We start from the raw sequence: 144,179 nt of genomic DNA, 5'->3' as shown, positions 1-144,179 counted from the left end.
AATTGAGATACTATATATAAAATGATGTGAAGGGCCATGTCTAGGGAGAAATCAAAAGCTCAACTTATACTGAAAAAATCCTCTTAGCACAAGTATGATCATTGGCCGGTAACCACAAAGGTTTGAGTGGAGTGGTGTATTATAAGTTGCACAATCATCTGCAACTAACCATGAAGCAAATTAACACAAATAGCAACCTCAAGTTGTGTTATTCTCCCATTAAAAGTTGATTACAACACTTGGAAACAAGCACAACGCACATAGATGACCATGGTGAATACCAACATAAGGGACAATACAACAAAAACACTTTCAATGAGGCTATCATTATAGGCACATTGGTTGAAAAGAGGTAAAAAGACACATATTGCAATTGATAGTTTCACCTTATGCTTCTTCAAGGAAGGCAATTATAAAAAAGACCACAATAAAAGTTTAAAAGATTATGAAAACAACAAATGTGGGTATGGAGATGCTTGGGAAGCCTTTTCACATCAAAAACACATATTCTAGTAAGAAGAAAGACCTCAAGTTCAACTATTTCAATAGTTTTTTCTTTAACTCAAGGACTTTATAGCAAGCAATTATAAAATCCTAGGATCTTCCACATTCTCAACTGAGTGGGAAAGCCATTTTGTGCTTATTGAGAGACTATATGAATAACCCTCATGAATAGAGCTCTTGATACCATAGAGGGAAATCAAGGCAAAAAAAGAAAAGGGTATTCCCCTCAAATCTCCACTTTTGCACACTGGATACATTGTGTAGAATTAATGAGAAGATTTTGCACCTTTATATAGCATTTGTATGGAAATCAAAACCTTTATCAACTAGGGAAAGGGCTCTAAAAATTATTGAAAGAATATGGGGGAATGTGGTGATTGAAACAAACCTCAGAGGTCAGGCTTCTATTGGTCGGGTGAAGGTCACAAAATTCTTGGAAATCCAAGAGAATTTTATGTATCTATTTTTTAGTAAAATCAATGCAAGGCCCTACAAAATGTTGTGAAGGCCATGGATTTGATGGCATAATAAGAAATTAGAAGGAAAAAGTGTAGAAAGCCTTGGATAGAGACTTCTCTTATTGTGATAAAACTCATTGGGGAAATAATGATCTCTCCAACTTCAAGAAAGAGCTCAATAGATTTAGGAAAGCTATGACAAATGCTTGGAGTGTAGAGCATTTCAGACACTATATGATAATAGTTGCTAATTATGATTCTACTAATTTACTTTAACACTTTTGCATAATTGATTGAATGAATTTTGTTTTTTGTGTAGCATGTTATCTACAATTACACTCCTTGGTTTATAAAGAAATATGAAAATTTGTCAATAATCGTCCACTCAAGGTATGGAGAAGTCCCACTATTAAGCAAAGACCAAGTTTTTCAAGCACAATAGACATAGAGGAGGAGCTCAAAAAGCTAATAGGCTTGCTTGAAATATTCTAGTGGTTTTAGAAAACATTGTGGCATAGGAAAAGATCACAAGAATCCGAATTTCTTTTAGAGAATTCAAATATTTCTATAGCTAAGAAAACGAGTAAGCAAAAAAGAAAAGATGCATATAATTTTGTTAGTGAAATGTTTTACAATAGCTTGCTACGAAGAGACATAAGGAAGGAAGTCAGGATTATTACAAGGATCAATTTTGGCTGCTTGAGCCAATATCTTGCTTTTCAATCTTTCCCTTTGCTTCAAATACTCATGCTTCCTGTAACGTTGTAGTTGCTTGCCTATGTCACCAACGACAAAGGCAAGCACACAAATCAAGGAGGCAAAGAAGCAACCATATGAGATTTTTGCAAGCGCAGCAAACTAGCAAAATTCAGATTCGCAAAACGTGCATACCAAAGTTTTGCATCTGAAATAGACTTCCCAAGGCATTTCAAACAACACAACTCAATTGCTAGATCAATAAAATGATACATGTTCAAGTAGATAGTTTGGTGAATTACAAATGTCAAAATTGTACAAGAAACAAACAGGAATCAAGAAGAAAAGATGGATTTTGACTAGGTCTTTTTATTACAATGGTTTTGTCTTTTGAACCACAATAAGGTTCAATCAAACATTAGACCATCAAAAACCTACAATAAAATAAGTCTCTCAAATCTTTGATGTTAGATGAAGCCTATATAACCAAGATTCTACTTCTAAGATCTTATTAACCTACAAAGAGAGCCAAATCTCTCAATGACCTTTCAACCTCCATGGAAAGGTTTTAATGGTGCCCAAGGATAGGCACTAGAATGGGAAAACGGGAGTGTTAACTGGATTCAACACAAGTAACAAAATGCCACCAAGGTACTTGACAAAATGACAAGGGGATAAAAAAGTGATAATTCAAGCATGTATCAAGTTATTGATAGACGTTGCTACCAATATGGTGATCATTATAAAATCCACGGTTCTTTTTGTCAGTGTCTCATTGTATAATTGGATACACATTCATTAATATTTCCAAGTTGTGATATGGATGTAACTAAGTATGCTTAGGCAAGAAATTGAGTTAGTATTGAGTTGTGCTGTCTTTTGATTCCCAAGCAATCAATGCATAAGTGAGAGCCTAGGTATATAATACACTATGCGAAGTGCAAAGGGACTTTGTAATTTTGTAAGAATATTGAGTATGTGTGTGGCTATGGCTATGATTCCATAAGCTTCTCCATGCTCATGGGACTACACTTGTAATCATTGCAATACTTGTAATCATTTTACTACTTGATTCCCATACTCTTTCCGCCCCCACTTGTGATATAATGCTCGCTTATCATTTTACTAATTGCTTTCTATACTTCCATCAGTTATTCCTGTGCACACATGAGTAATGTGTGTGTGTGTGTGTGTGTGTGTGTGTGTGTGTGTGTGTGACACGTGTGGGGTAGGGAGTGTGTATGTCTAGGTGCATGCATGCCTCCCATTTCTTTTGGTTTTGTTTAGGCTTGCAACCAAGATTAATGTCAAGGGAGCTCTTTGTTACAGGTAGTCACCCATAACTTAAATAGGGATTATTTTAAAACAAATAAACACTTGAGCATGATCAGCTAACCCTCTCATTAATGAAAAGAATCAGATACCAAAGGTCTATTTGGGAAAGAATATTTTTGTAGCCATTCCTCATTTAACTTTGTCTAAATTTTTCTTCAAAGTTCCTTGCATGTAGCCGGCATTATTGAATCTTCTTCAAGACACCTTTCTAAGCAGTAGACTAACTGACTATAACTATGATCAAGGTATAATCTCAAACATGGGGGAGTTCTAAGTTTTAGATTATTAATCAAGATTGCACAATATAAACTAAGACTTAGATTTTATGGCTCATTGATTTGGATTGAGTCTAAAAAGCTTTCTTTTCTAGTATATTCATATATTGGCTATCACTTGAATTATAAATAACATTGTACCTAAGCCATCCTTCACGGGCATTCTAAAAGATAGAAAAATTTATGCAATGTTGCATTCAAATTCGACTTGAACCATCCCAAAAAATTTCATTATTTGCACGGAGTCTCCATAGAGTAGCTAAAATAAGAATTTATACATCACTCCATAATGACAAATCAACTACCTACTATGAACATTCTTTGAAAGCGTATCCAAAGAGTTGATCTCTTTCTTGAGTCCAAAATCAAGAATTAATAATAGTGTGATCATAGAAGGTGCTAATATGTATGTAATGTTGAACAAAGTCAAAGTGGATAGGCACAATATAACCAATCAATGATTAGCTAAGGTAGTACGTGAGTAATTGAGATACTATATATAAAATGATGTGAAGGGCCATGTCTAGGGAGAAATCAAAAGCTCAACTTATACTGAAAAAATCCTCTTAGCACAAGTATGATCATTGGCCGGTAACCACAAAGGTTTGAGTGGAGTGGTGTATTATAAGTTGCACAATCATCTGCAACTAACCATGAAGCAAATTAACACAAATAGCAACCTCAAGTTGTGTTATTCTCCCATTAAAAGTTGATTACAACACTTGGAAACAAGCACAACGCACATAGATGACCATGGTGAATACCAACATAAGGGACAATACAACAAAAACACTTTCAATGAGGCTATCATTATAGGCACATTGGTTGAAAAGAGGTAAAAAGACACATATTGCAATTGATAGTTTCACCTTATGCTTCTTCAAGGAAGGCAATTATAAAAAAGACCACAATAAAAGTTTAAAAGATTATGAAAACAACAAATGTGGGTATGGAGATGCTTGGGAAGCCTTTTCACATCAAAAACACATATTCTAGTAAGAAGAAAGACCTCAAGTTCAACTATTTCAATAGTTTTTTCTTTAACTCAAGGACTTTATAGCAAGCAATTATAAAATCCTAGGATCTTCCACATTCTCAACTGAGTGGGAAAGCCATTTTGTGCTTATTGAGAGACTATGAATAACCCTCATGAATAGAGCTCTTGATACCATAGAGGGAAATCAAGGCAAAAAAAGAAAAGGGTATTCCCCTCAAATCTCCACTTTTGCACACTGGATACATTGTGTAGAATTAATGAGAAGATTTTGCACCTTTATATAGCATTTGTATGGAAATCAAAACCTTTATCAACTAGGGAAAGGGCTCTAAAAATTATTGAAAGAATATGGGGGAATGTGGTGATTGAAACAAACCTCAGAGGTCAGGCTTCTATTGGTCGGGTGAAGGTCACAAAATTCTTGGAAATCCAAGAGAATTTTATGTATCTATTTTTTAGTAAAATCAATGCAAGGCCCTACAAAATGTTGTGAAGGGCCATGGATTTGATGGCATAATAAGAAATTAGAAGGAAAAAGTGTAGAAAGCCTTGGATAGAGACTTCTCTTATTGTGATAAAACTCATTGGGGAAATAATGATCTCTCCAACTTCAAGAAAGAGCTCAATAGATTTAGGAAAGCTATGACAAATGCTTGGAGTGTAGAGCATTTCAGACACTATATGATAATAGTTGCTAATTATGATTCTACTAATTTACTTTAAGACTTTTGCATAATTGATTGAATGAATTTTGTTTTTTGTGTAGCATGTTATCTACAATTACACTCCTTGGTTTATAAAGAAATATGAAAATTTGTCAATAATCGTCCACTCAAGGTATGGAGAAGTCTCACTATTAAGCAAACCAAGTTTTTCAAGCACAATAGACATAGAGGAGGAGCTCAAAAAGCTAATAGGCTTGCTTGAAATATTCTAGTGGTTTTAGAAAACATTGTGGCATAGGAAAAGATCACAAGAATCCGAATTTCTTTTAGAGAATTCAAATATTTCTATAGCTAAGAAAACGAGTAAGCAAAAAAGAAAAGATGCATATAATTTTGTTAGTGAAATGTTTTACAATAGCTTGCTACGAAGAGACATAAGGAAGGAAGTCGGGATTATTACAAGGATCAATTTTGGCTGCTTGAGCCAATATCTTGCTTTTCAATCTTTCCCTTTGCTTCAAATACTCATGCTTCCTGTAACGTTGTAGTTGCTTGCCTATGTCACCAACGACAAAGGCAAGCACACAAATCAAGGAGGCAAAGAAGCAACCATATGAGATTTTTGCAAGCGCAGCAAACTAGCAAAATTCAGATTCGCAAAACGTGCATACCAAAGTTTTGCATCTGAAATAGACTTCCCAAGGCATTTCAAACAACAAACTCAATTGCTAGATCAATAAAATGATACATGTTCAAGTAGATAGTTTGGTGAATTACAAATGTCAAAATTGTACAAGAAACAAACAGGAATCAAGAAGAAAAGATGGATTTTGACTAGGTCTTTTTATTACAATGGTTTTGTCTTTTGAACCACAATAAGGTTCAATCAAACATTAGACCATCAAAAACCTACAATAAATAAGTCTCTCAAATCTTTGATGTTAGATGAAGCCTATATAACCAAGATTCTACTTCTAAGATCTTATTAACCTACAAAGAGAGCCAAATCTCTCAATGACCTTTCAACCTCCATGGAAAGGTTTTAATGGTGCCCAAGGATAGGCACTAGAATGGGAAAACGGGAGTGTTAACTGGATTCAACACAAGTAACAAAATGCCACCAAGGTACTTGACAAAATGACAAGGGGATAAAAAAGTGATAATTCAAGCATGTATCAAGTTATTGATGGACGTTGCTACCAATATGGTGATCATTATAAAATCCACGGTTCTTTTTGTCAGTGTCTCATTGTATAATTGGATACACATTCATTAATATTTCCAAGTTGTGATATGGATGTAACTAAGTATGCTTAGGCAAGAAATTGAGTTAGTATTGAGTTGTGCTGTCTTTTGATTCCCAAGCAATCAATGCATAAGTGAGAGCCTAGGTATATAATACACTATGCGAAGTGCAAAGGGACTTTGTAATTTTGTAAGAATATTGAGTATGTGTGTGGCTATGGCTATGATTCCATAAGCTTCTCCATGCTCATGGGACTACACTTGTAATCATTGCAATACTTGTAATCATTTTACTACTTGATTCCCATACTCTTTCCGCCCCCACTTGTGATATAATGCTCGCTTATCATTTTACTAATTGCTTTCTATACTTCCATCAGTTATTCCTGTGCACACATGAGTAATGTGTGTGTGTGTGTGTGTGTGTGTGTGTGTGTGTGTGTGTGTGTGTGTGTGACACCTTGGGGTAGGGAGTGTGTATGTCTAGGTGCATGCATGCCTCCCATTTCTTTTGGTTTTGTTTAGGCTTGCAACCAAGATTAATGTCAAGGGAGCTCTTTGTTACAGGTAGTCACCCATAACTTAAATAGGGATTATTTTAAAACAAATAAACACTTGAGCATGATCAGCTAACCCTCTCATTAATGAAAAGAATCAGATACCAAAGGTCTATTTGGGAAAGAATATTTTTGTAGCCATTCCTCATTTAACTTTGTCTAAATTTTTCTTCAAAGTTCCTTGCATGTAGCCGGCATTATTGAATCTTCTTCAAGACACCTTTCTAAGCAGTAGACTAACTGACTATAACTATGATCAAGGTATAATCTCAAACATGGGGGAGTTCTAAGTTTTAGATTATTAATCAAGATTGCACAATATAAACTAAGACTTAGATTTTATGGCTCATTGATTTGGATTGAGTCTAAAAAGCTTTCTTTTCTAGTATATTCATATATTGGCTATCACTTGAATTATAAATAACATTGTACCTAAGCCATCCTTCACGGGCATTCTAAAAGATAGAAAAATTTATGCAATGTTGCATTCAAATTCGACTTGAACCATCCCAAAAAATTTCATTATTTGCACGGAGTCTCCATAGAGTAGCTAAAATAAGAATTTATACATCACTCCATAATGACAAATCAACTACCTACTATGAACATTCTTTGAAAGCGTATCCAAAGAGTTGATCTCTTTCTTGAGTCCAAAATCAAGAATTAATAATAGTGTGATCATAGAAGGTGCTAATATGTATGTAATGTTGAACAAAGTCAAAGTGGATAGGCACAATATAACCAATCAATGATTAGCTAAGGTAGTACGTGAGTAATTGAGATACTATATATAAAATGATGTGAAGGGCCATGTCTAGGGAGAAATCAAAAGCTCAACTTATACTGAAAAAATCCTCTTAGCACAAGTATGATCATTGGCCGGTAACCACAAAGGTTTGAGTGGAGTGGTGTTATTATAAGTTGCACAATCATCTGCAACTAACCATGAAGCAAATTAACACAAATAGCAACCTCAAGTTGTGTTATTCTCCCATTAAAAGTTGATTACAACACTTGGAAACAAGCACAACGCACATAGATGACCATGGTGAATACCAACATAAGGGACAATACAACAAAAACACTTTCAATGAGGCTATCATTATAGGCACATTGGTTGAAAAGAGGTAAAAAGACACATATTGCAATTGATAGTTTCACCTTATGCTTCTTCAAGGAAGGCAATTATAAAAAAGACCACAATAAAAGTTTAAAAGATTATGAAAACAACAAATGTGGGTATGGAGATGCTTGGGAAGCCTTTTCACATCAAAAACACATATTCTAGTAAGAAGAAAGACCTCAAGTTCAACTATTTCAATAGTTTTTTCTTTAACTCAAGGACTTTATAGCAAGCAATTATAAAATCCTAGGATCTTCCACATTCTCAACTGAGTGGGAAAGCCATTTTGTGCTTATTGAGAGACTATGAATAACCCTCATGAATAGAGCTCTTGATACCATAGAGGGAAATCAAGGCAAAAAAAGAAAAGGGTATTCCCCTCAAATCTCCACTTTTGCACACTGGATACATTGTGTAGAATTAATGAGAAGATTTTGCACCTTTATATAGCATTTGTATGGAAATCAAAACCTTTATCAACTAGGGAAAGGGCTCTAAAAATTATTGAAAGAATATGGGGGAATGTGGTGATTGAAACAAACCTCAGAGGTCAGGCTTCTATTGGTCGGGTGAAGGTCACAAAATTCTTGGAAATCCAAGAGAATTTTATGTATCTATTTTTTAGTAAAATCAATGCAAGGCCCTACAAAATGTTGTGAAGGGCCATGGATTTGATGGCATAATAAGAAATTAGAAGGAAAAAGTGTAGAAAGCCTTGGATAGAGACTTCTCTTATTGTGATAAAACTCATTGGGGAAATAATGATCTCTCCAACTTCAAGAAAGAGCTCAATAGATTTAGGAAAGCTATGACAAATGCTTGGAGTGTAGAGCATTTCAGACACTATATGATAATAGTTGCTAATTATGATTCTACTAATTTACTTTAACACTTTTGCATAATTGATTGAATGAATTTTGTTTTTTGTGTAGCATGTTATCTACAATTACACTCCTTGGTTTATAAAGAAATATGAAAATTTGTCAATAATCGTCCACTCAAGGTATGGAGAAGTCCCACTATTAAGCAAAGACCAAGTTTTTCAAGCACAATAGACATAGAGGAGGAGCTCAAAAAGCTAATAGGCTTGCTTGAAATATTCTAGTGGTTTTAGAAAACATTGTGGCATAGGAAAAGATCACAAGAATCCGAATTTCTTTTAGAGAATTCAAATATTTCTATAGCTAAGAAAACGAGTAAGCAAAAAAGAAAAGATGCATATAATTTTGTTAGTGAAATGTTTTACAATAGCTTGCTACGAAGAGACATAAGGAAGGAAGTCAGGATTATTACAAGGATCAATTTTGGCTGCTTGAGCCAATATCTTGCTTTTCAATCTTTCCCTTTGCTTCAAATACTCATGCTTCCTGTAACGTTGTAGTTGCTTGCCTATGTCACCAACGACAAAGGCAAGCACACAAATCAAGGAGGCAAAGAAGCAACCATATGAGATTTTTGCAAGCGCAGCAAACTAGCAAAATTCAGATTCGCAAAACGTGCATACCAAAGTTTTGCATCTGAAATAGACTTCCCAAGGCATTTCAAACAACACAACTCAATTGCTAGATCAATAAAATGATACATGTTCAAGTAGATAGTTTGGTGAATTACAAATGTCAAAATTGTACAAGAAACAAACAGGAATCAAGAAGAAAAGATGGATTTTGACTAGGTCTTTTTATTACAATGGTTTTGTCTTTTGAACCACAATAAGGTTCAATCAAACATTAGACCATCAAAAACCTACAATAAAATAAGTCTCTCAAATCTTTGATGTTAGATGAAGCCTATATAACCAAGATTCTACTTCTAAGATCTTATTAACCTACAAAGAGAGCCAAATCTCTCAATGACCTTTCAACCTCCATGGAAAGGTTTTAATGGTGCCCAAGGATAGGCACTAGAATGGGAAAACGGGAGTGTTAACTGGATTCAACACAAGTAACAAAATGCCACCAAGGTACTTGACAAAATGACAAGGGGATAAAAAAGTGATAATTCAAGCATGTATCAAGTTATTGATGGACGTTGCTACCAATATGGTGATCATTATAAAATCCACGGTTCTTTTTGTCAGTGTCTCATTGTATAATTGGATACACATTCATTAATATTTCCAAGTTGTGATATGGATGTAACTAAGTATGCTTAGGCAAGAAATTGAGTTAGTATTGAGTTGTGCTGTCTTTTGATTCCCAAGCAATCAATGCATAAGTGAGAGCCTAGGTATATAATACACTATGCGAAGTGCAAAGGGACTTTGTAATTTTGTAAGAATATTGAGTATGTGTGTGGCTATGGCTATGATTCCATAAGCTTCTCCATGCTCATGGGACTACACTTGTAATCATTGCAATACTTGTAATCATTTTACTACTTGATTCCCATACTCTTTCCGCCCCCACTTGTGATATAATGCTCGCTTATCATTTTACTAATTGCTTTCTATACTTCCATCAGTTATTCCTGTGCACACATGAGTAATGTGTGTGTGTGTGGTGTGTGTGTGTGTGTGTGTGTGTGTGTGTGTGTGTGTGTGTGTGTGTGTGTGTGTGTGTGTGTGTGTGTGTGTGTGTGTGTGTGTGACACGTGTGGGGTAGGGAGTGTGTATGTCTAGGTGCATGCATGCCTCCCATTTCTTTTGGTTTTGTTTAGGCTTGCAACCAAGATTAATGTCAAGGGAGCTCTTTGTTACAGGTAGTCACCCATAACTTAAATAGGGATTATTTTAAAACAAATAAACACTTGAGCATGATCAGCTAACCCTCTCATTAATGAAAAGAATCAGATACCAAAGGTCTATTTGGGAAAGAATATTTTTGTAGCCATTCCTCATTTAACTTTGTCTAAATTTTCTTCAAAGTTCCTTGCATGTAGCCGGCATTATTGAATCTTCTTCAAGACACCTTTCTAAGCAGTAGACTAACTGACTATAACTATGATCAAGGTATAATCTCAAACATGGGGGAGTTCTAAGTTTTAGATTATTAATCAAGATTGCACAATATAAACTAAGACTTAGATTTTATGGCTCATTGATTTGGATTGAGTCTAAAAAGCTTTCTTTTCTAGTATATTCATATATTGGCTATCACTTGAATTATAAATAACATTGTACCTAAGCCATCCTTCACGGGCATTCTAAAAGATAGAAAAATTTATGCAATGTTGCATTCAAATTCGACTTGAACCATCCCAAAAAATTTCATTATTTGCACGGAGTCTCCATAGAGTAGCTAAAATAAGAATTTATACATCACTCCATAATGACAAATCAACTACCTACTATGAACATTCTTTGAAAGCGTATCCAAAGAGTTGATCTCTTTCTTGAGTCCAAAATCAAGAATTAATAATAGTGTGATCATAGAAGGTGCTAATATGTATGTAATGTTGAACAAAGTCAAAGTGGATAGGCACAATATAACCAATCAATGATTAGCTAAGGTAGTACGTGAGTAATTGAGATACTATATATAAAATGATGTGAAGGGCCATGTCTAGGGAGAAATCAAAAGCTCAACTTATACTGAAAAAATCCTCTTAGCACAAGTATGATCATTGGCCGGTAACCACAAAGGTTTGAGTGGAGTGGTGTATTATAAGTTGCACAATCATCTGCAACTAACCATGAAGCAAATTAACACAAATAGCAACCTCAAGTTGTGTTATTCTCCCATTAAAAGTTGATTACAACACTTGGAAACAAGCACAACGCACATAGATGACCATGGTGAATACCAACATAAGGGACAATACAACAAAAACACTTTCAATGAGGCTATCATTATAGGCACATTGGTTGAAAAGAGGTAAAAAGACACATATTGCAATTGATAGTTTCACCTTATGCTTCTTCAAGGAAGGCAATTATAAAAAAGACCACAATAAAAGTTTAAAAGATTATGAAAACAACAAATGTGGGTATGGAGATGCTTGGGAAGCCTTTTCACATCAAAAACACATATTCTAGTAAGAAGAAAGACCTCAAGTTCAACTATTTCAATAGTTTTTTCTTTAACTCAAGGACTTTATAGCAAGCAATTATAAAATCCTAGGATCTTCCACATTCTCAACTGAGTGGGAAAGCCATTTTGTGCTTATTGAGAGACTATGAATAACCCTCATGAATAGAGCTCTTGATACCATAGAGGGAAATCAAGGCAAAAAAAGAAAAGGGTATTCCCCTCAAATCTCCACTTTTGCACACTGGATACATTGTGTAGAATTAATGAGAAGATTTTGCACCTTTATATAGCATTTGTATGGAAATCAAAACCTTTATCAACTAGGGAAAGGGCTCTAAAAATTATTGAAAGAATATGGGGGAATGTGGTGATTGAAACAAACCTCAGAAATCATTTAGTTGAAACGATGTTTTCAAAAAGGCTTCTATTGGTCGGGTGAAGGTCACAAAATTCTTGGAAATCCAAGAGAATTTTATGTATCTATTTTTTAGTAAAATCAATGCAAGGCCCTACAAAATGTTGTGAAGGGCCATGGATTTGATGGCATAATAAGAAATTAGAAGGAAAAAGTGTAGAAAGCCTTGGATAGAGACTTCTCTTATTGTGATAAAACTCATTGGGGAAATAATGATCTCTCCAACTTCAAGAAAGAGCTCAATAGATTTAGGAAAGCTATGACAAATGCTTGGAGTGTAGAGCATTTCAGACACTATATGATAATAGTTGCTAATTATGATTCTACTAATTTACTTTAAGACTTTTGCATAATTGATTGAATGAATTTTGTTTTTTGTGTAGCATGTTATCTACAATTACACTCCTTGGTTTATAAAGAAATATGAAAATTTGTCAATAATCGTCCACTCAAGGTATGGAGAAGTCTCACTATTAAGCAAAGACCAAGTTTTTCAAGCACAATAGACATAGAGGAGGAGCTCAAAAAGCTAATAGGCTTGCTTGAAATATTCTAGTGGTTTTAGAAAACATTGTGGCATAGGAAAAGATCACAAGAATCCGAATTTCTTTTAGAGAATTCAAATATTTCTATAGCTAAGAAAACGAGTAAGCAAAAAAGAAAAGATGCATATAATTTTGTTAGTGAAATGTTTTACAATAGCTTGCTACGAAGAGACATAAGGAAGGAAGTCAGGATTATTACAAGGATCAATTTTGGCTGCTTGAGCCAATATCTTGCTTTTCAATCTTTCCCTTTGCTTCAAATACTCATGCTTCCTGTAACGTTGTAGTTGCTTGCCTATGTCACCAACGACAAAGGCAAGCACACAAATCAAGGAGGCAAAGAAGCAACCATATGAGATTTTTGCAAGCGCAGCAAACTAGCAAAATTCAGATTCGCAAAACGTGCATACCAAAGTTTTGCATCTGAAATAGACTTCCCAAGGCATTTCAAACAACACAACTCAATTGCTAGATCAATAAAATGATACATGTTCAAGTAGATAGTTTGGTGAATTACAAATGTCAAAATTGTACAAGAAACAAACAGGAATCAAGAAGAAAAGATGGATTTTGACTAGGTCTTTTTATTACAATGGTTTTGTCTTTTGAACCACAATAAGGTTCAATCAAACATTAGACCATCAAAAACCTACAATAAAATAAGTCTCTCAAATCTTTGATGTTAGATGAAGCCTATATAACCAAGATTCTACTTCTAAGATCTTATTAACCTACAAAGAGAGCCAAATCTCTCAATGACCTTTCAACCTCCATGGAAAGGTTTTAATGGTGCCCAAGGATAGGCACTAGAATGGGAAAACGGGAGTGTTAACTGGATTCAACACAAGTAACAAAATGCCACCAAGGTACTTGACAAAATGACAAGGGGATAAAAAAGTGATAATTCAAGCATGTATCAAGTTATTGATAGAAGTTGCTACCAATATGGTGATCATTATAAAATCCACGGTTCTTTTTGTCAGTGTCTCATTGTATAATTGGATACACATTCATTAATATTTCCAAGTTGTGATATGGATGTAACTAAGTATGCTTAGGCAAGAAATTGAGTTAGTATTGAGTTGTGCTGTCTTTTGATTCCCAAGCAATCAATGCATAAGTGAGAGCCTAGGTATATAATACACTATGCGAAGTGCAAAGGGACTTTGTAATTTTGTAAGAATATTGAGTATGTGTGTGGCTATGGCTATGATTCCATAAGCTTCTCCATGCTCATGGGACTACACTTGTAATCATTGCAATACTAGCTAATCATTTTACTACTTGATTCCCATACTCTTTCCACCCCAACTTGTGATATAATGCTTGCTTATCATTTTACTAATTGCTTTCTGTACTTCCATCAGTTATTCCTGTGCACACATGAGTAATGTGTGTGTGTGTGTGTGTGTGTGTGTGTGTGTGTGTGTGTGTGTGTGTGTGTGTGTGTGTGTGTGTGTGTGTGTGTGTGTGTGTGTGTGTGTGTGTGTGTGTGTGTGTGTGTGACATGTGTGGGGTAGGGAGTGTGTACGTCTGGGTGCATGCATGCCTCCCATTTCTTTTGGTTTTTTTTAGGCTTGCAACCAAGATTAATGTCAAGGGAACTCTTTGTTAGAGGTGGTCACCCATAACTTAAATATGGATTATTTTAAAACAAATAAACACGAGCATGATCAGCCAACCCTCTAATTAATGAAAATAATCAAATACCAAAGGTCTATTTGGGAAAGAACATTTTTCTAGCCATTCCTCATTTAACTTTGTTTTCTCCAGAAAATATTTCACTTCAAAGTTCCTTGCATGTAACCGGCATTATTGAATCTTCTTCAAGACACCTTTCTAAGCAGTAGACTAACTGAATATAACTATGATTAAGGTATACTCTCAAACATGGGGGAGTTCTAAGTTTTAGATTATTAATCAAGATTGCACAATATAAACTAAGACTTAGATTTTATGGCTCATTGATTTGGATTGAGTCTAAAAAGCTTTCTTTTGCTAGTATATTCATATATTGGCTATCACTTGAATTATAAATAACATTTTACCTAAGCCATCCTTTACGGGCATTCTAAAAGATAGAAAAATTTATGCAATGTTGCATTCAAATTCGACTTGAACCATCCCAAAAAATTTCATTAATTGCATGGAGTCTCCATAGAGTAGCTAAAATAAGAAATTATACATCACTCCATATTGACAAATCAATTACCTACTATGAACATTCTTTGAAAGCGTATCCAAAGAGTTGATCTCTTTCTTGAGTCCAAAATCAATAATTAATAATAGTGTGATCATAGAAGGTGCTTATATGTATGTAATGTTGAACAAAGTCAAAGTGGATAGGCACAGTATAACCAATCAATGATTAGCTAAGGTAGTACGTGAGTAACTGAGATACTATGTATAATGATGTGAAGGGCCATGCCTAGGGAGAAAACAAAAGCTCAACTTATACTAAAAAAATCCTCTTACCACAAGTATGATCATTGGCCGGTAACCACAAAGGTTTGAGTGGAGTGGTGTACTATAAGTTGCACAATCATATGCAAATAACCATGAAGCAAATTAACACAAATAGCAACCTCAAGTTGTGTCATTCTCCCATTAAAAGTTGACTACAATACTTGGAAACAAGCACAACGCACATAGATGACCATGGTGAATACCAACATAAGGGACAATACAACAAAAAGACTTTCAATGAGGCTATCATTATAGGCACATTAGTTGAAAAAAGGTAAAAAAACACATGTTGCAATTGATAGTTTCACCTTATGCTTCTTCAAGGAAGGCAATGATAAAAAAGACCACTATAAAAGTTTAAAAGATTATGAAAACAACAAATGTGGGTTTACAAATGGAATCACTAGATCACAAGGCATTTCAAACAACACAACTCAATTGATAGATGAATAAAATGATACATGTTCAAGTAGATAGTTTGGTGAAGTACAAATGTAAAATACAAATTAAGGCTATATTGGGCAAAGAATTTTAATCAAATAAGTATAAAACTCACATCAAAATTCAAATGCATCAATCAAACATGTGCAACATCAGAGAGCTAGAGCTATTAGAATCAGCAATTAGATTGTAATAAGATGTAACGACAATACTTAATGAGGTAGCCTCACATTTGAATTTTTATTTTTTTTAGTACAAAATACAACCTAACTCTGTAGAATAATGTACGAGGTTTTATTGGCTTCAAGATGATCCGTTGTACATTTGAATCAACATAACCAAAAAAAATTCATAGAAAGACTCATAACTTAAAAGTGGATATTGAGATGTGAAACAAAGATGCGATTAAAGTTAAAAAGAAAGTGATACAACTCACTGCAAAGCCAAAGATTACTACGGGTAAAATCAAACAGGAAGCAACTCAAATAAAGGAGATTATCAAGAATAGCAAGTTGGAGCTTCAAAAAGGGCCAAATAACTAGATCCATAGCTCAACATAGAATACATGTGGACTTCAAAATGGAGACACGGTAAAGGAAAGGATGCTTAACACTAGTTCTGTAATCGGACACTCAAATGTCCTGAGACACTAAAGTGTCAACTTGTCATAATTATTTGGTGAATCCAGAAAAAAAAAATCATAGGTCACGTTCATATCTTAGGTCAGCTATGAGATGAAGAACATAGCCAAATTTTACTTTTGCCAAAATTAATACCAAATCAAGATTATAATGATAAGTTTTAAGATGAAAAAACCATAGAAAATTAGTGCAATTTTAACAAAATTATCATAAATTGAATATAACTTCTCATCAAAATAAGATTTTGCATAGATTTCAAGGTGTATGGGTAGGGAAAAACTTATTCTAGCAAAAAATTGAGCTTCATAACCTAGTTATGGAACAAAATTTTTGTTATAATCAAAAGACCAAAATCTTGAAAATGCTAACAAAGAGGAAAAATTTGGTCTTTCAAGGCCTCTTTCGTTAACATGATGAGGTTATGGGACAAAACCTAAGGTGTGTAATGTATCTATAGGTCAATACCCGTCAATTAAGCATTTTTCAAGGGTTCAAATTCATAGGCATCTTGTAGTTTAAGCTCATTTTAAAAAACTTGCAGTGCCTAATTTTTTGTCAAAAATACTTTGCTATGAAAAACTAATGAAAGTGTATATATAAATCTCCCAATTGTGTCCATATGACATATTTGTATACAAATAAGTGAGATGAACAAAAAAGTCCAAAAGTGGAATTTATTTTAAGGCTTATCTTTGATAAATAAAACATCATAATTACAACATGCACAGTTGTTTGGATATGCCATAAATCACCAAATGTGGATTGCATAACCATTAAAAATTATCACCTTATGTAATGGAGTCATAGATCTAATATATATGCATCATAAAACATTGTAAATTTAGATGAACCAAATGTATTTGGTGATTGTTAAATGAATTTATGAACGTTGCATATTTGACCCACAGGACTTTCTATATTTAATTCTAATCACAAAGAATTTTTTTATCACATGACAATTGCAAAAATATCAAACACATATATAAGTACTTACCACGAATTATTGCATGCATCCTGCTCATTTTTGTCTTAGGTTAGAGTACGAGTTTTACTGAAACATTGAATGTTGTTTGCGTAGGTTCTTTTCATGAGTGTAGTTACTATTGAGGTTATGATAAAAAAATGAGGGATTATAATTTCTATGAGTACTTTGAATAACATTTTATAAGTTTGCAAAAGCATCTTGAGACGTGTTCTAAATTTCATGTACCATTTTATTTAAATTCGCAAAAAAAGGACACTAAAGTGTCCTTTTTGGTACCAAACTAGTGTTAAGACTATTGACATAGAAGTAAATATCTCGTAGTATCCAACCTTTGGTAGGAAAATCTACTCTAGGACCAACATCCGTGTATCTTAGAAGAATTCTATGTCATGGCTCCGAAAAACTCTCAAGACAAGCTAGTGGTAGATAAAAGCTAGATAGCCAAGCACAATGAGGGATGGAACATAACATCATGCAAATAATACTAGTGAAAGAACAATAAAACTCCAAAGAGTAGATGTTCTATCCAACGCTATAGTGTTATACCACTTTCCAAGTGTGCAGATGTAAGTCCTATCATCAGTATAAAACCAAGAAAGAACACATTCTCAATAGTGTTATCAAGAAGGATTTAAATCATGTTGAATTGTGCACATGATGCAAGTTATCATGCATATCTCTACTTGAAAAGGATAATTGGAGAATTGCTTCAAAAAGAGGCTGCTACATTGATAGTACACCCTCCTACTGATTGTAAAAGCTTTGGTGGTCATGGTTGTTATGCTAGATATCCAAAAGTGCGGAGAGAAGGTAGTTATATGTAATGTCTCTTGAAAAGATGATAGAAGAATTGTTTTTTGATCATATATGTGTGCAACACCATTGCTATAGAGAAACTCCAATGTTTTTTTTAAATCTCCTCGAGGACAAGGAGAGATACATATACAAGTATGACTTATTGAACAGGTACAAACAAAGTCAAGTGCAACTTGCTTAAAGCCAAAGTTGTGATGCTATTGGACTCTAACATCATCAAAGCCATAGATAGCAATAAGGACAAAACTAAATAGGATATTTTAGTCTCTTAAACTTTAACATTCCATCTGCATCTATGTCACACTATCTACAAGGCCTCACCTCACTAAATAATGGAAATGCAATGCATGAGACTCTAATAAATACAAGGGATACAAACAGTAAGATACAAACAAGAATCCAAGAGTATATCCAACAAAATATCCCCCTCCATGATATCAAAAGAGAAAACCATGAGGCTATGCTACATACACTTTCTCATGCTAGTCCTCATTTGAAATTGCAATCCTTATGTCTAGCTCATGTACATTCCAACCATATGAGTTCTAATACTCCAATGCTGTGAATGGTAGTCATACAACAAGTGGGAGCAAAAGTAGCATCAAAATCAGTGTTGTTTTCTTGAGCATAACCTTTTGCTACAATTCTATCCATATGAATGAACACGATCGTCAAGCTTATGTTTGCCTTTTTGCCAAGAGGAAAGTCATACAAAGACCATACACCATTCTTCATGATAGTCATACAAAGACCATACACCTTTTTGCCAAGAGGAAAGTCATACAAAGACCATACACCATTCTTCATGATAGGTTCATATTTAGATTGAATTGCAAAAGCCAATTTTTAAAATTTTAAGCTTCGTAAAATGACAAAGACTCTACCTCACCATACTATTAAAACATAGCGATCTAATGTATAATGTGCATATTGAAATGTGAACAAGTACAAATAGACAAAGGTACACCCAATTTATTGTCACACAAAGTCTGCAAGAATATCTTTTACAGCTTTCGCATCCAATTTTTTGCATTATTACCCAAGCACCAAAGCATAAGCCATGCAACAAAACACATCCATGTGACCAATAGACTACAATGCTTTAGTGGGACACATATGTATCTAGTGCATATGTAACACACCTGATAGCATCAATACAAAATACACAGCTGGATGAACAAGAATCCCAGATATTCGATTCTATTCACATGCAGAAAGGCACTTGCAACCCTTCAAAAAGACCCAACCTTTTGTCCTATACCACGGAGAAGGACATGGCAAGCCCATGAAGCACTGACTAAGAAGCGGTCTACCTGGCTGAACTGTCCACTTTCAGCTCCAAAGCAAGGAACACCGAGAGAAGAATACTACTTGGTTTTTAATTACTGCCACATTCTTTTATATATACAAGTAGGGTTACTTCTATAATTTTAGCCACAAGTTCCTTCATACAGCCCTTCAAACATCATCCAAACAATTCTTTCTAAAACAAGATCTAATGAAAATAGTCCTTTATTTTAAGAAAAACAACTATCCATTGTTATGAGCTTACAGCTACCCACGAACTTTTTCTATCTAATTAACAGAGACTTTGCAACGGTTTTCTTATTCGCTAATTGCAAAGCCAACAATCAAAACTTTACATGTTCCAACCATTAGGGATACTCGCTCTCTGGGTGATGCAAGTGCTCTTAAGCACAATAAGTATTCTCCCCTAATTGAGTTATTTCCTTACTAATAACCGTGAGCTCCATCTGGCAAGAGCATGCCCTATCATTTACTTACTTTTCTAGGGATAACTTTCCACGGTGATCAAACAAGCTCGCCTTATATCAAACAGTTCTTTTGCCAAATAATTTTTTCAACTTAATTTATGAAAACACATGTTTATCTTTTGTGATATTAATCACATTCTTGGTCAATGTAGGAAATCCTAGGCTTTTCAAACTAAAGCCGACTTATATGTGAACAGTGCAAAAATTAACTAATGACTTATCAAATTAAAAGTGGGTGCATCAATAACCTACGATTGAGGATGACCTTCAACAATCTCATTCTCCAAAGATTGAGGATTAATTAGAGTTTTAGGCACAACATCGAGCTTTATCTTCTTTTCCTTGGTGGAGACATCTCTCATGCAATACAGAGAGAAGATAAAAGGGTGTAATACTTACGGTTAAGCACTATCCACCAAAAAGTTTTGAGTCTTGATAAGCGGTTGTCCCTTGAGCATTGCCAATGACATCAAAAAAGCCTTCTTAGCCTCATTGCAAGCTATGCCAAGGACTATGCCTTGGTTGTCTTGAAAGGAATCGAGGAGGGAGAGAGGAGAGGGGGGTAGTGCAAGGATGGCGTCCTCTCACCATCGCACATAAATTCTGCTATAGAATTCTGTTACTCTTGCTTTCTATCCATTTAGTGCTCACCCTCTACTTTTTTTTATTGGCTTTTGATGTGCGTTATGCTTGGCGCATGCTTTTCAAAACCTTGTCTCGTGTCTCATCATTTTCAATTTGCAAGTCTCTCGCATCATCGCTTTTCGCATAATCAACAATGGGTGACCTCTGCTTTTAGCTATGAGTTCACATAGACCTCTCTTTTTGGAGTTCTTTTCTCTCAGTTATCCGAGAGCCACAAAATATTCAACACTCACTATAAAAATAGAACTAGCATAACTAGGGCATAGAATGTCCAATTTTAGAACCAATTCTCTTGAACAAATCCCTAACTATTAATACACTTAAAAATGCTCCAAAACTTAGAATAAGGGCCTTGAGTGGAAGATAAATTTATTGATTAAAATTAAAATACATTACAATCAAAATGGATAGTGCCTACAATACCAGTATAAGAAGAGAGTATTTAAAGCACATAAACACTTTCCTTAAGCAAATACACCTCATGTATGCATCGAATAATCATCAATAAAACTCACCAAATATAAATGACCTCCCAAAAGATGGAGTTCACATAGGATCATAAATGTCACTATGGACAAAGTTGGAAGTTTAAAGTTTGAATAAAAGTTTGCACAGGCTGAATCTTCCACAATTTTTTTGTAAGCATTGAGCTTATATAGTCTACAAAACAATGTGTTAAATGCCACAATAATATCATAAAGTTTAAGATCATGTACAATATGTATGTCATCCACAAACTTGAGCACAAGACTAAGTTTTGCAACTGCAAATACCAAAGGTTTTGATCCTAGGTACTTAGAAAACATCAACATGTGTGAAAGAACTATTACCTACAATAGTAAGCACGATCGTTTAAACTCCCTTTATTGTACACAAACTATATAAGAGCAATTGTAGGCACATGTGATAGTACTGCAGTTAGAGATAGTCTTAGCAGAAGTGAACAAATTATGATGAGACATAATGAATGTGCTTGGTTGCACCACTATCAAAATACTGCACATGATTCACCAATATGATTCACAAATTTTGTGACACACTCATCCCAAACAGATAGGGCATATTGACACTACACACTAAAAGCCATTCTACATCTTCCATAATATTTGTTGAAGAAGTCTTTGTAATGTTTGCATTTCTCTTTCTCATGAATCTTTTTAGCCTGAAGCTTAGGACATTGCTTGATGAGATATTCATTTGCCTTACAGTTAGACATTTTATCTTGTTTTTACCTTTATTGGCCAAACTTCTCATATTTATTGCTATTTGAAAAATCAATAGCTATCAGAACATGCTAGCTACTTGAGGAAGCATTAGTGGTGGAAATAGTGGTATTTTCCTTTTTCTATATAGCCACAAATGCATCAACAATACGTTGTTCTTAGCCCTAGTTTTCCTAGATTGGGCCTTTTGTGGCAATACAAAGACAAAACCATCAATTTTTGCATCATCTAGTTTATCATTTGTCACAATTCCATAATTAAAGAAAAGTTTTAAAATAATTTGACACAACACCAATAACTATATGCACAAGAGAACTCCTCTAATTTTAAAACCATCAATTTTTGCATCATCTAGTTTATCATTTGTCACAATTCCATAATTAAAGAAAAGTTTTAAAATAATTTGACACAACACCAATAACTATATGCACAAGAGTTATCTTCAATGGTAATTAGGTGTTCATTGGGATCTTTGATCTCTACAAAAAGACATGCATACCATCCTATTTGTGAATAATTTTTTTTTCAAATTATGACATGCATACAAAGAAGCTAGTTTTTCCATGTCTATTTTTCTCTACATGCATGCCATGTACTCGCTCAGTAGTAGGCAAAACAACTCTAGGAACAAAACTATTAGAACCTTTACCATCATCCACATAACGTGTATCCACAAAAATCGGTCTCACATAAGAACCCACACAATGTTCCAAAACACCTTTGTTGTCAGCAGCCATGGCCAATGAATGCATGTGATGCGAAAGTTACCAGTGTGGAGAAAAACTTGCACAAATCTAACATATGCTATACAGCACAATCCACAAAAGGCTACAAAGCACCTATTTTGCAAAAATATGCACCATCAAATAACATGCAAAAAGGATGAAATTACTTGCACAAATCTAACATATGCTATATAGCACAATCCACAAAAGGCTACAAAGCACCTATTTTGCAAAAATATGCACCATCAAATAACATGCAAAAAGGATGAAATTACTTGCACAATATTGCAGTATATGCTATATAGCACAATCCACAAAAGGCTACAAAGCACCTAATTTGCAAAAAAATATGCACTATCAAATAACATGCAAAAAGGATGAAATTGCTTGCACAATATTGCAAGAAGTGAACATGGAGGTTGAAGTGATTTTGAATCAAAATTTTGACGATTTTGAGCTATATGAGCTCACTTAAAGGTTATGTCATGTTACAAATGCTCACCAAAAATTATCTCAATTTAAGAAAGTGAGCCAAAAGAGTATTGGCGATGCTGTCTCATGTTGGGGTCAGCTCAACTTGGGAAAACACACCATTTTGTGAACATGTTGTAATGCTTACAAAAGGCCTAAAATCTAAATGATAACTCTCTCTTTTTGTGTACAATTATGCAACCTTATCTTCTCTCTCTCTCTCTCTCTCTCTCTCTCTCTCTCTCTCTCTCTCTCTCCAACCTCTATCACTATCGACACAATAGTAGTCATTCGCTCCTCTGAGAATCTTGGACCCCAAAAAGGGAGAAATGAGGTGCAATATTACTGCTTTCATTGTTGAATGCTTACCAGATCCCACTTTCAACCTACCCGTTGTAGGTTGAGGGTTTAGGATTTCATGGGGTGCTAAGCTTGAGGGAGGCAATGGGCTATGTTGAGATTCACCCTTAGAGTACTTGTTCATCTTTGTTGAGATTGACTCTACAATACTCCATACCCTATCTCTATTAATTAATTTAAATTTTGGGTTTAAATTACGCTCACCCTGGAAATACATTGGACACTTATTGTAGCACATGACTTCCAAGTTCTTGTGGTTTGCTTCCAGATGCTAGGGATTTGCTTGCTTGTAGAAGCATGCCACACAATTGTGGAGTGTTTCTCAATTGGAAACTCCACTTTGGCAATGGCCTTTGCAACGACGGCAAGTTCTCTTCAACCAATAGTGCATCTAGTTCTATAGTCGTCAGAGAGCCCTTAGAAGACAAAGGAAATGGCATTGTGTTTCTTGGTTTGTCTATGCTCTCCTGCATCAATAGCAAATAAATCTAAATTTAGTGGTCAGATAGAAAAATTAACATATCGATGAAAAAGGCTTAAGCTAACTTGTGTTGGCTATAAGTCTTTATTATGGAGCATTTGGGTGACTATAGTACATTATCACTAAGGTTAGCATCATTTGTCTCATCATCGATAGCCTTGAACTATGAGGGGCTCTGTCCTCATTGCCTCTTGGTCTTTAATCCTCATTGTCTCCTCTTCCAAAGATTCTTTCACTACTTTTTCCTATGTATATTTTTACCCTACAAGCGCATTCTTTTGAGCAACGATCTAACTCGATAATAATAAATCAATAGAAATAAAAAAGGATATGCATTGGCATCATCTCCTACCATTGTCTTAAGAGATATCTGATTGAAGTTTTTGTATCATTGAGATTATAATTTTTTAAATTATTTCTTGCATGACAAAAATTAATTGTGATTTTTCTCAGATTTTTAATAGAGATTTTCTAGCTTTAAAAATTACTTTTAGGCATAAATAAATAGGATCTACACTAAACATAGGTAATTTTAGACTAGAAAAATTAGGAAAAACTAGTAAATATATTCAAGAATTTTTCAAAAAAGATTACAAAATTCCCTAATACTTGTTTTATCTCTAATTTTTTTAAAATTTTATGTGCATGCATGATTTTTAATTAATAAATTTTCAACAAATTATATACAAAAATTGACTTTTCACGTAATTTTTGGGGAAATTAGGTCAACTAGACCCCATAATTTAAGGTTATAAACTATTTGGATGTTGATTGAACAAGCCCTTGGATTTGCGCTTAGCACGAGGAACTTTCCTACTAATTTTAATCTTTGAGCTGCGCGATGGCACTGAAAGTCACAAAGAAGAACAATGATGGAGCAGGCCTAAGCCATGCTCCAATAGCCGAAGCAAACTGGCTTTCGTAGCAAAACATTGTTGTAAATCCAAACCAGGTACCAGTTATTTTAAAGTTTATGCATAGTAGATAAGCATGACTTAGGTGAGCTTAGAAAACCACCATAAGAAAAACATTGGCTGTATAACCCGCAACACATGCTTTGTTCATAGAAACTTAAATAGGAATCACTATCTTCTGTTAAAGAAACTGTTTGCGTCAAGTTTGGAAAATAGAATTGGATGTATTTTTGGAAAAGAGACTAAATCAATTGGATGGCAGCTTGATGCCGTGTTGGTGCGCGATGCCATGTTGGTGCATGCTGCCGAGTTGGTGCCCGAAGAGGGTTGTTGCCTTGAACTGAATACTTGATTGTGAATAAGAAAACCTTTGTACAAAGGCTCTGTTGGTGCAGAGGAAAAGCCTGTTGTTGCAGGTCGGCCGTCTCAACCATTAAGTTGAATAAGTAGGCTGTTTTCAGTAAAATTTTCTAATGAAAGATTGTCTTGATGATGTTTGAAAATATGAATGTTAGAATAAAAATTGTATGGAAACTTAATTAAGGAATTGCTTGTAAATGTTTCACAGTGTGGTAGTAATTAGGAAACAAAGATACGAGGGATTAGTCTCGAACCAATCGTCGGATGGGTGAACCCAATAAGTCGGGTGCTTTCCACGAATGTGGACTTAAATGACAATAAATAATGTAGAACTAACTCCTAACCTTAGGGGATCGACTAATGGCTGTGCCTCACACTCGATGATGAAAAAGCGTCAATCTATGAACCAAGGGTTCGAGTTATTTGCGATTCCAAAATGGATAAGGAACCCCTTTTAGGGTGACCTCACTAAAGGATACGTAGAGTTAGGACAACTCACTTTATCGTTCCTCCGCTTTGCATTGTAGTGTCTGAGCGGATGAGTTGAGCTCTCTGGGTCACCGATCTTAGACTGTTAGGGATATTACAATATGCCCTCGTATACAAAAAGCCAAATGTCCAAAGGATAGTTACTCCGAAATGAAGTAAAGAGAGAAAGAGATGATGGCTAGGGAGTTTAGCACTTTGTATCGTGCTTGAGAAGCGGTTACCGATTGTTGAAAGGCTTCTTGCTTTGCCACAAGGGAGCACTGATAAAAGCTATGTAGAGTTTTTTGCCACAAAGTCGATGAAGAGTACACTGAGAAAAGAGAAGAGAGAATAGTAAGCAAATAGAGAGAGTGTGTGTTCTTCTTCTTCTTCTTCTTCTTCTTCTTCTTCTTCCCACAAATGAGAGAGAAGATCTTATGGAGATGGTGACGGAGAGCTTGCATCACACCATATAAAATGTACGTATAGCCGTGAGATAGTAGACACAACTATCAACATTGAAAATTGAGCACTAGAGGTGAATTTATAAGTTTCTTGTCGGTCTGTCGACTTGCTTTCCAAGCCAGTAGCTAACGCCCACCAGGATTATTTGCAAGCTTTTCAGACTCTTTTCTAAAAAAGAGGGATTTGCTTTTGGTGGTCAACTCTCCTCTTCCTCTTTTCCTTCAATTTTCACTATAAAAATTGAATTAATTGTTGGCTGTATCTCAACAACTAATGTGACCGTAACTAAACTATACTGCCCGTGATCTGTCAGTGGAATTATACTATCTTGCCGTGTTCATGGAGTCAATTTTTAATAAAATAATTACCGTAAACATCTCATTTAATCTTGTTTTTTCATCATATCGTTGTTTTTATAAGGGCCGGGTGGCTTAAATTAATATTTTTAGGTTTAGGTCACCCTAAAAAGCAAGTTGCTTTCCAAAAACATTGAAAAGCACAAAAAGCTAAAATAGTATTAATTTTTTTTTTCTAAAATTGAACCACTAGTTCTCCTTGTCCTCTCAAACAAGAAAGTAGACTCACTTTTCATCGAAAAGCACCAAAAATCATGAAAACTTAAAAATAAAATAAAAAGCGTCCAAAAAGCAGATTCTTACAAAATTGAACCATAGCTGCCAAGACTTGTAGATCAAGGATTCAGCCCTACTTTTCACAAAAAAGCACAAAACATATGAAAAGCTTTTTTAAAAAAAAATTTAAAAATGAACCAAATATCCGTCTGACCTATTGGAACATAAAAACGACCTTGCTTTTCATTTTAAAACCTTACAACACTAGCAAACAAGCATAATATACCAAAAATTCAAGAAGTGGATATTGGAATCCATTTTTCTTTTTTTAAAGAGACCCATAAATCATAGATATTATATCCTCTCATACTTGAAAAATTCAAGATGTCCCCACCTCGACATGAAGTTTGGATAATTAAGTTTCATTATATCATCACATTCTGAAGTAGTATCCTCTTGAGGATATGTTGACCATTCGACAAGGTGTTTGGTGATGGTTTAGTTGCGAAGAGGTTTATTCTCTCTTTGAAGAATAGCTTTTGAGTATACTTCAAATGTTTCATTAGTGGAAGTAAATAGTAGAGAATCATCAAGAATTTGATTTGGATAAGGTGTATCTCTTGAGTAAGGTGACATGGAAAACATTATGTACTTTGATATGTGGTGGTAACAAAAAATTGTAAGTCATTGATTCTCTTTATGATGACAAAAAGCTTACAATATCTTGCATCTGAGCAGTTTTTATGACATGGCATATGAGATTTATTTGCAATTGCATTTCATCCAACATGTCTTTGGATGCTTGAACCCTTATGAGAGGGTCTGTCTACTTTAATAAAGTAAGATACTCTTGTCTATATAATGCTTGAAAAGGAGACATTCCAACTAGACATTGGAATGAAGAGTTATACATGAATTAAATCAAATACAAATATCTGGTTTACTTACTCTACTCATGCATACAATAAGCTGGTAACATATCCTCTATGATTTGATTGATTCTCTCTGTTTGCCCATCAATTTGAGAATGATAACCAATACTAAAAGCCAATCGGGTTCCTATGGCTGAGAATAAATATTTTTAAAAGTTTAAAGTGAACTTTGCATCACAATCTAAGATTTTGAGCTATATGTTTAGTCGTAAATATTGTCTTGACGAGGAACAAATGAGTCATTTTTATAAATATATCAACAACCAAAAACATAGAATCATACCCAAGAGATGTAGGAAGTCTTATGATGAAATCCGTGAATATGCATTCCCATTTTATTCGCGGTACATCAATTAGATGAAGCTTACTAGGGTATCGAATTTGCTCGGCCCCCATATGCTGACACATCAAGCATCTCTTAACATAGCTCAATACATCATGCTTTAATCTTGACTTTTTCTTACAGTAGCATAAATTTTAATGTAACTTGGATATCCTGCAAGAGGAATATCATAGTTTGACTCCATTATCATTTGGAATACAAAGACAACTATTGAAATAAGATCTCCACCATCAACATGAAAGCCTTTGATTTGCCTCTTTTACTTCTTTTTGCAATTATCCAAGTTCATTAAATATTGAATCCTTTAGTAAAATGTATCGTGGGATATACCCTCACGAATAAGGTTAATCAAAGAGGTAGTAGAGGTTGTAATAGTTGCTACTGTACTTTTCCTACTTAAAACATGAGCTACTAAGTTTTCCTTCCCAGGTTTATATTCAATCCCAAAATCATATTCACATAATAATTTCATTCATCCATCTTCGTTGTTGCATATTAAGATTAGGTTGAGTATAAATACACTTGAGGCTCTTATGATCTGTATGTTATTCAAATCGTCTTCCAAGAAGATAATGTCATCATATTTTAAGATCATGTACAATGGCTAAAGATTCTAAATCATGCGTAGGATAATTTAGCTCATGAATATATAAATTACGAGATTCATAAGCTACCGATCTTCCTTCTTGAAATAGAAATCCATCAATTGCTTTTCCACTTGCATACTTGAGGACAGTGAATGTCTTTGTGAAGTCTAGAAGCCATAAAATTGAAGCATTCATCAAAGCTTTCTTGAGTTCTCAAAGCTAGCTTGAGCTTGATCATTTCAAGCAAACACTTCAATTGGTGGAGAAGCTATTTTAGCATAGCCTTTAATAAAAGTACAATACCATCCCATTAATCCAAGAAATCCATGTACTTCTTTGACAAATTTAGGTGTAGACCAAGCTACAATGGCTTCAATCTTACTTGGGTGATTAGAGATGCCATCCTTGGATATAATAAATCTCAAGTATTCCACCTTGCCAGTGAAGAAGGTGAATTTGCTATACTTAGCATAAAGCTAGTTCTGACGTAGAAGTTCAAGTACTTGCCGCACATGTTGTTAAATTATGTTCTTCCTCATTCTTTGAGTAAACCAAAATATTATAAAAAACAACAAGAAAAAAATCATCAAAGTTCTCTAAAGACATCGGTCATAAGATGACTGAAGGTTGATGGAGTATTCATAAGTTCAAAAGACATAACCGTAAACTCATACAGTCCAAATTGAGTGTTGGATCCTGTCTTTGGTATATCTTCCTCCTTGATCCAAATTTGATAATACCCAGAATTAAGATCAATTTTTGTGAAAACAAAAGCTCTATGTAATTGATCAAGTAATTCATCAATCCTTGATATTGCATACTTATTCTTGATTTTTACGTGATTTGATCCATGATAGTTGATACAAAGATATAGAGTACATCTTGATTTCAATTTAAAAGAATAAGAGTACTCCATGAGGAAACACTAGGTCAAATGAAGTCTTGGTCAAAGTCTTGGTCAAGAAGTTGAGTGAGTTGCTTTTTGAGTTCCGTCGGCTAAAGTGCCAACATCTTGTATGGTCGATGACCTCTTGGAATAAACTCCTTTTTCATAATCAACTTTACATTGGGGTGATCATAATTGTAAAATTTCTTCAAGAAATACATCATCAAATTCATTTAGCCACTCAGGTTCATGTGTTTCTGACTTTTTCTCTGCCGGGATAAGCTTTATTGCATAAATAATCTCATTCTTTCTATAACTCTTCATTAATTTAGTGAAGTTTACAAGTTGAAACTTAGGTTATCCTTGATTTCTAAAGTTATGCTAACTTACTAAAGTCAATGAATGTAAGCGAGCTTCATTGGTCTTAAGCCATCCATCCCTAAAAATTCATCATAGATTCTATGGGTAAAAGTCTAAAATGAGCTGAAGTATTGTGGCCATCTAAAACAAAATTCAAGTCACCCATTGAAGTAGAATATTTAACTTTCCTACCCGTAGCTAATTCCATTGTGAGGTCTGTATTAGGAACTTCAAGCAGAATGAGGTTTCTAATGCATCCAAGAGAGATGAAAGAATGTGTACTCTCAAAATCAATCACTAAGGTAAAATTCTTACTTTGATACTCTAATGGGGTCTAAATTACTGAAAATTATTCATTCACCTCTTGATGTTTGATCTAGCATGAACATATGCATTTGCTTGATTCCCTTTGCCTCTAGTACATTGAGATCTATTGGTTTGATCACTCCCTTAAGGTTGTTAATTTCCTCCTCCTCTTGGATGAGGTTGCCGGTTGAAGTTGTTTCTATTATGATTTTTTATGTTGTTGGGTTGCCAATTTTGCACAAAATGTTGGTTTCTTGGTCTAAAATTTTTCTGATTTTGAGGAGGTCTTTGATTCTGACTTGTTGTTGGGTGGCCAATTTTGCACAAAAGGTGGGTTTCTTGGTCTAATTATGCATTTTTGCACTATAATTGGAAAATTTTAATTTTGAGTTGACTTAATTTATTTTAAGGTAGTAATATTTGAGTTGTAAGTTATGTTTTGTCAATTCTTGCTTAACTTGAGTGATGGGATGTATGCATAGATGACTGACAGGTTACCTCAGGGAATTTGAGTAAACATATTGTCGTGGTTGATAGTCAAAGAGCATCTTCAAATGGGGGTCAAGGTGTAACAGCTTGTTACCACCAAAAAAAAATGGGACAAAGAAGAAGCGAATATTATCCACATGTTGTATGGAATATCTTTCAAGAACGGTATCACTACACTGAAGGGAACCTGTAGTTTAGACCACTTGAACACAAAGATACACATGTGGGAAGCATGGAGTGGGTACAATCCAAGATAGGAAAGGAAATCATCATCACGAACCAATTATTATACATTTATTCCCATGAGCTTATACTAAGACCGACAAAGGATACATGCTTAGGAAGGGTTATGCTTCTTGTGATAATGGCGTCAGGATGCTTTGACATTGTTATGTTTCATGTGTGGGGCCGGATATCTTTACACAATGACACACATTTCTTTAGCCTAGTGCTTTGGAAACTATTCTTTGACCTATTGGGGAAGTCCACTATCGACAACCCACACAATATAAAGATCCTGTACAATGTCTACAATAGATCCTAGTAGTTAGCGAACATTGCCAATATACATTTGGATGGGAGACACTTGATGATTTTTCCCAAAATTTTAACCACTCATTAACATAAGGTTGGTACGATTTGCATGCAAACAAAGCAATGTTCTCGCCTACAGTCTTGGGACACTGATGGAATAGCCCACCAGGCATACTCATAGAATGGGATGATTATGATCCAGTGGTTGAAAGATGTCATAATGGTTATCATAGGGTACACTATGTTAGAACCATTAGAGATTATTGATGGCCTTTGAAAAAGGTAGTGTGAATTTTTGAACCACAAAAATTTTGCAATGTAGAGTTGATTTAATTTATTCATTTTTCTTTCGTTCTTTCTCATTGTATTCTCAATTATCAGCTTTACTTTTTTTCAAAGAGAGACTTTAAGACGGAATATGATGTATTTTACTAAGAGGGATCTTGGTTGATATGGTGCAGTAGATAAACATGCCCAGAGGAAATGTAGTGGTTGCAAATGCCAATATCCCAATTGTACCTCAACCTACAATCATCGATTGAGACATTGATGCTATGCTCCGCAAGTCTCAACCTAGGAATTTTAGCAAGGAAGGCAAACATATGGACAAAGTTCTTGAGGATTGGATTGAGTGTATGGATGGTTTCTTTGATTTAGCTCACTCCTCCTTATGAACAAGGCTGTAATTACAAAATTCAAATTAGAAAAGACAGTCAAGTATTGGTGAAGATACCATTGTATTGAAGAAAATATTGACCCTAATGTAGCAACTTAGAATTTTTTTAAGACTCAGCCAAAGAAGAACTATCGAAACAAGGTATACCATTTTGATTCCATGAGTGAGTTTCTTGATTGTACTCAGAGAACCAAAGATGTAGAGTCGTATTTTCAACATTTGTGGATCCTTGTCAAGTATGCTCCATTGGGAATGACTTAGGAAGTCAAAGTGGCAGGATTTTTGTCTGGGTTACACAATCCTTTAAAGACTAGGCTTCAGAGTCTTTGCCTAACAAATTTTGTAGTTGTTCTTGATGCAACCGCATAAACCCATTGAACTTGAATTATCTTACAGTGGAAAGCAAAAACCACAACCTACTCCTGTTTGTGAGATCAAAAGATCTGAAAACTCACAGCAAAACTTATTGTGTATGAAGGAAGGCTAGGCGACATCATCTATACTACACTTACCTTGATCCTTACCATTCAGAGATTGCCCATTCAGTAACTCAAGGTTTACATATAGAAAGAATAAGATGGCTCAATTTTCAATGTTGATAGTTATGTCTATTATCGCACGACTATACGTATGTATTATACAGAGTGGTACAAGCTCTCCATCACCATCTCCATAAGAGCTTCTCTTTTACTTGTGAGAAGAAGAAGAAGAAGAATTCTCTCTCTCTCTCTCTCTCTCTCTCTCTCTACTTGCTTAATATTCTCTCTTCTCTTTTCATGCTGTACAGTCTATAGTTACGTAGCTCTCATCATCACTCTCTTGTGGAAAAGCAAGAAGCTTTCTAACAGCCAATTCTAGAGCATGGTAAGAAGCTCTACTCTATAGCCATCATCTCTCTCTCTCTCTCTCTCTCTCTCTCTCTACTTTTTTTTTTGAATAACTATTTTCTTGATGTTTACTTTTTTGTATATGAGGACATATATGGATATGCTCCATGCTTGCTTCATCATATTTAGCATGCTGATTTATACACATGGTATGTTTATGGTCACATAGGCCACTACACATATCTATCAAGCACAAAGGGAAGAAGGAAAAAAAAACAGAGTCAAGAAAAGAAAGCATAGCTTTATCTTTGTTGCACATAGTGGATCCATGTAGCCACAGTTTGCGCATCACCAAGAGCATCAATTTGGACTCTAGTACCACTGCAACAAGCGGAGGCAAGGTGGCATTGCAAATACACAAAATCATGGCATACAAGAGGTTAAATCAAATGTGGGCATACCTTTGGCATCGATCCAATCATGCAAGATAAAGAGTGAGGGGTGTGAAGATCATGGCATGTGCACCTCCAAAACTGGAGTGTTATGCATGCATGCAAGAGAGAAGAGGAGACAGATGAGCAACACTAACAGGGACAAAGGCTACTCCCCCACATGGGTACCTTCATGAACCCATGTGAGATTATTTATAAATTTTTAAAGTGTTACACACACACACACACACACACACACACACACACACACACACACACACACACACACACACACACACACACACACACACACACATAGAGAGAGAGAGAGAGAGAGAGAGAGAGCTTTTGTAAAATAGAGGTGTCTATTATTAATAACAAGCCTTATCAATGAGCATCTAATATTGTTCGCTAGATTTTGAGAGTATCCAATGATCCAACTTGCTTTCCACTTATCAAGCGTATAATAAATATCTTCTAATATGCCATAAATAATTACCATTATAGGTATAACATTCACACAAAACACTATCTCCCCTCAAAACACAAAAGGTGAGGTATACAATTGTCTTCCCTAGAATAGTGGGTGTAGGCACACAAAACCTCCCCTCACACAAGAAGGGTATGGAATGGTGAGATACACAATCCCTCCCTAGACACAGAGAGTGACACACAAACTGATCCTACACACATACATATATTCAAACGTTTTTCCCACACTAATTTGCAACTTTGTTGTGGTTGATGTCCTTACAATGTTGTGATTGATTGTAATCTTTGTTGTTATTGATTATCGACGGTTGATATTTACTGCCTAATGTATGGTGCATCATAAGAGACAGATGCACCGTGTAGGCATGGCATACATATCAGTGATGCACATGATTTTTACCCACGAGAAAGGTCTTATCATCATGAAGATAGTAGTGTGTAGTCCTCTCACAAGGATGGGCATAAAATCGATATATGCATACACTACACTTGATTATGCAAGGTCAAAATGGTGTACAAGATGTTGCCCATACAAAGTCATCCCGTTTTAAAACCAAAAACCTCAAAATGTTATATCCATAAGAAGCATTATGAGAGCCATTGTAACTCCATTGCACTACTGCATCGTGAGCCAAAACAAAACTATGTAGAAAAACTATGATACATAAGAATCCAAAGATGCTTTGAGAGTTGATAGGAGGTTGAAACCATCTATGTGAAGTGACTCTTAAGCAATCAAAAGTGAGGGCTTAAGATATGAAAATTTGGATTTGGCACACAAACAAGAGTAAGTGGAAGGAAGGATGATATAACATCCTTCGGATAAATAGTGCACATCTGGTAGTGCATGTGAAAATGTCCATAGGGGGGGCACTGCAATCCCTACTAAAGTATCCTTCTAGGTTACCTATCCTTCCTCTACCTATACTACCTATAGCTTGGGCTCCCTACTCCTTACAATCTTCCATGATCTTCTCTCACTCTCACGAACAAGAAGGTGAAGTCTATATTATATCATGCTTGCTCGTGCCTTTTTCCCTCAAACACAAATCCTAATCTTATTCCAATCCCTTCCAAGTTACCTATCCCCTCCTTTACCTTATACTACGTATAGCATGGCCCCCCCACTCTTTACAATCTTCCTTGATCTCCTCTCAACTCTCATGATCAAGAAGGTGGTCTATATTTTATTTTCTTGGTTGTGTCTTTTTTCCCCCCCGGGGGATTCACCATGGAAAACTTACCGCACCAAGTAAGTGCAAGGGAGGGGATTTTTTTTACAAGACACATAAGCGTATAAGTTAGGGGCAGGCCCCCAATAATTTATCCCCCAAGCTTAAAAATAAGGGAGAGGGGTATCATATTTAGAGGAGGGAGGGGAGTGAGAAAAGGAAAAAATGAGAGGAAGGATTTGTGTTTCAAAATCTTGGCTTCCCAAAAGAATCTACCCTCGAACTTGTGAGTCAATAGCTACAAAGATACATGCAAGAACTAACACTATTTTGTATCAATTGCTTCTTCTCTGATTATAGTTCATTTGTTGAGGGATGAAATCTATAAAGAGTTTGTATGGATGCAAATTTACACGGAGAACCTAGCACAATGTTATAACCATGTTTTTTTGAGTAATTCAGATGGGTCAAAATTGGACAAGTAGCCAAAGTGCACGCTCATCGGGCACATAGTTTGAAAGTCAAACTAAGACACATTGAGGGTATATCTAGTTATCAACAACATTGGTTCCTTAGTACATTGCCAAACACTATGCTACACACTCTTTGAATAGTTTTACTTAGGTAGATCATGTGAGACCTACATTTAATATATAAGATAGAGGTATGATAGTTTTTTTCATTGATTGTCGTATAAGCGTAGAAAGGGGGTCATATTCCCTAATTTGAGTCGTATATATGGGTTTCACCAATGTTATCCGCTCGCAGGTGGCGTCTCATTTTGTATATAGAGTGAATCCCCCGGGTTTCCCCCAAACACCAATCCTAATCTTATTCCAATCCCTTTCAGCTCTCTACTGAACTAATCTTCCAGGTTACCTATCCCCTCCTTTACCTTATACTATGTATAGCCTGGGGCCCCCACTCTTTACAATCTTCCTTGATCTCCTCTCAACTCTCATGATCAAGAATATGAAGTCTATATTTATCTTGCTTGCTTGTGTCTTTTTTTCCCAGACACCAATCTAGCATTGCCCAACCATTATTGTTAATTGTAATTGTACTAGGACTTAAACCCCTTTTAGAATGCACCATCTCTACATGATATGGGTTAGTTCTCTCCATGTACTTAGCATCTTCTACCATGCTATAAAGACTAAATCAAATCTCTTTTATTGATATGAGACATATAACACACCATCTTCTATTTGCATCAATCAATCCATGATTGTAACCTTGTAAACTGCTATATCTCCTTCCAAATCTTGATGTGCCTACTTTTCAAATCAATCACAAACTCCCCATAAAGATTTAAACAATGCCTAGCCTACTCTTTAATGAAGCATCAAACTTAATCTCTCCTATGTGCTACATGCATATTTGAGCTTTACACTACTCTTCAAAACTGGCCAAATATCAAATCCTCACTAACTTAGATTCCTCACAACATTAAAGAGATAATAATGTCTATTTCAAACAGAATCAAAGCTATTCCAATGACCTGCTAGACTTTCACCGTCTCTTTTTCATTGGAAATCCTCCTTCTACTACACCCTTATACTTTGTACTAAGTCTTCCCAATCAATGCTATGCTAATGACCTTCTAGACCTTCACTATTTCTTTTTCATTGGAAATCCTCCTTCTACTAAACCCTTACACTTTGTACCAAGTTTTTTCAATCTTGAAATCTCACTTTGGTTAAGCGCTTGAAATCCATGAGCCCTTGTTGACACATTGTTTGTAACAAAAGCTCAATTCAAAGTTCCCTCCCACATTCCCTTCATTAACCCATCACCCCTCTTCTTATACACATAGCTAGGAAGCAAAATGCCTATACATTCCTAGAACCTCACCTCAAACGTGGTCCCTTGGTGGCGCTCTTAAATAATATGTCAAGATAGAGCTCTAAAGGCTTTTGAAGATTAATACATCCTCCCCCTCAAACTAAATTCATTTGTCAAGGTAGAACCTTAAAGCTGTGGAAGATGTGTCACCTATGTAAACCTTATACCTTTCTCTTGGAAACTCCCAATGTTGTACCATCCCACATCTAGCCCTTGGTTCAATAGCTACACCATGTAGTTCAATAGCCTACTAGTTGTTATTATCCTCTTATACCTCTCACCTTGATCTTAGTGTGTCTGATATCTTTTCTCCCACACTTGAAAATTTTTTGAAACCAAATGCTATGCTTTGACTCCTCAAAATGGGCGTTCTTGTTCATCATAGTCTATGATAAATTATTCTCACAACTCAAAACCCAAAACCTCTTAGCCTTCATTAATATAACCTATTTTTTAGTCCATGGAACCACTTAAGGCTCTATAACACCTCTAAAAGGTTGTAACTGACACCCCCCCCCCCCCCCCCCCCAAACTTGAAGCTCCCCATACTTAGTATTCCCAAACTCTAAGCTCTTATCTTTGTGTTTCATATACATCCTTGAGAGACCCAAAAATGCCTTTTAATATGGAAACCCCTTGATAATGTAGGCCAAAATAACCAGGTTCTTTTCAAGCTATGCCACTTGTACTAGTTTTAAAACCTCAAGCTTCCCAGCCTTCAATGAGGTTAAGATTTATGTAGGATTTTCAGGGGCAAAGAAAGTGGAAATAAGCAAATACTAGAATGAACTCCATTCACAATCTCTTAAATTTCCATACATGCCAGCCTCATATATATAGGCTTAAGAATTTTCATCTATCAGCTAGTGAAGTTGCACCTCCTTCCTATTGGATCCAATCATTATCTATCCAATCCTAGTAGGCTGCGGGATTTTCCCATATACTCATACTCGTCAACTTGGGCTTAACCCCAACAAATGCCCCCTTAAGTCAAACTTGGGGAGATTTTTACAATGAGTTATATAATGCTCATGGCTCATGGTTATCATGGGTAGTGTACTCCTAGGATATTACTAATACATCTAGGCATGGAAAACATTGATTCATCATGGAGGTTCTACATAGATTCATCACCATGGTTTACAAGGTGTTTTTAATCTCCTATGCTAGGTTCACAAGGTAATTCTTTTAGTAGTACAAATCTATACCATTTATCCATTCGTATGTTGTTGATGCCATGCAGCGGATTGAGTCTCATGATATCTTCATGCTTCATCATCATCAGTTCTTCTTTGTCTTTATCCTCATGGTCTTGTTCTTGATGTTTGTTGGTCCGACTGGTCAGGCAGAATGATCATCATGCACGTGATTGTGATCAGAAAGGTCTTACCATTCATCTCCAAATAAGAGAGCCTACATAGAAGAATGTGATACAAGGCGTACAAAGCGCATAAGTTCTTTTTGCAATAGGATAATGCTTAGCACAAAATAATTGGCTTGCATAAGATTGGGGTTTCTATGAGAACCTCTACTCATATGTAAGGTCTTTTATAGGTTTGATTTTGATTGTTGTGAAGCTGATTGTGAATTTGATGATTTAATGCCAATGTTGACTAGTGGTTGACTTTGGGTGGTTGAGGCCATGATGCAAGAGGAGCAAGAAAAAAAAAGGAAGGCTGTGTGATCCTCTGACAATCCAAGAGCAACCAAAATGGTGGGTGCATGTACACCAATTGAGGTTGGTAGAAAATGGGATTGTTGATTGGGTTCTATGCAAGCCATTGGCATGCCAGAGGAAGGGTAGTTCTTTAGGAAAAGAACACCCAACAACAATGGGAGAATTGAAGTAGATGGGTTTAAAAGAGCTTCCCAATCAAGGGCCATCGCATCTGAGAAGAGGGTGTTTCCAAGGACCACACTTGGAGATGTTGAGGATGCACACTATAGGCTTGAAAGGTTCCCTTGTCACAATAGTGGCCATAGAGTGCAAAAGACCAGGCACCCTCATTAGGTTTGCAGGAAGCAACTACACCCACATAGAGGTGAAGGACCCCATCCAGGATTGCAAGTGTGCTCACTGCCTCAATCCAAGCCTCTATAGCTGCTTGCTTGATGCCATCTCTCTTCTAAAAATCAAAGCATGCTCCACTACCTGCCCTAATGAGGCCATGTATGCTTTTGGCAAGACGTATCTAAGGCAAGGCATGGCAGTAAAGTTGAATCCAAGGCAAGGAAAAATTGTTGAGGGATGGTGGATTGAAGGTGGGGGGAGCTCTTATGCACACAATCAATGGAATTTAAAAACTTGCTAATTATCTTAATGAAATGCACCTAATCACATGCACACACATATAATAATCAATGTCAAATCTGTCAAGAATTGTAGTGACTCTATGGAATGACCATAAACTTGCCCAAACTTAACCAACTAAGCAAATATTAGAGAATGGAAATTAATTGTGACAAAGTGTGTAGCAGGCAATGTCTCGAATAGAGAAGGGGATGAGATTAGTATCTAAACCGAGTGAGTAGGAGATTATAATCACCATTAAGGCTCTGATACCAATTGATATGGTTATGGTGGATGTGCCAATGAAGCAATCATGGCTTAACACATTAACTAAGAGTAATCTAGAGAGAGGGTGTATTGATGCACAAAGTAGACTTAATTATTGATCATCGTTGTTGTGTGGACATTGGGTGCTCTTATATATATCTAGAGAGAGTGTGTATTGATTCACAAAGTAGACTTAATTATTGATCATCATTGTTGTGTGTACATTGGGTGCTCTTATATATAGCTAGAGAGAGGCATCTTCATGACACAAGAGATGACCTCACACACATGCCAACTAGGTTGATGAATGACTAGGCTTTTCCACATCTCACACACACAAAACATGGATTATCACATGGTTTGCTTACATGGCCTGACACTTTGGCACATGACATGGAGTTGAAGGTGGCAAAAAGCCTACACCCAACAATAGTGTAGCCTAGGGATTCAATATATATATATATATATATATATATATATATATATATATATATATATATATATATATATATATATATATATATATATATATATATATATATATATATATATATATGCCCGATTTGTTACATCCATAATTCTCTCTCTCTCTCTCTCTCTCTCTCTCTCTCTCTCTCTCTCTCTCTCTCTCTCTCTCTCTCTCTCTCTCTCTCTCTCTCTCTTTGTTACATCCATAATTTGCATGTATCCTCTTAGTACACAACCAAGTCTAGTCATTCAATGCACATCACATGCGAGTTTTTAAAGAAAAATGTGTTGTCACCTCTTGTGAAAAGCTAGCATGGAGAGACATGGCATGAAATTTGTGCAAACCTTGGCTATTGCCACTATCACCAATGAACCTCCTCCTTGGTGGAAAGTATTGTGAACACAAGGGCAGTAGTAGGCACAACTTTCCTTTGAAAATTTCATGAGCAAGCTACTCTTGGGTCTCCCTGTAAGGTGGCATAACTGAAATGTTGAGGATGCTAGGGGAAATTTTTGCTACATTGCTGATTTTGCCATAGCCACCCACCTTGAAGCCTTTCATAGCTACCTCTATCAAATTTGATTGAGTTGTGCTACAATAATGATCCGCTTCAAGATTTGATCAATTGTAGATCGCAGTAATCATATCTCTCATATTGTCAGCTTGCTTATAGACAAGAATCTCTAAATCCAAAGTGATGCCTTCCATAGATGAAGATGTAAGGCATGTGAAGCCTCAAAGTAGTGAAATTGCACCACAAATCAGCTCTTCTATCATCTAACGCACCACCATCAGCATCTACAGTATGTCCATAGATGAAGATGTAAGGCATGTGAAGCCTCAAAGTAGTGAAATTGCACCACAAATCAACTCTTCTATCATCTAATGCACCACCATCAACATCTACAGTATGTCGATTAGTGTAAGCATTTGCATCCATTTGGCTTCGTCAAATACATAGAGTTTCATTTTCATGTGAATCTTTTGATATCAATGGTATTATTCAACGAATGCTCAATTGTGTGCGTTTAGGGTTTGCCTTCTTTTTCTTAACCTTCCTTCTCTTCTCATCCTTCCGAGAATCGAGGCCTATGGGGGTGACTGAGGGTGTTTAGAAAGGGGGCGATGAGGAGCATCCATAAGGAGGCACTATGAGCTCAAGGCATAATTGATCGAAGGACTCCTATTGATACCCAAAGAAAGAATGGCATAATTGATCAAAGGACACATACGGATACCCGTAACTGATCGAAGGACACATACAGATACCCATAACTAATCGAAGGACACATATTCATACCCAAAGAAATAACGGCCCATTTGTGTGTCATGGGATCTTGTCTACATGCATGATGAGAACAAGAGGTTTTTCATTCCACGCCTACCAGCAATAAGACTATTGTTGCCAAAAGTAGTAGTGATAGCTTTCTGGTTCGAAATTTTGAGGGCAATGAACTGGTTTTAGTATGTGGTTTGTGGTTCAACACTACTAGCAATAAGAGTGTTGCTGCCAAAAGTAGTAGCAATGGCTTTCTCGTTTGAAAATTTAAAGGCAATGAATTGGTTTAAGGACGCACAAATCTTGAACTCAAAGTTACATTATCTACTTTTACAAAATTGGATCAATTGACATAGTACTAGAAAGATCACATCTTATGTTGAAAGCTTGACGATGCTAATGGTAGCCACAAAACACTCTTGTACAATTAACTTCAATAAGCATCCATTCTGATTTTATCACTTGTTTATTTATTCAAAATAGTATACAATCTTTAAATTCTTATGCTTATTTGACTTCTCATCATTTATTGAAGGCAAGCCATTTTAAATGTTTTGACCTTTCTTTTCTTCCAAACTCATTGTTCACTTACGCACTTAATATGTTTTGAAAGACTTTTTATTTTTCTAGGATTGGGGAGACCTACTTGTGCACCCTTCACTTAAATGCTTAATTTGTTGTGAAATATTTTTTATTTTTCTGAGATTGGGGAGACCTAATTGTGAGTTTAAGAAATAAAAAGACAGATGAAGGTGGAAAGTCAAGAGACCTTTTGTGTCCATATAAAGAGGTAGTCGATTTCACATTGGTATATTTGTGTTTCTCTTCTCCTTTATTTTCCCTTTAGCATTTTCTTCTCTTTAAAGTGTCCTTGCTCTCTCTTGCTCTCTCTCTCTCTCTCTCTCTCTCTCTCTCTCTCTCTCAATGTTGTAATCGTCCTTCTCACATCTGCAAATCTACGTGCTTTGTCATTGCCCGTTGCTGCGTGATGTAGACTAGCGCATCGTTTTTGTTGTTGTTGAGGGAATCTTTGAATTACGAATACCTTTTAATATTTTTGAAGCCATTAGGATGACTTTTTAATTTTTGTTTTTAATTAGTGAGTGTATATATATACCAAAAAAAATAAACTTACATATACAGCCATGCTTCAACCACATCAGTCAACATTCCAATAATAACGAACAGATACGTCGGTTGATAAAGCGAACCACCCTGAAACTTTCGCCATCCAACACAAAGAGGAACTTACACTAGCTTGGGATTACCACCAAGAAGCGTGCCCTGCCATAGCCCACCTCTAGACCGCCAAGCTGATACTAGAATAACAAGCCACCGATAAGAGAACCATCCAACATCACTTTTTCTTCTTCTTATTTTTATCAAGCTAACATTGTTGGTCATTGGACCTGATATATTTATCACAAGACCAATAAATTCTAACTTATGGACATGTACTTCATCTACAGTAGTTTCAAGCTAGGAGGATTAGGGGAGCCACAGTCTTCATTGTTGAATTGACGAGTGCCTCAAAATTGTCCTGAACCTCAACTATGGGGCCCTTAGACTTATCTTGAAACTCCTCTAAAGGGGTCTCAGGTTCTTTGCTTATCCATCCCTGTTCAACTCATTGTCCCTAGCCTCCACTGTAGGCGTGTTGGAATTGGCATGCCATCATAAAATAAAATTCCACTCACCTTTAGATTATAAGAGAAATGAGAGAGAGTATTCAACACACATCAAACTAATCAACTCACATCAAAAGGGCATCATCATATGGACTTGACTTAAAAATTTTACTTCCTCAACATAGTCTTTCCTTTGGAAGGCACTGTGTGTGTGCGTGTGTGTGTGTGTGTGTGTGTGTGTGTGTGAGAGAGAGAGAGAGAGAGAGAGAGAGAGCTTCCGTTGCAATGTCTCTTGGCTATAATGAGGTCTACTTTAAGTTTGAATACCTTTGCCTTGTTCATCAACCGCCTGCGACCTCTTTTTGTATTTACCTTCACATGGATACCCTCATGTAGATTTGTCGTAGGTATGTGCCCTCTACACGAGTGCTCTATCTATAAAGCGAACAACCTCCCCACCTACTTCATTTCAACTTATGCATCTCCATTTCAAGCATGATGGTGAACCAAGTCTGTGTAGGTGGTGATTACTGCCCAAATGTCACATTGATGTTTGTGTGCATTGTTGTCTATGTGTACTCCACTACCAACCACATGTCGTTTTAGGCTTCCCTTCTCCTTATTGGTCTTTAATGCCTTCCATATGATTGTCAAGCATTGCGACCCCAACCCCAATCAGTGTTAAGAGAGCCCCATCCCACAAACTATAAACAATAGGTAAGACAAGTCGCCTTTGCAAGTGTTTAGAACCTTAAACCCTTCATACATAGGGTGGGATGGGGCTCTTAGTTGCCACATCAATCCTCTCTTGGCTTTTTTGGACATCTTGACAGTTTTTCCAAGCAATCATGGGCATCATAGTCTGTTGTTCAACGATGGTCTACTTAGACACCTCTAATGCTATAGTAGCCACTGACGCCACTGGCGCTGACAAAACCAATGTTGTTAACATTATTGTTGATGTCTTTGACCGTGATGATTGTTGTTGCTCGTCTAGATTTTGTTTAGCAACTTGCTTTTGATTTTTCGCATCATTATTCTCTTTTATATTTAGGTGTACGCTACGTTTGTTGCACTGCTCTCTCTACGAGCTTTTCTATATCTTTTGGTGGACCCTAGAGTTGGTTATGGTTCCCCAAAATTTGCCTTCAAGCCTACTATACGTTTCAGTCATGTATATGCCCTCAAAATCAACATCAATTGAGTTTCTTTTCAGAGGAAGGTTTTCAAGTAATAGAGACCAAGTCCTCTGAGAGAGAGAGAGAGAGAGAGAGACGTTGTAAACTTTTGATGCTGCAAGCAAACAAAGAAGTACAAGTAACTTCATGCAAGGTGATGAAAGCTTGCAAGAAATCTAAAAGCAAACAACTTACTATTGTCAGAGTATCCTAAGAGCGTCAAAATGCATTTATTCAAAACTCCCAAGACTTTCATCTTCCTTAGAAGTAAATCACAATAATAAAAGAAGGCAAGTTAAGCTTTGGTTACTGAACTCGTTCACTGGGAGACTAACGATTAATTCACCATCAAAAGACTACTGGCAACAAATCACTCTTGGGCGTTCCATCCAAAACACATATAATAAGGCTGCTTGTGCGAGAAATCGCATGACCTAGGAAATTTCCTATTTTTATGCCACAAACCAACAATTCATGGTGATAGTAACTTGCTACCTCCTTGGTGACTGTACTCTAAAGACCCATCGGCTTAACATCCTCAACCCACTAAATAAAACTAAGCAATTCAAAACCAAGCTTTGATACTACTTCATACAAAGCAAACTCAATAGTCACGAGTAAAATCACCATCAGACTATCTGAAAATATAGAAGCAACATAAGACTTCTCAGTTTGAAACTAGATAAGCCTTTTACAGCAGCGTTTCATGCATCCCAGTTATCATCGACACCAACATAATCACTAGAGCAGCCTTTTCTACAAGGAACAATACTACTGAAGGTTGCATCCAAAATTGCTATTACATACCTTATCACCTTCAGAGCACCCATATTTAAGTCCCCTTCTAACAACCTCTTTTTCCAAGTGTATGGATACAAATCCCAAAATGTATGGATACAAACTTGTAGAGGCCCGCCTTGCCCTTACCAAAACAACCATGCAAACCTCAAAAGTCCCAATGAGAATATGCTCCTCAAAATTATTATCGAAGCCTTACAATGCACTCCATATGAGCTACTGGTCCAATCAAAAGATTCGGCACACGCTTTGAACTAAAGACTCTACATAAAGTATTGATAGACGCTATGACTATAATACTTTATACTACCCAGGTGAGCGCAATGTGCTCAATTAGGCTTAGCCACTGCACCTTCTCAAATTTTTATTCCCTGCTATGTGTACATCGTTGATGGCCTTGTATGGGACATCAGTGGCATTTTTGTCCTGTTTATAGGAGGTTCATTAACCAAACTTCTTGTTTGCCCACTGATATTACTCGTAGGTTCTTCATTGACCAAATATTCTGTTTGCCAGCTGTTATTACTCATAGAGGATGCTATAGCCTGAACAGTTAAGGGTTTGTTCATTTCTGCTTTTGCCAGCCATGTTGGGCTTTGGGTCAATTATTACCTTGACTCTCATGGATTATATAGTAGATCCAACTATAATTACTGCTACACTCAATTTTGGGTGACCCCCATCACAACTGGGGTTGGTTCAGCCTCAACTTGCATGTGACTAGATCTAGCCATCATTCTCGAATGAATTGCTTAACCAAAAAAAGATGTAGCACCATTCTTCAAATGCATTGCTGCGCACACGCACGCTTCCAGCAAGCACGAGGGCATCAAAACCATGAAGTCACTCACTTAGAATGACTTCAAGGTCATAAAGTGCCCAATGATTTATATAAGGATAGGTTTACAAAATCATTTGACAATGACTATCTCCCCCCCTTGCAAGTACAAGCACTCTAGAACCCCCTCAAACCATCCAAACAATAGCCATACAACATCACCAAGATGAACGAAAGCTTTCAGACGACCAACTACATGTTTCCTAAAAAGAGGTATCAGACAAATGAAAGTAGGCCTATCAGGGCAATTCTCTAAGGTCATTGGCTACAATTAGCATGTAAGAGTTTGGATATTGACCTCTCTGAACAATTTCAGGGTGGAGCAGTTGAAGATTAAGGTGAGGGAAAGGACCTCCACTGTCCTTTCCCCGTGATTAATGCGACCACATGGCGACCAGCAGAGGCCGAGAGAGGCCGAGAGTCATGGTGGGAGCACTAATTACGGGGGAAAGGACAGTGGAGGTCCAAGGGTGGTCTCTGAGCATGAAGCTGCTCCTGACGTAGCAGCCAAAACTGTTCGGCAGTGGGCATACAGTCGACAGAGCACATACAGTGGATAGAAACTGTAGAAGCTCACAAAAACGTCCACCTTCATGACAGCCAATCGTCGAAGCAGTATTACGTAGGCTCATTTGTCAAAGATCCAATGGTCGAAGCACTATTATGTAGGCTCACTTGTCAAAGATCCAAAAATTGAAGCATTATTTTATTACATAGGCTGAGTTGTCAAAGATCCAATGGTTGACGCAGTACATGGAAATAATGGCTACTAAATGAACACTGCAGATCAGCAGCTCCTCGACCCTGGACCTTGGCGGAGAAATTCTTACTGAAATAACAAATCAAGTATCCATTTTATCTTTTCTAGTGTCATAATCCACAATTCAAGAGTATTACTCTTACTTTGATTCAAAGCTTAATAGGGATGCAACAAGCAATTTGAACACTAGTGGGAAATGCTACACTGATTGCCTTCGCAAGCCCTATAGCCACAAATCCTTGCTAATTGGTTCTTACTGCCTTGCATCCCCACTCGCTGTTATCAAGATCCTACAATGTCAGACAAATCTGCTGCATAATTGAGACCACAATTTGCGAAACCTTTCTTTGGACATTAATAAATCCAATTCTCAGGCACTCAATTCCCCAGCCTTCTTGATTCACAATAAAATCAACAATACAGCGACTACTCAACCTGCAACCTTGGTTTAGTTGTAATAGCCTTGCAGAACACATTAATATACATAAAGCCTCTGAGAGATTTCAACCCACGAGTCAAGTCGCTAGAATCTTAACTGGCTTACCCACTTTCAAGTCTTGCCAGCAACTAAGCAACTTCCTTTTTCTCCAGGTATGAGATATCAAATCCACTGCTCACACTCTCAACCTCACGGCTTCCATACTTCACGTAATAGCCTCGCAGAACACATTAATATACATAAAGCCTCTGAGAGATTTCAACCCACGAGTCAAGTCGCTAGAATCTTAACTGGCTTACCCACTTTCAAGTCTTGCCAGCAACTAAGCAACTTCCTTTCCTCCAGGTATGAGATATCAAATCCACTGCTCACACTCTCAACCTTACTGGCCTCCAAAGTGGAAAGAAGAGGGGGGGGGGGGGGGGACAGAGAGAGAAGTCAATTATCTGTTTACCTGCTTCCCTATTGCTACTATTGCCACTTTGGAGGCCAGTAATGAAGGTGTACAGTACAAGAAACTCTTTGAATAATGTAGACATAAATCAGCGTCATTTGCTCTTAATGTTTGAAAAGCGAAGTCCATATCCCACAAACTGCAAGATATGGTTTTAAACAAACAGAAATCTCACTCCTGGTCTGACTCAAAGGTGATTTTGGTAGCTTTGGGAGCATCAACAGCAATGTCTTTGAAGTGGACCCCATAAAGAGTGGACTCCTGAAACCAAACGTGAAGGTTAGGACCTACATTCGAAAAGATCAAAACTCAAAATGTGTTGGAAATTTGACCTTCTTCTTGACTGAGGTTCCAAACTTCAAAAGCTCTGATGGTACTGTTTGGCCTGCTTCTTTTAACACATTTACAAGCTCCCCAGCTCTGGCCTGTCAAAAAGTAATCACCACCAAGTGTGCAAAGCAAACGTGCAAAATGCAAAAGCGGATGCATGAATGACCGGACTACCTTATCTGCTTGCGTAAAAAAAGTATGTGCAATGCCGCTCTTTCCAGCTCGCCCTGTGCGCCCAATTCGGTGCACATAATCTTCGGTGGTCAGAGGGAAACTATAGTTGATCACATACTCTACATCTGGGATATCTAAGCCTCTAGCTGCTACATCTGTTGCAATCTAAGACCAAATGGCCACTTCTGTTAAATGAAATCCCATGACAACTAATACTAGTCTGAAAAAAAGACCATAAAGTTTACATTACCAGAAGCGGGCAAGTCCCGTCCTTAAACGACATGACAGCTTTGTTGCGATCAAATTGTCCCTTGTCACCATGAACAGCTGAAACATTCCAACCTCTGTTCCAGAACACAACTCAGCCCTTACAGAAGTGAAGAAAAATAAAAGAGTGAACCTGGACAGATTTTTCTAAAGATCCAACACCTCTTCAACTTACACCTATTGAACAAGTTTCTCCATCCAAACCTCCCACAATGAAGGCTGGATAAGCATAAGCAAGCATTCTTTAACGAATTAACACAGAAATGGGCAGGCACATTCTGTGCCTAGATTGTCAATCATATAAGAAATGAAAAACTAGGCAGATGTTGGAACCAGCTATGTATGCCAGCATTTGTTCTCTGCTCTTGAATTTGCCAAAGCAAATTAGACTTGCGTCTTTTTTTTTATCCTTACCTTCTTTGCAGCATATTCTCCACACGAACTGCTTCCTTCTTGTAAAGAACAAACACAAGGATGCGATTTCTGCAACATATTATAAAGCCCCGGTCAATAATTGCACAATCCAACTTTATTAGACCAAACAGTAGTCCCTAAGAAACAAAAAGCCAGTAGACAGAGGATAGTACTTGTACGCACTTAAGCCTACAACGCTAATTCACTCTGCTGCTGTTGCTAGTAATATCAAATTTGGTTTTTGGTAGGTTGACTAGTTTTTCAAGCACACGTCTCCCACACATACAGCAAGTTGTTGACATAAACATCAATACTCTTCTTGTGTAACTGTCACACCTTGCCCCACTCTGCCAACAACGGATTTTTCATATTGTTAAAACAAAAACTACAAGCACCATGGGTTCTCCAACCTAGAGTTACCGTACTAACAGTTCAGGACAGCGATGAAGCTTGTGAGAGATAAATAGTTGAGGATGTTCAAGGCTACATGGTCGGACTACAAGGAAATTACTTGAGTGTCTGCATGATTAAAAGACATTTGTATCAAGCACCAGAAGTTTTTTTCCCCGCATGAAGTATCAGCACCTGCAATTTTGTACGTGCATGTAGTCTTCCCATAAGTGCCTAGAGGATTAAGGACTGCAACTTGCAAACAACAGAAAAGTACCAAAATCCTCAGGTACAAATTTCTCACTTAAGATAGCCTACTGCATCAAACAAATGCACATATTCCTCTGAAATTCCAGTGCACAATTGATTACCTTTCTGACTTGTGATATTTCTTCAATAGTTCCAATAAACGAGCATCCCGCAAGGTTGTATCTATCACCTGTGTAAGAGCAATTTGCATCATATTGGGCAAATAGTTGGAACTAGTGTGAAAACTCGCATGGAATGGCAATATTCTCAAGAATTTAAAAAGGGAATTCCAAGCTGACCTCGACAACTTGTGTGACAGAGTGATTGGCAGCCAAATCTTGTGACCCAACAATCACCTGCAATCTAAACAGAATAATTGAAAACTGCATGCAGAGCCACTTCCGAACAAAATGGAACAGCTCTACAGCCAATGTATGTTGATCAGTCTGACTGCAGCTAGACTGGACTCCAATATCTAATCTAGAACTTGGTCATGAAAAGAAGTACACTACACATCACAAGTAGTCTATTAATGACCTTTATCGGACTTCCTCTCATAAATTCTTTAGCCAACTGATCAACTGCAGATGGCCATGTCGCACTGAACATGATTGTTTGACGACCTGCAAACAGAAAACAAGGTATCAATCAGCTACACTAGAAAACCACCTTCAGTTACAAATACGAACCCTGACTGTGCTTCAAGAAGCCTGCAATCCCTAAAGCACAAACCATACTCTTTGATGTTTGACCAATAAGAGCTCGGACAGCTTCCTCAAATCCAAGATCAAGCATTCTATCTGCCTCATCCAGCACCTGCAAACACAATAGCTTGCTGCTGAATAGCTACAAAACAATGACTTAACAGATCTGACATCCACGCATCATCTCATATATTAACAAGGTAATAGTGATCAGAACTTGCACCACAAAAGAGACTTTCTGAAGTGCACAACACCCTTCCTCGACCAGGTCTTGAAGACGCCCTGGTGTAGCCACAATGATGTCCTGTCCACAAACATATGAAGGCCACAATCAGCACAGAATAAACAATTTTCTGACATCTAATTTTCATAAGCCATAGCAAATAAAGACCAAGTTCCCTTTATGGACCCAATGAAGAGTCTAATCAAAGTTGTAGATGCACGTGAACAATGAGCTAGAGGAGCTTAATAGAAGTGATATAGAAGCAAAGAAAGTGACAACTCACTACTCCTAACTTCAAAGCGATATACTGAGGCTTTTTAGACGTTCCCCCATAAAAACATGCCACTCTGACCCCGCAAGGACGCCCTGCATCGACTAGAACTTCTGATATCTGTTGAGGTGCACTACGTCCAAAATTAGCACAAAACATGCACATCAAACAAATATTGGCACGATTTCCATGACTTGGCAACACCATCATCGCAACATATAATATATTGAGCAACAGTGTCATTCAGCCTTATAACTATAAACCCCTTACTGCTTGATAATTCATAGAAATTGCAAATTGGTTGCCATTGCAGACCTGTTGGGCAAGTTCCCTGGTGGGCGAAAGTACTAAACATGTAGGGTAGGTCTGCTTCAATCCTTTTTCAGCTCTCTTCAGAACATGGACTAGAGCAGGGACACCAAATGCCAGAGTCTTTCCTGAAAAAGTTTTAACCAAGGTAATCAGCCAAAGCTTGGGACATTGCAAAAATGAAAGAAAAGTTTGCTCTCTTTGCATGCAAGGACAGGAAACGAGTGTATGTTAGTACTTAATCTTCCAACACTGATCATCATCTTCCTCGGTCCCTTGTCCCTCCGGTCTCTTCATGAAATGAACTATTAACGTCCGCAAAAAGGACAAAAGGCAAACTGACCAATGACACCAAAAGTCACAATTACCATATGCGTAATATATCTGATTGAATAAACAAAGACATGAAACTAGAAAAGATATTGTATCGGCCATGGTTGAAAAATAGCAAGCTATAACCAGCTGATGGTATTCACCTAGCGGTTGGAGACAGCAAACCTGAAATTTTCACACACACACACACAGAATTATCATCCATGGAGGTCAGAAATGACCTATGGGACCGAAAGCAAAACATTACAAAAGGTTTCTTCCAAGTGAGGGGGTTGTTAGGTACATCTCAATTAAGGACCGAGGGTCCAGCTACGGATGAAAAACAGAAAATAAGATGAACAAAACCTAAGGACAGGTAGGTGAGGGGGGAGCTGGTTTGGGAGTTCGGAACTCCTGGATAATGGCTTTACCTTCTCGATAAACTGCCCATTTCCATTTTGTGCGCGCTTCTCGCATCTTTTGGAGTTCTGCCTTCTTCTGTTTGAGTTGGGTGGGTGTAAGATCTTTTGCAAACCAAATTTTAGTTTCCTTGAGAAGCCTCGATTGCTCGAGGAGTTTGATTCGGTCCGCGTTTGTCTTGAAAGTGAGGATTGCATAAATGGTGCGATGTTCGTGTGTAAGAGAGGTGATTGTTGTTGGATCCCATTGTATCATGGGGGATGTTGATGCGGGCAAAGGACTCGTGAAACTTGAGGTCCCTCTCCCCTTTCCAATCGCTTGGAAGCCCGCCAATGCAAACATTGAGGGCAATGTCCTCTTGTCGTTGTCATTCGCGTAATGTGGACGCCACCCAATCTTCAACCTTGCGGGAGATGACATCCTGCATTTGAACCTTGACCTCCTTTGTGAGGGTGGTCTCTACTTCCGACTTTGTTTTATTGATCTTGGCTACCATCTGTTCCATCTCCTCTTTCTTGCAATTTTCCATGGTGTTGAGCCGAGCCTCAATATGAGTCTCTGTTTGAGTTCATCGTTCTCTTTGCGAAGACGTTCCACTTCATTCTGAAGGCAAACGAAGCTGTCCATCTCTAGGGGTGTCACTACGACCCCACCAAATGTGTGTTTGGTTCGGGATGTGGCCCGAGTGGTCATTGCTCAAGAGATGTGACCCTGCTCTTGTGGCGAGTTCTTTAGAACAATGTTTGAGTTCATCGTTCTTTTTGCAAAGTCGTTCGAGTTCGACTTCATTTTGAAGGGGAACGAAGCTGTCCATCTCTAGGGGTGTCACTATGACCACGCCAAAGGTGGTTTGGCTTGGGATGCGGCCGAGCGGTTATTGCTCAAGAGATGTGACCCTGCTCTTGTGGCCAGTTATTTAGAACAACGTTACAAAATCGATGTGACCTTGCTCCAATGATAGGTTACACAATCGATGTGACCTTGCAGACTCGTGTAGAATGTGTGCTGCAGCGTCAAGGTCGTGAGTGCAGAGATGCACGAGCCTTGGAGGGCGATGTCCGCCGGTTCGCGAGCAAGGCTGTGGAGGGCGGCGACCCGAGTGCAAGCAAGGATTGTTAGCTGGAGGGAAGGGTTGTGTATTGATGCCCCCCCACAAGAAAGCCCCTTGCCCAGGGAGAGGCTGAGGGAGGCACGAAGCACAGACGAGAGAGAGCCAAGGTTGTACAAAGCACGCACACGCACGTGCACACACACACACACACACACAGATAAAAATGAAATGAAATGAAATGTTATACTAAACGTCTTCAAAAGGCCACAATGACCTATGAGACCAAACTGATACAATCTTGGTGGATCTAATACAATGTCTTGGTACAATAAGAAAATGAAGTAAAGTGAAACTAAAATCTTAACTGATAGATGTGAACTAAGCAGCTATATGGAATTGTGTACACTGTAGTATATGAGTGGGGGGGTGAAAGTAGTGACTCGGGGTTAATACAACACAATGTGGGTGAGAGCTTATACAAAGGCTGATACAAGATGAGCAGGATGTACAATCCTCAAAAGAGCTAAATCTCCTCCATGGTTAATAGTCTGACCAGGCGTCGTGTATGTCGGGCCGAAGTGATCCAAATCCTCCGATGCAGCCTTCGTCGATGTTGTGTAGTCCTCCGTAGTCGTGGTCATCTAGACCTCCCTAGCTGGGTCGCTCCATGATCAACGTTGAGGAGAATATGAGCTCTGTTGTGATAGCTGCACCTCTGGCTGTCCAGTGTCCACTCTAAAGAAGTCTATGATCCGTCTCTGAGACTGGCTAGCCTCTCCTCTCATCAGGCTCTCTCTATGTCTACGCAACTCAAGCAAAACAGACCCAGACATCTCTGGTCCTCATACCCCATGACTCCAGAGAGTGGTCCAAAGCCCTCTCTAAACAGGCAGTGAAATCGGCAACGTATCTCATAGTAATCTTGGCAGTGGCATGTGTAGTGCGACTCTGTCTCAGGCTCCATGTGACATAGGGGACATGTCCTGGCCTTTGCTGGTACTCGGCTGTACCTACCAATCTCGATTCGAAGCTAGTGTGAAGATGTGCGTATCTGGCCAATAGCACATCGTATCCCATGAGATAAGTGGGTGTCCATGTACCTAGGCCTCGTCACAAAACCATTATCAGTAAGATGGAGAACATGCTCTCTATAGACAGCCATCTGCCCAACTCCTAAGCCGGCTGTATCCAGGTCCTCCTAGTATCTATTTGAATCAAGTCTTGGCGGATGAGCTTGGTGATCTCGGACTGTGTAAGAGTCAGAGAGGGTGCAAGGTGCATCCAATGAGTACTGGAAGGGGGGTAATCTGTCCATGTTGAACCCATGTACCTGAAACCATGATGCCATCTCCCCATACTAGAGAGAGAGAGAGAGAGAGAGAGAGAGAGAGAGAGAGAGAGAGAGAGAGAGAGAGATGGACTTTACAAGGTAGAGTGGTTAGAAAAAAGAAAAATGGAGAGATGTAGAGGCGGAGTTCCTCTCTTACATAGCACTCGCCCCTAATTAGGCGCCCCTAACGGTATCTCTTTATTGTAATAAAATTCAGTAGTAATACATCGTGTTCTAAAAGAGAGAAGCCACCCAAAAAGTGATGAAAAAGACCTCCACAATTGGCTTCTTCAGCCCTTTAATAGATGTGTACCAAGTAGAGTGTCACAAACAGGAGTGCATAATAGTATCAAATCAAATTACATGGCATGCCTGAGTCGATTGTCTCGGACAGGGACCCCAGATTCACGAGTTTGTTTTGGAAGGCTATTTGGGAGAACATCGGCACACGGTTGCAGTTCTCGTCATCATTCCACCCGCAGACTGACAGGCAATCAGGGGATTGCTAATTCAATGGTACTAGATTTATTGAAGTCTTACATCTCAAATCAGAAGACTCAATGGCAAAAGTATTTACCTTTGGTGGAATTTGCCTAAAATGACACGATACACTCTTCGACGGAGATTGCGCCATTTGAGATTATTGAAGGTGCTACGAAGGTTCCACCTTTCCTAAGCACGAAAGATAAGATTTTTGAAGCTGACGAGTACACGCGTGACTTGGACACGGCTTTTGCCAAGATCCGCGAGGCTTTGCAAAAATCTCAAAAAAGACAGAAAAAGACAGAAGATCGCCATCGTCGTGATTTGAAATTGAAGGAGAACGATTGGGTGCCCTTACGTTTTGAGAAAGCACGCCTGAGAAAGAAAAAGGGAAAGGAGAAGCTTTTTCCAAAGCTTAGTATGCGATACTACGGACCTTTCCAGATTTCCGAAAAGATAAATTATGTCTCCTTTAGACTGAAGCCGCCCGATACTTGGAGAATTCACAATGCTTTTCATGTCAGTCTCTTGAAGCCTTTTCAAGGCGATGTGCCCGAAGATGGGGAACCTGATGAGCAACCCGCAGTGGAACAAAACGAGGGTATTCTTATTCCAGAACAGATATTGGCACATAAAGACAGAAAGATTAAGGGTAAAGCGATAAGGCGGTTCTTGGTTAAATTCAAGAACTATCCTCCATTGGATGCGAAGTGGTTGGAGGAGGACCTAGCAGATACTCCTCAGATTGTGAATCTTTACCTTGAAGCATTTGGATTAGCATAGACTATTCTAAATGGAACCCCGAACTCAGCTTGGGCGGAATCTGGGGCAGCGGGTATGCACAAGAGGGGAGTCGCTCCACTCCTATGTCAGCAGATTGCCTCGATTTTTTTTATTAAAGTCACTGATGTCTCTTTGAGTTTCAGGGATATTGTGGGCTGACAGTATTCCATTGTATGACTTTATGAACTGGAGTTCCCAATAATATGATATTGATTGTTCTTGACTTGTTTAAGTGCAAGAATTGATAGACGAAATGATTGTAGCATTTTGGTCTGAACGATCTCCATAGACGTGGTTGCAATGGGGATTAGTCAATCGGGCATCTATAAGGTCCCGACTAGATCTAGATGCGATTGCTAATACGTTGCCAATAAATCATGGTCTAAGATCCGAATGAATTTTGAATGTGATTTGTCATGTGATGTCCTGTAATGTCATGTGATGTGATTGTCGATTGGTGTGTGTGTTCCTCATGCGACGGTACTAACAGCCAATGTCTGCTAAGATAGTTTATGGCCTTTGTCTGTTTTGTAGGAGTAATCGAGGGCTATTAAAATGCTTTCAAGAGGGAGGTATGTCACAACCCAGTGACCTGGCTGCCCTGTACACACACAGACACCCGGAAAAGTAGGCAATCCCGAAATTCTGCATTGTTGATGTGGCAAGAAGCGTACGAATACCTCCGCAGATTGCGCCGCAAAACGCGGAGCCTGTACGGAATGATGACGTGGCAGCAACGTACGGACGACAACTTTTGGAGCTGTTTTTATTCTACGCAATTTAGAGAGAGAGAGAGAGAGAGAGAGAGAGAGAGAGCTTTAGTTTTGCTTTATTTGCCAAGCAATGGCTTGAGAGAGAAATTGCTTTATTTTTATGAAGCTTTTGATTTTTAGGTTTTGGGGCTCTGCTTTTAGCATTCCTTGTAAACCTTTATAAGTGTGGTTTGGGCTCTCACTTCTCAGAGCATCTGGACGCACAGTCTGAGAGTGAGACCCTCCCACTCCCTCGTACTTTGAGTTGCAGATTAATACAAAAAGAATACCGAAAGAGGCGCCAGTCTTTGGGGCCAATATCTCTAGGCGCGGAACTCCGTCGAGCCGTCCCGAATCAATTGTGAACTGTGAACTGTTTTGAAGTGAATTCATGTTGTGTCCCGGTAGAATCTTGATTTGGAGTGTCCAAGTTTGTTACACATCGGGAGTCTAGGTCGGTCAGTCTGGGACTGGTCGGGCCAGTTAGCACTAAATTTTGATGAGTATGGAAGCTTGTGTGCGCCACATGGAATTTGGGCCACTCGGCAAGTCACTTACAACTTTATAAGTTAGTGGGAACTAGGAAAATTAAACCAAAGGTGCAAACTCGACACTTGGCGGCTCCACAGTGTTTTGCTAAATCCATCCCAAGCGAGGGCGCCCATTTTTGAGAGTGGAGGCTGATTTTGAACAGAGGGGCATTACAGAGTGTGTGTAAGTAGTGGGTGCAGGTTCACACCTTTAATGGAAAGCTTGCCTTCTCCTTTGTCTCAGTGTGACATGAAACGTTTCGGGGTTTCGTGCGTTTCGGGGTTTCGAGGTTTCTGAAACGTTTCGTTCCGGAGCTCAAAGAAAGCGAAACGCGGGTTTCGTTTTATATGTATGTTCGTATAATTATACATTGAATATAGATACAAATTCATCAGTAAAGACATGAAATACCAAAATGTAGATGTGAGACTTGAGTCACGATGAACAAGATGGTCGGCAGCGAGCTGCAACAATATGGAGGTAAAGATGAGGGGGCCATGCTGACGTGTAAGGTTCAGAGAGAGAGAGAGAGAGATTATTCGATGTGCGGAGGGTCTATCGATTTTTTGAGGATGCCTTTGTGCATAGCTTAAAAAATCCCCGAACGGATGGTTTGAGGTTAACTGGTCAAAAGGGGGGCAAAAAGGAAAAAATCAACTCGTTTCGCCAAAACGGTCAACCGTTTCGCCGTTTCAGAGGGCTGAAACGGGTTGTCATGTCACTATGCTTTGTCTGATGTAGCACGATAATTTGCTCTCTTGCATCTCTCCCTCCCCTTTGCACATATGGTAATGCCTCACTAGTTGGGCTACTCAGATGATCATGTACAGTTCTGGGGTTTTTATGCGCGTTTGCCAGGGCAAAAGCCTTCTAAACATGAACCGGATTAGCTAATTGTTGAACCCCCACAGGTACGCACAGTTCCATCGCGAAAGATTGCGAATTTGGAAAGTTTTCTCGCGTGAAAACTCATGCAAATCACAAGGGGACTGTCCCTCTGTGTGCCGGAGCTCTTCGAACACATGTAGACGTGTTCCCTCCGCTAAAAACGATCCAAAATAGAGAATTACAGCCTGCTGTGTTTTTCTACAGGTTTAGGGTTTTGCACCTAAACTCCAAGAGAACACCAAGGGAGCCTTGGGAAGGCTTTGGCATGCTTAGACAGGGCTTTGAGCGCCTGGCAGTGGCAAAACACAGATTTACAGCGCGCTGAAATTCTGTTATAGCTCACCAGAAAGATTCTAAAATGCGAGGGAATCTGCCCTACAGGTTTACTTTTGACCTACAATGGTTCTCGCGCCACTATGCTGCCGAAATCAGGTCGGAAACCTGCATTTTCAGCCCTTGACAAGTTTGGACAGCTTGGTGAGAGTTTGATTTAAGTGTTTGAATCGTCTACTTTCAATTGAATAAAGAAATACCGAAAGGGGCGCGAGTCTTTGGGCCCTACAGGGTGTCGGTCTTCGTGTGCGCAGTGACATTCTAGTCGCTATACGCATATGTGCTCTCTTTTCTTCTCAGTGCTCCGTGTAAAGTTGACAGGAAATTGAATTAGTACAGCCCTCTACTCTGTACAAGCCAGTTATATGGTTCCATCTACGGGATAGTCACTTTTTCTTCAAAAAGTACAGCGTGGATTGTTGTGGGTGAAAGCAACACAAAGCTTGTCGTTATGCCAAAGAAGAGAGACCAAGTACCTGACGAGGGATCTTCCTCACATGGCACAGAGAAAAATCCTTCAACTATTCAAGAAGAGGACAGGTTGTTCACAGCTCAACTGCGTAGCTACAATGGAAATGTTTCAACAGTAGATTAACAACCCAAGGATACAGGTTCTTATAGGCTCTTATACACGAATTTCAGACTCCGACACAGGGTTTTCAAGCTCCAGCACAGGGCATGTCTGAGCCGTTGCAAGAAAAGGAGATTTCCAATGCACAGAGGACTCGTGATGCTCGAGGGAAAGCCCATGTGATTGAGAAACCAGCGATGTACATTGATCCCAAGCCATTTGCTTTACCTGGACAAGAACAGTTTCAGAATGGTCAATGGAGCAGGCTATGCGTCATACCCTTCCATTACCTACTACATATCCTAGTTATTTTGCAGGTGGTTCAATGTTTCAAGCTATGGTTGGACCTTCCACAGTTCATATGTCCAAGAATGTATTTGGGACAATGCAAACAGGCATGGTTAACCCTATGTATGGGAACATGGGTGTCCAACCACGTTTTCAGGGTGCCTATGGTCAATTTAGAGTGCCTGGAACACAATTTGGTATGGCTAGTTTTTCGCAGTCATAAGCCCAAAATGCAGATTTGACTGGTAAAACAAGTGATGCGAGTGCTGGAATGAACAATTGTGGAGCACCACTTTGGCGGGCACCTTTTTATACAATGTGACTCCTTTGAGTCAGCCTAAGGATTACAAGGACGGGGGCACGGGTCAACTGAAGGCTTTGACCTTCATACAGCAGTTTGATGCAGCTTATGCTGAAGGAAACTTCACAGAGTCTTCAAAGATACGCAAGGCTGCCACTTTCTTGAAAGGGAATGCACTTCAATGGTGGACCACATTGTTGAATCAGGGTCAAGCCCCTACAACGTGGAACCAGTTCAAACCGTTTTTGTGCATGCATGGCTTAAGAACAATTTTAGAGTGGATGTGATGACAGAATGGCACAAATTGAATTCTAAACGATGTGTGAATCATGAAGAGTGTATACAATAAACAATTTTGGGCCACACTGTTGCCAGTAACCTCCTAAAGTTTGTGCCATTGTCAAAACACATTGAAAAGTACTGTTGCGGATTGCCCAAGAAAATCGGGGACTACTGCACAAAGACTACTGTCATGAATATGACGCAGTTGATTGAGAATGCGAGAGTCGCCACGAATTTATCGAAGGGAGATTCCAACGGATTTAATAGCAACAAGAGACGGTCCCAGGGCAAATCGTTTTCAGCCAAGGGCAATGCTACAACAAAGCCTTCTGTGCCTCCCACAAAGAAACCCTCCACTGATGAAACTCACACGTCCAAGAATCAGTCACAATCTTTTTCGGGGCGAGGACGAGGATAGATGAGGCATTTTTCTGGCAAATCTTTTGAAGAAAGGGAAGCTCTAAGAGAGACCAAGAAATGCTACTTTCGTGAAGAGGGCATTTTACAAATGAATGCCCACAAAGAAGTCACAGGATAAGAATGAGAAGTCAGAGCCAAAACCAGTTACTCCCATTCAAGGGAAGCTTCGTCTCGACATTCAGAGTTATGTGGATGCGGAAGAATTTCATATTATGCCACTTGAGGGTTGTGATGTGTTATTGGGTATCCCATGGTGTTACAGGTTGCACGCTATGGTGGATATTTACAACAAAAAGATTACCCTTGTACATTGAGGAAAGACTCATGTTCTTGATGTAAAGCTTAAAGGCGAGTCTGTTCCAATTGTTTCTGCTTCTGCTATTTCATCTGTAATAAAGAATCATCTTTTTGCGTACTTGATCTTTGCAAAAGAAGTACTTGAAGTTGTATCTAATGTCTACCTAAAGATAGGTCAACTTTTCTCAAAGGTTTCAGTGATTGTTTTTCGGACTCTTTGCCAGGGGAGTTTACCTCCTGAGAGACCTGAGGATCATACCATAGATCTTGTGCCAGGTTCTTCGAGTCCACCGCATAGACCACCATACAGGATTAGTGCAGCCCAAGAAAAAGAGATTATGAGTCAGGTCAACAGCTTTTAGAGAAAGGGCTGATTCAGCCCAGTTCATCCCCTTTTTGTTTGCATATACTCCTAGTGCAGAAGAAGGATGGTTCATGGCACATGTGCATTGACTGTCGCACCCTGAATAAGAATACCATCAAAAACAAGTTCCCCATACCGAGGATAGATGACATTTTTGATCGGCTTGAGGGAGAGTCATTGTTTACAAGGATAGACCTAAAGAGTGGGTACCATCAAATACCCATTAGGCCAAAAGATGTCCATAAGACTACATTCAAGACAACATTTGGTCTCAATGAGTTTCTTGTCATGCCATTCGGTCTCACAAATGCTCCTGCCACGTTCAATAGAATGATAGACAGAATATTTAGACCACATAGAAACTTCGTGGGTACCTTCTTTGATGACATGATTGTCTACTCAAAGTCTAAAGAGAAGCACAGGGATCACTTGACCGCAGTTTTCAATGAGCTACGCAAGAACGGGCTATTTGGAAGAGATTCACTTCCTTGGGCACATTGTTTCCGAGGATGGGGTACGCATGGATTTTGCCTAAGTGGAAGAAATTAGGTCATGGCCAGATTTGACGTCCGTATGTCACAAACTGATGATGTGGCAGCCACTACTCAAGCGGACAAGGCTGTATGGAGTTTCGCAATTCACGATGGCTAACCTGGCAGCTGTCACCAGGAGGTGTTGCCTTCCGTACATGAGTACTATATATTTTTCTTTATTTTTATTTTTACTTGTTTTCCGCGGAACCCTTGAAAAGGTGCAAGTAGACATTGCATGGCCAGTGTGAAACGACTGCGGACGAACAGGTTTCTCACATTGTGAGTAAGGGTTGGTCAGTCTGGGACTAGTCGGGCCAGTTAGCACTGAATTCTGATGAGTATGGAAGCCTATGTGCGCCAAATGAAGTCTCGGCCACTCGGAAAGTCACTTACAACTTTATAATTCATTGGGAACTAGAGAATTAACTCAAAAGGGGCAAACTGGACACATGGCGGTTCCAACTGGATTTTCCACTTCCATCAGCAACAGGGGGCTCCCAATTTTAATGCGAAGAAGAGTGAGTACTTTTTGCAACAGATTCACTTCCTTGGGCACATTGTTTCATAGGATGGGATACGCATGGATCCCGCCAAAGTAGGTCATGGCCAGACTTGAAGTCCGTAAATGACATTTGAAGCTTTCTAGGCTTACGTTCCTACTACAAGAGGTTCATTTTGTTGAGATTGCTTCTCCACTCCATGCACTCCAAGGAAAAGGAGTTAACTTTCAAGTGGATAGCCAAGGAAATTTTAGCCTTCAAACACCTAAAAGAGAAGCTGACTTCGGATCCGGTAATCATTTTGCCAGATCTTTCAAAACCTTTTAAGGTTCAGTGTGATGCGTGTGGCCATAGTCTGGGTGCAATATTAATGCACAATGACCGAGTAGTCGCATATGAGAGCAGAATTCTTTTGAAGACTGAAAGAAACTTGCAAGTCTATGCGAAAGACTTGTTGGCAGTAATTCATGCTCTCACTAGTTGGAAACACTATCTGCTAGGGGCTGATTTTGTTGTCCAAACGGATCATCAAACCGTGCGATATTTTCTCACACAACGAAGTTATCTGAGAAGCACATGGGATGGGCAAACATCTATCAATGTTCCATTTTCACATTGTGCATGTGCAAGTGAAAAAGAACGTGGTGGCTGATGCGTTGTCTCGAAAGCCCCAAGTTTCAACAGTGTCAATTCCGTACCATTGTGAACTAGACGAAATGAAGACACAATATGCTGAAGATTCAGATTTTGCAAGGATCTATGACCAGCTTGTAGATGGGCAACATCATGAGCACTATACGCTTAAGAATGATTTTCTCACGATGCATGGAAAGTTATGCGTTACTAAACAGTTACGGCAAAAGATTTTGATGGAAAGTCGTGCTCCACCTTATGCTGGGCATCGTGGAATTGATGCGACAGTGAAAGGGGTTGAGGCATTCTTCTACTGGCCAGCTTTGCGTCAAGGTGTTGACACATTTGTAAGATCATGCTTAGTTTGCCAAAAAGTCAAATTTGACAAGCAAAAGCAATCGGGATTGTTGCAGCCATTGCCGATCCCTAATAGGCCATGGGAAAGCATAGCAATGGACTTTATCTTTGATCTTCCAAGAACACAAACAGGAAATCATGGGATTTCGACTATCATTTGTAGGTTCAATAAGCAAGCCCACTTCATTCTTGAGAGGAAGAAAATAAAGCCAGAACACATGGTCAAGATATACATGAGCAATATCTTTAAATATCACGGGATGCCTCAGTCAATTGTCAGTGACAGGGATCCACAAATGACGAGTCTTTTCTGGAAGGCATTGTTTGAGAATCTGGGCACTACGCCAAACTTCTCTTCTTCGTTTCATCCGCAAACTGATGGACAGTCAGAAGAGGCAAATTCTAATGTCCTAGATCTCCTCAAATGTTATGTGTCAGAGCACAAGGCAACTTGGGAGCACCATCTCCCATTGGTTGAATATGCTTACAATAACAATGTGCATACATCAACAGGTAAGGCACCATTTGAGATAGTGGAAGGAGGGAAGAAAGTCACGCCCATTTTGTAGACTAAGGACAAGATATTTGAAGCAAACAAGTATGTACAAGATGTGGATGAAACATACAGGAAGATATAGATTGCTCTTGAGAAGACTAAGGCTAAGCAAAAGAAAGTTGCTGATCGTCATCATCGTGGGCTTGTATTTTCACTTGGTGATTGGGTGCTTTTGCGCTTTGAAAAGGCCAGGTTAAGGAAAAGGAAAGGCAAGAAACGTTTGTTTCCTAAGCTGAGTATGCGATATTATGGTCCTTTTCAGATTTCCGAAAAGACCAACGATATAGCTTACAGGTTGAAGCTGCCAGAAGGCTGGAAAATACATAATGCTTTTCATGTCAGCCTTCTAAGACCCTTTGTTGGTGATGTGCCAGAGAATATGCTTGATGAGGAACAACCCGAAGTGGAAGAATTGGATGAGATCCTTGTTCCTGAACAGATACTGGCACATAAAGAAAGAAAGGTTAGAGAAAAGGTTGCAAGACGCTATTTGGTGAAGTTCAAGAACTATCCATCGTTGGATGCCAAATGGATGGAAGAGTCTGAATTGATTGATTCACCTCAGCTATTGCAATTGTATCTTGAAGCCTTTCAGATGGAACCCACAATGACATGATGTAGCCTTTTTGGAGCAAGGCAAGAGCATGGTTCATGATGCTCAACAGAGTAGTTAAGCAATTGTATCTACTCTTTCCATACAGAATTTAGCTAGACAAGTTTGTGCTCAAGAGTAAACTTGAAGACTTCTATGCTTGAAATATGTGTCGTAGCCAAGTTGGTGGGATTCTTTAATCATCCAACGCTACATTGCCGAAAGCATGTATATCTTGGATTCCCATCATAGAATATATGTGATATCAGGAGATACCGCATGTATTATTGGCATGCAAGCGAGGTCGCTTGCAATATTTCAAGGGTGGGGTGTGTCACCAAGAGGTGTATTTTTCATGTTGCCTTCCGTAAATAAGTACTATATATGTTTATTTATTTTTATTTTTACAAACCCTTGAAAAGGTGCGAGTGGACATTGCATGGTCAGTGTGAAACCACTGCGGCCGAATAGGTTTCTCACATCGGGAGTCTGGATCGGTCAGTCTGGGACTGGTCAAGCCAGTAAACACTGAATTCTGATGAGTATGAAAGGCTATGAGCGCCAAATGAAGTCTGGGCAACTCGGAAAGTCACCTACAACTTTATAAGTCAGTGGGAACTAGAGAATTAACTCGAAAGGGGCAAACTAGACACATGTGGTTGCAGGTGGATTTTCCACTTCCATCAGCAAGAAGGGACGCCCAATTTGAGAGAGGAGGCTGATTTTTGCATTAAGTGAACTACAGTGTGTGTGAGTAGTGGGTGCAGGTCTACAGCTCTACAGCTCTAATGGAAAGCTTGCCTTCTCCTCTGTCTCATGTAGCGCGATGTCTTGCTCTCGTGCATCTCTCTCCCCCCTTTGGCACATATAGTAATGCCCCACTAGTTGGGCTACTCAGATGAACATGTACAGTTTTGGGGGTTTATGCGCGTTTGCCAAGGCAAGAGCCTTCTGAACAGAAACTGGATTAGCTAATTGCTAATCCCCCACAGGTACGCACAGTTACATCGCGAAAGATTGGGAGTTTGCAGAGTTTTCTCGCATGAAAACTAGTCCAATTCACAGGGGAACTGTCCCATTGCGTGCGGGAACCCTTGGTACGCGCGTAGGCGTGTTCGCTCCGCTATCCAAAACAGGGAATTACAGCCTGCTGTGTTTTTCTGCAGGTTTAGGGTTTCGCACCTAAACTGCAAGGGAACACCAAGGAAGCCTCGTGAGAGCCTTGGGATGCGTGTGCATGCTTTTAGGCACCCGACACTTGAAAACAAAGAATTGCAGCCCGCTGAATTTCTGTGACAGCTCACCAGTAAGCTTCCAGATATTGAGGGAATCCGCCCTAGACAAGTACTTTTTACCTACATGGGTTTTTGCGCCATTATGCTGCCGAAATCAGGTCGGAAACCTGCGTTTTCAGCCCTCGCCACTTTGGACAGCTTTGTGAAAGCTTGTACTAAGTGGTCGGATCGTCTACCTTACATTGAATAAAGAAATACCGAAAGGGGCACTAATCTTTGGGGCCTACAAGGTGTCGGTCTTGTGTGCGCAGTGACATTCTAGTCGCTGGACGCATTTGTGTTCTCTTTCCTTCTCTGTGCTCTGTGTAAAGTTAACAAGTAAATGAAATAGTACCGCTCTATACGTTGTACAGGCCGGTTATAGCAACAGTACGAAACTCCGCGACTTGCGCTGGCTTGCTGATGAGGTAGAATGTACGGAATTCCGCATTTTACGCTGGCTGTACGGTTTTCCACAGTTGGCGTTGCTACTTTTACTTGCAGATTTTCGACCAATTGCTTTTGGGACCCTAATGCTTTTGAGTTTAATGTTTTTGGGACTCTGCTTTTGGCAACCCTTGTATTCTTTATAAGTGACTCAAGGGGGCTCACTTCCTAAAGCATCTGGACGCACAGTCTGAGAGCGAGCACCCGCACGAAGTTGTACTTTGCTCACAGATTAATATAAAAGAAATACCAAAAGGGACGTCAATCTTTGGGGCCAATGCCTCTTGGAACGGAACTACGTCGGGCCGTGTCGACTCACTCTCTCTTAATTTGTGAAGTGTTTTCAAGGAATCTCTGCTGCGTCGCGACAGAATCTAGACTTGGGGTGTCCAAGTTTTGTTACACCGTACATGACATTCGAAGCTTTCTAGGCTTGTGTTCCTACTACAAGATATCATCCAAAATTTTGTTGAGATTGCTTCTCCACTTCATGCACTGCAAGGGAACAGTTACTTTCCCAGTGGACAGCCAAGGAAATTTTAGCCTTTAAACACTTGAAAGAAAAGCTGACTTTAGATCCGGTAATCATTTTGCCAGATCTTTCGAATTAATTATTCAGTGTGATGCATGTGGCCACAGTCTTGGTGCAGTTCTAATGCAAAATGGCCGAGTAATCGCATACGAGAGCAGAATTCTTTTGAAGACCGAAACACTATCTACTAGGGGCTGATTTTGTTGTCCAAACAGATCATCAAACCTTGAGATATCGTCGCACACAAATGCGAAACACATGTGATGGGCAAACATCTTGTCACTGTTCCATTTCCAAATAATGCATGTGGAAGGGCAACAGAGGTGGTGGCTGATGCGTTGTCACGAAAGCCCCAAATTTCGACAGTGTCAATTCCGTACCATTGTGAACTGATGAAATCAACACACAATATGCTGAGATTAAAATTTTGCAAGGATCTATGATCAGCTTGTTGATGGGAAACATCATGAGCACTACATGCTTAAGAATGACTTTCTCGAGATGCATGGAATATTATACCTTACTAAACAGTAACGGCCAAAGGTTTTGATGGAAAGTCATGCTCCACCATATGCTAGGCATCCTGAAATTGATGCGACAGTGAAAGGGGTTGAGGCATTCTTCTATTGGCCACCTTTACGTCAAGATCTTGACACATTTCTAAGATCATGCTTAGTATGTCAAAAAGTCAAATTTGACAGGCAAAAGAAATCAGGATTGTTGCAACCATTGCCGATCCCTGATAGGCCATGGGAAAGCATAGCGATGGACTTTATCTTTGATCTTCCAAAAACACAAACAGGCAATGATGGGATTTGGACTATCATTTGTGGGTTCAGTAAGCAAGCCCATTTCATCCCTATTAAAAGAAGATAAAGCCAAAACACATGGTCAAGATATTCATAAGCAATATCTGTAAGTATCACGGGATGCCTCATTCAATTGTTAGTGATAGGGATCCACGTATGGCGAGTCTTTTCTGGAAGGCATTGTTTGAGAACATGGGGACTACACTAAAGTTCTCATCTTCGTTTCATCCATAAACTGATGGACAGTCAAAAGAGGCAAATTCTATTGTACTAGATCTGCTCAAATGTTATGTGTCAGAGCACAAAGCAACTTGGAAACACCCTCTCCCATTGGTTGAATATGCTTACAATAACACTGTGCATATGTCAACAAGCAAGGCACCATTTGAGATAGTGGAAGGAGGGAAGACAGTCCCACCCATTTTGCAAACTAAGGACAAGATATTAGAGGCAGACAAATATGTACAAGATATGGATGAAACATGCAGGAAGATAAAGATTGCTCTTGAGAAGACACAAGCTAAGCAAAAGAAAGTTGTTGATCATCACCATCGTGAACTTGTATTTTCACTTGGTGATTGGTACTTTTGCGCTTTGAAAAGGCCAGGTTAAGGAAAACGAAAGGCAAGGAACATTTGGTTTCCTACGCTCAGTATGCGATATTATGGTCCTTTATAGATTTCACAATTGATCCGTGATGTAGCTTACACGTTGAAGCTACCAAAAGGCTGGAAAATACATAATGCTTTTCATGTCAGCCTTCTAAGGCCCTTTGTTGGTAATGCGCTAGAGAATATCCTTGATGAGAAGCAACCCGAAGTGGAAGAATTGGATGACATTCTTCAGATATTGGTATATAAGGAAAGGAAGGTTCGAAGAAAGGTTGCAAGATGCTATCTGGTGAAGTTCAAGAACTATCTATCTTTGGATACTACATGGATGGAAGACTAAATTGGTTGATTCACCTCAGCTATTGCAACTATACCTTGAAGCCTTTCAAATGGAACCCAAAGTGACTTGATATAGCTCTTTGGAGCCAGATGAGATGACGGTTCATGATGCTCAAAGGAGTAGTTTAGCAATTGTATCTACTCTTTCCATATAGAATTTGGCTAGAGAAGTTTGTGCTACAAGAAGACTTCTATGCTTGATATATGGTTGGTGGGATTGTCTAATCATCCAACGCTACATTTCCAGAAGCATGTATATATTGGATTCCCATCATAAAATATATGTGCTATCAGAGGGACAATCAAATTTCTCTTTTTGTTAAGGAGTTAACTTCTCCTTTGGGCTCTTTTGATCAAGGTGTTGGCTTCTTCTTTTGTCCAGATCGGAACTCTTGATATTCCGACGTAGTAAAATTACCCATCACATCCAGACCGCAGTGACTAAAATTACATGCCCAAGCAATCTCATCCAATTAGGAATATTCAGTGGTTGGCACATCCCAGTGTAACACAAATGCTCACATATGCATGTTACAAGAGATAGAAACATAAAGTCGTCGATGAACACTCCCCCCGCAAATAACCATCCAGATCCGCGCCATGAGTTGTTCAACGACTCCCTCATCACTCCTCACATCTGCATGGCACTGCTTTACAGAACAACAGTGACTTGAAACAAATCTTGGATCCTTCTCTTGCAAGTGATCTTTATGGCTTGTGCCCTGTAAGACATGAGTGGTGAAGACGGGAGCGCGTTCGATGCGGGATGAAGTAAGAGTGGGAGCGACTCATAAGTCCGGGATCGAGACCTGAAGATACTTCAAATAAAATTCCAATAGTCTCTGGTTTGCTCTGTCTGCTCTTTTGTAGGATTGGTATGCTTTCAGAAAAACACACGCATGATGCTCTAATACCACTGTCACAAGACGGGCACCACGTACCAATAGAAACAAACACATTGAATAGACTTTTAGCACTTCAATAACAACTGAACTGAAAGAGAGAGACGACACACGACACACAGTAGCGGAATTCCACCCGAGAGAGTATTGGCCCCAAACCTTGGCGCCCCTTTCGGTATTTCTTTATATTGCATCAACACAGCACAAGCCGATACTCTACGCACAGTGGCGGAATTCCACCCGAGAGAGTATTGGCCCCAAACCTTGGCGCCCCTTTCGGTATTTCTTTATATTGCATCAACACAGCACCTTCTCCCAGAAGAGTGTCAAAGAATGAGCCCTAGCCTTAGATGAAAAGCTCAAACTCAAAATCAAACTGGTCCAAAAGAAGGTGCTCAAAAGCTACCAGCACAAATTACGCACATCATTACAGTGCCACGTCAACACCTATCAGTGCAAATCACGAAAATCCTTACAATCTGCCACATCGGTAATCAACGTGAAACGCAAGATTCCATACAACCTACCACGTAAGCAAGCCAACCCGAAATCCGGGATGTCCGTACAGCTGCCACGTCATCAGTTTCTGCTGCTTCTTAGGGTTTAGGCCCCTCGGCCGGTGATCTGCACAATGGCTCCGTTCTTCAGTGGGTCGACACGTCAACAGTTTGTGACAATGTGAGTAGTGGGTGCAGGTTCACAGCTTTATTAGAAAGCTTGCCATCTAATTTATCTCATGTAGCGCGATGATTTGCTCTTGCGCATCTCTCTCTCCCCTTTGCACATATGGTAATGCCTCACTAGTTGGGCTACTCAGATGATCATGCACAATTCTGGAGGCTTTATGCGTGTTTTCCAGGGCAAGAGCCTTCTGGACAAGAACCGGATTAGCTAATTGCTAATCCTCCACGGGTATGCACAGTTCCATCGCGAAAGATTGCAAATTTGAAGGGTTTTCGCGCATGAAAACTCGTCCAAATCACAAGGGGACTGTCCCATTGCGTGCGGGAGCCCTTGGGACATGCGTAGACGTTTCGCTCCGCTAAAAGATTCAAAACAAAGAATTACAACCTGCTGTGTTTTTCTGTAGGTTTAGGGTTTCTCACCTAAACTCCAAGAGAACACCAGGGGAGCCTTGGGAAGGCCTTGGCATGCTTAGACAAGGCTTTGGGAACCTAGCAATGGCAAAACAGGGAATTACAGCACGCTGAAATTCTCATATAGCTCACCAAAAAGCTTCTAAAATGCGAGGGAATCTGTCCTACAGGTGTACTTTTGACCTACAGTGGTTCTGGCGCCGTTATGCTGCCGAAATCAGGCCGGAAACCTGCGTTTTCAGCCCTTGACAGGTTTGGACGGCTTGGTGAGAGTTTGATTTAAGTGTTCAAATCGTCCACTTTCAATTGAATAAAGAAATACCGAAAGGGGCACGAGTCTTTGGGGCCTACAGGGTGTCGGTCTTCGTGTGCACAGTGACATTCTAATCGATGGACACATATGTGCTCTCTTTTCTTCTCAGTGCTCTGTGTAAAGTTAGCAGGTAATTGAATTAGTACCACCTTGAGCCCTCTACTGTGTACATGCCGGTTATATACTACCTCGTGGTAAGGGAGGACACCTGCAATCAAACACTCATGGATCACATCATCTAAACATGAAAAGCATCACCTGTAGAGGCTCTTGCCTTCCTCTCCTCCTACTCCCTTGTGGTAAGGGAGGACACTTGCAATCAAACACTCATGGATCACATCATCTAAACATGAAAAGCATCACTTGTGAAGACTCGAAACTCAAAAAGAAACTCCTCAGAAGAGATCTCTATGCAGAGGACCCTCTCTTCCACATTTACACACCGGAAAGGTGTGCTCTTGGGTTTCTTCTTTACGGGCTGAAAACGGAGAAAAATCGGTGACTTATGGCGATGGAAACTGGTCTGCTCGGTCTTGGCGTCATCTGGTGCACTTAGGGCAACCATAGGGGTTGTCGCCGTCTTCATCTCAGCGGCTGAAATCTGCAGCAGCATGGAGAAGCATGGGAGCCTTGCTTTTCAGGTCCTACAATTGCCCAAACTGCGGCGCTGGCTGATATCAACCTTTGAAAGCTTTGGGGACCCGCAAGAAAGTATAAGGGTTGCCATGCAAAAATAGAGAAACAAGCGCACTTAAAGAGAGAAATAGTTGTCCGGCTTGCTACCCATGCCAGAAAGAAAGAGAGAGTGTCACAAATGGGAGCGCATAACAATATCAAATATCCTTGGATAAATAGAATTTATAACTTAATATTGAGAATTTATCACTTATCGCTTAATATTGAGAGAGAGAGAGAGAGAGAGAGAGAGAAAGAAGATCGACACAGTACTTGGACCAAAAGACAAGCTGGTCCCCCCCCCCCCCCCCCCCCCCCCCCCCCCCCCTCCTTGCATAAGAGTATCTTTATTATTGGGGAGAAGTCTTTATACAAGCACTTGAACCGAACGTATTACCACATCCATTCTGAACGATACTAGAAAGCCTCGGCTTCCTAATCTCTGGTAAAACCCTATTCCTAGGAACCTTTGCTCCTTACTCAGAATCCTCAAGAACCAAGGTTCTCACCTCTAGAACTCACCTTCAAGGCTCAGGGCATGGCACCCTTATAACTCTTTTCAACTCTATTCCCAGAGTCCCCTTCCATTGAAATCTTAGCAGCAACTTTGCTTTCCTGGACATGAAGTCCTTCCTCGGAAATCTCTAGACCCTGGTCCATACTCAAGAGTCTACCACTCTCAGATATATGGGTCTACTCCCAAACTCAGTGTACGAAACCCTTGGGCTGACCTAGCTCTGTTTCCACGGAGCGCTAGTCCCAAGGACATGGCAACCGCTAACCTTAGTTGTTGGTTTCTTTCCAATGATTTTTGTTTTATTTTTGAGACCCTCTTTTTGAAGTTGCAAATGGTCAGACATTGTATGGCCAATGTGAACGGTAGTTTCACCCGCAATCGTGAAGTTGGTCGGCACTGGAAATTGTATAATAAGAGGATGTCTAGGCTCAGTTCAAGATCATGTCATCGCACTTAGCAAGTTGGTGGATCCTAGGAAGTGAACTCAATAAAGGCATAAAGTCAATGTGGGATCACCAAAGGAAAATACCCGACAGTTGGGCCACATTGCATTTTTGGATGCGGTCCCAATGAGGATAGATGGTCAGAAGACCACTGGAAGCCCAACGGAAGCATCTCCTAAAAGTTAGGGAACTGCATTTTTGGGCCATGAAATGTGTTCGCGTCATTATCTTCGGAATGACAAGGGGAACATTTTAGAACTCTGCCACGAAGTCAACTGGGCAACCAGTCGGGAGATTTTTAAGCGGCAACCCCGAAATGGGAAAATGCTTGTAATCGCGCCAAGTGGCACAAAATGGTGCACTTTTCTCTTGCAAAAAAATGGGCGCTGATTTTCGTAGCTACGAGGCTTTATTTTACAAATTGTCACAGGTTAAGAGCTATGGAGTGCTTCCTTTCCACTCTATGTACAGTTTGGTGCTAGGAGTGATGACCTCCACACTACACACTACTCTCCCTCTCCCCTACGTGCAGTTATGTGATGCCCCACAAGAGGGCTCTTCATTTGACTGATGTACTGTGGTTTCATGCTTTTGTGTTGAGGCAAGAGCCTCCTTGAGCAGGAACAGGAGTAGCTAACTGCTACTCCCAAGCAGGCACCGGTGAGGGTCATAACCTCACCAAACAAGTGCATTTTCAGCGCTGATTATGCGCTGCATTTTGATTGTTATTCAGCCATACGGACACCCAAAACCATTGGGAACAGTGCCCCACTAACAGAGGACAGTTCGGGGACTGTTTAGGGCTGAAAACAGGGCAAAAACCAGTAAATACAGTGAACTTTTGGGCAGAAATCAAAGGGTTTATGCCAGTGGAAGTGAGTTCCAGCAGGGGAATTGGTTTCGCGCAAGTTTTGGGGCTGTTATGCTGTCGAAATTTGGCCAAAAGAGGTGGTATCTAGTTGGATACAGGTAAAGGATTCCCAGGACTCTACTTTTGTAATGTACCCTCTCAAAGTATAAAGAAATACCGAAAGAGGCGCCAATTTTGGGGCCTACAAGTTGTCGGCGTCTACTCGGAGCATTCTAGCTTCCGAGCCGTGTGCGTGCATAAGTGTTAATTTCCGTTGCAAGTTCCCTTTGCAAAGTACTCTGTGTGTGTGTCTAATGTAAAGTAAAGAATCTCGACTGAAAGCTCTACCGCCCCTCGGGCCGGTTCCAGCACTTTTCTCCTACAGAGTTCCTCTACTCCTATTTCCTCGAGAAAAGGAAGTGCAATGGAAAACAAACACTTGTGGATCACAACATGAAAAGTGTGAAGATTCAAAACTCGAATCGCAACTCAGTTCTCGCAAAGCAACTCTCCGAAAGAGATCTCTACGCAAAGAACCCTCTCTTCCAATCCTACACACAAAAAAGGTTTATGGTATTCTCGGGTTTCCTTTCCAAAATCAGCCCCATTTACAACAATTATAGGCTGAAAAACAAAGAAAAACGGCAGCTTGTGTAATCACTTCCAACGAGTGATCGGAAGGAAACACAAAGGTAGTTGCAAACTACACACTTGTCACGCTTTTAGTACTTTAAAACAACTTGAAAAAGAGAAAAAGAGAGAGATGACACGGCGCAACGGAGTTCGAGCCAAGACACGTTGGCCCCAAAGACTGGCGCCCCTTTTGGTATTTCTTATTATTGCTTCAAGAAGAATACACCGTTGGGTCCAAATCTTCCAGCTCTGCGTCCAGATGCCTGAAAGAATGGCCCTCTAGGCACTTATATAGAGACTAGAGTACAAGGGTTGCTAAAAGCAGAGCCCCAAAAGCATCATGTTCAAAAGCAGTTGACCCTAAAAGCATCTGGCCTGAAAAGCTCACATAAAACTGTCAAAACTTAGCCAGCGAAAAACGCGGAATTCCATACATTGCTACCACATGGCACCTGCCAATGCAAAACACAAAAAATCCGTACAGACTTGCCATGTGTCATCTGCAACGCGATTTACAAAAATCTCGTACTGCTCTACCACATCATCATTAGTTATGCAAGGCTTTTGTGTGTGTGTGTGGATCCTCTTTTATTAATTTAGGCCCCTCGACGGGCATTCATAAGTTGGTACTCTTTACTCTAGGTTTTAGGCCCCTCGGCCGGTTCCTGCAAAACTCAGTCAAGTTAGTCCAAGACCCGAATGTCACACATTTGTCCTAGCATCATGCAGATGACTTCAGATGCAAATACCTCATAGAGGATTCCGGCTTTGACCAAAAGATTAGCATGGACCACCTTCCTAGAGAGAGTGAATCTAAGGTAGGCCAAACGAACGCATTGTACTTGATGCGTCTATGACCTTGCATAAAAACCCTAACTCTAAAACCCATCACATACCGCCTTCTAAAATCAAAGCAATCGTCCTCATTGCAGGATAGAAAAATGCTCATACTTCTCACATTCACGCAACTAAAAATCTCACAAATAATCATTCAATCATGCATTCTTGTGTCATGAAGGTTGTGCACACATAAAAACTAGCTACAGACACCTTTGGCGAGTCTGAAAATCAGTCTTATGACCGTATCTTAGCCAACGCTTGTAAAAGGTCATTGGATCTTGCTTGGATGTCCATCACACACCCAAGATCTTGATCTTAATTGTGATCATAATCTTTATTAATCATAATTTCGTACAAAAGAGTTCTCAGTTCAAACTTCATCCGGATCTATATTCATAGCCCTTCTTTAATTTGTTGTCAATCCTTGACTAGCTTGATTACTGAAATTCAACACCAACTCTTTGTTCTTGTGTTTCAATCGGAATAGTTCGTTCTTTGGCGTCAAATCGGGCATGCTACTAGTTAAACCATGGCCTGCCCAATATAACATCACATCCTCCCAAATCCATAATGTAGAAGTCAACTCTATCAATAAATGTCTGAACTTGCAATCGAAGTGGTCCAATCAACGATATCGATGATGTGTAGGTTCCATTAGCCATTTGTGCTTCAATTTGTGTCCCTTGGGCATATTCTTCAATACCTAACCTTGCAACTAACTCTGGGGACATAAAGTTTTGCATAGACCCCGAGTCAAAGAGGATAAGGAGGGCATCTTGATCTTTGACTTTTCCCATTACTTTAAATGCTTCATTGGATGCATCGACGGTAGGAACACCTATCAAGTTAGAAATCAATCCTACTAAAGGTGGGACTTCTTATTTCATGTGCTTTCATAGTTGGAGGGTCTTTTGTTATTGGGGCTTTCTGGCAGTCCCACGTAATATAATACCTTCTTTCTGTTCGGTAATGGTATCTCTTCAAAAGTGAGCCTTCGAGTAGGAGTGTTGGAAACTCTACCTGCTCTTGGTTGTGGGGTATCTTGGGTAGAGAGGCGAGGATTTGGGAAGGGTCAATGAATACCATTCTTTCTTCATAATGTGATAGCCCACTCTTGCATGTGACATAAGCTATCGCATATTTGATACCACTTTTCCTATACATTAATCTAGTAGTGGAAAAGGTAGTTCCACACTGTACGTCTCAATCTGTTCTGCAAAAGTAATGTCTCAAAAGGTGGAAATCCGCAGATAGGCATCCCAGTTGTAGATTGGAAGAGTGTTTGAAGGTACATCCTGAGACCAGACCATGCTACATTTATATCTACTTGCTGCAATTACATCTACTTCGCATGTCTCATCAAGAAAGCTTGGGTAGAAAGCGAGCTTGAAGTCATGCCAGGTCTTTGGATTGTCTAGTTTCTTGGTTAGGGCAATCCACCATGTCAAAGACTATCTTTGAGAAAAAAAGTAACTTGTAGCAACTTGGATTCTTCTGTAAAATTTTCGTTATTGAACAAAAAGTCGAACGGTTGTAAGAACTTGAGAGCATTGCGGGAATCTTGGATGCTTAAGAAGGTGATTGATTTAACCGTTGCACCAACATCCTTGAAGGGTTTTGGACCTGAATCTGCCACCGGAGGTGATGAGTGGGTGCGGTTGGTGGTGGGGGAACATAGGGTGGGGGTGCAGTGGGGATCTGCAATGGTACTTCGGAAACCACACACGGTTGTTCTCCAACAGCCATGTTTTTTAAAATGCCTCCTAGAAACTGAGAGACATCTCCAGAGTTCTGTCGTGAAGAATTATCGGGTAATTTCAAAGAGGATCGGAGGAGTAAATCTCGGACGGTTGGTGTCATCAGGAGGTGTATTTTTCTTGTTGCCTTCTTTCAATATGTACAGGATATTTTTATATATTTTATTTTTACGTGTTTTCCCCGAAACCCTTTAAAAGGTGCAAGTGGACATTGCATGTCCAATGTAGAACGGCTGCGGCCGAACAGGTTTCTCATATCGAGAGTCTAGGTCGGTCGGTCTCGGACAAGTCGGGCCAATTAGACTGAATTCTGATGAGTATGGAAGCCTGTGTGAGCCATAAGGAAATATGGGCCACTCGGTAAGTCACAAATTTATAAGTTGGTGGGAACTAGGAAATTAAATGTAAGGGGCAAACTGGACGCTTGGCAATGGCAAAGCCACCTGCATGACACCTCAGCAAGAGGGGACACCCAAATGAGAGAAGGCTGATTTTTTATTAGTGTGACTTACGGAGTGTGTGTAAGTAGTGGGTGCAGGTGATCACAGCTTTAATAAAAAGCTTGCCTTCTCCTCTGTCTCATGTAGCGCCATGATTTGCTCTCATGCATATCTCTCCCCCCTTTGCACATAAGGTAATGCCCCACTAGTTAGGCTACTCGGATGACTGTACACTTCTGGGGGTTCTATGCGTGTTTGCAAAGGCAAGAGCCTTCTGAACAGGAACCGGAATAGCTAATTGCTAATCCCCAACATGTACGCACAGTTCCATCACGAAAGATTGCGAATTTGGGGAGTTTTCTCGCGTGAGAACTCGACCAAATTACAGGGGAACTGTCTAATTACAGCACATTGAAATTTTGTTACAACTCGTCAGAAAGCTTCTAAATTGCGACGTGTCAAGTCACTGAAAAACGAAGCAGAAGAAGTTTTACGAACTTGCAAAGTCTTGCCGAGTAGCCTATTTCTAAAGAGGAGTTCCCACCAACTTATGGGACCCCTTCCGATGGGCCCACGCAACCTAGAGCATAAAATAAAGGCGAAATTGTTGATGAAGTGGTTGTTGTACGGATGGCCACGTTTTACATTGATGGCGTGGCGGGCTGTACAGACTTTCACAAATTGCGTTGACAAGTGCTGAGGTGGCAAAGCTGTACGGAATTCCACAAACTACATTGGGCTGCTTTTCGGAGGCATGATGCTTTTAGGACTTGAAGCTTTTCAAGTAACTCCTTTTCATGGGCCAAGGGCCTTTAAATATGTGCCATGAGCTCATTCTCTCGCACGCTTTTGGGTGAAGGTGCAGAGCGTGGAGTACAGGCTTGTACTGAGTTGAAGCAATATAAAGAAATACCGAATAAGCACTATAAAGAAATACCGAATGGGGCACCAACGTTTGAGGCCAATGCTCTCTTGGGGTGGAACTCCGTCACTCTCCGTCTCGTGCACCGTGCATCTCTTTCGGTTCAATCGTTAATTGAAGTGCTTAGAGTTGTTCAGTCTGTTCTTTTATGCTAGCAAGTGGTGCCCGTCCCCGTGACAGCAGCAACGATCTGAGCCAAGACGCATTGGCCCAAAAGACTGGCGCCCCTTTTGGTATTTCTTCATTATTGCTTCAAGAAGAATACAACTCCCGTTGGGTCTAGGTCTTCCGGCTCTGCGCCCAAATGCCTGAAAGAATGGCCTTCTAGGCACTTATAAAGAGTACAAGGGATGCTAAAAGCAGAGCCCCAAAAGCATCATGTTCAAAGCACTTGACCCTAAAAGCATCTGGCCTAAAAAGCTTACGTAAAAACTACCAAAACTTAGCCACTAAAAAACGCGGAATTCCGTACACTGCTGCCATGTGGCACCTGCCAGCGCAAAACAAAAAATCCATACAAACCAGCCACATAGCATCTGCAGCGCGATTTGCGGAAATGTCGTTCTGTTCTACCATATCATCATTAGTTATGCAAGGATTTTGTGTGTGTCCCCTCTTTTATTAATTTAGGCCCCTCGATAAGCACTCGTAAGTTGGTACTCTTTACTCTAGGTTTTAGGCCCCTCGGCTGTTATGTCCCGCTCACAAGAGAGGGGATCTAGCCCAGATGCCGTCGAGATGGGCGTCCAGTGTCCGGGCAGACGTAGTGTGAGCACGGCCAATGTGGCCGGCCATTATTATAAAAGGGAGGCCAAGGCCTCATTTGCAATTATCGACCCCCACTGGCAGAGTGCCAATTGTTAGCCCGCGAGGCTAGGAGTGCGAGAGGAGGTGAGGCCGGGTGGTATGGGACGCTCGGTCTTACAGGTGCACGCCTATGTCCTCAAACGCTGGCCCCAACACGAGGAAGCTGTCGGATGGCGGCTATGGTCATATGGTTTGTCCGACGCGTGTCTATAGGCGGTCCGTGTAGCCGGGAGATCCACTCTCCTCGTTCGTTTCATGGTATCAAAGCCGGCTTGGCTGCACGAAGGACTGTGTGCACACCTACGGGCTGGTTAGAGTCGGATAATCACTGTTTTACGTAATTTTTGACGATATAACTGTTTGATCAATTATTTTCTTCTCATGAGCATCTTTGCAGGTGAAATTTAATGTGCTTCTTGCTGATTTTTTATCAAATTCAGTAATTTAACAGGTGGAGGTGCGGGAATTCAATGGATTTTTATTGCTTTTGCTGGTTTTCGATGAAAATCAATACATCTCTCATTAATTTACTGGATTCAGACTAAATTCGGCGCACAGTAACCAAAAAAAATACATCTCTCTCTATAATCTCCTTCTCTATGCGAAGCGCATAGAGAGAGAGAGAGAGAGAGAGAGAGAGAGAATTACCTCTCTCTGTGCTCTCTGCTGGGTGGATCGAAGCGAGAGAGAATCCTTGCGTAGGGGAGTTCGCCAGCGTGGATACCCATTTTGCAACATGGATGCTGAATTGGAGGTTGGGCGCGTGTGTGGCACGGGTGTGCGCAAGCGGTGCCCCCTCCCAAAGTTGCACGTGTGATGCCTCTCTCTGACCCCACGCAGCACCTGTACGAGCAGCCAGCGTTAAATTTCTACGTTTCCTCATTATAAAACATGACCAAGGGACTTTTTTTTAAAGTGGCTTGGTAACTTGGATTTTTTTTAAAAGTATGGTCTGGACACTTCAAATTATTTTAAGTTAAGTGTGAACCCTGCATATTATCAATAAGTCATTTACAGAGACTTGAAAGTCTGCAGAGATCTCACTTTTAACTCCTCTGCTCCTCACCTGAGCCCTCCCTCTCTCACCTGCCTGCACTCCCATGCTCCTGCCATCACCTGCTCACCTTCAGACGCTCACGCTGACGCGTAGACCTACTCACAATTTAACTTTTCGCGACCGAAAAGTGCAGAAAAGGCCCAGTTTCGCGTGAAATTTCCAGTTTTTCACGCACTTTGCCATGGATTCCTCCAGCTCGGATGTGCAGCGCGACGACGGGCCAGGTACTGTTCAAATTCCATTCACACATGCTCTCTACACATGGATTACAAGTACTTTCCAGAGTTCGACCAACGTGTTACCGCTCTGGAAAACACGAACGTTCAGACGAACCTTCGCTTGGCCTCTCTCGAAGGGGTCGTGCAAGGGCTTAGTTCTCGGTTTACTGCTCTAGAAAATATGGCTCAGTCAACAACTGCGCGAATTTTCGAGGGCGAAACCCAGCTCCAGCAATTGCGGACGCAGATTGCTGCTTTTGGGCGTTCACAGGGTGGTGCGACTACCACGATTCCGTACAAAACTACAAATTTCTCAGGAAAAGAGAAGGAGTGTACGGAATTGGCGGTAAATAACTGGCTGCACCAGTGGACCACGTATTTTGATCTCCATGGGGAGCATGATGAACGGACGATTCAGACGATTCCTCTTCATTTGCACAGTAAGGCGCTTACCTGGTGGCGCGACATGACAGAGAAGCCTACGAAGTGGACTGATTTTTGTGTGATATTCGAGAGGGATTTCGCCAAAATGGATCCTTTGAAAGCCTATGCCAAACTATAGAGTCTTTCGATGAAAACTCTGTCTTTTGATAAGTATACGACAGCTTTCAAAGAGGCGCTCACCTTCTGCAAGGTGGATTCTACGCACGCTATGCACATGTACCTGTTGGGATTACATGAAGATTACCGTTGGGCCTTAATCAAGGACAAAGCCTCGACTAACGTCGAGGATGCAGTGGCAAAGGCCAGGACGTTCCATTTAATAAATGGAGCGAACTATGAGAAGAAAAGAACTGCAGACCATCAATCCGGTGAGGGCGCTTCGAGGAAGCGACCCCAATTCCAGCATAAGTCCAAATCACCGTCGAGATCTTCTCAAGAGAAGAAGAAAGCCAAAAATGCTTCAGTTGCTGATGCAGTGAAGAAGGGGGGGCTTGCTTCGGATGTGGCCACATGGTCACCAAATCAAGGATTGCCCCAAGAAGAAGACAAAGAAACCGCAACGCCGTCCTTCAGTTCAGATTCACGAGATCTCAGGTAACTCTGATATTGTTCAAGTTGAAATCCATCATTTAGCGTACAGTTCATGCACTAACTGTACTTTTAGCACCAAAGTGTTTGATAAGCACTATCTTCTCCGTTTCCCAGAGAAGATCAATGGTCACGACGTGACCATACTCCTTGATAATGGAAGCTCACACAATTTTGTGGATGCAAAATTGGTGCAGAAACTGAGCCTGCGAACGCAGGACAATGACCATGAGTATCGCGTGACGATGGCTCGTGGCGAGGATACGGATGTATGAAATCGGATGGTTCCAGACTTGTCGCTCGAGCTAGCTGATTACAAAGAGAACCTGGATTTCCATATCATGCGCCTGGACAGAGCAAATGGAATTCCATGGTTTTATGATAAACAAGACTCATTGTATATAGACTATGTACATCACTCTCTTGTTTTTGTTAAGCAGAACATGCCTCTTGTATCTGTGTCGCTTTGTAATCAGAAGTCTGTAAATAATAATTTTGCAATACCAGTTCTTATTGCTTTAAATGTGTAAAGAAACAAAGTCTTCTGATGTTGACTTTTGTCAATGTGTACCATCTGCTTGGTTTGGTTCATTAGTGCTTGGTACTTCTGTCACTGAATTTCGTAAAAATGTTTCATGTTTTTCTGTTGAACTTGAAGATTCCGACGAATCCAACCTTATCCGAGAAATCATGACTGATTTCAAGGATGTTTTTCTTGATGATCTACCTCCTGGCTTGCCGCCTTCGGGAGGAGTAGATCATGGCATTGAGTTGGTGGCTGGTAGTCGGCCCTTCTCAAAGCAACCCTATCGGTTTAGTAAAACCGAGGAGGACGAGATTCAACGACAGCTGAAAGATTATCTCGACCAAGGTTTTGTTCGGCCTAGCAAATCCCCGTGCGGAGCGCTAGTGTTACTTTCTCGAAAGAAGGATAACACTACGGGGTTCTGCGTGGATAACAAGGGGTTGAATAAGCTCACTGTCAAGAATAAGTATCCGTTCCCATGCATGGACGATCTGATAGATCGACTCCATGGAGCGTTGTATTTTACAAAGATAGACCTGCAATCAGGCTATCACCAGATACGGATCAAACTGGAAGATATTCCTAAGACAGGCTTCCATACGCGTTATAGTCACTTACGTGTTTTTGGTCTTGCCTTTTGGTTTGACCAATGCTCTAGCTACGTTTCAGCAGATGATGAATGATCTGCTGAGACCATTTTTAGGCAACTTCGTTGTTGTATTTCTCGATGATATCTTGATCTACAGCCAAAGTTTGTCTGAGCACTTAGCACATATATGCATTGTTCTCGAAAAACTGAGAACTGAGAAGCTTTATGCTAAGGCTTCCAAGTGTGAATTCTTTAGGAAAGAGCTTCTGTACTTGGGTCACACCATTACTCGCGATGGTATTCGAGTTGACCCTAAAAAGTTGGATAAAGTGCGAAATTGGCCCATTCTGAAGAATGTGCGCCAAGTAAAGTCCTTTTTAGGCTTTATTGGATTCTTTCGCAAATTTATTAAGGATTACTCTAAAGTTGCTGCTCCGCTTACGCAACTTTTAAAAGGAGGGGTGAAAGGGCCGAAGACTTCGGGTCCTCATCGTAAAGGTAATCCCCCTGTTGTCTAGAATGAGCGTCTCGACGAGAGCTTTCGGACACTAAAGCACTTGGTGATTACTGCGCCAATATTGCACATTGTGGATCCTAGCAAACCGTTTGTGGTTGAAACGGATGCTAGTGATTATGCTATTGGTGCGGCATTATATCAGGATGGACGTCCTGTTGCGTTTGAAAGTAAGAAGCTTTCTGACGCTGAGATGTGTTATCCAACGTATGAAAAGGAGCTTTACGCTGTAGTCCACGCCTTGAGAAAATGGCGGCACTACTTATATGGATCTACGTTTGTTGCATGGACAGATCATCACTCCTTGCGCTATATCTGTGATCAGGGTGATCTCAGAGGCCAGAAGGCTAAATGGGTTGAGCTTATGCAAGAGATTGACTTTGAGATCCGTTATAGAAAAGGATCCAGCAATCGAGTAGCCAATGCACTCAGCCGGATTCCTGAGGTTAATGCCTTGTCTGTGGCTTAAATCTCGACAGATTTCTATCTCTCTCTCCGAGGGCTATGTCGTTCCATTGGCCATTTTGGCAAGATATGGAACGAGGTCGAAGCGGGGCATGACTCGCGTTCAGGCTTGGGTGATCCGTAGACCCAAGTGAGTCGTGCCAAAGAGACGAGACAACGACAATATTCCATTAAAGGTGGACTACTGTTCAGATATGGTAAAGTCTGCGTGTCGAAAATCGATGAGGTTAGACAAAGGATTTTGTGCGAATGCCACGATGTTCCTAGCGCTGGGCACCCAAGCATCCAGAGAACTTTGGCTTTGGTCAAGCGATATTTCTATTGGCCAAGGATGCGCTCTTACATAGAGAGCTATGTGAAGAGATGCGCTCAGTGTCAGGTCAATAAGGCAGAGCGTGTCACCAGTGTGTGACTACTATCTATCCTTTTTGTTGATTTCTTTCTTATTATCTATTTACTTTCATTTTTTGGAAACACCCCTCGGGAAATCTAACTGCCCTGCATTGCATAGCTAGTGTGGAACTGTCCAGAGGGAGTCCAGGCCTGAGGGCAAGAGAGCACTAAGGTTGGACAAGGACTATGGTTAGCCAAGTGGGGTCATTGACTAGCCAAAGTGGAATCCTTTGCTACAGAGGCTACATTTCAGTTCTGGGTGTGGCCGCAGTGTACAAAGAGGGTCGGATGACCTAGAAAGATACAATGGCAGCATCTCCTAAAATTTAGGGAACTGCTATTTTGGGACCTGAAAATGTCTTCGCGTCATTACGTGCAGTTTGACATGGGGATCATTTTGTTACTCTGTGGCCAAGTCAACAGAGGCTGCAGGTGAGATATTTTTAGACCCGAGGGTCTAAAGCGGGAAAATGCACAAATGAGTGACACTTGGCACTTTGAGGCCAGTTTACTACTTATAGAGAAGGCAAAAACGTGATTTATAGTTGGGAGGCTCATTTTGCAAGTCTCTGTCACAGGTTAAGAGCTATGGAGTGCTTGCTTTCCCTCTTATGCACAGTGCGGTGCCAGGAGTGATGCCCTGCACGCTACGCACTGCCCTCTCTCTCCCCTTTGGCAGTATGTTATGCCCCTCTAGTGGGCTCTTCATTTGACCAATGTACAGTTGTGTGGGTTCATGCGCGATTGCCGAGGCAAGAGCCTCTTGCACAGGTACTGGATTAGCTAGCGGCTAATCCCCCCGCAGGTACAGGTGAATTCGGAGAGGTTTCACGCCAGAAATCTCGTCCGATTCAAAGGGCAAGTAGCCCTACAGGTGCGGGAGCTCGAGGACTTGCTAGGGATGCGACCGGCACGCGGAACGGAGCCCGAAACAGTGAATTACAGCCTGCTGTGTATTTTTGCAGGTTTAGGGTTTTGGCCCTAAACGGACCCTAATACCCCCAGGAGGTTCGGGGACGCAAAGGGACCGCTGTACAGGTGATCTGGCGCATTTTCAGGGCTGAAAACAGAGAATTCAGCGTGCTGCAGATTCTCGCCAGGTTTTGCAAAGTGCCCGTATGCGTCGGGAAAGTCAGCCAATGCGTGGGAATACTGACTGTGAAGGGTTCTAGTACAGTTATGCTGCCGAAATCGGGCTGGAACAATGGAAATTCAGCCGAGTTTGTGCGGGGCAGCTTGTAGGAACCACAGCGTTTATTCCCTCTTTTGAACAATAAAGAAATACCGAAAGGGGCGCCTAAGTTAGGGGCCAATCTGGTGTCCGTCTACTCATACAGGTGCAATCTAGCAGCCTGTATCCCTCTCCCCTTTGTTGTGTCTTGAAAGTACAGGTAAAATAGACGACTAATAATGGGTGAAAGCTAAATCAAGGTTTAAAGTAAAGTCTACCGCCCTTTTTTGGATTGAACAGGCCGGTTTCAGAGCGCCTTAGGAAAGCTGACCTGCTACATCCATTGGAAATCCCAAATGCCAAGTGGCAGAGTATTTCCATGGACTTTTATCGTTGGTTTGCCAAATACTAATCGGAGCAATGACGCTATTTGGGTTGTGGTCGATAGACTCACAAAAATGGCGAAGTTTATACCAACAAAGTCGACAGTAAAAAGCCATGAGTTGGCAGTTTTATTTGTCGATCAGCTTTATAAGCTGTATGGTCTGCCAGAGGATATCGTCAGTGATCGAGATACTAAGTTCCCTGGCCGATTTTCGCGAGATGTGTTTGCTACATCCATTGGAAATCCCAGATGCCAAGTGGCAGAGTATTTCCATGGACTGTATCGTTGGTTTGCCAAATACTAATCGGAGCAATGACGCTATTTGGGTTGTGGTCGATAGACTCACAAAAATGGCGAAGTTTATACCAACAAAGTCGATAGTAAAAAGCCATGAGTTGGCAGGTTTATTTGTCGATCAGCTTTATAAGCTGTATGGTCTGCCAGAGGATATCGTCAGTGATCGAGATACTAAGTTCACTAGACGATTTTGGCGAGATGTGTTTGCTCATCTTCAAACTAAGTTGAGTATGTCGTCTTCTGACCATTCTGAGTCCGACGTACAAACTGAGAGGATGAATCGGACATTAGAGGACATGTTGAGAGCCTATTTCTCTCACAGGCAGTCTGATTGGGAAAGGTATCTTCCACAATTAGAGTTTGCTTATAATAGTAGCAAGCATTCTACAACTGGATTTAGCCCGTTCATGCTGATGTATGGATTTGAGCCTAAATCCCCAATTGCTATTGGCTTAGAGAAAGTCAAGGAACGCCAAGCTCATGATTTCCTGTATGACATGCAAGAAATGCTCGAATTGGCTAAGGATAGTATAAGAACGGCTCGCGACCGAGTCACTACTTATGCTAATCAAAAGAGATCTCCAAGGACTCTAGATGTGGGACAATGGGTCTATCTGAAGATACCAAAGGATTCCAAGACTATGCGAACAGGAAAGCATTATAAGCTTTCAGCTAGATATTTGGTCCGTTCTTGATCACAAAGAAAATTGGCTAAGTTGCCTACAAAATGGCTCTTCCTTCGGATGTTAGTTTACATCCAGTGTTTCATGTCAACCACCTTAAAGTAAAATTGGGCGAAGCCGACGTCATTGTGCCCATCGAGGAAAATGTATGGCAAGATATGCAAACTTAGTATATTCCTCGAGAACCAGAGGCAGTTTTAGATCATCGTACCCGTCATTCGCGTCAAAAGGCTTATGACGAGTCTTAATTAAATGGAAGGGTCAATCTGAAAGGTTTGCTACTTGGGAACCCGTTAGAGCTTTGAAGGCTCAATATCCCCACTTCATTGATGAGGACATCAATGGTTCTTAAGGGGGGAAGTATGTTATGTCCCGCTCATAGGAGAGGGGATCTAGCCCAGATGCCGTCGAGATGGGCGTCCAATGTCCGGACGGACGTACTGTGAACACGGCCAGTGTGGCCGGCCATTATTATAAAAGGGAGGCCAAGGCCTCATTTGCAGTTATCGACACCCACTGGCAGAGTGCCAATGGTTAGCCCGCGAGGCTAGGAGTGAGTGAGGTCACCTCGAGGAGGTGAGGCCAGGTGGTATGGGACGCTCGGTCTTACAGGTGCACGCCTACGTCCTCAGACGCTGGCCCCAACACGGGGGAGCTGCCGGATGATGGCTATGGTCGGGTGGTTTGTCCGACACGTGACTGTAGGCGGTCCGTGTAGCCGAGATATCCACTCTCCTCATTCGTTTCATCAGCCAAATCCTGCAAAACTCAATCAAGTTAGTCCAAGACCCGAAGGTCACACATTTGTCCTAGCATCATTTAGATGCAAATACCACACAGAGGATTCCGGCTTTGACCAAGAGATTGGCATGGACCACCTTCCTAGGGAGAGTGAATTTGAGGTAGGCCAAACGAACGCATTGGACCTGATGCGTCTATGACCTTGACACAAAACCCCTAACCCTAAACCCCGTCACAGCTTGTCGCGATGGAAACAATCTCCTAAGGCACTTCTTCGCCATGGATTTCGACTACTTGGTCCTGGCGACATCTATTGCACTAGAGGCAGCCATGAGAATCACTAGCGCCATCATCTTGGCGGTTGAAATCTGCAGCAGCATGGGAGAGACCTAGCACCTTGCTTTCGCTTACTCCTACGCCATCCTTGTCTTGGCTGAAATCTACAGCAACATGGCCGAATCTCGAGCGCTCCAAACAAAAAAATAAAAATAAAAATTGATGCTTGAGAGTGAAAAAGACCAAACTTTTATAGCTTCTAGCAACTGGCAAGAATACAGGGGGTCTTCCCGGCACAAATGGCCACAAACTACTGACGTGTAAAGCCACTCACGACTCGACAGGTTAGGACTCTTTGAGCCTAACCCTAGCCAACTTGCAGATCTCGATCGAGGGTCCTATACGCTAGAAGCAATAGAAGAAGCAAAAGTTCTCACCAACCTACAGATCCTCGCCAAGTGGGGCAAATTGTTGAAAGAGGTTTTACCAACTTATGGAACCTCTTCCGCTGGGGCCCAAAATATTAAGGCAGGACCCACATGCACACTAGGAGAAGATTTTTTGTTTTGTTTTGTTTTCGGAGTCGGGTAGGGCACGCCCGGCCGCTCCCCTTATACACCAAAAATGTATACAAGAAGAACGACCAAGACCCATGCACCCAGAAACCGAAGGCAGACAAGATTGTGTTTATGAGTCCAAGCTAATTCTATCTTGGAACCTAATTCACTTGAATGATAACCTTGCTTACACACACGCTCACACATTGAAGCTATGTTTCTCTTTCATCCACCATAGCTAGCACGATCTAATTCCTAACATATGGTATCAGAGCAAAATTGATCAAGCTTTAGAATAGGCAAATTAAATGCAATTTTAGCATGGGTGGGCTTGATGGAAAGCATTTGAATGGGGCTACGCACACATACCAATGGTGAATGCCAATTTTGCTAAACTGAGGAGCGGATGCAAATGCAAGTTCTTAATGGCTAAATTAATGAAATCCTATGCTAATTAATCTTCCAATTAGCTAATGAGTAGTGGCCCAAGAGTCTTTAGCTCAAGAACATGCTCATGCTAGCCAATGGAACACTAATCAGGCATGTGGTATGCAATAGAAGGGCAAATCAAATGGATTTATCTAACGATGATAAAGTAATGCTAATTGTACTAACACAGAAATGCATAGCAACAATCCTAGCTAGCACACCATGGCTCTGATACCATATGTTAGGAATTGGGTCGTGCTAGCTATGGTGGATGAAAGAGAAATATAGCTTCAATGTGTGAGCTTGTGCTAAGCTAAGTCAATACTCAAGATTGTGTTTATGAGTCCAAGCTAATTCTATCTTGGAGCCTAATTCACTTGAGTGATAACCTTGCTTACACACACGCTCACACATTAAAGCTATGTTTCTCTTTTATCCACCATAGCTAGCACGGTCCAATTCCTAACATATGGTATCAGAGCCATGGTGTGCTAGCTAGGATTGTTGCTATGCGTTTCTGTGTTAGTACAATTAGCATTACTGTATCATCGTTAAATAAATCCATTTGATTTGCCCTTCTATTGCATACCACATGCCTGATTAGTGTTCCATTGGCTAGCATGAGCATGTTCTTGAGCTAAAGACTCTTGGGCCACTACTCACTAGCTAATTGGAAGATTAATTAGCATAGGATTTCATTAATTTAGCCATTAAGAACTTGCATTTTGCATTCAAAATTTGCTCCTCAGTTTAGCAAAATTGCCATTCACCATTGATATGTGTACGTAGCCCATTCAAATGCTTTCCATCAAGCCCACCCATGCTAAAATTGCATTTAATTTGCCTATTCTAAAGCTTGATCAATTTTGCTCGATACCATAGGTTAGGAATTGGATCGTGCTAGCTATGGTGGATAAAAGAGAAACATAGCTTCAATGTGTGAGCGTGTGTGTAAGCAAGGTTATCACTCAAGTGAATTAGGTTCCAAGATAGAATTAGCTTGGACTCATAAACACAATCTTGAGTATTGACTTAGCTTAGCACAAGCTCACCATAGACAAGCATGTAGTGCAAAATGGAGTTGTTGTTTATTCATTCATGAAATGAGCTTTAAGTAGCTCTACAGCCTTGCTCCACAGTATGTGGAATAAATCCACTCTCCTCTCCTTGACTTACACCTTAGGACAAAGCTCACACTTTACAATCCTCCCCTTGAGGTTTGGATTAAGACAAGATACTGAAGATGCATGATCCACACATGCTAATAAAATCCACATAAAATGGTGATATCCACACAGGAAAATAAAGTCCACAAAAGATGGTGATATCCACACAGGATGGTAAAATCCACACAAGAAAAATCCACAAAGGATGGTGATGTCCACACAGAATGATAAGCTGGTATCCACACAGGAAAAAGTCCTCCCCTACAAGTAGAGAGTCTGCATCTTCAAAAGGGGTCTTCATAAAAGACAACGTTGCTCTCGTCTTCATCCTTTTTGTCTTCTACTATGTGAGTTGATCCTCTATTAGGTCTCTTGTCTTCGTTGCTTCTGCTATTGCTTCTACTGCTGCTGCTTTCTCCACTGCTACTGCCTCCATTTGAGTAGCACCGAGAAGGAGGGTGTCCCTTCCTACCACATTTGTTGCAAGGTTTGTTTGTGTAGCAATCTTTCGCTACATGTCCCATTCTTCCACATTTATAACACTTTCTTTCGTTTGTCGATGTTGATGACGAACGCCTTCCCCTTAAAGATGTTGCGATAAAAACTCCTCCTGATGAGGTGAGTGAACCTCTTTGCTTTCTTTCTTCTGCTTGGACTGAGTTGATAACATCTTGAAATGGTGGTGCTGGTTCTTTTTCTTCAAGAATTGTGACTAAGTGGTCATAAGAAAGTGGAAGTGCACTTAATAGTATGGCCACTTTATCATCTTCTGGTACTTCAACTTGGATGTAAGTGAGCTGCGTGACAATGCTCTTAAGCCTGTTCACTAGGCTAGCAATGTCCTCCCCTTCAATCATAGTAACTTTATAAAGCTGTCTTTTAAGACTAACTTTGCTTCTTTTGGCCCTAGCTCCAAAATTACTTTCTAGGACATGCCAGGCTTCATGTGCATGTTTACATTCATCTATGAAATGCATGTAGTTGTCATGCAAGGAGGTGATGATGATTCCTAATGCTTGTTCGTCTTTGGCCAAATTCTGTGCACTTGCTATGAGTGTAGATGCCCTAGTGTGCACTCCATCGGGTTCGGCTTGTTGCTCTAAGGCAGTGCAGATGACATACCACAAACATTTTCCCAGCCAAGCACAACAAATTTCTTGCAATGTATGTAATTATATTTGTCTACATGGATGACATTATGTGCTTTTGTAATGGGATAGATATTGGCATTGGAGAGTCTCCAAATTGCTAAAATCTCTCTATTTGTATGCGAAACATCGCATGCTTGGGCTCTTGGAGTATGACCAAGATGGAAGAGAGCATTAATTTTTGCATAAACCTTTTCATAGGATATTTTAGCATATTGTTGCATGTCATTATGACGAATGGAATAAAGCCAGATTGCACAACCAAAAGGGGGACAGAAGGACTCGTTCAAGAGGAGGATACGAAGTCAGACCATGAAGCAGTTGAAAGCAACAGTAGAAGCAACGAAGGCAAGAGACCTGAGGATCAGCTCACATAGTAGAAGACTAGTTTCCTCTGGACTACGAGAATCCAAAATTATCTACACTCTTAGAGCCATGACTAATCCCTTGAGAGACCCATTTCGCCAACTTGATTTGGGCGTGACAGCGACCAAGTACCTCTGTTCAGAGGCCCAGGTACTGCGGGACTTGCTTCGGTCTTCCCTATGGAGTTGCCTCCTCCAAGTAACTTATCGCTCACCTCACAAAATTGCCTTTGAAACCCGACGGTTTTTCCCTAGGAAATGCCATACCCGCTTGGAAGGGCGTCGGCTGTCACCAACCAGTGGCAATTCCATTTTTGTTTGGGGAATTTCGTTTGTTTTACCTTTTGGAAACACCCCTCTGGAAATCTAACTGCCCTGCATTGCATAGCCAGTGTGGAACTGTTCAGAGAGAGTCTAGGCTTGAGGGCTAAAGAGCACTAAGGTTGGACAAGGACTATGGTTAGCCAAAGTGGGGTCATTGGCCAGCCTAAGCCGAATCCTTTGCTACATAGGCTACATTTCAGTTCTCGGTGTGGCTGCCGTGTACAAAGAGGGTCAGATGACCTAGAAGAATGTAATGGCAGAAACTCCTAAATTTTAGGGACTGCTATTTTTGGACGACAAAATCTCTTCGCGTCATTACGTGCAGTTTGACATGGGGATCATTTTGTTACTCTGTGGCCAAGTCAATAGAGGCTGCAGGTGAGATATTTTTAGACCCGAGGATCTAAAGCGGGAAAATGCACAAATGAGTAACACTTGGCACTGTGAGGCCAGTTTACTACTTAAAGAGAAGGCAAAAACGTGATTTTCAGCTGTGAGCTCGTTTTTGAGTGCTGTCACAGGTGGGAGAGCTTCAATGGAGTGCTGGCAGCCTGGCTTACCCTCTATGTACAGTGAGGTGCAGGATGTCATGACCTGCACACCTCTCACTGCTCTCTCTCACCCTTATGGCAGTATGTTATGCCCCTCTAGTGGGCTTTTCATTTGACCAATGTACAGTCATGTGGGTTCATGCACGATTGCCGAGGCAAGAGCCTCTTGCACAGGTATTGGATTAGCTAGCGGCCAATCCCCCGCAGGTACAGGTGATTCGGAGAGGTTTCACGTGCAAAATCTCGTCCGATTCAAAGGGCAAGTAGCCCTACAGGTGCGGGAGCTCGAGGACTTGCTACGGACACGACCGGCACGCGAAACAGAGCCCGAAACAGTGAATTACAGCCTGTTGTGTATCTTTGCAGGTCTAGGGTTTTGCTAAACAGACCCTAATACCCCCAAGAGGTTCGGGGACGCAAGGGGACCGCTGTACAAGTGATCTGGCGCATTTTCAGGGCAGAAAACAGAGAATTCAGCGTGCTGCAGATTCTCGCCAGGTTTTGCAAAGTGTCCATATGCATCGGGAAAGTCATCCAATGCGTGGGAATACTGACTGTGAAGGGTCCTAGTACAATTATGCTGCCGAAATCAGGCCAGAACAGTTGAAATTCATCTAAGATTGCGGGGCAGCTTGTAGGGAACCACAGCTTTTATTCCCTTTGTTAAAGAATAAAGAAATACCGAAAGGGGCCCCTAATTTAGGAGCCAATCTGGTGTCTGACTCGCATACAGATGCATTCTAGCATCTGTATCCCATTCCCCTCTCTTGTGTCATTATAGCACAGGTAGAATAGACGACTAATAATGGGTGAAAGCTAAATCAAGGTTTGAAGTAAAGTCTACCGCCCTATTTGAAGTTAACAGGCCGGTTACATCGACTCACAGGTGGCGTCCGCTGAGGTTGGTGGTGTCACCCGTTTGCACCTCCCAACCCCTTTTAGGTGAAGTTGACCCCCCCGGGGGCGACTGGCACCTGGGCGCTCTTGTAGCTCATCTGGCTTTGCTTGGGGAGAATTACGTCATTTCCCCCGGAAGGGATCGGATTCAGCATAGGAAGGGGAGCATTATCTCCCCATCCACCTATGCAAAGCACCCAAATACCGGGGTACAACTTCACCGAGGACTTCGCCACAGGCACGTGCCCTGCGGTTCCGTCCCTCGAGTGTGGATCACGGCGGACCCAGAAGGGCATGCGCTTCCCCCGAGCCTCCCCACCAAGGAGGATAACGGTCCCTTCTTCAGGGTCCAACGAAAGGTCGATTACGTTGAAGGTGGAGTTGAATCGATTTAGCCACCTCCCCCTGGCTTCATCAACCGCCGAACAATTCATCAGCAAATGCGAAAGCGAACGACCCTCTAACTGGGAGCACAGCATGCGTGTTCGCTCATGTAGCTATCCGCCAGTTTGAGCCCACCTACTCTCGCGAGAGCCACCATTCTCTCCTCCTTCCTACTCACTATAGTGCTCCTATTGAGCTGCAGCAGGTGTCCATGTGTTTGTTCAAAGTCGGCCTCCTTATAGGGCTCCAACGCAAGGCACAAATGCCTCTCGTCCCACTTGTCCCATGGGTGGTAGCGAATTGAGCTAAAGTCAGCCACTGCGATATACTTATTCATCCAGTTCTGGGTTCTTGTCGTCCAAGTCCACTTCTTGAACGGTTGGTTCTTAGGCTTCTTGTTTACCATGGAGCCTATCCAAGTAGATGAAACGGAGCGGTACTTGTCAAAAGCCCTTGCTCGTTGTCCCCCACAAAAGGCAGGTACGGATGGTATGTTAAACTCGTGATGGAGAGTTGCCCTCCAGACAGAGGTTGGCCTTGCTCCCTTTCCGAGTAACATTCGCATCCCAGTAGCGACAAGGCGCTGCAGAGAGTGAAGGACAAGTTGATCGTGGGCCCCCATAATTTCTGCAACCAACTGAAGATTGCGCAACCAACTAATGACATGATACCGTATTTTCCACTGACATGCTGGCGTTGTACTGTACGGACGCCCGTAAAACGCACCAATGGACTGCTAACATGGCAACACGGATTTCTGACAACGCAGGTAGCTTTTAGACCAGACGCTTTTGGACCAAATGCTTTTGACTGGATGCTTTTCATTTATACTTGTTGGAATTAGGGTTGCAGAGAAACGCACACAGCTTGGAGAAGACGAAGGAAGCTCTAGGCACACAAGTGAGAGTGTGTTAGTGAGTGAGCATGGAAAGATAGATAGCCCTAGAGTGATTGGCGTTTATACAATGCACGGGAGAAAAAACCTCCTAGAGAGGGAAAAAATACCCCGGCGGTCCTAGTGTGTTCACACACATCACTACCACATGTATATGGTAACAAATCCCCCCTGGAGTGATGCGCTGAACGAGAGCTGGCACATGAGTAAAGGGAAGTGTCATGCCATGAGGACATGATCAGTCCACCAAGGGGAGTAAGCCCAATGCTTTGTGGAAAGCTTCGAGCTTCTCACAAACCAATGCCTTTGTGAGAAGATCTGCAAGGTTGTCCTCTGTTGGCACATAAGCCAAGTTGATCTCTCCTCCTGAGAGCCTCTCCCTGACATAGTGGTAATGCACCTCAATGTGCTTTGTGCGAGCATGAAAAACTGGGTTCCTCGCAACTGCTAATGCGCTCTGACTGTCAGTGTAGATAGTGTTGGCAATGTCCTGTCCAACGCCCAATTCAGCCATAAGGCATCTGAGCCATACATACTCAACCGTAGCTGTGAAGACTGCCTTGTACTCGGCCTCACAACTCGAAGTGGCCACACTAGGTTGCTTCTTACTCAACCATGATATACATGAACTGCCAAGCATGAAACAAAAACCACTTGTGGACACTCGCGTGTCAAAACAACCAGCCCAATCTAAGTCCGAAAAAGCATGTAAATCTGGCGGCAATGATTCCCCCTTGGGATAAAACAAGCCAAGATATAAAATGCCACTAAGGTAGTGAAAAATCCTCTTAACAGCTTGCCAATGCTTAGACCCTGGGCTATGCATAAATCTGCTGACATGTGAGACTGCAAACTGGATATCTGGCCTCGTGTTGCATACATAAATGAGGCAGCCACCAACAGTTTGGTAAAGAGTGACATCAGCAGGATCACCAGCATCATGTAGACTCAACTTCAAACCTGTTTCCATGGGAGTGGCAATAGGTTTGCAATCCTCAAGTCCAAACTTACATAGCAATGTCTCTATGTAACTTTTCTGACACAAGGCAATACCACCATCACACTGCTTAAACTCTATACCCAAGTAATAATGCAACAGCCCCACATCTTTCATCTTGAAAGTAGCGTTCAAATCAGCCTTAAATTCAGCAATATGTCTGTCATTTGGTCCAGTGATCAGCAAATCATCTACATAGAGAACCACAATGAGAAGTACATCACCCTCACGCTTTACATACAATGTGCTTTCTGTTGGACTGTTACGAAAGCCTTGTTTGACCTAATGAGTGTCAGCTTTCTCATACCAAGCACGAGGAGATTGCTTCAACCCATACAAAGCCTTGTTACATTTGCACACTTTGTCCTCTTCTCCTTTCTTGACGAAACCGTGAGGCTGCGTTACATAAACCTCCTCAAATATGTCACCATTCAAGAAAGCAGTGACAATGTACGATTGATGTACATCCCAACCACAATGAGTTGCCAATGCACATAGAAAACGCACAGTTGTCATACGACAAGTGGGACTAAAGGTCTCTTCATAATCTATGCCTTTTTGTTGTGCATAACCCTTTGCTACAAGCCGAGCCTTATGGCGATCGATCTCACCATTTGGCTTGCGTTTCAACTTGTAAAAACCCACTTCGTGTCACCAGCGTGTGACTACTATCTATCCTTTTTGTTGATTTCTTTCTTACTATCTATTTCCTTTCACTTTTTGGAAACACTCCTCGGGAAATCTAACTGCCCTGCATTGCATAGCTAGTGTGGAACTGTCCAGAGGGAGTCCAGGCCTGAGGGCAAGAGAGCACTAAGGTTAGACAAGGACTATGGTTAGCCAAGTGGGTCATTGACTAGCCAAAGTGGAATCCTTTGCTACAGAGGCTACATTTCAGTTCTGGATGTGGCCGCAGTGTACAAAGAGGGTCCGATGACCTAGAAAGAAACAATGGCAGCATCTCCTAAAATTTAGGGAACCGCTATTTTGGGACCTGAAAATGTGTTGACGTCATTACATCCGGAATAACAAGCGGAACATTTTCTTACTCTGCCGTGAAGTCAATTGGGCAACCGGTTGGGAGATTTTTAGGCGGCAACCCCGAAACGGGAAAATGCTTGTAAATGTGCCAAGTGGCACCTTCTGGCGCACTTGCCTCATGCAACAAGAGTTGGCGCTGAATTTAGGAGGAGGAGAGCCTCATTTTCAGTTTTGTCACAGGTTAAGAGCTATGGAGTGCTTGCTTTCCCTCTTATGCACAGTGCGGTGCAAGGAGTGATGCCCTGCACGCTACGCATTGCCCCCTTTGGCAGTATGTTATGCCCCTCTAGTGGGCTCTTCATTTGACCAATGCACAGTTATGTGGGTTCATGCGCGATTGCCGAGGCAAGAGCCTCTTGCACAGGTACTGGATTAGCTAGCGGCTAATCCCCCGCAAGTACAGGTGAATTCAGAGAGGTTTCACGCCAGAAATCTCGTCCGATTCAAAGGGCAAGGAGCCCTACAGGTGCGGGAGGTCGAGGACTTGCTAAGGATGCGACCGGCACGCGAAAAGGAGCCCGAAACAGTAAATTACAGCCTGCTGTGTATTTTTGCAGGTTTAGGGTTTTGGCCCTCAACAGTCCCTAATACCCCCAGGAGGTTCGGGGACGCAAGGGGACCGCTGTACAAGTGATCTGGCGCATTTTCAAGGCTCAAAACAGAGAATTCAGCGTGCTGCAGATTCTCGCCAGGTTTTGCAAAGTGCCCGTATGCGTCGGGAAAGTCAGTCAATGCGTGGGAATATTGACTGTGAAGGGTCCTAGTACAGTTATGCTGCCGAAATCGGGCCGGAACAGTTGAAATTCAGCCAAGTGTGTGCGGGGCAGCTTGGAAAGAACCACAACGTATATTCCCTCTTTTAAACAATAAAGAAATACCGAAAGGGGCGCCTAAGTTAGGGGCCAATCTGGTGTCGGTCTTCTCATAGAGGTGCATTCTAGCATCTGTATCCCATTCCCCTCTCTTGTGTCACTATAGCGCAGGTATAATAGACGACTAATAATGGGTGAAAGCTAAATCAAGGTTTGAAGTAAAGTCTACCGCCCTTTTTGGATTGAACAAGCCGGTTTCATGGTTCCGCTGCCGGGACTAAATCACTTTTTCCCATAGAAGTGAGCCTTGGTCAGTTTAGGCTTGAAGACACAGGGGATCATAGACCAGACACAGGGAATTGCAATTATGGCTGACATACCAGATGATGTGACTGAAGAAGTTTCCTCTTCACAGGGTCAACAGACACATGAAGTGGGTGAGTCCTCAAGATCACCACAGACGGATGATGATATATTCAGGACCCAGTTGGCTACTGCTGTGGCTATGTTAAAACAAGTAATGCAGAACCCGAGGTTTTTAGCCTTTCTGCAACCTCCTCTTCCGTCTCAACAAGTTGGGTCACTGGATCATATTCAAAAGCCTGTTAAGGCTCGAGCACAGGTGATTCATACCGCACAGTCAATGGAAACACCTGTACACTTGACGGAGAACATGCAGTCTCCACAACCTGTGCCTAAGGTGCAAGAACAGGTGGCTGAGATGCCAGTCTTTCAAGTTGTACCAGTTCAACCCGCCACCTTTCAGCAGTCTATAGCTGGTTCTAATGGGCAGGGAAGCAACCTACAGGCTATGCAACAGGTCTTCCCACCACCTTCAGTACACCCTGGCTACTTTGGAGGTGGATAGGTATTCCAGAGCATGGCTGGTCATGCACCTGGAAATCAGTTTTACACGCCAGGAACAGTGTTTCCAGGTCAAGTTAATAGCGGCCAAGGAACACAGATGAACCCTAATAGTGTTCCCATGTTTCAGTTACTTCCATATGACAATTTAACGCCGCTGGAGAGGCCAACTCCGCACAAAGAAGGTGGCAAAGGTGTGACATTCACTACCTTTACAGGGTTTGATGAGGAAGAAGGCTCTTTCATTCCTCCAGCAGTTTGACGGGGCCTATGCAGGGGGAAACTTTACAGAGGCTTCAAAGGTCCGCAAGGCAGCCACTTTCTTGACAGGGAATGCGAGACAATGGTGGACAACTTTATTGCTTCACGGGCAAGCTCCATCCACATGGATTTATTTCAAGCAGATTTTTGCACCAGCATGGTTATCTGATGACTTTGAAGCAGATGTCATGACAGAATGGCACCAGCTTAATGCTGCCACTTGCAGAAATCTGGATGATTACAATCGGAAGTTTTGGAAAGCTCTACTTCCAGTAACTTCCTATAGGTTTGTGCCATTGACAGAACAGATTGAAAAATACTGTTGTGGCCTACCTAAAGGATTGAGAAAGTACTGTACGAAGACAAAAGTCACTACTTTGACGCAGCTCATCGAGGTAGCAAACACTGGCAATGGTTTGCTCAAGGGAGAAGATTGTGAATTTAACACTGGCGTCAAGGCAGGATCAGGCAAGAAAAATTCAGCCAAGAAGCACGTTCCCAATGAGGCTCCTAATGGGACTCACGAGTCAGCCAACGCAGGGTAAGATAAAGCTACGGCTGAATCAGAAAAGAGACCAGCGAAGAAATGGAAAAGACGTTTTCCTCGCAAGTCAGAAGAGCAAAAGAAGGTCCTGAGGACCGAGAACAAATGCTTTATATGTGAGCAGCCTGGCCACATTGCTGCCATATCAGATTTCTGCAAGCGCAGCAAACTGGCAAAATTCAGATGACCAAAACGTGCATGCCAAAGTTTTGCATCTGAAATAGCCCTTGAATCTGCAACAGCATTTGCAAAATTTTGTCCAACTTGTCATACAAAGTGAGCTTATATAGCCCACGGCACAAAAGGCCAGATGCAACAATTTCATCACCAAAACTGAGATCATGAACTGTACATCTGTCATCAACAAATTTGAGTACAAGTCCAAGTCTAGCAAGTGCGGATACAGACAAGAGATTCTTCTTGATCCCAGGTATATAAAGTGCATCAACAAGTGTGAAGGAACTGCCATTTGCAGCAGTAAGCACAGACTTTCCAACTCCTTGAACCGGATAAGAGGCATTCCCATGAGGGACAGACTCGAGAGAGGTGAACAATTCACGATGTGAGGTAATGTGCTTTGTAGCATCACTGTCGAAATACCACACATGTGAATCTGCAGCAACTGACAAGCATGCATCATGGACAGCAAGATTGTAAGTGCACTCTGCACTAAAAGCCCATTCTGCATCAACATCAGCAACACAATCTCCTTTCACAGAAGACTCAACAATGGCTGCATTTTAAGAAGTGACTGCATTGTTGTTACCACCCTTTCTTTGAAAAGCAATAAAAGCCTGTTCAACTGCACGCTGTCTAGTCCTGTTTTTTCTGGAAAGTGACTCTTGCAACAGCAATATGTATAATGCATCAAACTTAACAACTTCTGGATTTCCTTGGGTCATAAGTCTCCAAGTACTAGCAAAAATCTGGTAAGAATCTGATAAGGTATCAAGAACAGTCTGCACAAGGCAACTATCTGAAATGACTTCACCTGCAGAAATAAGTTGCTCATTGATATCCTTGACACCAGCAAGAAAAGTGTTCATATCATCTTCCTCATGCATAATCTTCGACTCCAGCTCTTTACGCAGCAATGCAATTTTTGCCTCATTGCCGCTTACATAAAGACCAGCCAGAATATCCCAAGCCTTTTTGCAGATTTTGTTGAACGCATGTGAGGAACAATGGTGCGCTTCACAGACAACGCAATCAATGCATGAGCCTGCGCATCCTTTACATCCCAACGAGCTTGTTCTGCCGCAGGCAAAACAACTCTAATAGCAGCAATCCTTGCACCAAGACCTACAACATCCTCAACATCGCCTGCATCCTCAGAACCAGAAGTACATCAATGCCCTACACAATATTCCAGACGCCCTTTGACACAAGAACATGTTGCATCATGTAAGCCCACATAGGGTAATTGTCCCCATCCAACCTGCCCTCAACAGCAAACATCTTGAACACATTTGTGTTGTTGTCAGCCATGGTAAATGCTGCACCTGATGTGAAAACTGCCCAAAAAGAGGAGAAACGTAGCGGGAACAACACGTGCTATATACCACAAACCGTAGAAGACTGTAAGGCACCTGTTATGCAGAAAATGGCACTGACAAAAATTCTGCACAAAATGACGAAATAGCGTGTGCAGTACTGTCTGTAGTGGAAACGGAGGCCGAAATGAGCCCGAAATTTTTGTCGACCTGCGAATGCTTGCCAAAGCTCACTGAAATCGGACAAAGTGAGCAGGAGTGTGCTGGAGCAACTGGCGGCTTGGCTCGAAAGGACGCAACCTGCTCTGATACCAATTGTTGGAATTAGGGTTGCAGAGAAACGCACACAGCTTGGGGAAGACGAAGGGAGCTCTAGGCACACAATTGAGAGTGTGTTACTTAGTGTGCAATGGAAAGATAGATAGACCTAGAGTGATGGGCATATTTACAATGCACGGGGAAAAAACCCCTAAAGAGGGAAAAAATGCCCCGACGGTCTTATGTGTTCACACACTTTACTACCACATGTATATGGTAATATGTATATGGTAACAATACTACTCTTGGATACGTCTAGGGCCTTTATATATGATATGTGGGCTCTCTCTCTCTCTGACATTCTACCATGAGGAGATGCAAAGAAACAATATAAAGAAATACCGAAAGGGGCGCCAGGGTTTGGGATAAACCATTCCACGTCTCATGTGTCGTCTCTCTCTCTCTCTCTCTCTCTCTCTCTCTCTCTCTCTCTCTCTCTCTCTCTCAGTTCATTTGTTTTGAAGTGCTTAAAGTTGTTCCGTTTGTTCTTTTCCGTTGGCACATGGTGCCCACTCATTGCAATAGTATCAAAGCTCTAGTCGTGTGCTTTTTTCAAACGATATCGACCTTGGAACCAGCCCATAGGGCGGTAGACTTTGGCTTTCACCCAAAATTCTTTACTTTAGACACACACACAGAGCAGCTCTGAAAGGTAACCTGCGACGGGAATTAACACTTGAGCACAAACACAGCTCGGAATTTGCCTTGTTTTCAGCCCTTAACAGTCCCTGAACTGTCCTCTAACAGTGGGGCTGGTTCTAGCATTCGTATGGCTGAAAAACAGTCCAAATTCAGCGCATAACCAACGCTGAAAACGCACCTGTACGGTGAGGTTATCACCCTCACTGGTGTCTTCTTTTGGAGCAGCAATTAGCTACTCCTGTTCCTGCTCAGAGAGGCTCTTGCCTCAGCAAAAACGCATATAACCACACAACTGTACATGAGTCAAATGAAGAGCCCTCTTGTGGGGCATCACATTACTGCACGTAGGGGAGGGAGAGAGGGCAGTGTGAAGTGTGCAGGACATGACTTCTTGAACCACATTGTACATGAGAAGGAAAGCTTGCTGTCAATAGCTCTTAACCTGTGACAAAAATTTCTCAAATGAGCTCTCCCAACTAGAAATTCAGCGCTACCTTCTTCTGCATGAGGAAAGTGCACGAAAAGGTGCCACTTGGCACATTTACAAGTAATTTCCCGTTTTAGGGTTGCCGCTTAAAAATCTCCCGACTGGTTGCCCAGTTGACTTTGCAGAAGAGTTCTAAAATGTTCCCCTTGTCATTCCGGAGGTAATGACGCAAACAGATTTCGTGGCCCAAAATAGCAATTCGCTAAATTTTAGGAGATGCTTCCGTTGGGCTCCCATTGGTCTTCTGACCATCTATCCCCACTGGGACCGCATCCAAAAATGCAATGTGGCCCAACTGTCGGGTACTTTCCTTTGGCGATCCCACCTTGGCGCTATGCCTTTATTGAGTTCACTTCCTAGTATCCACCAACTTGCTAAGTGCGACGGGGGGACCTACATGATCTTGAATTGAGCCTAGACATCCTCTTACTATACGAGTTCAAATGCCGACCAACTTCCCATCAGCGGGTGAAACTACCGTTCACATTGGCCATACAATGTCTGACCATTTACAACTTCAAAAAGAGGGTCTCAAAAATTAAACAAAAATCATTGAAAAGAAACCAACAAGTTGACAACTAAGGTTAGCAGTTGCCACGTCCTCGTGACATAGTTAACAGTTGCCACGTCCTCGTGGCAGACCCTACCAAGAACAGACAGAGTATCATGGCATTTATGGATTCGGCAGAGTACTTGCAATTTCTTCTTGACGAGCTTCGCGACATGCTTTCACGGCATCCGCAACAAAATCTCCCGAAGCTGCAGAGTTTCCAACAGTTTCTGAACTATATGTTACCCTCTTTGATGCCCCACATGGTAACCCCCTCCTTTTGCACCAAAAAGTGCAAGACTTCCAATCGACAACCTTCCCAGCCATCTGTTCCGATGGGGGATCTTCGGAAACATGGTGCAACCGTCTAGCCTTGATCCAATACAACCGCCTCTGCCATCATTGAAACCGGCCCGTGGTGGGGCGGTAGGCGTTGGCTTTCACCCAAAATTCTTTACTTTAGACACACACACAGAGCACTTTGCAAAGAGAACCTGCGACGGGAATTAACACTTGAATACACACGTCTCGGAAGCTAAAATGCCCCGAGCAGACGCCGACAACCTGTAGGCCCCAAAATTGGCGCTCCTTTTGGTATTTCTTTATACTTTGAGAGGGTAAATTACAAAGTAAGGTCCTGGGAATCCTTTACCTCTATCTCAGCTAGATACGACCTGTTAGGCCAAATTTCGGCTACATAACAGCCCCAAAACTTGCGGGAAACCAATTCCCCTGCTTGAACTCACTTCCACTGGCATAAACCCTCTGATTCCTGCCCAAAAACAGTAAATTCAGCACGCTGTATTTACTGGTTTTTGCCCTGTTTACACAGTAACTTTACACAGAGCACTGAGAAGGAAAGAGAACACAGTTGCGTCCAGCAACTAGAATGTCACTACGCACACGAGACCGACACCCTGTAGGCCCCAAAGACTGGCACCCCTTTCGGTATTTCTTTATTCAAATTAAGGTACACGATCCGACAATTTCGCACAAGCTTTCACAAAGCTGTCCAAACCAGGCGAGGGCTGAAAACGCAGGTTTTCGACCTGATTTTGGCAACATAACAGCACAAAAACCCCTTTAGATCAAAAGCACCTGTCTAGGACGGATTCCCTCGCTATCTGGAAGCTTTTTAGTGAGCTGTCACAGAAATTCAGCAGGCTGTAATTCCCTGTTTTTCACTGCCGGGTGCCCAACAGCTTGTACACGCATCCCAAGGCTCTCACAAGGCTCCCCCAGTGTTCCCTTGCAGTTTAGGTGCGAAACCCTAAACCTGCAGAAAAACACAGCATGCTGTAATTCGCTGTTTCGGCTCGTTTTGAGCGGAGCTAACACGCCTACGCGTGTCCCAAGGGCTCCCGCACGCAATGGGACAGTTCCCCTGTCAATTGGACGAGTTTTCACGCGAGAAAACTCTCCGAACTCGCAGTCTTTCGCGATGGAACTGTGCGTACATGTGGGGGATTAGCAATTAGCTATTCCGGTTCCTATTCAGAAGGCTCTTGCCTTAGCAAACGCGCATAAACCCCCAGAACTGTACATGTTCATCTGAGTAGCCCAACTAGTGGGGCATTACCATATGTGCCAAAGGGGAGAGAGAGATGCACGAGAGCAAATCTTCTTCCATCCACTTAGCATCCATGGGTGGATAGTTTCTGAACTTTACCAAGTAACTCCTAGCAACCTTGCCTTTCACTTTCCTTTCTTTGTGTGCCAAAATCTGTTCCGGGACCAAGATCTCGTCAAGTTCCTCGACTTCCGGCTGATCTTCAACTGGCATATCTTCTGGCACATCACCCACATAGGGTCTGAGAAGACTCACATGAAACGCATTGTGAATCTTCCAACTGTCAGGCAATTTCAGCCTATATGCAACATCACTGATTATGTAGCATACTTGAAAAGGCCCATGGTAACGCATGCTGAGCTTTGGAAACAGTCTTTCCTTGCCCTTCATCTTCTTTAACCTTGCCTTTTCAAAGCGTAAAAGCACCCAATCACCAAGTGAATATACCACTTCACGACGGTGACGATCAGCTGCTTTCTTTTGCTTTGCCTGAGTCTTTTCTAAGGCCACTATGACCTTCTTGTACATTTCATCCATGTCCTGAACATACTTATCTGCTTCAAATATCTTGTCCTTTGTATGCAGTATGGGAGGAACTTTCTTGCCACCTTCAACTATCTCAAAGGGTGCCTTGCCAGTTGATGAATGCACTGTATTATTGTATGCATACTCCACCAATGGCAAATATTGCTCCCACTTTGCTTCATGCTCTGACACATAGCACTTCAGCAGATCTAGGACAGCAGAATTTGCCTCTTCTGACTGCCCATCTGTTTGAGGATGAAATGACGAAGAGAATTTGAGCGTGGTGCCCATATTCTCAAACAAGCCTCTCCAGAACAAACTTGTCATGCGTGGATCACGGTCGCTAACAATCGACTGTGGCATGCCATGATACTTGAAAATATTGCTCATAAACAAGCGTGCCATCTAATCTGGTTTTATCTTCTTCTTGACAGGAATAAAATGAGCTTGTTTGCTGAATCTACAAATAATGGTCCAAATACCATCGTTTCCTGTCTGCGTTCTCGGAAGATCAAAGATAAAATCCATAGCAATACTTTCCCATGGTTTATCTGGAATAGGTAGTGGTTGCAATAACCCTGGTGCCTTTTGCCTGTCAAACTTGACCTTTTGGCATATTAGGCATTCTCGCACAAAGGCATCCACATCCCTTGTCAATGTAGGCCAATAGAAGAATGTCTCAACCGTTTTAATTGTAGCATCGATACCACGATGCCCTGCATATGGTGGGACATGACTCTCTTCCATAACTTTGCGTCGCAATGGCTTTGTGACACACAATCTTCCATGCATCATCATGAACCCGTCTTTAAGAAGATAGTGTTCATGACGTTGTCCATCCATTAGTTGCTCGAAGACCCTTGCAAAATCTTCATCATTTTCATACTGTTCTCTCATATCATCAAGTTCATGATGATAAGGAATTGACACAGCTGAAATTTGTGGCTTCCTTGACAAGGCATCAGCCACAACGTTCTTCTTGCCTTCCACATGCACAATCTGAAAATGGAACATGGACAAGATATTTGCCCATCGCATATGCTTCTCAGATAACTTTGTCTGTGTCAAGAAGTATCGCAAGGTCTGATGATCCGTTTGGACAACGAAATCTGCACCTAGCAAGTAGTGTTTCCAACTTAAGAGCGCATGAATCACAGCCAGTAACTCTTTCTCATAGACCTGCATGGTCATCTCTGGCCCTTGCAAAATTCTGCTCTCATAGGCTACTACCCTGCCATCTTGCATTAGCACTGCACCAATGCTACTACCGCAGGCATCACATTGGACCACAAATGACTTCCTAAGATCTGGCAACACAATGACTGGATCTGAAGTCATCTTTTCCTTTAAGAGATTAAAAGCTGAAATCTCTTTTTGTGTCCATCTAAAGGTGACTGCCTTCTTTTGAAGAGCATGTAAGGGTGAAGCAATCTCAGCGAAATTTCGGATAAACCTTCTGTAATAGGAGCATAGTCCCAAAAAGCTTCGGACATCATGCACCGTCTTCAAATTTGGCCATGACTTGATCGCTTCAACTTTTGCAGGATCCATTCTGACACCATTCTTTGAGACAATGTGTCCCAGAAAGTGAATCTCTTCCAGAAAAAACTCACTTTTCTTTGCATTGATGAGCAATCTATGACTGTGTAGCTCTTTGAACACAATGGCCAAGTGATGTCTATGCTCCTCTTCATTCTTTGAGTAGACTATCATGTCATCAAAGAATGTACCAACAAACTGCTGGTGTGGACGGAAAATTCTGTCCATCATCCTATTGAACGTAGCATGAGCATTTGTGAGACCAAAGGGCATCACTAAAAATTCGTAAAGGCCAAACGTTGTTCTAAAAGCAGTCTTGTGCACATCCTCTGATCTAATGCGGATCTGATGGTACCCACTCTTTAGATCTATCCTGCTAAACATAGCTGCTCCTTCTAATTTGTCCATAATATCATCAATTCTAGGTATAGGGAACCTATTCTTGATGGTATTCTTGTTCAGTGCACGGTAGTCTATGCACATACGCCATGAGCCATCCTTTTTCTTCTGCACCAACAACACTGGAGAGCAGAATGGAGATGAACTGGGCTGAATCAGCCCCTTTTCTAACAACTACTGTACTTGGCCCATTATCTCTTTCTGTTGAGCCGCACTAACCCTGTACGGAGGCTTATTTGGTGGGCTACTGCCTGGCACCAAATCTATTGCATGGTCCTCGGGTCTCTCTAGCGTTAATTGAGATGGTAATGAATCGGAGAAACAGTCACTATACTGTTGTAAAAACATTGACCTTTCTTTATCTAGCACAGATAAATCTGATTCATCACAATCTGACACTTCACGTGCAAAAACCAAGTACGCAGAAAGATGCTTTTTCATTACAGAAGTAATAGCAGAAGCTGATACAGTAGGAATAGACTCCCCTTTAAGCTTTACATCCAGAATGTGAGTCTTTCCCCTGCTCTGTACAGTGATCTTTTTGTTGTAGTCATCCATGATTCCCTGTACACGAAACAACCAAGGAATACCTAACAACACATCACATCCGTCCAGTGGCATGATGTAAAATTCTTCAGCATCTACATAGGACTGGATATGTAGACGCAACTTTCCAATGATGGGTGTCACAGCCTCTGTATGGCCAGGACATGCCAAACCTACCTCTGCTATATACCCCATCTCTTCAGGTCTGATTCCCAACTTTGAAGCCAATTCTGGGAAAATGAAGTTGGCTTTGGCACCTGAATCAAAGAAGATAAGCATTGTTTGATCCCTAACCTTTCCCCATGCTCTGCAAAGCTCACTTGCATCTGAATTTGGCTTGTCGCCCACCATATCTGGCACTAGACGAGCCATGGGCTTCTTTCCTTTCTTGTCTTCCTTGTCATCAGAATCAACTGGCCTTTTCTTTGTAGGACAATTGTAAGCAATGTGGCCAGGCTGCTCACATATAAAGCATTTGTTCTCTGTCCTCAGGACCTTCTTTTGCTCTTCTGACTTGCGAGGAAAATGTCTTTTCCATTTCTTTGCTGGCCCCTTTTTTGATTCAGTCGTAGCTTTATCTTTCCCTGCGTTGGCTGACTCCTGAGTCCCTTTAGGAGCCTCATTGGGAACGTGCTTCTTGGCTGAATTTTTCTTGCCTGATCCTGCCTTGACGCCAGTGTTAAATTCACAATGTTCTCCCTTGAGCAAACCATTGCCAGTGTTTGCTACCTCGATGAGCTGCGTCAAAGTAGTGACTTTTGTCTTCGTACAGTACTTTCTCAATCCTTTAGGTAGGCCACAACAGTATTTTTCAATCTGTTCTGTCAATGGCACAAACCTATAGGAAGTTACTGGAAGTAGAGCTTTCCAAAACTTTCGATTGTAATCATCCAGATTTCTGCAAGTGGCAGCATTTAGCTGGTGCCATTCTGTCATGACATCTGCTTCAAAGTCATCAGATAACCATGCTGCTGCAAAAATCTGCTTAAAGTAAATCCATGTGGACGGACCTTGCCCTTGAAGCAATAAAGTTGTCCACCATTGTCCCGCATTCCCTGTCAAGAAAGTGGCTGCCCTGCGAACCTTTGAAGCCTCTGTAAAGTTCCCCCCTGCATAGGCCTTGTCAAACTGCTGGAGGAATGAGAGAGCCTTCTTCCTGTCATCAAACCCTGTAAAGGTCGTGAATGACACACCTTTGCCACCTTCTTTGTACGGAGTTGGCCTCTCCAACGGCGTCAAATTGTCATATGGAAGTGACTGAAACATGGGAACACTATTAGGGTTCATCTGTGTTCCTTGGCCACTATTAACTTGACCTGGAAATGCCATATTTGGCTGCTGATTTGTAATTCCAGCCATACCAAAATTTGCTTGTGGCATCCCAAATTGGCCCTGAGTGCTCTGAAACCCTGGTTGCATACCCCTGACACTGGTACATGGGGTTAGGCATCATCGTTTGAGCACCCCCAAACACTGTTCCTGGCGTATAAAACTGATTTCCAGGTGCATGACCAGCCATGCTCTGGAATACGGATCCACCTCCAAAATAGCCAGGGTGTACTGAAGGTGGTGGGAAGACCTGTTGCATAGCCTGTAGGTTGCTTCCCTGCCCATTAGAACCAGCTATAGGCTGTTGAAAGGTGGCGGGCTGAACTGGTACAGCTTGAAAGACTGGCATCTCAGCCACCTGTTCTTGCACCTTAGGCATAGGTTGTGGAAACTGCATGTTCTCCATCAAGTGTACAGGTGTTTCCATTGACTGTGCGGTATGAATCACCTGTGCTCGAGCCTTAACAGGCTTTTGAATATGATCCAGTGACCCAACTTGCTGAGACGGAACAGGAGGTTACAGAAAGGCTAAAAACCTCGGGTTCTGCATTACTTGTGTGAACATAGCCACAGCAGTAGCCAACTGGGTCCTGAATATATCGTCATCTGTCTGTGGTGGTCTTGAGGACTCACCCACTTCATGTGTCTGTTGACCCTGTGAAGACGAAACCTCTTCAGTCACATCATCTGGTCTGTCAGCCATAATTGCTATTCCCTGTGTCTGGTCTATGATCCCTCGTGTCTTCAAGCGTAAACCGACCAAGGCTCACTTCTATGGGAAAAAGTGATTTAATCCCGTCGATGGAACCATGTAACCGGCCTGTTCAATCCAAAAAGGGCGGTAGACTTTACTTCAAACCTTGATTTAGCTTTCACCCATTATTAGTCTATTTTACCTGCGCTATAGTGACACAAGAGAGGGGAATGGGATACAGATGCTAGAATGCACCTGTATGAGAAGACCGACACCAGATTGGCCCCTAACTTAGGCGCCCCTTTCGGTATTTCTTTATTCTTTAAAAGAGGGAATAAATGTTGTGGATCCCTACAAGCTGCCCCGCACAAACTTGGCTGAATTTCAACTGTTCCGGCCTGATTTCGGCAACATAACTGTACTAGGACCCTTCACAGTCAGTATTCCCACGCATTGACCGACTTTCCCGACGCATACGGGCACTTTGCAAAACCTGGCGAGAATCTGCAGCACGCTGAATTCTCTGTTTTCAGCCCTGAAAATGCGCCAGATCACCTATACAGCGGTCCCCTTGCGTCCCCGAACCTCCTGGGGGTATTAGGATCCGTTTAGGGCCAAAACCCTAAACCTGCAAAAATACACAGCAGGCTGTAATTCACTGTTTCGGGCTCCGTTTCGCGTGCCGGTCGCATCCGTAGCAAGTCCTCGAGCTCCCGCACCTGTAGGGCTACTTGCCCTTTGAATCGGACGAGGTTTCTGGCGTGAAACCTCTCCGAATTCACCTGTACCTGCGGGGGGAGTAGCCGCTAGCTAATCCAGTACCTGTGCAAGAGGCTCTTGCCTCGGCAATCGCGCATGAACCCACACAATTGTACATTGGTCAAATGAAGAGCCCACTAGAGGGGCATAACATACTGCCAAAGGGGAGAGTGAGGGCAGTGCGTAGCGTGCAGGGCATCACTCCTGGCACCGCACTGTGCATAAGAGGGAAAGCAAGCACTCCATAGCTCTTAACCCGTGACAAAAGCTGCAAATGAGCCTCTCCCAGCTTAAAATTCAGCGCCAACTCTCTTGCATTAGAAACTGCACCAGAATGTGCCACTTGGCATATTTATAAGCATTTTCCCGTTTCGGGGTTGCCGTCTAAAAATATCCCAACCGGTTGCCAAGTTGACTTCACGGCAGAGTAAGAGAATGTTCCCTTTGTCATTCCGGAGGTAATGACGTCAACACATTTTCAGGTCCCAAAATAGCAGTTCCCTAAATTTTAGGAGATGCTGCCATTGTATCTTTCTAGGTCATCCGACCCTCTTTGTACACTGTGGCATAGTTACAGGGGACGGGGGGGACGGGCCCTAGGGCCGAGGAACGGCCGTAACCGGGCCGGGAACGGCTGGGAACGCCGAGGGACGGACGGAAAACGGGCCGGACGGGCGGGTCGCAGGGGGGGCGGACCGGGGACGGCCGGGGTCAGACGGACCGGACGGGGACGGCAGGGGTCGGCTGGGGTCGGATTCAAAAAAGTGACCATTTTTGACCGTTTGCAACGGCTCTGTGCAGCCCCAACTGCCATATTTTTTAAGCCTTGGCCCTTGGGAGGCTATAAAAGGCTCCCTTGGGCCTCTTAATACTCATAGTCTCAATGCTCAATGCTCATTCCATTTCCCTCAAGCTCAAGGCTCAAGCTCATTCCATTTCCCTCAAGCTCAAGGCTCAAGTTTGAACTTTGAAGCTCTCCTCTCCCTCTTCTACCCACTTTGAAGCTCTCCTTTACTCTCTCTCCACACAAGCTCTCCTCTAACCCTTCTAACTTCTAAGCTCTACTCTCTCGAGTCTCTCCACCATCATGTCATCTCAAGCCAACTCCACTTCTCAAGCCGCTTCTTCTCGAAGGAGGCCCGCCGTGCAAACGTGGTCGTGGTGGGATGCAGTCGACTTTAGCTCGCGTGGCAAAGGTGGCGGTGCAAGACCATGGACGTGCAAGCTATGTCCATACAAGAGATCGGGTGGTTCAAACAAAGTGCGAGCCCATCTTCTTCATGAACCCGGTCACGAGGTGAAGTTTTGCCCTCATGTAGCTCCCGAGAAGAGGTTGGATCTTCTTGAGAAACTCACGGTGTATGAGGTTGCGGAAGCGGCCAAGAGGGGCCGTTTTGTTGCCGTTGATCCCTCCGCCACGGCGACACCGCGAGAGCAAAGGGAAGCCAACCTTGACGACATCTCTCGAACCTTCAAGAGCCATGGATCTACACCGTCCTCTTCCCTTCCGCATCGCCAAACCACTCTCAACGAAAATTGGAATCCTAAATTGAAGGAAGAGGTAGATAGGTCGGTTGCCCGATTCTTCTTCCACGACCACATTGCCTTCCATGCTTCGCGGTGAGTTTCCCTTGGCATATGCACATTGCAATCTTCCATTTTGTATTCATAATGGGTTATAATTTCTCGACTCTCCATACTAACGCAACATGCTCTATTTTGTGTGGATAGGTCTCCATACTTTCGAACCATGGTTACGAAAATAGGGGAATATGGCTCCTCTTATGTGCCACCTTCATCGGAGAGGCTTCGCACCACCCTTCTTGACAAAGAGAAGCTTGTCGTGGAGCAAGCGGCCCAAGCAACAAAGGATTTGTGGGAGACCAATGGCGTCTCTCTTCTTGTAGATGGATGGAGCGACACCCGCAAGCGGTCCATCCACGGGGTGGTGGCCTACTCTCGGGGGGAGATGTACTTTGTGGAGTCACATGATGCATCCGATAGTGGCAAGGCCGCCGAGATGCTTGCTGCGGAGTGGACAAGCACCATAGAGATCACCGGCCCGGAGAATGTCCTTTGTATGGTTGCAGATGGAGAGGCGTCAAATAGGGCAGCCGGAGCTATCATTGAGGGCATGTATCCCAGCATCCATGTCACATTTTGCATGGCGCATTGCCTCAATAACCTCCTCAAGGACATAGGGAACTTGTCATGGATTTCACCCACCATTGGTGACGCCTCTCGAATTGTCTCCTTTGTGCTCAACCATCAAAAAGTGCGCCATGAATTCTCAAAGAGGAGCCAGTTGTCTTTGCTCAAATATTCAGAGACAAGATTTGCATTCAATTGGCTTATGCTAGGCCGCTTGTCTACATGTGGCGGAGCCTTAAGGGGCCTCTTTCTCAGTGATGAGTTCCAGGCCATGCCGGAGTCTACATCAGCAGTAGGATTGAAATGCCGAGAATGGGCCAACGACGCCGCTTGGTGGGAGGAGGTGAAGACTCTTGACGCCATGGTCAAGCCTATTCTACACCTACTTCGAGTGGTGGATGGCTTGCAGCCATGCATTGGCAAAGTCTACGAAGCCATGGATCGGATGATAGAGGCACTTGAGAAGCTTGTGCCTGACCCTGTTCAGTATGCGGAGATTCATGGCTTGTGTGAGTCGAGGTGGAATGGATACTACTCTCCACTTCATGCGGCAGCTTATGTGCTTGACCCTGAGTTTCAAGGAAGGCGTCAAGAGACCGACAAGGAGGTGAGCAAAGGATGGCGGCTTGCATTGGAGCGCCTTGAGCCTAGCAGTGACATTAGGCAGATTAGAGACGAGCTACTCAACTACAGGCAAAAGAAGGGCTCCTATGGATGTGTAGATGCACAGCTTGATCGCAACAAGATTGGCTCGGTTTTGTGGTGGGAGGACTATGGAGGAGATGGCCCACATTTGCAGCGCTTGGCTGTTCGTGTCCTTAGCCAAGCATGTACCACTAGTTGCTTGGAGCAACTATGGAGTGTGTACAGCCACATTGCCTCTAAGAAGAGGAATCGCCTTGGCGTTCAGAGGGCCAATGATTTGGTGTTTGTGAGCGCTAACTTGCGCATGCTTGCCAAGAGCATCACACACAAGGCAAATCCTTTCACTAAGTGGGAGATGGCACAAGAGAATCCATCTATGGCCGATACTCTTTTGGAGGAGCTAGAGGAGGATTTAGAGCCTCAATGCGAGCCTCCCGAGCCGGAGCCCTCATACGTTGCTGACGACCTCGACTACGACGACGATGTGGAGATTCAGCAGGCGAGCACTTCTTGAGTTTGATGATCATTGATCACTCGACTCTCGAGTCTAGACTCTTGAGTCTACGACTCTACCTACTACATAGCCCTTTGTACTTTTTGTTATCCTTGAGGCCTCAGGCTTGTCCTAAGTCCTTTAGGCTTTTTGACTCTTGAGCCCTTGTGGCATGCACTTCTCATTTTGTATCCATCGATCATCGATGTTTTATTAGCACATTTCAGCCTATATGACTCGTGTTCTTTGGTCTATTTAGTGTAAAATTATGGTCAAAGTGATGCTCTATGTGTGTGGCATGTGTGTAGGTCAAAAAATGCCAAAAAAACTCTCCTTTTTTTTTTGCCGTTCCGACCCCCGTCCCCGTTTCCTGACTTTTGCCGTCTCGACCCCGTTCCCGACCCCGACCCGCCGTCCCATGTAACTATGCACTGTGGCCACACCCAGAATTGAAATGTAGCCTCTGTAGCAAAGGATTCCACTTTGGCTAGTCAATGACCCCACTTGGCTAACCATAGTCCTTGTCCAACCTTAGTGCGCTCTTTCCCCCAGGCCTGGACTCCCTCTGGACAGTTCCACACTAGCTATGCAATGCAGGGTAGTTAGATTTCCCGAGGGGTGTTTCCAAAAAGTGAAAGTAAATAGATAATAAGAAAGAAATCAACAAAAAGGATAGATAGTAGTCACACGCTGGTGACAATATTCCTTGGTTGTTTAGTGTACAGGGAATCATGGATGCCTACAACAAAAAGATCATTGTACACACCAGGGGAAAGACTCACATTCTGGATGTAAAGCTTAAAGGGGAGTCTATTCCCACTGTATCAGCTTCTGCTATTACTTCTGTAATGAAAAAGCATCTTTCTGTGTACTTGGTTTTTGCACGTGAAGTGTCAGATTGTGATGAATCAAATTTATCTATGCTAGATAAAGAAAGGTCAATGTTTTTACAACAGTATTGTGACTGTTTTTCCGATTCATTACCGTCTCAATTACCGCCAGAGAGACCCGAGGACCATGCGATAGATTTGGTGCCAGGCAGTAGCCCACCAAATAAGCCTCCGTACAGGGTTAGTGCAGCTCAACAGAAAGAGATAATGGGCCAAGTACAGGAGCTGTTACAGCATGGAAGATTGTGTGTCACAAAGCCATTGCGATGCAAAGTTATGGAAGACAGTCATGTCCCACCATATGCAGGGCATCGTGGTATCGATGCTACAATTAAAGCGGTTGAGACATTCTTCTATTGGCCTACATTGAGAAGAGATGTGGATGCCTTTGTGCGAGAATGCCTAATATGCCAAAAGGTCAAGTTTGACAGGCAAAAGGCACCAGGGTTATTGCAACCACTACCTATTCCAGATAAACCATGGGAAAGTATTGCTATGGATTTATCTTTGATCTTCCGAGAACGCAGACAGGAAACGATGGTATTTGGACCATTTTTGTAGATTCAACAAATAGGCTCATTTTATTCCTATCAGGAAAAAGATAAAGCCAGATCAGATGGCACGCTTGTTTATGAGCAATATTTTCAAGTATCATGGCATGCCACAGTAGATTGTTAGCGACCGTGATCCACGCATGACAAGTTTGTTCTGGAGAGGCTTGTTTGAGAATATGGGCACCACGCTCAAATTCTCTTCGTCATTTCATCCTCAAACAGATGGGCAGTCAGAAGAGGCAAATTCTACTGTCCTAGATCTGCTGAAGTGCTATGTGTCAGAGCATAAAGGAAAGTGGGAGCAGTATTTGCCATTGGTGGAGTATGCATACAATAATACAGTGCATTCATCAACTGGTAAGGCACCTTTTGAGATAGTTGAAGGTGGCAAGAAAGTTCCTCCCATACTGCATACAAAGGACAAGATATTTGAAGCAGATAAGTATGTTCAAGACATGGATGAAATGTACAAGAAGATCAAAGTGGCCTTAAAAAAGACTCAGGCAAAGCAAAAGAAAGCAGCTGATCGTCACTGTCGTGAAGTGGTATATTCACTTGGTGATTGGGTGCTTTTACGCTTTGAAAAGGCAAGGTTAAAGAAGATGAAGGGCAAGGAAAGACTGTTTCCAAAGCTCAGCATGCGTTACTATGGGCCTTTTCAAGTGTGCGACATAATCAGTGATGTTGCATATAGGCTGAAATTGCCTGACAGTTGGAAGATTCACTATGCGTTTCATGTCAGTCTTCTCAGACCCTATGTGCCAGAGGATATGCCAGTTGAAGATCAGCCGGAAGTCGAGGAACTTGACGAGATCTTGGTCCCGGAACAGATTTTGGCACACAAAGAAAGGAAAGTGAAAGGCAAGGTTGCTAGGCATTACTTGGTAAAGTTCAGAAACTATCCACCAATGGATGCTAAGTGGATGGAAGAAGGTGAACTTGCAAAATCACCAACTGTGTTATCACTTTACCTTGAAGCCTTCGATTTGCAACCTACCTTGACCCCTTGAGTTTCAGAGCTACATGGATTGTCAGTGTGACAATGGATTTTGAAACAAATGATGTACATAGTATTTAAAGTGAGCTCAAATGAAATACCTGTTACATGAATGTTAGAGCTGTACAGATTGTCAGTTTGGCAATTGCTCTTATGGAATGTCCAAAAGTTTGGTTAGTGCTATAGAAGTGAATATTTCTTGTTAGTTTGTCAAGGATACAGTAGTTGCTTCTATTAAAGAGTACATGTGTAACTGCATTCTTAAACTGTCCGTTTGGGTATGCTCGAAAGTGTTACGGGATCCAACGTGTACTATAAGACAGTGGCAAAATGTGCAGCTACCATTTTGTCATTGGAAAGTTAGTGACTCAAAGCGATGGCAGAGTGCGCAGCTACCACTATGTCATTGGGAAAGGGTTCACACGCAGGCAATACATGTGTCGACGAGGTGTTGAATACACCAGGGTTGACGATGAGCATGTATGTGTCGTACATGTGTCGACAGGTGTTGAATACATCAGTGTTGACTGTAAGCATGTACGACATAGATGCAAACGAGGACGTTTGAGATTTCAAGAGCCCCGGGGGGGTGTCACCAGCGTGTGACTACTATCTATTCTTTTTGTTGATTTCTTTCTTATTATCTATTTACTTTCACTTTTTGGAAACACCCCTCGGGAAATCTAACTGCCCTGCATTGCATAGCTAGTGTGGAACTATCCAGAGGGAGTCCAGGCCTGAGGGCAAGAGAGCACTAAGGTTGGACAAGGACTATGGTTAGCCAAGTGGGGTCATTGACTAGCCAAAGTGGAATCCTTTGCTACAGAGGCTACAATTCAGTTTTGGGTGTGGCTACAATGTACAAAGGGAGTCGGATGACCTAGAAAGATACAATGGCAGCATCTCCTAAAATTTAGGGAACTGCTATTTTGGGACCTGAAAATGTGTTTGCGTCATTAGCTCCGGAATGACAAGAGGAACATTTTCTTACTCTGCTGTCAAGTCAACTGACGCACCAGTTGAGATATTTTTAGCCCAGTTGGCCAAAATCAGAAACTGGGCGAGGTGTCACTCTGTGAGCCTTCTGCCACTTCTAGCCAGAGGAGGGGGCGCCTAAAATGAGAGAGGAGGCTGATTTTCAGAATTTGTCACAAGTTAAGAGCTATGGAGTGCTTGCTTTCCCTCTTATGCACAGTGCGGTGCCAGGAGTGATGCCCTGCACGCTACGCACTGCCCTCTCTCTCCCCTTTGGCAGTATGTTATGCCCCACTAGTGGGCTCTTCATTTGACCAATGTACAGTTGTGTGGGTTCATGCGCGATTGCCGAGGCAAGAGCCTCTTACACAGGTACTGGATTAGCTAGCGGCTACTCCCCCCGCAGGTACAGGTGAATTCGGAGAGGTTTCACGTCAGAAATCTCGTCCGATTCAAAGGGCAAGTAGCCCTACAGGTGCGGGAGCTCGAGGACTTGCTAAGGATGCGACCGGCACGCGAAACGGAGCCCGAAACAGTAAATTACAGCCTGCTGTGTATTTTTGCAGGTTTAGGGTTTTGGCCCTAAACGATCCCTAATACCCCCAAGAGGTTCGGGGACGCAAGGGGACCGCTGTACAGGTGATCTGGCGCATTTTCAGGGCTGAAAACAGAGAATTCAGCGTGCTGCAGATTCTCGCCAGGTTTTGCAAAGTGCCCGTATGCGTCGGGAAAGTCAATCAATGCGTGGGAATACTGACTGTGAAGGGTCCTAGTACAGTTATGCTGCCGAAATCGGGCCGGAACAGTTGAAATTCAGCCAAGTGTGTGCGGGGCAGCTTGTAGGGATCCACAGCGCTTATTCCCTCTTTTGAACAATAAAGAAATATCGAAAGGGGTGCCTAAGTTAGGGGCAAATCTGGTGTCGGTCTACTCATACAGGTGCAATCTAGCAGCCTGTACCCCTCTCCCCTTTGTTGTGTCTTGAAAGTACAGGTAAAGTGGACGACAAATTAAAAGGGTGAAAGCTAAATCAAGGTTTAAAGTAAAGTCTACCGCCCTTTTTGCATTGAAGTTAACAGGCCGGTTTCACACACACACACACATACTGTAGGTCACTTATGAGTCAAATCAGCCTCCTCTCTCAAAGTGAGCTGTCACAGAAATTCAGCGGGCTGTAATTCCTTGTTTTTCACTGCCGGGTGCCCAAAAGCCTGTACACGCATCCCAAGGCTCTCACGAGGCTCCCTCGGTGTGCCCTTGTAGATTAGGTCCGAAACCCTAAACCTGCAGAAAAACACAGCAGGCTGTAATTCGCTGTTTCGGATCGTTTTTAGCGGAGCAAACACGCCTACGCGTGTCCCTAGGGCTCCCGCACGCAATGGGACAGTTCCCCTATGAATTGGACGAGTTTTCACGCGAGAAAACTCTCCGAACTCGCAATCTTTTGCGATGGAACTGTGCGTACCTGTGTGGGATTAGCAATTAGCTAATCCGGTTTCTGTTCAAAAGGCTCTTGCCTTGGCAAACGTGCATAAACCCCCAGAACTGTACATGTTCAACTGAGTAGCCCAACTAGTGGGACATTACCATATGTGCCAAAGGGGAGAGAGAGATGCACAAGAGCAAATCATCGCGCTACATGAGACAGAGGAGAAGGCAAGCTTTCCATTAAAGCTGTAGACTTGCACCCACTACTGACACACACACTGTAGGTCACTTATGAGTCAAATCAGCCTCCTCTCTCAAATTGGGCAAAAATGCACCAGGAGCCGCCATGTGTCCAGTTTGCCCCTTTTGAGTTAATTCTCTAGTTCCCACTGACTTATAAAGTTGTAAGTGACTTTCCGAGTGGCCCAGATTTCATTTGGCGCACACAGGCTGAAATACTCATCAGAATTCAGTGCTAACTGGCCCGACCAGTCCCAGACTGACCGACCCAAACTCCCGCTATGAGAAACCTATTCGGCCGCAGCCGTTTCACACTGGCCATGCAATGTCCACTTGCACCTTTTCAAGGGTTCCGGGGAAAACAAGTAAAAATAAAAATAAATAAGAATATCTAGTACTTATTTACGGAAGGCTACAGGAAAAATACACCTGTGACACCTTGGACCTAGGCAAAGTCATGGGAAGCTCAAAAATGGAGAGAAATGGCTGAAAATCAACGTTAACAGCCTCCAAAACTGCTCCAAAAAGTCAATTACGAGTTCTGTTCTCCCAAACTTGGTAAATTGGCCAAAAAGTACCACTTGGCACTCATACATGCAATTTCCTCGCATTGGGCTTCCTGCTTAAAAATCTCTCAACTGGTGCATCAGTTGACTTTGCAGCAGAGCAATAAAATGTTCCCCTTGTCATTCTGAAGCTAATGACGCGAACAGATTTCATGGCCCAAAATAGCAGTTCCCTAATTTTTAGGAGATGCTTCCATTGGGCTCCCATTGGTCTTCTGACCATCTATCCCCATAGGGACCGCATCCAAAAATGCAATGTGGCCCAACTGTCGGATACTTTCCTTTGGTGACTTTATGTCTTTATTGGGTTGACTTCCTAGTATCCACCAACTTGCTAAGTGCGACGGGGGGACCTACATGATCTTGAACTGAGCCTAGACATCCTTTTACTTTACGAGTTCCAGTGCCGACCAACTTCTCGTCTGCGGGTGAAACTACTGTTCACATTGGCCTACAATGTCTGACCGTTTGCAACTTCAAAAAGAGTGTCTCAAAAATAAAACAAAAATCATTGGAAACAAACCAACAACTAAGGTTAGCAATTGCCACGTCCTCGTGACAATCGTCGTTGCCATCACCTCCCCCACCGCCACCGCCACCTCCGAACAATGGTTGGAGTCCGTATAGATATCCTTATTATCCATATCCGAGATATGCGCCTAACCAATCGAAGGATTTCAATGATGGCGACACGACAACAAAATTATTTACTTTTACTGAAGTGAAAGATCGGAAGAAAGCCTTGAAATTTCCACAACAATCGACAACATTTATGCTTTGGGGAATTATACGGACCGTATGGATATCCTTATTATCCATATCAAAGATTTGTGCCTAACCAACCAAAGGATTTCAAGAGTGGCGGAACGACAGTAAGAATTTTCACTTTTTGTGGAGTGAACGATTGGAAGAAAGCCTTGCATTTCTACAACAATTCGACAACATTTATGCTTTGGGAAATTATACGACAGAATCAAACACCTCTCGAGCAACGGGTTTTCTTAAGAATAATGCTATGCAATGGTGGAGTGCAAGTGCGACACAACCGCGTGCTCCAAGGACATGGCAAGCTTTCAAGACAAATCTGGATTTTTCCATGCTAAAATCCAGATTTTGTTAGAATGGGGCAAACATGTCCAACCAGGTTTTCAGGGTGCCTATGGCCAGTTTCGAGTGCCTAGAACAAAATTTGGTATGGTTGGTTTTTCGCAGCCATACGTACAAAATGCAAATACGACAGGTAAAACAGTTGATGCGAGTGCTGGAGTGAACAATCATGGAGCACCACTGTTACAAGCACCTGTTTATGACAACGTGGCTCCTTTGAGTCAGCCTAAGGATTACAAGGAAGGTGGGTAGGGAGTGAAGTTTGAAACTTTCAGAGGAACTGAGGATCAATTGAAGGCTTTGACCTTCATACAGCAGTTCGATGTAGCGTATGCTGGAGGAAACTTCACGGAATCTTCAAAGATACGCAAGGCTACCACTTTCGAAATGCGCTTCAATGGTGGACCGCATTGTTGAACCAGGGTCAAGCCCCAACGACGTGGGTCCAATTCAAACAGCCGTTTGCGCCTGCATGGTTGACAAACACTTTTGAAGTGGATGTGATGACAGAATGGCACAAGTTGAATGCTAAACAGTGTGCAAATATGGAAGAGTACAATAAACAGTTTTGGGCCGCACTGTTGCCAGTCAACTCTTACAGGTTTGTGCCATTGTCAGAACAGATTGAGAAGTATTGTTGCGGATTGCCCAAGAAAATCAGGGACTACTGCACAAAGACTACTCTCATGAATATGTTTCAGTTGATAAAGAATGCAAGAGTGGACAGCAATCTGTCGAAGGGAGATTCATATGGATATAATAGCCATAAGAAAGGGGCCCAGGGTAAACAGTTTTCAGCCAAGGGCAATGTTGCAGCAAAGCCTTCTGAGCCTCCCACAAAGGAGCCCTCCACTAAAGAAGCTAATACGTCCAAGAAGCAGTCTAAATCTTCTTCAAGACGAGGACAAGGACAAAAAAGGCATTTTTCTGGCAAAACCTTTGAAGAAAGGAAAGCTCTTAGGGAGGCCAAGAAATGCTACATTTGTGAACAGGAAGGACATTTTGCAAATGAATGCCCACAGAAGAAGTCATAGGATAAGGATGACAAGTAAGACCATAAAGGCAAGAAGCCAAAGCCGAGTGCAGGACTTGTCCCAGATTTGGTTGGAGACCAACCAGGCATAGATGCCACGAAACTATGCAGAGCATGGGGCAAAGTTAGAGACCAAACAGTGCTGGTTTTCTTTGATCCAGGAGCCCGTGCAAATTTCATATCACCAGAATTGGCATCATAGTTGGGCATTCATGCAGAGGAGATGGGTATGAGACGGGAAGCAGGTTTGGCATGCCCAGGTCATTCAGAACCTGTTACTCCCATTTTGGGGAAGCTTCGTCTGCACATTCAGAGCTATGTGGATGCATAAGAATTTCTTATTATGCCACTTGAGGGCTGTGATGTGTTACTTAGTATCCCATGGTGTTACAAGTTGCATGCTATGGTGGATACTTGCAACAAAAAAATTACCCTTGTACATAGAGGAAAAACTCATGTCCTTGATGTAAAGCTTAAAGGCGAGTCTGTTCCAATTGTTTCTACATCTACTATTTCATCTGCAATAAAGAATCATCTTTTTGCGTACGTGATCTTTGCAAAAGAAGTACCTGAAGTTGTATCTAATTTCTCTACCTTAGATAAAGACAGGTCAACTTTTTTGAGTGGTTTCAGTGATTGTTTTTCGGACTCTTTGCCGGGGGAGTTACCTCCCGAGAGACCTAAGGATCATACCATAGATCTTGTGCCAGGTTCTAGTCCACCGAATAGACCACCATACAGGGTTAGTGCAGCCCAACAGAAAGAGATTATGAGTCGGGTCAACGAGCTTTTAGAGAAGGGGCTGATTCAACCCTTTTTGTTCGCATGTACTCCTAGTGCAGAAGAAGGATGGTTCATGGCGCATGTGCATTGACTATCGCGCATTGAATAAAAATACCATCAAGAACAGGTTCCCCATACCGAGGATAGATGACATTCTTGATTGGCTTGAGGGAGCGTCATTATTTACGAGGATAGACCTAAAGAGTGGCTACCATCAGATACACATTAGGCCAGAAGATGTCCATAAGACTGCGTTCAGGACAACATTTGGTCTCTATGAGTTTCTTGTCATGCTATTTTGTCTCACAAATGCTCCTGCCACATTTAATAGAATGATGGACAGAATTTTTAGACCACATAGAAACTTCGTGGGTACCTTCTTTGATGACATGATTGTCTACTCAAATTTTGAAGAGGAGCATAGGGATCACTTGACCACAGTTTTCAATGAGCTATGCAAGAACATGCTACTCATTAATGCGAAGAAGAGTGAATTCTTTTTGGAAGAGATTCACTTCCTTGAGCACATTGTTTCAAAGGATGGGGTACGCATGGATCCCGCCAGAGTGGAAGCAATTAGGTCATGGCCAGACTTGAAGTCCATACATGACATTCGAAGCTTTCTAGTAGGCTTATGTTCCTACTACAGGAGGTTCATCCGAAATTTTGTTGAGATTGCTTCTCCACTCCATGCACTCCAAGGAAAAGCAGTTACTTTCAAGTGGACAGCCGAGGAAATTTTAGCCTTCAAACACTTAAAAGAGAAGCTAACTTCAAATCCGGTAATCATTTTGCCACATCTTTCAAAACCTTTTGTGGTTCAGTGTGATGCGTGTGGCCATAGTCTCGGCGCAGTTCTAATGCAGAATGGCCGAGTAGTCGCATATAAGAACGTAGTACTTTTGAAGACCGAAAGAAACTTGCAAGTTTATGAGAAAGAATTGCTAGCAGTAATTCATGTTCTCACTAGTTGGAAACTATCTGCTAGGAGCTGATTTTGTTGTCCAAATGGATCATCAAACCTTGCGATGTTTTCTCATACAGACAAAGTTGTCTGAGAAGCAGATGCGATGGGCAAACATCTTGTCATTGTTCCATTTTCAGATTTTGCATGTGCAAGGGAAAAAGAACGTAGTGGCTGCATTGTCACGAACGCCCCAAATTTCAGCAGTGTCAATTCCGTACCATTGTGAACTAGACGAAATGAAGACACAATATGCTGAAGATTCAGATTTTGCAAGGATCTATGACCAGCTTGTTGATGGGCAACATCATATGAGCACTATATGCTTAAGAATGAATTCCTCATGATGCATGGGAAGTTATGTTTTACTAAGCAGTACGGCCAAAGATTTTGATGGAAAGTCATGCTCCACCTTATGCTGGGCATCATGGAATTGATGCAACAGTGAAAGGGGTTGACCCCTTTTTTCTACTGGCCAGCTTTGCGTCAAGATGTTGACACATTTGTAAGATCATGCTTAGTTTGCCAAAAAGTCAAATTTGACAGGCAAAAGCAATCGAGATTGTTGTAGCCATTGCCGATCCCTGATAGGCCATGGGAAAGCATAGCAATGGACTTTATCTTTGATCTTCCAAGAACACAAACAAGCAATCATGGGATTTCGACTATCATTTGTCGGTTGAAGGTTCAGTAAGCAGGCCCATTTCATTCCTGTGAGGAAGAAGACAAAGCATGAACACATGGTCAAGATATTCATGAGCAATATCTTTAAATATCACGGGATGCCTCAGTCGATTGTCAGTGACAAGGATCCACGTATGATGAGTCTTTTCTGGAAGGCATTGTTTGAGAATATGGGCACTACGCTAAAGTTCTCTTCTTCGTTTCCTCCGCAAACTGATGGACACTCAGAAGAGGCGAATTCTACTGTCTAGGATCTCCTCAAATGTTATGTGTCAGAGCACAAGGCAACGTGGGAACACCGTCTCCCATTGGTTGAATATGCTTACAATAACACTGTGCATACATCAACAGGTAAGGCACCATTTGAGATAGTGGAAGGAGGGAAGAAAGTCCCGCCCATTTTGCAAACTAAGGACGAGATATTTGAGGCAGACAAGTATGTGCAAGATATGGATGAAACATACAAGAAGATAAAGATTGCTCTTGAGAAAGCTGCTGATCGTCACCGTCGTGAATTTGAATTTTCGCTTGGTGATTGGGTGCTTTTGCGCTTTAAAAAGGCCACGTTAAGGAAAAGGAAAGGCAAGGAACGTTTGTTTCCTAAGCTAAGTATGCGATATTATGGTCCTTTTCAGATTTCGGAAAAGACCAGCGATGTAGCTTACAAGTTGAAGCTACCAGAAGGCTGGAAAATACATAATGCTTTTCATGTCAGCCTTCTAAGACCTTTTATTGGTGATGTGCAGAGAATATGCTTGATGAGGAACAACCCGAAGTGGAAGAATTGGATGAGATCCTTGTTCCTGAACAGATATTGGTACATAAAGAAAGAAAGGTTAGAGGAAAGGTTGCAAGATGCTATTTGGTGAAGTTCAAGAACTATCATTCGTTGGATGCCAAATGGACGGAAGAGTCTGAATTGGTTGATTCACCTCAGTTATTGCAATTGTATCTTGAAGCTTTCCAGATGGAACCCACAGTGACTTGATGTAGCCTTTTTGGAGCGAGGCAAGAGCATGGTTCATGATGCTCAACAGAGTAGTTAAGCAATTGTATCTACTCTTTCCATACAGAATTTAGCTAGAGAAGTTTGTGCTCGAGAGTACACAAGAAGACTTCTATGTTTGATATATGTGTCGTAGCCAGGTTGGGTGGGATTGTTTAATCGTCCAACGCTACATTTCCAGAAGCATGTAAATCTTGGATTCCCATCATAGAATATATGTGATATCAGGTGATATTATTGGCATGCAAGCGAGGTCGCTTGCAGTATTTCAAGGGTGGGGTGTGTCACCAGGAGGTGTATTTTTCTTGTTTCCTTCCATAAATAAGTAGTAGATTTTTTTATTTATTTTTATTTTTACTTGTTTCCCCGGGACTCTTGAAAAGGTGCAAGTGAACATTGCATGGCCAATGTGAAATGGCTGTGGCCGAATAGGTTTCTCACATCGGGACTCTAGGGCGGTCGGTCTAAGACTGATGGGGCCAATTAGCACTAAATTCTAATGAGTATGGAAGCCTCTGTCCGCCAAATGAAGTCTGGGCCACTCGGAAAGTCACTTATAACTTTATAAGTCAGTGGGAACTAGAGAATTAACTCAAAAGGGGCAAACTGGACACATGGCGACTCCTGGTAGATTTGCCAGATCCAGCATGAAGAGGGGGACGCCCAATTTGAGAGAGGCTGATTTTTTACTTGAAGTGACCTACAGTGTGTGTGTGAGTAGTGGGTGCAGGTCTACAGCTCTAATGGAAAGCTTGCCTTCTCCTCTGTCTCATGTAGCGCCATGACTTGCTCTCGTGCATCTCTCTCTCTCCTATGGCACATATGGTAATGCCCCACTAGTTGGGCTACTCAGATGAATATGTACAATCCTGGGGGTTTATGCGCGTTTGCCAAGGCAAGAGCCTTCTGAACAGGAACCGGACTAGCTAATTACTAATCCCCGACAAGTACGCACAATTCCATCGCGAAAGATTGTGAGTTCGGAGAGTTTTCTCGCGTGAAAACTCATCCAATTCACAAGGGAATTGTTCCATTGCGTGTGGGAGCCCTTGGGACACGCGTGGGCGTGTTTGCTCCGCTATAAACGATCCGAAACAAGGAATTACAGCCTGCTGTGTTTTTCTGCAGGTTTAGGGTTTCGCACCTAAATTGCAAGGGAACATCAGGGGAGCCTCGTGAGAGCCCTGGGATGCATGTATAGGCTTTTGGACACCCGGCAGTGAAAAACAGAGAATTACAGCCCGCTGAATTTCTGTGACAACTCACCAGAAAGCTTCCAGATAACGAGGGAATCCGCCCTAGATAGGTACTTTTGACTACAGGGGTTTTTGCGCCGTTATGCTGCCGAAATCAGGTCGGAAACCTGCGTTTTCAGCCCTCGCGAGGTTTGGACAGCTTTGTGAAAGCTTGTACTAAGTGGTTGGATCGTGTACCTTAAATTAATAAATAAATACCAAAAGGGGCACCAGTCTTCAGGGCCTACAGGGTCGGTCTCGTGTGCACAGTGACATTCTAGTCGCTGGACGCAACTGTGTTCTCTTTCCTTCTCAGTGCTTTGTGTAAAGTTCACAGGTAATTGAAATAGTACCGCCCTCTACGTTGTACAGGCCGGTTATAGGAGTACCCACAAAGCTGATTTGAGGGATCATAGCATTATACAGGTCAATAGTGGGGCATGTACGCACTCTAGAGGGGTTATCTACATTAGTTCACTCCACTATCGGGGTGAAGCATGGCTGCCCACTCTCTCCTACTCTATTTGGTATGTATGGATGAGGTTTCTGACTATATTGGGAGAGGGTGATAGAGTTGCATAACTAGCAAGGACATGGATTCCACTATTGTTCTATGTTGATGATATTGTGTTGATCTCCAACTCTCTCGAGGGGATGCAACGTCACTTGGATGATTTGCATAGGTTTGCCCACCAGAATGGTTTGTCTATCAACCTTGGTAAACCATTTAACCAAGGTTATGATTACCACCACTCCACAATGGACCACGAGATCAGCACTCACATTCACGTACGGCCATGAGACAGTGGAGTATACAAATGCTTACACCTACCTTGGGGTGGTCTTTAGTGGACCAACATTTTCATTGAGGAGAGCAGCAGAGACTACAGATCATATGCAGCATTGGGTGGATTGGAGAGGATGTGTTCACAGATTCAATTTCAAGAGCCTCGAACGAAGCTCTGGTTTTTTGACACTCTGGTGGCTTCCACATTGCTCTATGGAGTACAGATACTGGGCCCTTCATTGGACCATCACGCGAGGTCGGGTCGCACTAATGGATGGGGAGACATGGAGAAGCCTTTGGTCTATATGATCTCACCGGTTATCAAAGCCAAGGCTTCAGTACCACATGCCATTATTCGAGCACAGCTAGCTGCCCCCCCACTAGTGGTTGAGGCGCTTACCATATCAATTTCCTTTATACACCACTTGTGGCAATTCCCTAGAGACAAATATGTCTGACTAGCACTCGAGTCCTCTCAACAGTTAGCTATGCAAGGAGATACAACATGTTGGTATGGGGAGATGACATCATGGTTTCAGGTACATGGGTTCAGTATGGATAGATTTCCCCCCTTCCAGTTCTCATTGGATGCACCCTCTCTGACTCTTACACAGTCCAAGATCACCAAGCTCATCCGCCAAGACCTAACTCAGCTAGATACCAAGAGGACTTGGATACAGTCAGCATAGGAGCTGGACATGAAGATGGCTTTCTACAGAGAGCATCTTCTCCAACCTACTAAGGATGGTTTTGTGACAAGGCTTAGATACATGGACACCCACTTATCTAATAGGAAACCATGTGCTATTGGCTAGATGCACACACCAGCTTCGGATCGAGACTAGTAGATACAGTGGAGTACCAGTAGAGGCCAGGACATGTCCCCTATGTCACATGGAGCCTGAGACATAGTTGCACTTCACATGCCACCGCCCAGTTTACTATGAGATACGAGGCCGCTTTCACTGCCTGTTCAAAGAGGGCTTTGGACCACTCTCTAGAGTCATGGGTATGAGGAACAAAGCTGTCTAGGACTGTTTTTGCTCGAGCTGCGCAGACACAAAGAGAGCCTAATGAGAGGAGAGGCTAGTCAGTCTCAAAGACGGATCACAAACTTCTTTACAAAGGACATTGGACAGCCTAAGAAGGAGCTACCACAATAGAGCTCACATTCTTCTCATACCAAAGGCACACTGATCGATTGAGCGACCGACCTAGGGAGATCCAGATGCCGACGACTGCGGAGGACTACACGGCATCGACAGAGGCTGCATAAGAGGATTCGGATCACTTTGGCCCGACATGCACGACGCCCGATCAGACTACTGACCATGGAAGAGATTGATGAGATCTGCCAATGACTGATGATGGATCTCCTGTGATTTAGCTCTTTTGAGGATTGTACACCCTACTCATCTTGTACCAGCCTTTGTATCAGCTCTTACCCATTATATCCCCACACACAAACACACATTGTGTTGTATTAGGCCTCAGTCACTACTTTCAACCCCCTACTCATATCCTACACAGATCCATCCACCTGCTAGTTCACATCTAGCATTTCAGGATTCTATAGTACCCCTTTTCCAGTTCCTTTTTTATTTTTGGTACTCATATATTATACCAAATTCACCGCGTTGTAACTTTTTGGTCTCATAGGTCATTTTGGCCTTCTGAAGACGTTAATATATAACATTTCACTTCATTTCATTTTCAAATTCTCTCTCTCAAATTTGTTGTCGCCAAACACGTGTCACAGGGTCCACTGTTTTAAACGTTTCCCCATTTCACACAAATCCAATTGCGTCGCTTCCCGCTTCAAGGCTCTGAAACAACGTTTCATTGGTAACCATGTCCTCAAGGTTTCATACAAGCCTACAAACCTACAAACATGGCATAAGCGGTGCACAATTCAATGTAACTAGAATGTTTCGTTGTTTTGAGGCTTTCGTTTTGTTTTGTTTCAAGAATGCCAAGAAGAACACAACACGAAACACATAGATTTTTAGAGGTTATAGGAAACGTAATACTTAGAAGTCTACTAGGCGGATACATCTTATATACATGGTCACACGAGTGGTAAAATGTGTTGCACATCGCAGGCTGTATGGTGAATTTTAAATTTTGAAATGTAGACTTTCTTTTAAACCTAAGAAACATGCTTGTTTTAAAACATTTCAAGCTTTTCGTGTTTCATAATTTTGAAATTTAGACTTTTTTACAAAAATGAAAAAGGCGTCTATAACAAGTTTGTTTCAAAATGTTCAAGCTTTTCGTGTTTTAATTCCTTTCGAGGAAACAAAACACCATGTCAAGCTAATTCCTCTTCTTCCAAAGCAATGTGGTATTATATAAATACTCAATGACTTCTATTCATGCTCATGTAAATGTGCCTAGAATGCCTTCTCATCACCTTTGCAAGCTACAACTTTCATTGTCATAAATCCCTACAAAAAAACACTTGATGTCTCTATTATGCACTTGTCAATTCATAAAACTGCTTTTTGATCTATGTCAAGTTGTTCCAAGCCACCATTTTGACTTCCAACATATAATTGGAAGTTCACAAGAGCTCTCACAATGCTTATCCCCACTAAGTCTGATCACAAAATCATGTAAGGTACCAGAATTACTACATAAGATTGAAACAACCAAAAAAAAAACTCCCCTATCATCTAAGATTATCATGTACCTGATCCAGTTGCAGCTATGCCGACAAGATCTCGCCCATCCAGCACGAAAGGCCATGCATAGGCCTGAATAGGAGAAGGTTTGTTGAAACTACTACAGCATTCCATCACTACTTTTGGAGCTTGAACTTCCACAAAGGACTCCAAAGGCCTAAATTTCTCATTGAGGGCATCCCTACCAGACACATTTACTTGCATCTTAACATTGTCCACTAAAACCCTTTGGTTCAGGCCATCAGGGTGAACCTGGTCTTCCAACTGCTCTCGAGTACCCATGGTCTTTTCTTTTTTCTTCTTACTGCTCGCCACCTCGTGATGCTTCCTTCTCTTGTGATTGGAAAAGACCACATTCTCGCAACCTCTGCCTTCTTCCAGGTCAATCTTTCTTTTCTTCTTCAATTCCATGTATCCATTGTTCACATGCTCAAGCCCACTAACAGCATTCTTGCATTTCTTTATGCTCCCCTTTTCTTTGCTCGAGGGAGGGGACGCATTCAACAGCACACTGTTCGTACCATTGGAATCGACAGAACTCTTTTGCAGGGTCTCATCTGGCAGAAAAAAGAGAAGTTGAAACTCAAGGCTTTCAGAATACATTTTTCCACGTTTCAGCCTAAACATTGTTGCAAGCTAGCGTTTTTTTCTCTCTTTTTGAAGAGGCCAGCGATAGAACGCCCTTGTGGCCTACTATCTATCACGTCACTGAACAGACAACATTTTAGCTCCAGCCATACAAGAGAGACAAGTCAAACCCACTAACCATTGGTGTGCTGCGCATTCCTGTTTTTTTCCTTCCTCTTCTGTTTCTTCATAGAATGAGCAGGCCCAGCAGGGCACTCTACCCGATGGTCGGAATGTCCCAGCACAAGGTCCGTCTTTACATCAGGACCCATTGGTCACCCTCACAGCTTTTACTTTTGAGCAACCAGCAAGCTTCCAACCCTAAAGCAACACCCCACTATCACTAGCGTTGGTTTTTTTTTGGCAAATCGCACAACTCCCGTGCTAGGTGACAAACAACGTCCCTGAACGCCAACGGGTCACTTGGCCGCATGCGAACCAATGACCTTGATCACCGACGATGAATGCTCAAACAACCAACCTAGACATCACTAGAGTTGGTTTTGATGCATTGTGCTCAAGAATTGTTCTCAAGAATTGCACCATCTTTGGTCGGAGCCACACGATTGGAAGTTGGATGTAGCCGATGTGTGGTAAAAAGAATTTGCATGTTATAATCTTGAAGATGCAAAGGAATGCATTTCGTGCACGGGGATGCTTGAGTCCATTAAAAAAGAAAATAAAAACCATGCACATGTATGGTATGGAGTTTGCCCATATTAACTATACTCGTGTGGGAACATGCCCTTTTTGTGCCGCTTTTATACCCCTCCAGTGTTGAAGAGAGACTTTTTCTTCTCCTTCAATGGGGGAAAGACTTTCTTGTTATAAAACTACTCTAGTTGCACAAGGAAGAATTCATTACCATGATTTCTAATAGCATTTGCAAAATTTTATTTTAAAGTTTTTCTAGTACCACCAAACACTTGTCTTTTTCATGGCGTTCCATTACCTAGTGTCGAAGGGAACCTAGTGGTTTTGCTATCACGCCATCGTCCAAACGAGAGCTCAAAAAACCTCGATTTAGTGTATCTTCACCTAGAAACTTTGAAATTTACCTCTAAATTTTTTAAATTTCTAGATGAGATAACATGTAAAATTTAGAAGTCTTTAATTTGTCTCTAGAATTTTCTACTTGTAGGCTCTCTATGCTTTTAGGAAAAGTGTTTTTCGGTACTGTAAATAGTTTGTTTTGAGCATACACTCCATAGTAATTTGTAAGTGCCCATGTAGTGCACCCCTTCCATCAATGCTTTTAAGTGCCCATGTACTACACCCCTACCATCAATGCTTTGAAGCGCCCATGTACTACACCCCTGCCATCAATGGTCGAAAAAAAAATCCAAAAACTTGGAAAACCTATATACATGAAATTTTAGGAGGTAAATTGACTATATTTGAAGATTTTTACACGAAATTTCTCTAGGTTTTCTCACTTTCAGGTTTAAAATTCATAGATAATTCTCAAAATTTGTCGATGGGATTACACTAAACATGGGTCGTTTTCCCAAACTGCCTATCGTTGTTTAGCTTTTCTTGTTGCAGCATATTCAACTCTGACGTACATATCCTCATGTTCACCAACTTCCCCTTATCGTTTGTTTCGCTCTCTCAATTTGTGCGGGCTGATGCGAGCTGATCGTGTCTCCCCTCCAAGGTCCCCTAGCTCGTTGGCTCGCGCATGCAGTTCTTACTGGGAGCCATCTTTATGCGCCATATGGATAGCTTGGAAAACCTTTGCCTTGAGAGGATAATAAATATTTTGCACCATCTACAAGGGTTACAACATGATGTGGCTTATAGCCACTACAAACCTTCATGCTATGCCCACATGTTGCCATTACGTATATCAGGTGTTGGCTTTTTACAAAGTGCTCTAGAGTTGTAGCAAAGACTCCGCTTGTTAGGGTTCCAACACCATCAACAACTGATGTAGAGTCATCTTTTAGTGCTTGCCACAACTTGACCTAGACTTCCCTTCACAAACATTTCACTGAGAGAGAGAGAGAGATAGAGAGAGAGGGGGGGGGGGGGGATCTCAAAACAAGATAGGTGATGGTCAACAATTTATTCCAATGCATGCAAGTTGTAAAAACGCCTCGGGGAGTAGGTCAAAGGCTAGAGAAATGCGGCCTAGAGTGTTGAGGCTCTCTCTCTCTCTCTCTCTCTCTCTCTCTCTCTCTCTCTCTCTCTCTCTCTCTCGTTTTTGACCTAGTAGACAACAATTCACTCTTTTGATCATAAATTCTTCATCCAACCTTTAATTTGGGTGATCCATAGCCTCAAACAAAGAGCACAATGCCCTCTATGCGCACTGATGTATTTTATTTAAAAGAATAGAGTTATGGAAAGCTTTTTTGCATCAGCAATTCTGAAGTGAACAGGTTTGGGGAAGTTGACTCTCATCTCTTATTTTACATACAATATCTTTTGGCACTCGCAAGGGTTCTTCTTCTTAAACAAGGTCCACAAAAATTGTAGAAAATGATCCAAAATCTCTTAAGTGTGGAGATAGCAACACAACCACTCGAGCGACGGCATCGGACATCAGGATCATGGCATACTTGGTATCATTGCAAGAGACCATAAACAAGCAAGGTGAAGACTTAGGGACACTTGCAATTGAGAATGGCACGCTAAGGGTTCTTGCGGTGGAGAATGACAATCTCAAAAGGGCACTTGAGATGCAACCAACATGTTTGATGCAACTTGAAGAGGAAGTTAAGAAATGTAACGCTCTCTTGTGGACAAATACTTTGAAGGAGTGCACAAGAAAAGTGGAGCATGACCATGTATTGAAAGAGGAGAAATTTGACACCATGTGTTGGAATGTATGCGACATGAAAAATGTATGCACAAACAAGTCATGGGCTGATGTATGTGGTAACAATGTGGTTCCTAATTTCTCCCCGATACAAAATATGGCTCAAACAAAGAATGAGATGGATGTAGGTAGAGGAGCTCAAGGGACGGGAGTGACATTCAAAGAACATTGCTATTCGTGAAATTCTCAAGGAGAAGTTAAAGACACCTCCTTCTCTTACCATTGTTATTGAATATTTCTTCAAAACCCATTTTGGCATGTCAAGAGTTATACGTAGAGTGGGTAAGCAAGGAGCTCCTCGCTCGGGAGAACGGCCAATTGTATGCCTTTGAGAATATGAATGCTCACACAAAAACATTGCAGTATGATACTCAACAATTTGATATGCCATACATTTCAAGGGAGTTGGAGGAAGTTCACTTGTATGATCGTACTTCGATGGATGACAAAGACCAAATCACTATGGACAATTACTTTACACATGTGCAATAGCACGGGTATGCTCATTGCCAATGGTGTATCTTTGTGGAGTGGAACCGATGGATTTACATGTAGAAAACACGATGACCATAGTGTGATTGACTATATGCTATTCTTCAAAGCCATCCTGTATTGCAGAAAGAGTTTTATGCTTGGCTAATGGACCCCAAAATCAGACCATCGAACCTTATGTATTGACCTTGCATGTGGACAAACAACTAAGCATGATAATCTCAACCAAAGGAAAGAGAAGTTATCACTTTGTGTGGATTTCAAACGGGCACTTGTTTGATAAAGAATGTCAAGATGCTCGAAAGTCCTTAATAAAGCTAGATGCAACTATGGATAGACAACTATCAAAGTCATTTGCATACATACAAGGCATTGATTCAAAACAAGTCCAAGGAAAGGCACACGCATGCAGAAGATTTGGAGAAATTTGATGGCCAAGTGGGTTGAAAGTTTTGATAACTTGAGTCTTGTGGATATGTACACACATTGTGGGTAACTATATGAGCGACCAAATGCTTGAAAGATGCCATTTTAAGTTTCACTCCCATGTATGCCCTCTTTTTTTACTATTGAGGATGTGTGTGGCGGGCTCGAAAAGTTGTCCACTCGCAAAGCGGGATACCTTCAAGGTATCAAGCCGAAAATGATGAAATGGATGAGAGATTCTACAGATGAACGGATATGTGATATGTTCAACCTTGCACTTCAACATGGTATACCTTGTGATTGGAGCTCTAATTGGGTCATGCCTTTGCATAAAGAAGGGAATGTATTGAATGTAAATAACTACCAGACTATAATGATTGGGTCTCTTACAAAAAAGTTGTTTGGGTGCATATAATGGAGGTAAAATCGAGTGATTGGTCTGAAGAGAATAATAAGCGTGTAATAGGACAAGCGGGATGTTTTTTGACGACATCATAGCACCATTGATCATCTTGTCACTCTTTGTGTTCTCATGGAGGAAAGTCGGTTGAATGGGAAGCAATTGTATTGTTGCTTTGTGAACTTTAAGAAAGCCTTTGATATGATTCCACCTAACGAGTGGTGGAAAAGGACAAAGAATAACAAGTGCCAAGTGAGTTTATGTTTGTGATTTCTTGAATCTATAAACAGGTGATGTGTCAATTCCACATAAGAGGAATTTCAAAAAAAATTGCATCGTTCTCCAAGTTCTCGACCTTGAGTTTGGGCATTTAGCTTTGGTGCGCCTACTTCATTGCAACTAAAGCAGTGATTTTCCTTTCGTGCTTTAACATAGCTCTCCTTTCTCTACAATTAGAACTCTCATTTCTTTTTAAATGGTTACGGTTTTTTAGTCCAAAGACCCCTGACCACCCCTGTCAGTCCTCTCCCCCTACCTCGCACTACGAAACCCCTTTCTTTTTATCCTTATCCTTTTTTATCTTTAATCAATAAGTCGCCTAATACACCATTGAACTACAAGATTTGGCACGAGATATGGACATGCAAGAAGCCTAATTATGATAGGTTACATGTGTTTTGGTGTGAAGAATTCTCACATGTACCTAAATATATTAGAAAGAAGTTGTATCCTAAGTCACACAAATGCATCTTCATTGGCTATGGTGCAGATGGAGAGATGGGTTATCATCTTTGGACAAAATCTTAGAGATCTATTTGTAGCTCACAAGTGATCTTTAACAAATCAAAGATGCACAGATAGCCCATGAAAGAGGTTAATTGAAAAGTAAGATTTGAGGATGTAGCCTCAAGTCCAATTATGCAAAAAACTCAATCTACTAGCGATGTACCTACTGTTAGCAGTGCTCCAGAGAGAGCTAGTGGTGCTTCTAAGAGAGCAAAGTACAACAATCAGGCAATGAGGAGATCTACACGTGCATCTCATGCCCATGAACAATTTCAACCAAGATTAGACTATCTATTGGTCACTGACTATGGAGATCCTACTTGCTACCAAGAGGCTATTGAGATGGAAGATAGCGTGAAGTGGGAGCTGGCAATGCAATCAAAGTAAAGCTCAATTATGGCTAATGAAACTTGGGAACTGAAAAATTTTATAGAGGGAAAGCAAGCCTTGCCTTGCAAACGAATGTACAAGAAGAAGTGCATGGCAGAGGATCCCAAGCCTAAGTACAAGGCTAGATTGGTTGCTAAGGGTTTCAAGCAAAAGAAAGTTGTAGATTTCGATGAGATTTTTTTTATAGTAGTCAAGACGACTATGCCATGTCTTGTGCTTGGATTAGTAGCCATTGATTACATGGATCTTGTCTAGATGGACTTGAAGACAACTTTCCTTCACGGGGATCTGATGAGGATGCCTACATGAAACAATCAGAAGGTTTTGAAGTTAAAACCGAGTAGCCTTCGAGGAAAGAACTGGTGTGTAGGTTGCATAAGGCATTGTATGGCCTAAAACAAGGCTCAAGGTAGTGGTACATGAAGTTTGTCAATTACATGCACTCCCAAGGGTATGAAAGGAGCTAGAAAGATCACCGCTTGTATACCCAGAAGTTGAGTGATGGTTCGTTTATCATCCTGATAGTTTATGTGAATAATATGCTTATTGTTAGGAAGTCTAAAGATGAGATTGCCATATTGAAGAAGTCGCTTAACATGTAATTTGTTGTGAAGGATTTGGGAGATGTAAGCCACTTCCTTGGTATGCGTATCGAGAGGGATAGGAAACGTGGAATACTAAAGTTGTCTCGAGAAATGAATATCCACAAGGTCTTGCAACTATGCAGCGGGGAAAGCTACATTAAGCACCCCTATGCAAGCATAGGCAAAACATAGCAAGAATGATGCTTTCAAGTCTAATGCTGAGAAAGAGAAAATGGTCAAGGTGCCATATATGTTCTTTAGCAGTTGGTAGTATGATGATCTAACAAGTAATAGCTTGTAAGGAAGCACCTTCTAAAAATACTAAGACGAGAATAGTAAAACCTTAGTTCTCAGGAAATAGCAGGTCAACAACCTTAAGATCTTATAAGTTTAACCATTAGGTAAATTAGATTTTAAAGAAGATACATGTGAGGGAGAGTGCTCCTTGCATCATCTCCAAATGGTGTCAAACGAAAGGAGCCTAAAAACTTTCAAACACGATCGAGAAAATACCACAAGAGTACCTTTGTTTCTCTTTCTTATTTGGAAGGCAAAAAGGAGTAAAATTCAAAAGATCCCCAAAAGCAACATAATGGCAGCAAAGCAAAGCCTTCTTCATCATAGTCACACTCTTTGTTTCATGGCAAAAACATAGTGTCAAAGGCTAAACCTAGTTAAGGATTAAATTGATTAGATCAAGTAAAGTTAGTTACATAAGTGCAAGCACTCCATATAGCATAAGTCTAGTATTCCCAAAAAACAGACATACCACAACCATAGAGTATTACCAAAGTAAATTTTGAAACAAAAACAAGTCAATAACCAGTTAATCAAGTCATGACCTAGAAGGAAGATCCTTTCAAAATTTCAATGATGATCCAAGGGGAGTATAGACCACAGTAGTCAGCACCCAACAAAGTCAGTCATCGCCAGACATTCTTCCACACAATTATCTTCATTTCTCATAAAAATTACACATCCTCCCACTTTCATTATTATTTTTTGGCTTTGCCATTATAGAGTCAAAGATGATCTGTGTGTGTGTGTGTGTGTGTGTGTGTGTGTGTGTGTGTGTGGCTATCACTCTACCATAACTAGTCGCTTTCCCTCCACTCCCTACCTATTCGCCTTTTCCTTCAGACTCCCCTCCCCGTCATCCCTCACCAAGTTCCCACCATTCCTTGCAAGAAGGGGTTGCAGAGCTCTCTCTCTCTCTCTCTCTCTCTCTCTCTCTCTCTCTCTCTCTCTCTCTCTCTCTCTCTCTCTCTCTCTCTAGCGCAACCGTTTTTGACCTAGTAGACAATAATTCACTCTTTTGATCTTAGCTTCTTCATCCAAACTTTGATTTGGGTGATCCATAGCCTCAAACAAAGAGCACATCGCCCTCTACGCATTGATGTATTCAAAAAAATAGAATTATGGAAAGCTTTTTCTCATTAGCATTTCTAGAGTGAACAGGTTTGGAAAAGTTGACTCTCATCTCTTATTTTACATACAATGTCTTTTGGCACTCGCAAGGGTTCTTCTTCTCAAACAAGGTCCACAAAAATTGTATAAAATTATCCAAAATCTCCTAAGTGTGGAGATAGCAACACAACCACTCAAGCGACGACATCGGATACGAGGATCATGGCATACTTGGTATCATTGCAAGAGACCATAAACAAGCAAGGTGAAGACTTAGGGACACTTGTAATCGAGAATGGCACGCTAAGGGTTCTTGTGGTTGAGAATGACAATCTCAAAAGGACACTTGAGATGCAAACAACATGTTTGATGCAACTTGAAGAGGAAGTCAAGAAATGTAAGCGCTCTCTTGTGGACTTGAATACTTTGAAGGAGTGCATGAGCAAAGTGGAGCATGACCATGTATTGAAACAGGAGAAATTTGACACCATGTGCTGGGATGTATGTGACATGAAAAATGTATGCACAAACAGGTCTTGGGCTGATGTATGTGGTAACAATGTGGTTCCTAATTTCTTCCTCATACAAAATACGGCTCGAACAAAGAATGTTGAGATGGATGTAGGTAGAGGAGCTAAAGGAATGGGAGTGACATTCCAAGAACATTGCTATTCGTGAAATTTTTGAGGAGAAGTTAGAGACACCTCCTTCTCTTACCATTGTTATTGAATATTTCTTCAAAATCCACTTTGGCATGTAAGGAGTTATGGTTTACGGGGCACGTAGAGTGGGTAAGCAAGGAGCTCCTCGCTCGGGAGAACGGCCAATTGTATGTACCGTGCCGGATGAGACCAAACAAAAGATTATCCTTGATAATAGTTGGATTTATTTGACGGATACAAAATGGTTTGTATGTGAAGATCGCACTATTATAAGCAACAAATATATGTGTCGTAAGGCATATGCCATACATTTCAAGGGAGCTGGAGGAAGTTCACTTGTACGATCGTACTTCAATGGATGACAAAGAGCCAGATCAATATGGACAATTACTTTACACATGTGCAATAGCATGGGCATGCTCATTGCCAATGGTGTATCTTTGTGGAGTGGAACCGATGGATTTACATGTAGAAAACTCGATGGGCATAGTGTGATTGACTATATGCTACTCTTCAAAGCCATCCTGTATTGCATAAAGAGTTTTATTCTTAGCTAATGGACCCCAAGATCAGACCATCGGACCTTATGTATTGACCTTGCATGTGGAGAAACAACTAAGCATGATAATCTCAGCCAAAGGAAAGAGAAGTTATCACTTTGTGTGGATTTCAAACGGGTATTGGTTTGATAAAGAATGTCAAGATGCTCGAAAATCCTTGATAAAGCTAGATGCAACTATGGACAGACAACTATCAAACAAGGCATTGATTCAAAACAAGAGAAGAAGATGGGAAGTCAATCATAAATTTTTCAAGTCCAAGAAAAGGCACACGCATGCAGAAGATTTTGGAGAAATTTAAGGGCCAAGCGGGTTAAAAGTTTTTGGTAATTTGAGTATTGTGGATATGTACACGCATTATAGGTAACTATATGAGCAACCAAATGCTTGAAAGATGCCATTTTATGGTTCACTCCCATGTATGCCCTCTTTTTTTACTATTGAGGATGTGTGCGGTGGGCTCAAAAAGTTAGTCACTCGCAAAGCGAGAGATTTTCAAGGTATCAAGCCAAAAATGATGAAATGGATGAGAGCTTTTACATATGAATGGATATGTGATACGTTCAACCTTACACTTCAACATGGTATACCTTGTGATTGGAGCACTCATTGGGTCAAGCCTTTGCATAAATGAGGCGATGTAACGAATGTAATTAACTACCATACTATAATGATTGGGTCTCTTATGGAAAAGTTGTTTGGGTGCATAATGGAGATAAAATTGAGTGATTGCTCTAAAGAGAGTGGCAAGCGTGTAAAAGGACAAGCGGGTTTTTGTTGACAACGCCATAGCACCATTGATCATCTTGTCACTCTTTGTGTTCTCATGGAGGAAAGTCGGTTGAAAGGCAAGCAATAGTATTGTTGCTTTGTGAACTTAAAAAAAGCCTTTGATATGATTCCACCTAACAATTTGTGGAAAAGGACGGAAGAACTCCGAGTGCCAAGTGAGTTTATGCTTGTGATTTCTTAAATCTATAAACAGGTGATGTGTCAATTGCACATAAGAGGAATTTCAGAAATTTTTGCATCGTTCTCCAAGTTCTCGACCATTCCTTGCATAGCTACGGGTTGAAATGCTCTCTCTCTCTCTCTCTCTCACACACACACACACACACACACACACACACACACACACACACACACACACACACACACACAACTCGTCAAATGTGGTAGTAGACTGCTCCATGGAAGAGATGAGAGGGGTAGAGGGGACACTACGGTCCCCTTGTAGGGTGATGACACTACCACCAGAGAGTGGTTGTAGGGTTGTTTCAAATAACTCCTCGCTAGACTAGGACCCAAATTGTACAACCACTCCTTGCATAGGTACATGTCTGCTCTAGCCAAATACATGACCTAAAAGTAAAGCGTAGCCTCATAGTTCTACATGGCTAATGGAACCGTCTTATCATAACCGTTGGCCAAGCCAACAGTGTACTCATGATCGCTCACAATTTTGGACAACCTTAACTTCTTAACCAATGAGTAATTTAGGAAGTTATGGCTAGCTCCATCATCTATAAAAACATTGATGCTACGGCCACCAACGGTGCCATACATGGGCACCATCTCATATGGACCAAGGGAAGGTTGCTACATAGCTGGTGTCACCAAACAAACATGTTGCTCATCACATTGGCACAATGTCACCTTCCTGAACTCTCCAGAACTAAGAGGAAGCGACTTCACTATGTACAACTATCTAGAGGATCTACCATCTATGTTAGGCTCATTGCCACTCGTACTAGATTTGAGCTTTGGGCATTTAGCTTTGGTGTGCCCTACTTCATTGCAACTAAAGCAAATATTTTCCTTTCGTGCTTTAACATAGCTCTCTTTCCTCTACAATTCAAACTCTCGTTTCTTTTTAAATGGTTGCGATTTTTTAGTCCAATGACCCCTAACCACCCTGGGTCAGTTCTCTCCCCCTACCTCACACTACGAAAGCCCTTTCTTTTGATCCTTATCCTTTTTTACCTTTATTTCCGGCCCTACTTGCCCCATCATGCATACCACAACGCTTCATGTCATCATAAATTTGTACATACTTGATCCCCTCATATAAATCCTTCAGGTGAAGAGGCTTAATGTACTCAAGATAGTCATTTTTGAGGTCCCTCTTGAAGCCCCACAAAGTCTGGGATGGCATCGCTTTCCTTTAACTTGAGTATTATCTCTCTATAGTATGAGATGTACTCAGTTAGGGAATTGTTGTGCATCGAGCACTTGTCTCGTAACTCCCAATTTTGCTCTTCCTCATTGCAAAACATCGTTTCAAACTCTACCCAAGTGGTAGGATGAGTGGTCAAACTCATCCACCACTTGTACACCTTGCCAATCAGTAGGAAACTAGCGTCTACATGCTACACATGGCTAGGCCACTTTTGCAGTGCATGAATATCCAACCACTTTGCTAGGAACATGTTCATAGAATCTTTCTTCCTCTACCTTTCCTTGCCTCCAAGACTAGGCCATTTGAAATCCTTGAGTAGAGTTGAGGTTGTCTCTACAAACAGCCTTGACTCTAGGTGCGGGTCTAACTCTTAATGAGAAAAGGCAAAGTCTTTATTTTAAGGGTTCCTAGATATGGTTGAGAACTAGTTAGGAAAGAAGTTGAAGGCTTTGTGCGGGATGAGTACGTCTCCATTGAGTTTAAAGACTTTTGTATCAAACGTGACATTAGGAGGCAATTTACTATGGTGTACACACTTGCTCAGAATGGAGTTGTTGACCTCATGAATAGAACTATTTAGGAGAGGGTCACTTTGATGCTATTTATGGCAAATTTATCTCAAGGGTTTTGGGAAGAGGTTGTTATGACAATGGTGCATATAATCAATAAGTCACCTAGTACACCATTGAACTACAAGATTCGGCACGAGATATGGACATGCAAGAAGCCTAATTATGCTAGATTACAAGTGTTTTGGTGTGAAGCATTCTCACATGTACCTAAATATATTAGAAAGAAGTTGTATCCCAAGTCATACAAATGCATCTTCATTGGCTATGGTGCAGATGGAGAGATGGGTTATCGTCTTTGGCACACAAAATCTCAGAGATTTATTTGCAGCTCATAAGTAATCTTTAACAAATCATATAGCCCGTGAAAGAGGTTAATTGAAAAGTAAGATTTGAGGATGTAGCCTCAAGTCCAATTATGCAAAAAGCTCAGCCTACTAGCGACGTACCTACTGCTAGTAGTGCTCCAAAGAGGGCTAGTGGTGCTTCTAAGAGAGCAAAGTACAACAATTAGGCGATGAGTAGATCTACACATGTATCTCATGCCCCTGAGCGATTTCAACCATGATTAGACTATCTATTGGTCATTGACTGTGGAGATCCTACTTGCTACCAAGAGGCTATCGAGATGGAAGATAGTGTGAAGTGGGAGTTGGCAATGCAATCAAAAGTAAAACTCAATTATGGCTAATGGAACTTGGGAGCTGACAAAATTGCCAGAGGGAAAACAAGCCTTGTCTTGCAAAGGGATGTACAAGAAGAAGTACATGGCAGAGGATCCCAAGCCTAAGTACAAGGCTAGATTGGTTGCTAAGGGTTTCAAGCAAAATAAAGTTGTGGATTTCGATGAGATTTTTTCTCTAGTGGTCAAGACGACTATGCCATGTCTCGTGCTTGGATTAGTAGCCATTGAGGACACAAAACTTGTCTAGATGGACGTGAAGACGATTTTCCTTCACGGGATCTTGATGAGGATGCCTACATGAAATAATCAGAGGGTTTTGAAGTTAAACCTGAGAAGCCTTCGAGGACATAACAGGTGTGTAGATTGCATAAGGCATTGTATGGCCTAAAACAAGGCTCAAGGTAGTGGTACATGAAGTTTGACAAGTACATGCACTCCCAAGGATATGAAAGGAGCCAAAAAGATCATCGCTTGTATACGCAAAAGTTGAGCGATGGTTGGCTTATCATCCTGACAGTTTATGTGAATGATACGCTCATTGCCAGGAAGTCTAAAGATGATATTTCCATATTGAAGAAGTCACTTAGCATGCAGTTCGCTGAAGGATTTGGGAGATGTAAGCCACTTCCCTAGTATGTGTATCAAGAGGGATAGGAAACGTGGAATACTAAAGTTGTCTCAAGAAATGAATATCCACAAAGTCTTGCAACTATGCAGGGGAGATAGCACCCCAATGCATGCATAGGCAAAACTTAGCAAGAATGATGCTCCCAAGTTTAATGCGGAGAAAGAGAAAATGGCCAAGGTGCCATATTCTTTAGCATCCGGTAGCACGTTGATCTAACAAGTAATAGCTTGTAAGGAAGCACCTTCTAAAAATACTAAGAGGAGAATAGTAAAGCCTTAGTTCTTAGAAAATAGGAGGTCCACAACCTTAAGATCTCATAAGTTTAACCAAAATCCATGAGGTATATTAGATTCTAAAGAAGATACATGTGAGGGAGAGTGCTCCTTACATCATCCCCAAATGGTGTCAAAAGAGAGGAGCCTAAAAACTTTCAAACTCCATCTTGAAAATACCACAATAGCACCTTTCTCTTTCTTATTTGGAAGGCAAAAAGGAGTAAAATTCAAAAGATCCTCAAAAAGCAACATAATGGCAGCGAAGCAAAGCAAAACCTTCTTCATAATAGTCACACTCTTCGTTTCATGGCAAAAACATAGTGTCAAAGGCTAAACCTAGTAAGTGCAAGCAGTCCAGATAGCATAAGTCTAGTATTCCTAGAATAGAAACATACCACAACCATAGAGTATTACCAAAGTAAATTTTAAACAAAAACAAGTCAATAACTAGTGAATCAAGACCACATTATCAACACCCAACAAAGTCAACCATCACTAGACATTCTTGGGGACGGTTATGGAGCGAGCTTTTTTTTTTCCCCATCCCACCACCACTACCTCCCATTGCCGCCCCTTAGCACTTATTGCCACAACCAACTTAGTCCACCACTGGTGGTTAGTGGTGCTAGCTTACTACCACCATGTGCCGCCCCCTAATCCTACAACCATAGCCCATTACTCCCTCCAGTGGAGTAGCCAAGAACCTCCTCCTCCTTTTGTGTGTGTGTGTGTGTGTGTGTGTGTGTGTGTGTTTGTGTATGTGTCAGCCCCTACCCTCCCCCCCCCCCCCCCCCCCCCCCCCTTTGTCTCTCTCTCTCTCTCTCTCTCTCTCTCTCTCTCTCTCTCTCTCTCTCTCTCTCTCTCTCTCTCCCCCCCGTGTGCGTGTGTGTGTGTGTTTGTGTGCGCACGCCACGCTAATAAAAAGAGGAAAATGGTATAACCTTGTGTGCGCACGCCACACTAATAAAAAGAGGAAAATGGTATAACCTTTCTATCACCCAAGTGTGGTAGATTGGTAATGCCATTTCCATCTTGAATAACAGGTCTTGAGTTCAACTGCCATATCTTTGAGGTCTCTTGGGATAGTTTCCTACGATGTTGAAATCCTCTTCTTCTCGGGTGTGTGTTAAATAAAAAGAGGAAACAGTATAACCTTTCTATCACCCAAGTGTGGTAGATTGGTTATGTCATTTCCCTCTTGAATAACAAGTCTTGAGTTCAACTCCTGTCGTCGAGGTCCCTTGGGATAGTTTCCTATGCCTTTACTTTGTGACTTTCATTGATGATTACTCCAGGCATGCATGGGTATTTCCGCTTAAAGCGAAGTCCGAAGTCTTTATGTGCTTCAAACAATTTTTTGCTATGGCTGAAAATGTCTCGAAATGTACTATGGGCACCCTCCATTCCGATCAAGGGGGGGACTATCTGTCTCATGAATCCAATGCATTTCTGGCTAGTCGTGGGATAAAACACCAATGTACAATGCCTTATACACCTCAGCAAAATGGTGTTACTGAGAGGAAAAATAGGTCACTTATGGAAATGGCACGATGTATGGTCAAAAGTCAAGCTTTGCCGCATTCTTTTTGGCTTGAGGCCATCATGTGTGCCACATATGTACTAAACAGGTGTCCTACGAAAGCTTTGCAGTCCATTACTCCATATGCAACATGGCACGATAGAAAGCCTTCTATTGAGCACATGCGTGTTTTTGGCTATTTGGAATATGCTTTGGTGCCACAAACACAACGCAGAAAATTGGATGATAAGGCTGTCAAATGTATTTTTGTTGGTTGTAGTGCTGAAAGCAAAGGTTACAGGTTGTATCATCCGCAAACAAAACGTATTTTGGTTTCAAGGGATGTGGAAGATTCTGTTCAGACCTTGCTGTCATGTACTAGAGACAGTAATCTAAGCTCACAGGACATTTATGACACTTTGTTGCCTCTTTTAAGTGGTGAAAATACGAATGTAAGTTCCAATGAGACAAATGTATAGCCTATGGGGGTTTTTAAAAATGTTACAGATCAGCCTATTACTGATGCAGATGTACATGATGTACTTGATGAGGAAAGGGCTGAAAATGAGCATGCTAGAGGTATGCCAAAATGGCTGGTGCACACTTTGCACGACAGTAAATTGGATGCACCTTTGTCTAGTCGTACTTGTTCAGGCTCTCGCCATGCATCTTATGCATCAGATTGTTATGCTTTGGCTGTGTCTAGCTTGCATGATGTTGAGGAGCCTCTGTCTTTTGATGAAGCACAGAATTCAGAAAATTGGATGGCTACCATGCAATTAGAATATGATGCACTTATAGCCTCTGTCTTTATGTGATTTGCCTCCTGGCAAAAAGGCCATTGGTACGAAGCGGGTTTACAAGTTGAAACGCAAGCTGGATGGTGAGATCGATCGCCATAAGGCTCGACTTGTTGTAAAGGGTTATGCACAACAAAAAGGCATAGATTATGAAGAGACCTTTGCTCCCACCTGTCGTATGACTACTGTGCGTTTTCTATGTGCATTGGCAGCTCATTTTGGTTGGGATGTAATCAATCAGACATTGTTACTGCTTTCTTGAATGGTGACATATTTGAGGAAGTTTATGTAACGCAGCCTCACGGTTTTGTCAAGAAAGTACAAGAGGACAAAGTGTGCAAATGTAACAAGGCTTTGTTTGGGTTGAAGCAATCTCCTCATGCTTGGTATGAGAAAGGTGACACTCATTTGGTCAAACAAGGCTTTCGTAACAGTCCAACAGAAAGCACATTGTATGTAAAGCGTGAGGGTGATGTACTTCTCATTGTGGTTCTTTATGTAGATGATTTGCTGATCAGTCGACCAAATGAGAGACATATTGCTAAATTTAAGGCTAATTCGAATGCTACTTTCAAGATGAAAGATTTGCGATTGTTGCATCATTATTTGGGCATACAGTTTAAGCAGTGTGATGGTGGTATTGCCCTGTGTTAGAAAAGTTACATAGAGACATTGCTATGTAAGTTTGTACTTGAGGATTGCAAACCTATTACCACTCCCATGGAAACAGGTTTGAAGTTGAGTCTACATGATGATGGCGATCCTGCTGATGTCACTCTTTACCAAATTGCTGTTGGCTGCCTCATTTATGTATGAAACATGAGGCCAGATATTCAGTTTTCAGTCTCACATGTCAGCAGATTTAGGCATAGCCCAGGGTTTAAGCATTGGCAGGCTGTCAAGAGGATTTTTTGCTACCTTAGTGGCACTTTACATCTTGGCTTGTTTTATCCCAAGGGGGGATCATTGCCGCCAGATTTACATGCTTTTTCGGATTCAGATTGGGCTGGTTGTTTTGACATGTGAGCATCCACAAGTGGTTTTTGTTTCATGCTTGGCAGTTCATGTATATCATGGTTGAGCAAGAAGCAACTTACTATGGCCACTTCGAGTTGTGAGACTGAGTACAGGGCAGTCTTCACAGCTACGGTTCAGTGTGCATAGCTCAGACACCTTATGACTGATTTGGGTGTTGGACAGGACACTACCAACATATCTACACTGACAGTCAGAGCACATTGGCAGTTCCGAGGAACCCAGTTTTTCATGCTCGCACAAAGCACATTGAGGTGCATTACCACTATGTCAGGGAGAGGCTCTCAACAAGAGAGATCAGCGTGGCTTTATGTGCCAACACAGGACAACCTTGCAGATCTTTTCACAAAGGCATTGTCTCGTGAGAAGCTCGAAGCTTTCCGCAAAGCTTTGGGCTTACTCCCCTTTGTGGACTGATCATGTCCTTAGGGCATGGCACTTCCCTTTACTCTTGTGCCAGCTCTCGTTCACCGCATCACTCCAGGGAGGACTTGTTACCATATACATGTGGTAGTGATATGTGTGAACACACTAAGACATGGCACTTCCCTTTACTCTTGTGCCAGCTCTCGTTCACCGCATCACTCCAGGGAGGACTTGTTACCATATACATGTGGTAGTGATATGTGTGAACACACTAGGACCGCCGGGGCAGTTTTTCCCCCTTTAGGAGGTTTTTCCCCCATGCA

The 144,179-nt window shown here is 41.7% G+C and overlaps 1 protein-coding gene across 4 annotated transcripts; it reads right to left on the bottom strand.

The window, feature by feature from the left end:
- Window positions 1-46,851: 46,851 nt before the first annotated feature.
- Window positions 46,852-127,715, bottom strand: STRS1 (DEA(D/H)-box RNA helicase family protein). 4 transcript variants are annotated; one of them, XM_086491056.1, is made up of 14 exons: window positions 127,409-127,712; window positions 126,651-127,199; window positions 50,209-50,330; window positions 49,906-50,013; window positions 49,623-49,703; window positions 49,433-49,511; window positions 49,233-49,318; window positions 48,995-49,051; window positions 48,818-48,885; window positions 48,057-48,125; window positions 47,626-47,719; window positions 47,376-47,540; window positions 47,204-47,291; window positions 46,852-47,132 (listed from the first exon to the last, which is right to left on the bottom strand). In XM_086491056.1, the coding sequence occupies exons 1-14, from the start codon at window positions 127,539-127,541 to the stop codon at window positions 47,089-47,091; spliced, it is 1,743 nt and encodes a 580-aa protein (XP_086347182.1). In that variant the 5' UTR covers window positions 127,542-127,712; the 3' UTR covers window positions 46,852-47,088. The 4 variants fall into 4 exon arrangements, with proteins under 4 accessions (XP_086347182.1, XP_086347173.1, XP_086347191.1 ...); XM_086491047.1 differs by having other exon boundaries at window positions 47,204-47,296; window positions 127,409-127,710; XM_086491065.1 differs by lacking the exon at window positions 49,906-50,013 and having other exon boundaries at window positions 47,204-47,296; window positions 127,409-127,709.
- Between the last annotated feature and the right edge of the window lie 16,464 nt (window positions 127,716-144,179).

Source organism: Adiantum capillus-veneris, chromosome 2, assembly GCF_014529385.1.
Source record: "Adiantum capillus-veneris isolate H3 chromosome 2, ASM1452938v2, whole genome shotgun sequence".
Taxonomy (NCBI): Eukaryota; Viridiplantae; Streptophyta; class Polypodiopsida; order Polypodiales; family Pteridaceae; genus Adiantum; species Adiantum capillus-veneris.
This window is presented reverse-complemented; position numbering and strand designations above follow the sequence as displayed.

Bases quoted from the DNA above. Each gene is read 5' to 3' on its own strand.
- STRS1 (XM_086491047.1), bottom strand. From the start codon at position 127,541: ATGGGTCCTGATGTAAAGACGGACCTTGTGCTGGGACATTCCGACCAT. The intron at 127,200-127,408 runs GTTAGTGGGTTT...TTTTTCTGCCAG, and splicing joins GAATGCGCAGCACACCAATG to ATGAGACCCTGCAAAAGAGT. The intron at 48,886-48,994 runs GTCAGCTTGGAA...GCTCTTACACAG, and splicing joins CTGTCACACAAGTTGTCGAG to GTGATAGATACAACCTTGCG.